The sequence below is a fragment of the Struthio camelus genome, chromosome 6 (genome assembly GCF_040807025.1).
Source record: "Struthio camelus isolate bStrCam1 chromosome 6, bStrCam1.hap1, whole genome shotgun sequence".
In the NCBI taxonomy this organism is placed as follows: domain Eukaryota; kingdom Metazoa; phylum Chordata; class Aves; order Struthioniformes; family Struthionidae; genus Struthio; species Struthio camelus.
The window spans coordinates 1,573,608-1,717,786 of record NC_090947.1 but is presented as its reverse complement, the minus strand read 5'-3'; the positions used below and the strand labels follow the sequence as shown (position 1 = coordinate 1,717,786).

At 43.2% G+C, this 144,179-nt stretch overlaps 2 protein-coding genes across 3 annotated transcripts; both read right to left on the bottom strand.

Annotated features, from left to right (window-relative positions):
• Window positions 1–47,359: 47,359 nt before the first annotated feature.
• SPP2 (secreted phosphoprotein 2) lies at window positions 47,360–61,129 on the bottom strand. 2 transcript variants are annotated; one of them, XM_009681819.2, is made up of 7 exons: window positions 60,970–61,129; window positions 60,745–60,869; window positions 59,207–59,329; window positions 56,987–57,097; window positions 54,953–55,007; window positions 54,681–54,788; window positions 47,360–47,775 (listed from the first exon to the last, which is right to left on the bottom strand). In XM_009681819.2, exons 1-6 carry the CDS (start codon window positions 61,016–61,018, stop codon window positions 54,691–54,693), a joined length of 561 nt encoding a protein of 186 aa, XP_009680114.1. In that variant the 5' UTR covers window positions 61,019–61,129; the 3' UTR covers window positions 47,360–47,775; window positions 54,681–54,690. The 2 variants fall into 2 exon arrangements, with proteins under 2 accessions (XP_009680114.1, XP_009680115.1); XM_009681820.2 differs by having other exon boundaries at window positions 47,475–47,778; window positions 60,970–61,127.
• Window positions 61,130–75,221: 14,092 nt separating this feature from the next.
• Window positions 75,222–133,742, bottom strand: TRPM8 (transient receptor potential cation channel subfamily M member 8). Its single transcript, XM_009681821.2, has 25 exons — window positions 133,626–133,742; window positions 130,597–130,670; window positions 128,784–128,940; window positions 122,665–122,842; window positions 121,731–121,903; window positions 120,787–120,961; window positions 119,768–119,835; window positions 116,683–116,880; window positions 111,143–111,245; window positions 107,214–107,332; window positions 105,885–106,175; window positions 104,639–104,734; window positions 104,254–104,383; window positions 101,751–101,896; window positions 100,923–101,035; window positions 99,804–100,020; window positions 95,610–95,701; window positions 94,433–94,574; window positions 92,588–92,759; window positions 91,871–92,048; window positions 86,708–86,898; window positions 83,613–83,712; window positions 82,194–82,227; window positions 79,388–79,474; window positions 75,222–77,324 (listed from the first exon to the last, which is right to left on the bottom strand). Exons 1-24 carry the CDS (start codon window positions 133,740–133,742, stop codon window positions 79,424–79,426), a joined length of 3,315 nt encoding a protein of 1,104 aa, XP_009680116.2. The 3' UTR covers window positions 75,222–77,324; window positions 79,388–79,423.
• Between the last annotated feature and the right edge of the window lie 10,437 nt (window positions 133,743–144,179).

Here is a 144,179-nt window from a genome sequence, read left to right as displayed (position 1 = left end):
AAGTCCCAGGCAAGCTTTTGAAAGGATATTTGATTGCAAAGTAGATATTAGCTGAACTGAAGGAAGAAAGCCAAGTCAGGGCTCCAAGCCCAAGTGGCCTTGTTACAATGCATTGCAACTTCAAGAGAAGCTGTTCTGTTCCTGACACACAAATCAAAATAAAGAGGATTTCTCCTCACAGATGACAGCTACGAGAAAGCCTGGGCTGCAGTCCACCATTTTTCTGTCTGCATTTACTAATCACATCCCACTACTTAGCCATCCAAAGCATTTTCAGTAATGCCTTGACAAGTCAGCATTCCTGGTAACTGAGCATCCATCTAGACGCCTGGAGACTGCAGCAGAAAACAGAGCTACTGTATAGGGGAGAGCAAATGGGAGACCGGGCTGCCCCCTAAGAGCAGCTCAAGAAATCGCAGGGGAAACAAAATTAACAGGGAATATACAAGCCCTTGGCTAATATTGGAAGGCTGACTGCATAGTTTATACTTAAATTAAAAGCAAGACTCAGCGCATCACCCAGAAAAGGACTATCTGAGCAAAGGGACCCTCACTGAGCTGAATTAGCAGCACCAGATGCTATACCATGCCTAGCACGGAAACTTAGGAAATGTCTCTATATTCTCCATAAGCAACCATATGGCTCCATAGGTCTCCCTAAGGATGTCAGCACACATTTGCTAGAAGGAGCTTCTTTTCCCCTAGAAACAGTCATCAGCACGCAGGACACCTAGGGAACACCGTTTATGTTACGCTGAGGGTAAACGGAGGCAGAAAGGGTGCTGCTAGGTAGGCAGCTCTTACCCAGCAGGGTGGTGGAGGAAGAAGTGAAGTCTCGCTGGAGGCATGTGCAAGACAGGTGACTGTCTACATCTAAACAAAGCCAAGTCTGGCAAGATTAAAATGAAGAGCAGAGGGCCATTTGTATTTCTCATTCCTCACATCATGGACTGGAAAGGATCACAAAATGCTGCCCAGTGGCTGCTTGCTCCACAGCAGGATCCCTTCCACTTTCACAATTTGTGGTAAGCATTTCCTAAAAGCTCTTCTTACAAAACCTCCAGCTGCAAAGTCTGTGTGATCTCCCCAGTAGTCATTCCAGCACTGTGCTGTCCTTACTGTGCTGCTACAGCCCAGGTTTAGGTTGGTTTTGGCAGTCTGATCTATGCAGCTGAACATTGTTGAGAGTCCCATGCAACCATTCAACCTTACCCAAAGGCACTGGGAGCTCAGCTAGGTCAGGCTGCTGCAGCATGCTCAGTGCAAGATACCCACTGCCACTTTCAGTTCACACCCAGGGACTACCCAGATATACCCACAAGCAGATCTCCCTTGTCCAGTCACTGAAATCTGGGTGACTACACATGGGTATGCATCTCATGGGGAAAAAAAAAAAAGGTCTTCTTTTACCACAAGGTGCAACCGTGCAAAGCAAGCAGAACAGCTGCTTTCGGACTGATGCAACCTGAAAGTAACTTGAGAATACCAAGGATCCAATGCTGATGTCAGTGCATTTATCTCACTCATGAAAAACCTCAGAAAAAACCCTCAAAAATCCCCCTGAAAAACAACACAGTCATATAATAAGTTCCATTTGGCCAAGGTTGTTAACCTTCCTGACACTAGAGATCCATCTTGCTACGGAAGCCCATACAGAGTCCTGCAACTATGACCCTATCTACCACACAGGAGAAGCTATTTCCCCAGCAGACAAGGGCATCCGATTCCACTGCAACTAAACAGCTTCTCTTGCCCATAAAAGTGATCTCAGCAGGCACAGTGCCAATCCATACACATGCCTTTCCAAGCAAACACCAGTTAATTGTTTAAAGGAAGAACTAGGATATATTTTCTCCTCAAGAGCTTAGACACTGCCATAATTTCAAAACAGACGTGCATATGACATCCGATTTTTGCAAACTAACATACTCAGGGCCAACATAAAAGCAGATATGATACACGCTGACCAAGTCCCTTTCACTATCTTAATTGAAAAAGTCAACAGAAGTATAGAACCGTATATGCTGCCTCTTGGTTTAAAGGAAAGTGTTACCTAATTAGCTAAACGTAGGGAAGAGAAAGCTTCGGGTGATCCAAGAAATTGTAAGTGTACATTTCATGATGAACACAAACGTGCTAGGTTTGAGCAGCAAGTGGCAGCTCAAGTTAAAGGCCATCTGCAAGCCATTAGCAACTTGAGTTTGAGAGATACAAAGGTCTGTTTCTAAACTGAGTCCCAGAGCAAGTACTAATGGCATTCAGCTCAGCCCTAGAGTAAAAAAGTTCAACATCACACTTTAAAAAAAATCCAAACAAACATGGTATGCTTTCTATTGCTTTTACACAATAAAATTTATGAAAGAGATAACAAAAGCCATCCATCTTCATTTAGAAGTCATGGCTTTTGCCTTTTATTAAATTTAATTGCTTCCCCTGTGGCTTTAAATCAAGGGCAGATTCTATTTAAAGTAATCACTTTCCCGTGCAGCTGGCATGGCAAAATCACACGATAAAGGTTAATCTGCTAAGTGATGGCAGCTACTAAATGAAGGTGGATGAGGGTGATTCTCATTAATAACTTCAAGGTAAAGATGAGGCTACAATTTATGCATATATTGACATGACAGCCCCAGTGACAGTACCTGTGTGTCTTGCTGGCTCTTGTATCCAGAAGACATTACACCAGCTAACCAGGGTGCCAGGACACATTAAGACACTTGCCCCTTTCCATATGGTCTTTCAGCATACCAGCTAGATCCCAAGCTACCTGAAGAGGAAAGCTATGGACTGAGTACTGGCAGGCTGCTCATTGCTTACGTGATTGCCAGTAGCACTCAGACCAAGGTTTTGTAGACTCTTATGTAGACCAACGGCCTAAGAGCTCACACCCTGCCGCTGTTCCAGCAGCGGCACAGAAGCGCTGTCCCCTACAAGATTCGCTCTGAGGCATTTGCTTTTTTGAGTCCACTTTTCTTCATGAGAGTAAATCAAGTTTCTGCTGAAAAAAAAGAGGGGTCAGGAAGCTCCTGACAATCTTGGGATGGCGGGGTACAAAGTGCAGGAGGAAGGGAGGAGTTATACTGTTTCAAAAATGCATTTTTCTTTCTGTTCTTCCTCACGTTTCATCTCTTCTACCTACAGGTCAGCATCCCTGATATGCAGCACATCCAAATGCCACAGTACTCTGGGCAGAAGGCCGCTAGCGTCACATAAAATAATGAAAGAAAGGCTATAAGATTTTAAAGATTTGTATTTTTTCTAAACTCAACTTTCAGCAGCATGACAGTCCACTGGGGGATTTTACTGCTTCCATCACTTACCACCTCAGTGTTCAGTTATGCAGTAGCAGCATTGACAATAATTTCTTGACTAACACTGTACTTTTAGGTACCATCATTCAACCCAGGACACAGTTATCCGGTGCCTGCTGTGGCAGCAGATATTCTGTTTTAGAGTAAGTCAAGTTTCTTTATGTTTTTAATGCCCAGCTTCTGGAAACACAGAATCTGATTTGGAAAGAAAGCTGTAGACATTTCATAGAAAGCTAGACTAGCTCTCTCAACTGCAGAAAAATTTCACAAAGTAAATCACAAATGACTGAAATCAGCAGGGCAAATAAAAAGGTGAGAATTAAAAGCTTAAAGCACTAGCTATTTTTATTATACTACCCTGTAAATAACACTTACACATGTTCTATGAATAAACTAAAATACAGCCTTCCAAGCACGCCTGCTCCTCACTGAAGGAAGTTGCCATCTGCATGTTTACGGAAGGATTATTTTCCCTGTGGGAGGCCAGAGATGGAAGAGAAAGAAAAATCCCCAAACTCTGCTAGCAAACAGTCAAAAGGGCAGGTTGTCTCCTGTTTCAGAGGTGGTCCACCTCTGTTTCAGAGATGGCCCACGTGGAACAGCTCCGGCAGAGGGGGTCTAACAAAGGGAAGTGCTAGCTTTCTAGCTGTATACTATTAATCCTACATACATCCTTCCTGCGGCGTGCTGCTTTGGGCCAGGTGGCACTATTACTTTCCACCTCTCCGTCCTAGGCAACTGTCATCAGCAAGACCCTGCTCAGAGCCTCTTCTGTACACCAGTGTGACTTCCCAACAGTGTCCCCACGCAGTCTGTGACTCAGGACGAAAGAGACAGTGCATCTCCAGCTGAGATTTACCTACATTCAAGAGCACGGGTATCCCCCATAGGTATGGAACATGCCAAACCCTTGTACAGGCAGTGACTTGACACAGACAGGAACTGGTCTGAACAGCAGTGATAGCTTCCAAATGGAAGGCAGAACCCACTCAGCAGAAGTCATGTTCTTCTGTAGTCGCTCCAAGGAAACAGCAAGAGTTACAAAGTAAACCTAAAAGTGCCAGAAAGCGCACTGAATTGAAAGCTTTTTTTTTTTTTTTTTAAGGGCATTTTAGGCAGTGGGCACAAGTAACTGTGTGTTATGTGGGGCTTACACCTCCCTTATGCAGAGAAGACAAGTTTGTCCAAAACAAGCAAACGTTCTTCTGCTCTGTTCTTGAAACACATATTTCAAGATTAAGTACCTTCAGGGCAAAATTCAGAGCTTGTATCTTGATTCAAAGTCTTTGGGACCTTGATAGCAGCAGGAATCTCACCGCCTCTGAGAGACATCAGAGTAGAGCTCAGTGTGTGGAAATCATAGGCTGCCAATGCCTCCCTCCATCCCTCTGGGGAGCTGAGGAAGGGAAAACCAGAAGAAGATGAAGCAGCAGTAACTTAATTCTGACCTCGTGATGACGCTTCCTGGTGGAGCAGATCAGAGAGGGGCTGCACTGAAAGACTGTGGAGTGCAGGGAGGCTGTCTGCTCCTTCCTGAGCAGTGCTATAAACGGAGAGGAGATGCAAAGAGCTCTGCTCCATGCCCAGCGCTGCACCCTCTGTTTGCAGCACCCTTTGATCCAAGTTCTTCTGTAATGAAAGAAATCTAAATTACATACCCTGTCACGACTCACACATCTGCCTAGTTCCATTTTAGAGGCAGCACACCAAAATTTGCAAGTGTAAGAATGATTCTCCAGCACTGGACAGCCATAGACCATAGCTTCGTCACTAAGGGTGTGGCTAAGTTTCTATAATGTTTTCTTAAAGGTTCTTGTTCACTAAATTTTTTTTCCCTTCTCTGCAGTCTCACTAGCTGCCTGGGCAGTAGAACGCACACGGAAGTTTCTCTGCCAGCCCCAAGGGAGGTGGAGATTGAAAGGTTTGGCTGCAGCCTCTTCAGTCAAGAACCTGGTTCCGCTCAAAGGGGTGACTACTAGAATTCCCCTACTGCTTTAATATTGACTTTGTAACTGAAAACTATATTCCTGTAATCAAGAACAACTTTTGCAACTCACTTTCCACCCAAACTGCAAGCTTTTCACCCCATTATCCATTGTTATTATACACCTACCTGCTAAAAACTTCAGCCACTACAGCGTGGCCAAACTAAGCCCCTGTCTCAGGTAGTACCCAGATTACATCTTCAAGCTCCAGTTTGTCTTCCATTAACAAGCCACCCAGAGATTCTCTTCCAACCCAGTCAGCTCCTCTATTGCTGGCCCAACTTCTCCGAGGTGGCCAAGACCAGCCAGAACAGCAGCATGGGAGCAAGGATGGATGCTGCAGCTCTCTCCTCAACTACGTGCCGCTCATCAGATACCTCCTAGCTCCCCAACTCACACTCTGCACTCTCTGTAATCACCAGCCCCCTGCCTTTGTCTCAATGAAAGCTACTTTGATCTTTTGTTTCTCTGACCGAGCAAACCTCTCCGTCTTGCCTTTCTGTCTGAGACAAGAGATTCACTGGGACTTGTACTTTGGGGATGTCAGTTTTCTTTTGTAGTTATCACTCCAAAACAATAAAAATCTCAATGTGTCCCTCTGGCCAGATGCAAACAAAGGTATGGCTACAACTATTAATAAATCAAATTCTACTGGAAAGTCGTGGGAAGCTCAGATACTCCTGGAACTGGAAAAAGAAAGCAGTTTGTTATTCCTACAGTTAAATTAAGTGAGAGCTGAAAAGGTGTTACATTGCTGCCAGCTTAGCTACACATTCAAAAATAAATCTGTTTTCTTGGTGGTGGAGAGAGAGTGCAAGTCACCAGGGAAAGCAAAATCAAAATGGAAAGCTGGTGAGGAAGAGAGATTTATGCAGACTACGGCTGTCAGGAGGGTCTCTTCCAATTAAGAGCTGCGCTAGTGCCCATGGGCCACCTGGGAAAAGTGACTAGCCTTATCTGCAACTAGCAGGGGCATTTTAAAAAGCACAGACACTCATTTCTTCTCGCTGTAGGTCAGGCCTACAAAGGCAATGCAGCCAGGCAATTGAGAGCTCTCTCTTAGCACAGATGGGATACACGGGCCCAAAAATCTGCAGCTGCTTGTGTGAGTGAATAATGTACCGCACTGCTTGCTAGCAGCCTTGGCAAAGAGCAGAGGTTGTATCCAGGGCTCGAGATGAGCTGAATGCTGTGTAATTACATGACAGAACAAGCAGCAATTTCTTTGGAGCCCTCTCGGGTTTAATCAGGGCCTTCAGTAGATAAATGAAGTGGTCACAACTTACATTGCTGTTCCAGAGGAAGTGTTACGGAGACCGCGACTAATCACTCTCGCACGCAGAGGAAAGATCTTTTGAGAGGAAAGGGGTCATTGCACTGGCCAGTAACTGAAGCAACACTTGGTACAAAAAAAAAAATCAAGTTTAAGACAAAGCAGGACAGGCAGATAAATGTATAGGTTTCAAACCTAACCCAAATCACCATCTCTGAAAACAGTAAAAATAAAGATGTATTTTTGTCAGTCTTTTAGTGTCACCAGTTATATGGATAACAGTCATATCATTAGTATCAGGACACAAGTATATCCTCTTTTTTCTTCCCCCAAGTTTTTTTTTTTTTCTTTTTTCTCCCCACTCTACAGCATTATTGCTAAGAATATTAGAGCCTTGAATTACTAAAAATGTAATTGAGAAAAATATAAATGAGAAAACAATGACCTGCAAGAGATGACAGGAAAAAAAAAAAAAAAAAGCTTAGTTGTTCCCAGCAAAAGCAAAGACACCAGGAGCTAAGGTACAGAACAGTCCATGTCTGTATTTTTTGGTTCATTGTGGCAGCATGCAGAAGATGAATCTGTGGCCAAAGAAGGCCGATGGAGTAGAAGAGTGTCTTTTCTGCAAGACTATAGCAGCCTTATAAAAGGGAAACTGATATAATCTTTTCAAGTGCAGCTGCGTTCAAGTCAAAAGGAGAATTTCAGGACAATGGGAAGAAAAGGAGGATCCTTCAGTCCGGTGCTGAGCACTCTAGTAAGAGTACTGTGTTACCAGATTTGTATTACCTGAGAGCATGGACCAGTCTGGCACACTGCAGAGATCCCTCATCCTCTTGCTCACTAGGAGAGAAGTGAAAAGGTCCCAGGGTTCAAGAACCAGCACAAGAAGATGACATGTTTTTGGCTGCAGTATGGTCACTTATCACACCTGAGATGCCATGCAATGCTAGAGCAGGAACGTGGAGAGCTAAGGCAGCACAGGGCAGGAATAAGCTTTTGGAAGAATAGCAACAGACAAACGGCAAAAGGTTCTTGCTCTCCGGCAACGACAGTCAGCATCTGAAACCCACAGACCACAAGACTGATATCAAAAAGTCACTGTCCAGCAGGCATCACGTGTTCACCCATGACATAGGCACTGCTCAGCTACTTTTAGTCCAGTCATGCAAAACCAGCATGTTTCATACTCTTCTTCCAGCCAGGTATGGCAGCAAAGTGCCAGTTGGCTTCAACTAGTTTAGGTGGGTAAGTTGGTGGCATCTCCAAACATTTATGTCATGAGCACTCTAGGTCACCCACTATTAATAGAAGCATTAGCACCACCAGAAGCTACACCATAGTCTAGTAACTCTCAGTATCCAGGGCCATCAATATCTTCCAGAGGACTGTCTGATCATAAGGTGTAGTTTGGCTGGGTTGACAGCAGCATTCATATCCACATAACCAGTGGAGAAGGGTGGGAAGGAAGGCTGGGCCACTCATCCAACTTGTTACAGTTGTGTTCAAGAGCAAGCTGAACTAATTTGACTACTCCATGCAAAGGTTACACCCTTACATCTATAAAGGTCTTGTAAGCACTGACCTCCATTTCAAGTACTGACACTAGATAGATGTGTTCATTAAGCAAAGAGGCACAGAACAACCAAAATAGTTGTGAGACTACATCGCTGTTTCTACCGCTGTAGGCATAGGTCTGAGAGATTAGAAACAAATAAACGTGAAAATTGGCAACTTTCAAAGACACTTTAAGGGTAAAATAATGCCTGTAACATTGACAAAAGCTTTCCAGCAGACAGTCGGTTGTACTTTATTCTCTCCTCCTGTCCAGCCGGAGCAAGAGTTTGGAAGATACATGCTGGGAAGGTGGTGTGTGACTAGACTGAAAGTAGCTAGAGAAAATGACAGAGCTGGAGTTTAACTAAACCAAACCAGACACACAGTAAACCCTCGTGCATTGTCTGTGCAAGCCAGAAAAGCTTTGAAAATAAAGCAGGGAGGCATGCCCTGAGAGCTAGTTAAGCCACGTAACTGCCAATTACATCTTATAGGTAAGTGGCAAAAATGCAAGATACTGTACTAAGCTATGTACAATGTTTACAAAGAAAGCTGCCACAAGAGGCTTCAGCCTAGAAGTGCTGGTCCTTCTACAACTATCTGGCTAGCGATGTGCAAGTGCCACTTTGCTATGCAGCGGCTAGCTGAATAAAGGAAGTCCAAATGACAATTTTGATGCAGCCAAGCTAACCTGAGCCTGCTAGTTCCCCTCTCTTCCCCCCCCATCACAGGCAGTAAGAAACTCAGGAGTTTCATTTACCCCATGCTCTTTTCTATGTGTGCTTGTGGACACTATCCATATTCATTTCTCTTTTACATGCATTGCTCTTTTTGCTTGTTCAGTCTTCAGATTTGCTAAAGGCTGGGTAGGTTGTCCCACAAGATGAGAGAAGCGATCCCCAGAAGAAGTACGTGCAATAGGCATCAGATACCAGTTGTACTGCAGATAACTGGCCCTCTTGAATTGACACAAGATATAGCAGATGCCTCAGCCCAGAAAAATATGCAAGACTGAAGTTTCCTAGCCTACATCAACTTATAAGGAATATAAAGCAGCATGCAAAGATTGGGGGAAACAGACACCTAGTTTAGAGGGCTCCAGTTCCCCAAAGCTGCTGCATTTAAACAAAATCACTCTGCAAAGTAAGCTAGTTAGCTTCTAGTCAATCTGCAGCACAGTCATGTCTCCAAGTGGGCACAATTACACTTACGAGATTGTGGTATAGCTTCAGGGGTTTTGGGTCAGTCTGCAGCACTCACGCTCCTTTCAGTTTTCCAAAAAGGAGAGTGAAGGGGACATCGTTTCTCCTCTGTTCTCTCCAGTGGCTGGGGAAGAGCACAGCATACGGGCAGAACCGTTTTGGAATACACTTTCTCTAGAGCTTTGAGGTTAGCGTGTAATCAGACTAGAAGAGGAGATTCACCTGAGCTGCTGGCAGTTGAGAAAGCTGTAGATAAACCCCCAGCAGGAGAAAAGGAAAATTAACTTATGGGCAGGCAGCACTGGAGAGCAGTGGCTTGACAGAATTTCACTCAGTGCTGCCTTGCAGTACTATTCTCTGCTTCTAAGAGGTCTCTGCAGCACTATACGCCTCACCTTTGAGATGAGTTTACAGGAGGGCACAGCAGAGCATTGCTGTAGTATTTCCTTAATGTCAGACATTTTCTCTGTTCATCTTTGAACCAGAAGTTGGGGAAACGCTAAGAGAATGGCAGGCTTTGCTCACGTCTCTATGTTACTCTGGCAGCAGCATCAAGCTCATTGATCCAACCCAGAAACCACCAGGAGAGAAGTGGAGATGAACTGCAGCACTGTAACAGCCCCAGTTCAGGCAAGTGTCTGTGCAGTCCCCTGGGCCCGCAAGCAGCTAAGCTGTTTAATATGGGGTCTTGCAGTTCACTGCAAGTCCCTGTAAGATTTTAAATTCTCATGGTTAACTATCTCATAATGTCCCCAGGTTCAGGGAAGAACTAAATGGAGAGCTGCTGCTGCTGACTTCATGTACTGAGATGGTAGTATGGGTGCATCCAGGGCAATCCTAACAGATTCTTTGGGAAAAGGGAACAACAGTCCTCATATTTCCATTGAAGGGCTCAGGGCAGGCAAGGGACTCCTCGGCAAGCAAGGAAAACAGAGAGGCTACTGAAGTATGTATGATCAACATGTGTAAGAACAACCAGCCACATTTACTGCCATGTAAGTAATTTCTTCAAGCACTTAGGCACGCTCTATTCCATTTCTAGCCAGTCTCAGACTGACTCTAATTGCAGAAGGTAGCTGTTTGGAACAGAGTTCAGTGACTATTTCAACTTTGCAGCCACTTCTATCAGCTCTGAAAATCCGTACTACAGCACAGCTAACCCCCAGTGACATGTCTGTGCTAATGACTGCAAAAACTGCTCTAGGAGTTAAAAAGCTCCTTAGTAGAGACAAAGAAAGTGCATTAATGTCAAATATGCTGTGATCCCTAATGTCAAGTGCCGAAGCCAGAACTGTATCTAGCAAGGGTCTTAGGAAAACTGGCCTCTGTGGCAGCAAAAACAAATACATGGCTGTTTCTCCAGGGCATAGGGTATGCACATACCTCCTCCAGAGCACAAGGCAACACCAAGTCCCCATAAATGGGAGCATTATATAAATTGCAGGCTTATTCCTATCTGCTCCGCAGAAAGCCTGAACACACTCTGGTGAGACTGGGTAGCAGCAACTTTGCCTTGGCACTGGCAAGGGACACACACTAAGCAAGGCTGCCCAAACATCAACTGCTTGTGTGCCAGTGCACAATGTCTGCTCCTGGGGCCCCGCCAATGTTGCGCCATGGCTCTCTCTGGCTGGAGGATCCACTTTTTCTTCTGATGGTAATAAATATGCCGAAGAACGGGTGTATGCTGGGCCTTGCTCCAGCTTCTTGGACCCATGATTACCCTGCTTGTCACATCCCAGACATCCTTTGCCAACAGAATGCTTTAAAGTATTCTGGACACATTCTCCAGCAGATTTTATCTGAGCATTTGTCCTGTAGAGGTGAAAGATTTATGGGAAACTATTCCTAGTGCCTTAGACCTGAAGAGATGTTACATTTTAAAGGAATTTGATGTTAAGAGCTTCATTCTGTATAAAGGGGAAAAACAGGAGCTAAAACTGAATGTTTCATTACTTATTTTTATGGCCACTTTATCTTTAAAGCTCTTGGAAGGACTATTAATGAAGAGCAATCACTAGCATATGAGTGGAATATGATTTCTGTGTATCATTTACCATGTTCTATATAGTTCCTCCTTCTGTTCCCTAGTGCAGACAGGCTTGATCAGTTGCTGTTTCTGCGTTATAGTTGGAGGAGGGAGGGCAAAAGAATTAAAATGCCTCAAAGAAAAAGAAAAGCCTTCTTACACAGTATTCCTAATGAGAAGAAAAGGGCCTTCTCCTGGCCTGCGGAGGCAACTGCTGCTACCCTCTGACTCCACTGGAGGTCAAACTTGTGGGGAGTAGCTTTAATGCAGGAGTAAACCCACAAATAGGCAATGCAGGGCAGAAAGAATAAGAAAGCAAGCGGGATCCTGCACATACGAGTGGTAGCTTCCAGAAGAAGGACTCTTAACAAGCCAGTCACAGCATGAAGCCACTCATTTGGGAAAATCCTCTTGGGTGAAGCCAAACAGTCCAACGTGATCTCTTAGAACACCACCCCCCAGCTCCCTATTCCCTGGGTGGCCAAGTGTGGTTTGTTTTTTTGTGTTACTAAGTATGACAGAGTAAGTTGCCATTAAAAAAAAAAAAAAAAAACAACCTTTGTAAGGCCACCAAATATGATATCCAAGACTGTGGAACAGGGAATAAGGCCCCTACCTTGAACCTAATACATAATGCTTGTAACATGCTGAACATTATGCAAACATTTTGTTAGAGGCAGCAATATTATAAACGGTGTATCTGGAGAGCTAATGAGATTGATAGTGGTGATACAGCGTGAATTGCAAGATACCTAAAGAAGAGAGGAGGAATGGAGCATGAGAAACCCAAAAATCACCTTTGGAAAATTTGGGAAAGGAAGTGATCCAAATTCTACCATTACTTCGTGACATCCTGTGCCCAGTACTTCTAGCAAATTGTAGGTAAATAGGAACATAAAGACTCTAGCTTGGATGAGATGACACTACGCAAGACACTTGGCTAGCTTTCATTAATATCCTTGGAAGTAGAGGGGCAGCCCTCTTGGACAATAGAAACAAGATACAAATCCATGAACACGTCAGGAGTTTCCTTCAAGGGACAGAGTGCCGTGGAGAAGCTATAAGGCTCCTGAGATAGAGTGAAAACAAAGCCAGGAAGGAAGAGAAGATCTATCTTGTATTATAATGGAAAGATAAGCATCATCATCATAATAAGCAGCCCAACATACCAAAAACATATTCTAGCCCTATTTTAAGGGAATAAAGCAACCACCCTGATTTTCAGCTCTGACGTTCTGGGAAACCCAGTGCTGGAATGACACTACAAGTGCCTATGCATTTCTGCGATACTGTCCAAGCAAGCGGCACCCTGGCTGGGTTCACAGGACAGGAGCACAGATAGCACTCTTGTCTAAATTGCCAGAGACTCTCTGTGTGTAGGTAAGAGGTGCTGCATCTGAGAGGACACTCCAAGAACATGTGTTAGCGGAAGTCTTTTTGACAAGCAACAGGAAAGCGTGGCGAAGGCTCCAGGGTCAAGGAACAATCTTGCCACTGTTTGATTCAGTCCTGCAACCTTCAGCACCCGTTACAAATAATCCTTTTTAATCCTTAAAAAGTTTAAAAATAATCTTATTCAGCATAAGATTATAGCTTCCATGCTACATATCCTCCAGTCCCACTAGGCAGGTGGCAGTGCTATGCAGAGCTACAAACTGTAACATTTTAGAAGTTTCTTAAGACAGAGGTAATGAAGGGACCCATTAAGCCAGTGGCTAAGGATCTTCAAGATACAGTTGTGCAGTATGAAAAAATCCTGAGAACTGAGAAAAGGAATAGGCATGTGGTATCAACATGCTCTTTGACATTTTCTTTTGATAGATGTACTGCCACGTCTGTGTTAAATAGTCTCTGTTCATAAAGCTAGAACAAGCTACATCAAAACTGCATCTCATATTCACAAAGATCTTTTAGGCTAATGGAGGCAGGCTGGAGACTTCTGTAAATACACATAGGTTAGCACGACTGCTATAGCTAACCCCAGGCAAAACTCCTGCAGATACAAGACCAGAGCACCCGAGGTCATGCAGAAATACAAGCATTACAGCAAGAAATGTAGGTACAACTCAATTTCTCAACATGGTTACAGACGCCAAGGGCTGAATAGAAACCAGTTGTGGATGCCAGAGAAAGAGGAAAGGAATTCAAAGGGGAACACGCACATATACTTGAAATAAAACAAAACAAACTATATTTTTAACCACAAAAAAAAGCTCCATTTGCTGACACAGGAAAGAAATTTAAAACCTCCCTGTGGAAAATGTAAGACTAATTGCAGCCCAGTAATACTTTAGCTTCTGGAACAGAGCCCCGAGGCTGGCCCTCACCAGGGAAGCATCAGCAAAAGATGACATTTTAGCAGTGTCTACTATAGAAAAAAATGTTCCTTCAGATCTCTAGCTAGAAAAAGAAAATTACATAACAATAGAGCTCCCTCGTCTTCAGTCTCTGTATAAATCAGAGCGCGATCCAATCTCATTGTAATCTGCAGAGCAGCATGCTAATGAATGTGAGGCCAAAATTTAGAGCTCACCAAAAAGCAGAGCCTCTGATTCTTCAGAAATTTAATTGGTACCAGTCCCAAAAGAAATATTTCAGTAAACCTGAAGCTCTGAGGAACCCAACAGCTGTGGAAGGATGGAAAAAAAGACACCTATCAATTCTAGAGAGAGATCTTTACACCATAAGACTAAACCTTGGGCACGTCAATTGGTTTTTATGGAAAAGTAGCAATGAAATTTCATGGCTCTTTTACAGCCACAATAGAGCTAGCTGAATTTGAGCAACCTTCAGTGAAACAAATTACATAAAATAAATCTTTTTTTTTCCCCCTCCAGAAAAAAGCTTTCTACTTTAAAAATGTGGTAAAGAGGAAAAGTTTAAAAAGTGAGTGGGGTGAAAAAAAAAAAAAGCAAAAATGTTTTTTTTTTTTTCCTCCCTTGAGCCACCAGAAAGCAAAGATAGTCCTGAAAAAGCTGAATGAAGCAAAAGTTTTGTGAAGGCTCACGTGTGGACCTGACCTAGATACAGTCACTTTCCTGTGATTAATTCATAGGTTGCAATTTTACACTAGTCTGCTCAAACTCCAGGTCTATAACAAATTGTACAGAATGTTACATTATTCTCTCCTACCCCTTGACAGATCACTAAATATCTGAATATTTTAACTTTTTGAAATGGCCCATGATTTATTATTTTTCCTTTGAATCCTGCTATGAAGCCAAGCTTTCTTTTACACCCTGAAAACCGCACTAGACTATAAATGGGGATACTAAATGCAAATTAAACTCTATGCCAGTATGTGACAATCTGCATGAGGCCGCAAGGTGCTTATACCCACACTATACGTTAAACTCCACAACCTGTAAGATTATTTAAAGCTCTTAGGGATAAAAGCAGAGCTAGGTGAGCAGCAGCATTGCTTCCTGAGATTTTTCAGATTCATGGGTTTTGCTTGTCCCAAAACAGGGTGTCAAAGACAAAGCAGACGTGCAGATGGAGCAGACAGAGCAGATACAGTCCAGAATCAGATTTCTGGCTCTACCTCCTAGCTTATTTTCTGTTACCAAAAAAAAAAAAAAAATCAGCTTGTTCTCAAATGAAGGCCTGACTTCCAAAAATATAATTTATTTTGAAGGTTCTCTCAAATTCTTTAGCCAGACATTGATAACAATGTACCCGGGAAGTCCAATCCATGAGAAGGCAGCTCCTGTGGATCCCTGTCCTATCACCAAGGGGCCCAGTCCCTTCCTAGCTTATGGTTATGTGGAAGTTACAAAGACACGGTCACCTCAATGTCATGACACTGGCTGGTACATGGACCCACACACAACATGACCTGGCACCTGAATTTATTCGCCTTCAAATGCAGCTATCCAAAATTGCATAACAAGATTCTCCTATCAACAGAACTGGCAGCAGGCCAAAGATAAACATTTACAATAGATACAGCAGGGAAAAGTTTTCATTAGAAAAATTAAGTCTCCTTAGACACAGATTTATTTCCTATGAGACAGTCTCCAAGATCTGAAAAGAGGGAAAATATTCTCCGCTGCCTGATAGATTCTTGCCTCACTTTAGGCAACCATCTCACTGAACTAGATGAAAAAATAATGAATTATAACAACTCTGCCAGTGCAGAGCTAATCAGAAGGCTGTTTTGAAGGTTAAAAACCCTATTCTGGCTTGACAAATCTAAGCAACTAATCACATTGTGATTCTTAACCCTACTTGAGCTAGCTGCTGAAGCTTCCTTCATTTTCACCAATTAAAGTTTTCCAGCTCACTTTTTCTCATCTTTGACTGTCTCGTTAATATCCTGCTAGTTACCCAGAAGCCAGAGCTAATTTATAACATTCTGCAGCTTTCTACAAGCATTGCAGCCATTAATGCCTGTCTGAAAAAGAGAGCCTAAAACCGGACAGCTCTATACTATGTCTAGTGACTATTCAGCCAGGTGAAAGCTCCCTGCAGCAGTCAGAAAAACAACACATTACTAGCTCCTCTCTTTATCCTCCAAGCACACTTATTTGCTTTGACAGCCGAACCTGCCAGCAAAGAAGCAACCCTATACCAAAACACTATCTGTAAGGATGGCTCACTTGACGCATCAGTCCTTTTGACAGCCTTAAATTTTATAAAGCTTAACGTTTTCCTAGCTAGCCCAGGCATTTCAGTGAGCTGGAGACCCTCTGGCTCAGCTGTATTTTTCACTTGCATCAGTATTAGCAGAAGCAGCAAAAAATAGCTTCTCCCTCTGGATGCACAAGAGTTTTCTTTTCCTAGAAGAGCTTCTCCTCCTCTCCTCCATACCCAAACATCTGCTTCCTCATGAATGTAGCCTCCCTTTTTCCACACTGACCTGGTAACTCTCCGTCTACACAGTGAAAAGCAGGGCAGATGACATCACCTTGCACATACCTCTCGTCTGGTGAAGAGTAAGCAGCTGCAGAGAGGCCTTGTCCTCATCTTTGAGAGGAAACACGAGGGAAAAAGTCTTTCAGAACTTGACCTTATGTTAATCACCTTAATGGCTCAGTTACCATAAGTCTCACTCTGCAAGTCTGCATGCATCTGCAGTCTCACATGGTTCTATCTGTGCTGCTAACACATTGTCCAAGCCTTAGACGTTCCTGTTTTAAAGCCCAGACTTTATTTGAATAGTTTGCCACATGAAGCATGAGCCAAACAAGGCCAAATCAAGACTCTTCTGTGGTGAAACGGTAACACAATACTCTCTGTGGCCTCATAAGCTTTGCACCAGTGTTTTGGGTTTGCCTTTTGTAAGATGCTGCAGTCCTCAAAGGAATGGGATTCATGTCAGAAAACACAGTACAAGGCATTCAACCAAGTTTCTGGCAAGTGGCTGCTAGCTCAGAGAGTGCCATTCCAGTATTTCAAGCTGCCTGTAGAAAGCCTCAAACGTGAGGGCTTTCATAGGTTCCTTTCCAAACGTCCTCTTTCTGAGCTCAACAGTTTTCTCACGGCCATTTGTGGAGGGAGAATAAGGTTGCTTAGGGGAAAAGGAATGAATCACCTATGTCTACTAAGAAGAAATCTGTGCCCATAACAGTGCTCCTACTACTCCTTTTGCACGGGGAACTCAAAGCCCTTCAAAGCCTCTTAACCTACTCCTCTCCCCGCTGCCTGGCCAGCAAAGAGCTCTATCTCCAGACAAGCCACAGCAATGGTCTGTAGACAATTATTCCAGGAGGGAGTGTAGTCATGGCAGAGAGACAAACCACTGACGAAGAAGCCAGCCAGCTCACATAGAAACCTCCATTTATTTCATGCTTTAGGTATTTACCTGACTTAAGTTTGTCTTGCTCTCCAGATGGTATTTCAGATAAGCTAGAAGATAGTGAGAAGTTGTTTCTTCTTTCTACTTTGTGCCCACAAGGCCAAATTCAACATATACCTGAAAATAGACTGAGATAGGTACTAAACAGCTGAAAGAATGTGCTTCGCTCTAGGCTATATGTGTCTAAATGGCATTTGAGTCTATCAATGGCACACTCATTAGTATTTAGAAAAACAAGCACGGAATGCAAGCCTATTTTGAATAGAATCAGCATTGTGGTAGCCAAAGAAGTTCATTAATTATGAATTTTATCAGCTGTTCACTGAAATTTGTTCTGCTAGCACAGCGTAATTGCCTGCAAGAGTGATGCTTTCACATGAATATCAGACTATGAAATAACCCACATGATTCTGCCCCCGCATCATTCCTTTTCCAATAGATATCCTTTATTTGTTTCAGAACAATTACACTGTTGCAAGAATCCTTGAGGTTCTTTAAGCATCTTAGTGGAGTAATCATTGCAACAAAAAGTACTGAAGGGCATAATTTGGTGAAACATGAACACGGAGAACTGGAATTAGCTTTCCCCTATTGCACCATAACTGCTGCCCAGATGTACAGTGCACAGAGACTGAGGAGAGCCAGGGGGCCCAACAATCTGCTTGGCACAGTAATGTAGCCCAATTAGAATAGGAGGCTCCATTAAGAAACATGTCATACAGCCTTCCCTTCTCTGAAGGGAAAGGAGGGGGAAAGAAAAGGGCCATGGCAAGGGAGAATATTTCTGTTATTCTGCAAGAGTTGGGCTAGGATTCAAAAACCACATGCAATCCCACGCCATGTCTGATTGTGTTAGGGACACTGCGTTAGCCACCTCTCGAGTTTAACGTTACATTCATTTTAAAGATTCCTGCTTAAGTGATGAACTAGCAGAGAAGATCGGCTAACTGCATTGCAGGGCACAGGCAGCGTTCAAAGTGAGAATTATTCATAGTCACTGGTTTTAATCAGCGAGCAAGCCTACTCCCCTTAATCTCATTTTACACACACATATATAATACACACAGAGTGACAGATGGGCAGACAGACAGACAGGGAGGTAGATATACACATGTACATGTCTTTACAAAAGAAAGCCCACTTTTTGGTAGCAATAAAGGCAGTGGTTTACAACTGAAGAGCGTCTTTACAGTAGGTACTTTGTTAACTAAGGAGACACGTGACTTACACAAGTTTGCTACCATTCTGAGTTTTCGTGTTAGGATGTACCAATATAAATAACTCTACCTCACTTAAATTTGTATCTAGCTGCACCGGACCAGAAATTGGAATTTAAAGGCAGAAATGGAGCCTTTAAAATTTTTATTTTACTAAATAGCACTGTTTCAAATATACTAGATAAGCATTGCTGTCTATCAAAACAAGTTTTTCATTGAAAAGGATGATTAAAAACACTCCCTGCAGCTGAAATGAACTGAACTACTTCCAATTACTGTCTTCTCATGATCAGAGTTTGGAGATTCCAAGAACTGAATTAACCCAGACCAGCTAAAAGAGAAAGAGAAGTCTGTTTCATGAGTGCAGAAAGGACTGCTCCAGGTCACACCTAGTTTAGCAGGGCAGGCTGGATCCATGCACTTCTTCAGTGACTCTAAGAGGTTCATTGATCTACCTTTTAAAAACTTCCGTACTCCATTGCAGCAAACGCTTAAAATTTTTTGTTTCTTATTCCAGTTACTTTAGTGCTTGATATAGCTTGTCCAAGATTTACATAACCCTTTATCTGATTTAAAGCATTTTCAGTTATCCTAATGAATGAAACTCATATACAGCCTATGACTTACCAATTCATACTCGTATGTTTTATAGCTTTGGTGCCTGACCAAGACCTATGTTCTACAACGGTACAGCTCAGCTAGGGAATATGGATTGGCTCGGCCATTCCTAGATGTGATTTGATAATACATACAAAAAAAAAAAAAAATCAATGGCTTCGGAGAGGAAGAGAGCTGAGACTATCCCCAATAAGGCCAGCGCACAACTCCCCACACACTGCAGTTTTCTTACTTGCCCTGGGAACACACAAGGATGGAGCTTACCAACATACTTATTTCTTATGTAGCTTTATTGGAACAAGTTGTCATTTACTGTAAGCAGCACCTAGAAATTCTGCACTGAAGCTGCTTCACTAACAGATTGCTCCGTACCTATGGACTGCTAATACGAACTAGCCGCCTTCACTAGGAGAGCTGAAGTGAAGCCTATATTGGAATCGGACTGGAAGAGATCCATTTCCTTGGGAGAGTCTTTAATTTACACTAGGATAAATTAAACGCAGAAACTGGATTTACTTTCTTCTGCAAACATACAGGCCTTCCACCAGCAAGGAGGATGCCAGTGAAACAGACATGCAGCACCAATTTTTCTTAACAGAAATACTCCCAAAATGCAGTTCCTGGCTTGCTCATAGCAGCAATTTCTGGTGCAGGTACATTGCTCCACTGCATCTTACAGGAAGGAAATAAGATTTGATAGCATTTCATTTAAATCTATAATTCCTGTGCTCTTCGGTTCTGCTCTCGGGAACATTACGGTATGAAAAGGAGCTCGGGCAGGAAAGGAAGAGCAAGGACACCAGAATGAAACAGCTCCATCCACTGGATGGAGGAGATGAGAAACACCGTGCGTATTTCAAACTCAAAAAGGAAGAGCAGGTAAAGGTTTGGTATTGTCTGAAGCTTGAAGAATTCCCTGGATTTGTAGCAAAACCAGTTTTGAATAGCTAAGGATCTAGGCTGGAACATAAGAATTTGACTAAAGAGCATTTTCGGAAAAGAATGTGAAATCTATTGCAGCCAGTCCTAAAAACTAGTGAAAGTCTTTATCAACATTTTAGTCTCTCTTGTGGTACCTGGCCTTCCCTTAGCTTGCTCAGAAAAGGCAGGAAGGAGCATTTTTCCATAGCAAGGGCTTGATCCGAATGCTTCTCATATAGAAATCATCTTGCAAACATTCAAAGACACTGCTGTGGCAGGTCAAATCACAGGAAACTCCTCAACACCCATTTGGGAGCATTAAGCAACAACACTTCTTATTCCTTTGATAAGACTAGGGGGAGGGGAAGTGTTCCTGAAGATGAGCTCTACTGCACATTCAATGCGAGGTATGTGAAAAGACATGGATCTAATGTGTCTGCTCTCTCCAACAGCCCTGTGGGCAACAGTTTTGCATTAGCATGCAGGGTTTTCAAGGAAGTTGTTCATAGAAACGCTTCTCGATGTGCACGGCTTCCTTACAAGCAGGAAGCAACTCAACACTCCCTGTACATTATGGCCACTCTGGTGAATGGCCCTTAACTGTCATAGCACTGACACCCCAGTGTTTACAGCTAGAGTCAAGACAATGTTTCCCATCTCTGGCAAGAGGCTAGGCATCTCCTTGAGGGAGATGGAGAACATCAGAAACAGGAACAGAGGGCAACTAGCACTCACTATTAGAGCACTGGCGCAAGCCAGAAAATTACCTCAATAGCCCAGAAGAACCAGACCTCTTTGAAATGCAGTACTGTAACTGTATAACACCATGAGCCACAAGGTTAAATCCTAAATTAAGACTGTCTGCGGCCTTCAGCAATTTGACAATGAACATTTGTTTTCCATCATCATTTTTTCCTCAACCTTTGTTTGAGGCATTCTTTTCCTACTTCTTACCTTTGTGTACTCTTACCTCAAGGAGAAAGAATATTGCACTTTTGAAAATCTAAAGTTACCATGCCAACAGGAACGGCCTCGCTCTGCTGTAACACGTCAGCTTTCAAGTATCTCTAGGTAAAGACAACCGTTCTACCATTGACCTGTGTGTTGTGGTTGCTTCCTATTGTTTCCATACTCTCTCTCAGAACTGCGCCCAGAACTCTTCCCCTGGGCCCCCATTTCAGAATGGGTTCGCAGAACAGTCTCTGCTGCAGCATTGCACCAAAGCTTCATGAAGAGAGTGAGCTAAGACAATGAAGGAACAAGAGACTGCCAGCTCTAGCAGTCTCCTCTTCCTTTCATCTAGCTTGCAGTTCTCAGTGAGAAGTTCACACTAGCTGAAGTTACTAAAACACTGTCTTGCCAGATTCCACTGCTGCTATTGCCTGCTACCCACTTCTTCAGAGAAGAGGGTTCAGATTACGTGCAGAACCACACCTGAGCAACCATCAGGAGCCTTTTTTAGACCACTGTATAAAAATCAGAAAGCAAAAGAAGCTTTCTCCTTAACTACCTGCCCTTAACAGGGGGAAGAAAAAAATGGTTTTGAGAGTAACAGCCGTTCTGAGATGTCTGTGACTGACTCCCAACAGCTACTAATAAAGACACCACTAAGCACTGAAAATAGCCTATTTTCTAATTCAAGAAAGCTGAATTGTAAAACGAAGTATTTTGAGGCACTTTACAGTGAGGGAAGTTCACTTCAGGACTGGACTGAGGTGGTTTATTCAGAGACTGGCAGGTGAACAGAATGGTCACACCAATAAAGCATCAGATGATTTTAAAAAAAAAGTGTTCTAAAACAGAGGGAAGTCACGAGTTAAATCAGCTGGGAGATTGCCTTAGATAGAAAAACATGCATATGCATTATGAGCTGTCCAAGAAGAGTGTTAGGTGACCACAAAGCCATGACTTGAGAAAAGTTGCCTGTGGCTAAATAGGAGGTGGAAGTCAAGATCACAAGTGAAAAAACGAGCTTTAAACGTAGAGAAAAGGTGTTGCGTACCTTTCCTTTACATCCCTTGAGAGACCACATCAGGAAAAGAGATCTATGGGTGGAAAGACTAATGAGAAAAATAATTTCCCTCGCATATCAGACGCGGTAAAGCTTCAACAACGTTGCGCACCACTCACCACTCAGCGTTCCAGGAACGCAAGCAAGGTGTCATGTCTTAGGTTGTATTGCGTTGGCCTGACAAGATCGCTTATCTCAAAGAGAGCAATAGATAATTCATCTATATTCAAAAAGCAGCTATTGGGCTAAAACGACTACTTCCACCTCAGAGTAATAAAGGATGTTAAATGTTATCATTAACAAGTACTAAAGAATTAAAACTAGCCTGGACAACAGCGACTTGGGAGTCCTAGAGGAATCGGTTGAGATGATCTTCATTTTCCATTTAGAGTTTTAACACTAGGAAAACTCCAAGGGCGGAGCTGATGTTATAGTACCACTGAGATTGGGCAGTTGAGATGACCAACATAATTACATTTCTGTTAAACAGATACACTGAAAACGTACTGTGAGATTTGTCTTGCCTCCTTTGTTACCCTGATGAAAACATTAAAATAGTTGATTACTACAAAGTCCTCAGTCAGGTATGCTAATGACTACTTAAAGGCTTCCTGTTAAACAATGGTCAATGAACAATGGTGTTTCTAGGATAATTTCCAAATGCAAAGCTATTAAAGAATATTACATCAATGTTGTGCATTACATTTCCTGCTAATGAAGATGCCAGTGATATTTTGACTGGGATGGAAGGAGATAAAGGAGTAATACTCAAATTGTAAGTGATCTATTTCTCCTGCTAAGTGGAGCCCATTCAAATAAAATACTTTTTAAGGGCATGAGATGCCACTGAAAAGAAAACACATCCTGCCCCAGCGTGGCAGAGAAGTGCAGTGGAGAGGCAAGTTTGAGCTGCCTATTCAGTGTCACAGTAAAAGAGAATTAAAGAAAACCCTGCACAGTAAAAATAAAAGAGATAAAACCCCTGTATAAAGGCACTCATGAAAATCACCGTGTCTACATTTTTGACAGATCAAAAAAAAAAAATCTGCATTTATGCAGAAAGAGAAGGTTTTTGAGCAGTGGAAAGAATTAGTTTGTTTCCAGCCTTCCATTTGACAGAGTCTTTTCTGTTATGTTGAGTCCTTTGGTGCCTGGTATATTAATCTATTTTTTTTCCTCAAGCCTTTGGTTTATCAATTTTTACAATAAACTGAAGACAGTAAAACCACTGATGGAAACAGCCCAAGGCTCAGGGATGCTCTGTGAAGGGCAAATGCTTGGACCCCGTACAAATGATCGAGCAATTGTTTAGAGTGTCCTGGGAAGGAAGTCTGCAGCTCTCTGCTCTTGTGCGTCAATTGTGATCTGCGCCCCATCTCTCTCACCTGAAAGCAGCTTCCCCAATCCATCAACAGAGCTCCCTCATCTATAAACAAGAGTTTGACAGCATGAAAGAGGTCTGAAGTCGGGTATACAGCCTTAGCACTTCTCTCTCCCCCTTCTCTTCCACCAAGCTGTATTCATTCCACTTTAGGTATGACCAGTCACAGCTACAGAAGAAAAGATAAGGTTTACGAACAACAAGAAAAAAGATCTTTTTTCCCCCAGAGGGAACGGTCTTCCAAACCTGCTAAAACAAGTTTCACAAAATGCTACCGAGCTACAAATAATGGCGAGTTTATGCTTGAAGGAGGACTGCAGAATGGGCAACCATCTGTGCTTGGCTTCATATATGCAGCCTGCCAAAGATTATGATTAACGCTGTCCTGACAGCTCTTCTCCTGTCTCCTGTCAGCAGCGCTGTCTGTTCCAGAGCCTGCCTGTGGCACTAAGAACAGATGTCTCTAGCAGTTCAAAAGTTTGCATGAGGCTTCAAGTTTATATTTCAACTTTTATGGTGTAAGCACTATCACTGAAAGATACAAGAAAGGCTCAATTTAAAAAAAGGCCTCTTCCATGTGTTTTAATACGTAACCGAAAAACTTCCACCTGGTAGCTTTCTTACACTACAGGAGACCTCACAGAGTTAGTACCAAATGGGACACTGAAGGAAACAGCTTAGAAAGGCAGAGACGCAGCTAGAGCAGAGCTGGCAACTTGAAGCAAAGGTCTAACAGGAGCTGGATCCTCCCTCACAGAGAGCTCACAGCAATGTTCCCTACTGCCATTTCAGTAAGGTTACAAAGATTTTGACTCTAATCCTCTGCCTAGGATTTCCTGCAGTTATTCCTATGAGGCACCCTACGTCCCACTGGCATTCTCCTCCTCGCTGTTTCAAATATAACAGCACCTTGAAGATAGTTTTCTAGTTGCAACGGGAGGCATTGCATTTCTTGACACAGCTCCAAGTCTAGTTGGGTTAGATGACTTGTTCAAGCCAAAATGTCAAGCTGGTGAGGGTCAGAATTAGGATTCAGCTATGCTCTCTGCTCACACCTTTCCAGTTAACCACTGAGAATTTCACACCCTCTCAAAGAAAGGGGAGGCAGAAAAAAAGCCCACAGCACAGATAGTTGAGTAGAAAATAAATAGCCCACAAGTACTGCAATGGCTTATGCATATTTGAAATACCCAACAGCCACAGGAACTAAACTATGTGAACAGGTCTTGATAAGACCTTCAGGGAACATGCTCAGCTCAGAGAAGCAGTCATCGCAGAAGCGTGACAACGAACGTTGATATGAAAAAGCCTGTACAAAGCCACAAATAACTGTCATGTTTGAAGGAAAGCAGCAGGAAAGCCAGTGGCAAGCTAGAGTGGATTTAAAGATTTAGAGTTGTTGAATGTAAAAGTTGAGTTTCTGGAATGTATTTTTATTACTGATCAAAATAATTATCTTAAAGTGCAATTGGTTATCGCTGCCAGTAGTTAATTAGTACTAAATTATCTGTGCATCTAACAATTTATACAGCCCTATTTTGAGTAGCAAGTCAGAGCATTAAACAATCATTTGACAAGTGGAGAAGCATCTCTAGCTACATGCATTTCAGAGGAGTCATTCTTCAAGTTCACAGGTAGGTAGTCAGGTTAATCTTATCCCACCAGGGCAACCAGCAGACAAGATTACATTGGTCCTAAATTACTACGTTTTCCGTGTGACACTGCATTACACTCCAATCCGCTATTAGACACACAAACTCCTGTTCCTTAGCTTTGAGCGGGACGCAGGCCCCACATTTTTGTGGGGCAATAACCCTCCCATCCATATCTTCTCTAGCCCCCGTCTCCAAGCCCTGAATGCAGATGGAAACATCAAACTTTGCCGTACTGTTGTCCTTACCACAGAAAGGGATGAAAAGCTCTTTGCCAGTCCTCAGTGCTACAGAGTGCTCCTTGGACCAACTGGGGAGGTGGTGTCTCTTGCAGTCGATTGCAATTGATCACAGGAGATAGCAGAGCAGCATTCATTGATCACCTCGACTCCTTAAATTAGTTTGAAAGGATTCAAAGAGCACCAGATATGCTGAGCAGGAGAATAGAAGTTTTGCTCCCGGTTCAGATGAGTTGTCTCTCAGAAACCTGCTGCACGCTACACCAAAACCCTAGTTACTGTCAGCTAAAACACTCACAGGACACACAAAACATCTTGCCATTTGCAAGATACCACACTAGAAGACAACCATAGGAGCCAAAGGTCTCAAAATAGAATATAAACAAAGGGAAAAAAAAAAATCAAAGATATTCATAAAATTGTACCGAGAACTGTGGGAAAGATGCAGAAATACCTTGAACTGGAGTTAGGCATGTAGTTCAGATGTTTCTACTCAGGGAGTGCTTTCCCTAGACAAGAAAGAAGGACTGTAGATCTTGAAGCCTTTGACTTTTTTGTGTGTGCTTTGATGATGATTCTTTAGGCAGTCTACACAAGGTGATAAGAACATAAAGCCTCCTTCCTGCTTGCTGCGGTCCTTAACATTGATACATTTCCAGCTAAGAGCAATGTTAGGTACTACAGCTTGTTAGAGCTTGGCCTGACTTTGCACTCAGAGAAAGACAAGAACGTCAGCCTAGGAAGATACCGTTTTTTCCCATGGGAATCAGCAGCTGTACCACCACAACAGCATTACTGACTTGCAACCTAATGTCCTAGCATTTCTTGGTTTTTATATGGGAAACAAGCATGCTTATGCAAAGGTAAATTATAGCTGATGCATTATTGGGTGGGGAAAGCCTCTCAGGAAATTGAATAATTAACAGGTAGAAGAGGAATTATCAGAAACATAGCAGTTAACTGTGGTCACCTGGCTAGAGATAGCTTCTTCTATCTCCCAGCATAACTGAATTGTAGACACACTGGCAGGGGCAAGTGATATTCTGCCACACTCAACAGCCGGCTCATATTGGCCTTATCAGTAGATGACTGAAAACAAAGAGGGATGACTCAGATTTTGTGGTTTTGCTTGCTTTTTTAAGGAAAAAAGTGATTCATACTACAAGATAAAAATTTATCTTGGGGCAGAGGAATTCTGAAGGTTGCTAAAGACAGATAACCCATGTACTTGCTAGCTTCAGGGATATTTTTGAATTGAGTCCAACTCTGTATCAGCTGGTCGCTGAAGTCACACCATTTACAGCAGCCTCTGTCATCTACCCCCAAAAGGCTGAGATATGACCACTATTTAAATTGACTGTTAATGCTATGAAGAGTTTGGAGAAAAATAACTATCGCAGGAAACTCTGGGGGGGCTCTTTACGCCACCTTTTGGGAAAAGATGAGCAAACAGAAAGGCCAGGTTCAGGTGGAAACGTCTGCTCCAATACTCAACACTTTAAAAATTACTCCTATTCAGGGAACAGCGGTCAACAGTCACCATGTAAACAGGCTGCCTTTGCAAGCCAGGGATAGCAAGAATGTGCTCTGAAGCTTCAGATTTCTGTGTGGAACAGATGAAACTAAAGCCCCATCATTGCGCATATTTGTCGTGAATAAACCCTCACCCATGGAGAAACTAGGGCAAAAAAACATGCAGGGGTGAATAACACTGCTGCTAAAAAAATTACAAGAGATCAAAAAGAAGCTGGAGAGATTCCTGGAAGAAAAATCTAAGATGCTACTTCAGGCCCTGAGCCATATATTCCAGCAGCAGGCTTTATGTACCCAGGAAGGATTGCTACATGTTTGCCTTGCTCTAATGCTACTGAGGCATCTGCTCTTTTAGTGTGGAAAACTCTTAACTTCAGTAATCGGGCTGGCTGTCCTAGATCAGACCCGAGAACCTTGCATCATTGCACAGGGTCTGGTGTGAAAAAGGCTGGAAACAAGAGGGTTTTTTTTTTCCTTACCTCCCTGACTCAATAGCCAGATGGACTCTCAGAACAGGATTTACTTGCAACAGCTATTGACATCAGGGGTACAGATCTCATACAGAACCACTGCAGGCATCCACATGCCATAACCCTACTGTCTCTACCACAGCGCTTCTCCTTGCGCAGCGTGTTCAGTGCTTTATGTTTTCCTTCCCACAACAGCAAAGGAGCACTGCACACATGATGAATGAGTTCTGGGAAAACAACATGAAAATAGATGACAATAATGCTGCAGACAACTTTCCAGGGCCTGAACAGGAGTCTGAAGCTTTAATTTTCACTGCCACAGGATCAGAAGGGTGCTCGCCCCAGGGAGGTGTTAGCAGTTGAAAGTGGCCTGTTTAAGGCCCTTCCTCTCCAGAATTAGGCTATATTCATTGACTTGCAGGCAAATCTGCATTTGTGGCACCTGTGGCGATCTCAAGTCTTAACTAAGAACTTGTACATAATATCAGTGTGATGAAGAAACATGGGGGAGAAGAGCTCTGTTTTTCCAGGAAGCTATTTGTGTAGTACCAAGAGCTCAGAAGCAGCTTGCAGAGGTTACAGAGCTAGCTGCTAACAGGAGTTTCTATGAGAGGTGATCAAACCCTTCAAGAGCCAAGCCTCTGCAGTGCACTTGCATGCAGTTAATGCTCTCTTACCAGCCAGAAGGGCTTAGCAATTGCCTGAATAAAATGGAAGCCAGTATTTTGGAGCACAAGGCTGTAGCTTGGAAGAGGGAGGACTTTACTCCCTCTTCTATGGGAACAGAAGCTGTTTATGTGCACTTAGAGCTGATGCTGCCATCTGCCACTGACTCTCACTGAGATGCTGAGCAGCCGCTTCCCAAGCATAGGGCTTCTACAGCATTTCCAGGGCCATAGCCTGTTGTCCATGCCTAACCAAGGTCAATTTCTCTTGCAGAAAAGAGAGACACCCCATACATAGCCCAGCTCCACCTGTGAGCCCAGGCAAACCCAACTCAAGTCATAGCCTGATAAGACCTAAGTACTGGAGAAAGCTTTCCATCACCGTTCCCATCATTACAGTAATAGCTCATTACAACATGAGTATCATTCATGGTTGAGCAAGAAGGTGGGGAAAAGAGATTCCTATTCTTCACTTCTGATTCAAGCAATAGACAAAATTTCCGCTTTCATGCCCAAAAATAGATTTTACTTCTGATAAATGCAGAAAAAAATTTAAAAAAATACATTTAGGTTCTTTTAATTTTCAGGTTCCTGCATCAAGGGTCAAATTTTAGTGTCTGCTTAAGTCATTCTCAGGATAACGAAGCAGGAACCGTGTCTGAATGAGCAGGAGTGGAAACACTGTAGGCAGCAGTTCCAGGGTAAAATTAGGGAGAGACTGTGCCAAGGATGTGGACAAATAGCCTGGACCTACAGGTTTCTACCCCATGTTCTTATATCAAGGACAAAAATCAAGGCTGTTGTAAGGAGCCAACACAAATTCCACCAGTTCTCTCCCTCTGCCTCCCTCCAAACACAGGTCTTGCTCCCTAACACTCTCCTTGTTTAACAAGTTGCTATTCCATTCAGCCTGAAGAATCTAAAATCAGAAAACACACAGAGTAGCAAACAAGCACACGTAAGACAAGATACACATTCCAAGCATCTCCAGTTGAGCAAAGGCTTCAAAACCATATTTAAAAGATAAGGCGGAAGCTGTTTCCAAAACTGTCATCGCACTCCAACGTTCACCTGCTTCCCATCCCCACATCTGTTTGACAAACTGCCCTGGCTCAGTGGCTGATTCAGCATTTCATTAGTTCATCCTCTTCCACTTTTTAATCAGATACCAGTGACATGGGATATTTATTTGCACATGGCATGACTAAGGAGTGCTCTTCATTTGTTTTCATTTGCCACATACCTCTCAGCTGCTGGCTTCAGATTTCTCTGATTTCACTCTGCCCTTACTCTCTGAACTCCAAGAGCCTCCAGGGGCACTGCCAATTTACAGCAGCTGTTACCATCTTCCTAACACATTAACAGGGAGCATTTTCCTGCAGGAATCCTAAGAAATCTCTGTTATCACAGCTGGTGCAAAGTGGAAGTGTCAGGTTTCCACAGGGCCCAAAAAAAAAAAAAACCATGAAGAATATCAAATCTGATAATAGCTCAGTTAAATATTTTGAGGTCAAGACTAAAAGGGAAGCATTTCCAAAAAATAGTAGGACTAGTTTTTAAAGAGCTCTCTGAGAGATTTTCAAAGGTGATAAATTTTTTCAGAAAACAAAATTTTGATCAGTGGTGTATATCTGACTGGAGAACTGCCGATTCCCAGAAATGAGCTAGGAATTAAAAGTCTTCAAGGAACCTGCCTTATAGTAAGGAAAGTATCCAGACTTTCACATCAATAGACCAAATGAAAATGAGCACCGTGGATTTTAGAACAACTTGTATAGATCTAGACACATCAACAGCAATGCAGTACAATAACCGATTAACAGATAAAAGGAGAAAGAGAGTGTAAACCTTATGGACAGGTAGTCAGCTGTCTGAGGAAGAAGCCCTTCTCTAAGATTTGGAAATTAGAAGTTAGCCTACAAAGGTGGTCTCAGGAAAACCACAGATGAGAAGCTCTGCCTAAAGAGAAGCCCAAGAGCCATTCCAGAATAGAGGTCCTTTTTTATCATCTTCTGACAGTCGGAAATCACCTCAAGTTCTGTGAGACAGAGATGCATCTACATCTCTCCTTAGAGTTCAACTTCTTCTGGACCCAGACCCCAGTTCATTTTGCTTCCAGTACGTCCCCAATATTCTACCACCTTTTATTTCAGGGGTACCAGTGTCAAAGTGAGCACTTCATTTCATCTAGACACCATCAAAAAGTAGTTCAAAGTTAGTCTTCTGCTATTTAATATGCTTTTAAAGCCTTTGTGCAATTTTAGATGCTTGGAGCATGCGTCTCATCTTGCATATGCCTGTTTGCTGCTCTATGCATTTTCTGGTTTTAAATCAGGGCACTCAGGTTACACTAGGTGATTACAAATGTTTGAAAAAGGAATCTCAGCCAGTTCCGACTGGCACATCAAAAAACTCCCTCCAAAAAACTAGGTAGATCTACATCCAACGTATTGCAGTCTGTGTTCTTAAAACACATTTTCTTTAGAACCTGGCTCACTAGGGAAAATAAAACTAGGTGAAGAGCAGGCAGGTGCTTTACTCCAGGTACCCAACTAATAGATTCCCAAAACTTAGACACTTTGTTTAATGAAGCATCTAGCTTAGCTCAGTATGATGTGACATGGGGACATTTCACATAGCTGAGGAATTGGGCCCAGACTTTTCCATTCTGGAGCAAGACCTCCACTGCCTGGGCTCAAAGAGCCACTCTTAGAGCTAAGGCTCATAAGCAGCTATTACCTTCTGTAGCATCTGCCAGAAAAGAAACAAAGTGGGAGGACAATTTGAACACAAGAAAACATTTCTTTACTGTGAGGGTGGCTGAGCACTGGAACAGGTTCTCCAGGGAGGTTGTGCAGTCTCCATCTTTTGAGATATTCAATACTCAACTGGATATGGTCTTGAGTAACATGTTCTAGCTGACTCCGCTTCAGCAGGGGGTTTGGACCAGCTGACCTCCAGAGCTCCCTTTCAACCCCAACTATTCTGATATAACAGACGTGAGTTTGCTTCAGATGCACCAGCCTGGCTGAATTAAAGGAAATCTACTTTTAATCAGCATGGAGAACATTCCTGCGCAACCCAAAGACAAACCAAGCCTGCCACAAATTTCTCTTGCAGTCTACCCCCAACACCCTGCTTTCCATTCCTGGGTGGGCCAAGAAACTAGGACATCTGCTTCCGGTTAAATGCTAAAATCATGAATGCAGTTAAGCCAATGGTAAAATAACAAACTTAAATTAACAGCCTACTAAGCTGTCTTTGAGTATTGTAAAAATTTTATTAAATACTAAACTGCACAATGAGAATGAACTTGGAAACAGGCATTTTAAATAACTTGGCAATCTCACTACACCCTCAAGTAGGACAATTATCAGTGGATCTCCAGGTATTTCACCAGAGGAGGTCAGTGTTGTTTTCTATGTTTGGCATAGATATTAAAGCACTAACGAGTCCCCCCAGGGGTCAGTACCGCGTTCAGTCTTGTTCAATGTATTCATCAGTGACCTGGAGGAAGGGACAGAGTGCACCCTCAGCAAGTTTGCTGATGATACTAAACTGGGAGGAGTGGCTGGTACACCAGAAGGCTGTGCTGCCATTCAGAGGGACCTGGACAGGCTGGAGAGGTGGGCAGACAGGAACCTCCTGAAGTCCAACAAAGGCAAGTGCAAGGTCCTGCACCTAGGGAGGAATGACCCCATGCAGCAGTACAGGCTGGGGGTGGACCTGCTGGAAAGCAGCTCTGCAGAGAAGGACCTGGGAGTCCTGGTGGACAACCAGTTAAGCATGAGCCAGCAGTGTGCCCTAGTGACCAATGGGGATCCTGGGGTGCATTAGGCAGAGTGTTGCCTGCAGGACGAGGGAGGTGATCCTGCCCCTCTCCTCAGCCCTGGGGAGGCCTCACCTCGAGTACTGTGTCCAATTCTGGGCTCCCCAGGACAAGAGAGACATGACACTACTGGATGGAGTCCAGCGGAGGGCTACAAAGATGATGAGGGGCCTGGAGCATCTCTGCTGTGAAGAAAGGCTGAGGGAGCTGGGCCTGTGCAGCCTGGAGAAGGAAAGACTGAGAGGGGATCTCATCAATGTGCATAAGTATCTGAAGGGAGGGTGTCAAGAGGATGAGGCCAGTCTCTTCTCCGTGCTGTCCAGCGACAGGACAAGAGGCAACGGGCAGAAACTGAAACACAGGAAGTTCCATCTGAACATAAGGAAAAACTTGTTTCCTGTGAGGGTGACTGAGCACTGGAAGAGGTTGCCCAGAGAGGTGGTGAATATCTCCTTCTCTGGAGATATTCAAAACGCACCTGGACGTGATCCTGGGCAATGAGCTCTAGAGGACCCTGCTTGAGCAGGGTGATGGGACTAGATGATCTCCAGAGGTCCCTTCCAACCTAAATCATTCTGTGATTCTGTGATTCTATGAGAAATTCATTTGCCCATGGTCCCTTGACTGGACAAATTTCTGATGTCTCAGACTGTGTTCTCTACCCTTGTAGCTACTCTACTTCCTCTGTCCAGTCCCCCAAAAGGCACTAGATGCAGAGAGTGCAATTATAGAAGCACATTGCCTGGATAAGCAAAGCAACAGAGACTGATATCCAAAAACATTTCAGTAAGGTTGAGAGGTTACCACTGATGCAGGTATAATGGGAAGCTTTCATCAAAGCTATTATTGCAGATATGAGAAGAGATAGGAAAAGGGACCTTTTGATCAGAAAACTGCTTTCAGAGGTAGGACTATTTTTGATTTGGAGTTCAGTTTTGTTCTGTTTTATCTCTTCCTCCATATTTTTTTCATGTTAGCTATTCTGTGAGCTATTCTTCTGACATTTGCCTAATGCCTTTTACCTGGGAATCTGCAGTCAGCAGAACAGGCTTGTTCACTGTCACCTTCAGAGAAGCAGTTACCACTACCTTTCACTTAAACCAAGGGAAGACAAGGTGCAGTGTGGCTCACTGAAGACACCTTATGTTTGGAAAGCTTTTTTGGGGGAACCAAGGTATATTATTATTATGAACGCAAGCAGCCACAGGTACCATTTCGTCAGTCTCTTTCAGTAGGCCATTTTGTTTTGCTCTGCCCCATTTCCTTCTCATATCCTGTCCTTTAAAAAGAAAGAGTTCCTTCCATCCTTCACATTATTCAAAGAAACCTCAAATTAGAAGTAGAGCCTGGCTTCTGAAATCAAATTCTGCAACTGGCAGGATTCCCAGTGGTCTGAAACGTGCATACCATACCCAGCAGAACAAAAGGAACATAGGCAGGGAAAGGTAAGTCAAAGGAAACAAGAGCAGCCCAGCACTACCCTCTGTATTTCTAGAATCTTTGTGAATCTGCACAGATGTACCTTTGCAGGAGCATGGGTTTGGTTGCAGATGAGTCTAAGAGCGAGAAATTAGGCTACAATAATTCTCCTAAGGCTTCTTAGTTTGTAGGAGAACAGTTTTGTAAGAAAAGGAAAGATGGCTTTGTTGCAGCACAGCATCTCTACAGGTAACATTGAAGAAGAAACCAGTGCATTTGGCTCCTGTACAACTCTTTTTCCTCTGTGTCTCTTGGTGATGACAAATCTTAAGAGAGAGCTTCGGCCTCAAGGGCTTTCCAGCCTCTTCAGCAAGGTGAGATAGCAATCCAACATTAGACAGTTGGTCTTGATGTCATGACACTTGGTAGCTTTCCATGCACTGGAGGTTTCAGTTGAAGGCAATTACCTTGTTATTTCAGCAAAGGACACCTTTCCAGCAGAGGAGAAACAAGATCTGGCTTACCCGAGAACCAAATAAAGTCCCACGATCCTTCTGCAGCATCAAGCTACATGGGATGATCATAATGAGGTCTGATTTCCACTTCCTTGTTTTAATCTCTTCATTTAAAAAAGGAGATTTAGATCGTGTACATAGAAAAAATCATGACATCCGGATCTGTTCCTCTTGATGTTCAGGCAAAAGGAGATGCAAGCACTGCGCTCCATCAGTGTTAACCATAATGTAGCCCAAGTGCCTGCCAGGAGTTAGAGCAAGTTTTCTCAGAGGCAATCATTATGGGTAATTGTTCACAGAAGTTCCACAATGTTATGCTAAGGAGCCACACAAATGGCCTTTTTCTCAGCTGAAGCAAGAGAATGGGAGAGCTGTTGTGTAAAATTACCCTTAAAATTTTTGTAAGAGGTTCTCATCTCATGATATCAATGCCTTTGCGGAAGGTCAGCCAAATTCACTGCCTCGTTACTTCATGTTCGAGGCATGAACTTCAGGCAATTGACAGGTGCCTGAAACTAACCTCAGCATTTAAACAGTGAAGTCACCCTGCCTAAGAGTCCTGTGCAGGCCTTTGAAAGAGCGCATATTTACCAAAATGTGTTCCTGCTGTGGTGTTCCAGGTGGCCTCATTCTGGTCTGGGTTTTACACTGTACATTGCAGGTGTTTTACAGTAATGGGCCCAATTGCCAGCAGTGCCATTCCACCATGTAGGCAACTGGACCTGACCCCTGACAAGTACTTGGAGGATAGAGCTGACACCAGGGACCTTGGCTATCTCTGGCAGAAGAAGTTTTGTTACAGGCAGTCTTGCAGCCTGTAACCTTGCTTTGAGGAAGGAGTTTATTCAGTCCATGTGAATTCCCATAGCAGATGGGTCCTTGCCCCAGTATACTCATGCCTGCTACCATTAACGGGTACCAGTAAGGGTGGTTCAAAGAAAGGTAAGAGAAATCCTGTGACAGAGAGGTGCATCTCTCTCTCACGCACCCTCAGAACAAGCTGCATCTTAGGATAGATCAGGGAAGAGAAGCTGAGGCTCAAACAACCTACATCACCTGCCTAGTCCCAGGACTTGCCTCCTACAGAGAAAAGCACAAGCAAAGGACAAAATACTCAGAAATAGGAATTAAAAAAAAAAACAAAAAAAAAAACACTTTCTCCAAGTCAGAATGGAGTTTACATCTAGCCTCGTAATAAACATCACAAGCTCTCCACCTGCACAGTTATGAAAGACTGAACATACCTCATTTCTACAGCATAGGCACCCAGCAGTATACTCAGGCTGCTTAAAAAGCCACCTTTTAGTCCTTCAGCAACCCATTCCACATAAGTGTATTGTCCTTAGGGGAAAAAAAAGACAATCGTAGAAATGACCTTCATGCAGAGTTGTTCTTTCCCCTCTGTGGCTCTTCAAGGGAATACGCATTTTTAGGACTGTACTAGGCACTGTGAGATGTAGTACATGTTCTGGAAAGCTTAAGCTATGACTAGACAGAGCAGAGAAAAAGAAACAGAGGTAGTGTGACTGCAAAGCTAGTTGCCTCTTTATCTAGCAGCAAAGACAGGAATGCAGCCCAGTCCCTGTTTCTCTGACCACTACCTTACGTACCAGGCCACGCTGATGAAAGCTCTCGTGTCAGAAAAGAAAATACAAAGAAGTACCACAGTGTCCTAATCCACGGAGAGCTTGACAGCTGCATGAAACCGAACTGCAGAGGAAAGGGGGAGAAGAAAATCTTCCGAATATTAAAAAGAGCCACAATTATATCTCTATTTGCATATATATGTGTGTGTGTATATACACACATACATATTTAGTATCCAGCTGTCAGATGGCGTGAAATAGCCAGAAGGTGTTGCAGTTTTTCAAAGAAACTGCATCTCTCTGGTGCAATTCAAGCAGTTTTTGCTGTTAGCTTATACAGTAGGAGGTAGCCACTTGTAAGGACATGCCAGCCATGGAAAGCCAATGAACATGTTTGCACTTCTGGGAATAAAGAAGTCATTTGATTAGGCCCTAGGAGACTGGTTCTTCAAGCTGACTCCTGATGAACAAGAGTTTGATTGGCAGTATTTCGCACTGTAAACACTTGGACCTGAGCAACAGTGATGTATGTGCATTTTATGGGGGAAAAAGGCTTCAGGGCACAGTTACGTCATTCTAAAGTCTAGAACTATTAATCTAACGGCAGATGCAATGAGTTCCCACAATGCAATTCTCCAGGCTCTGACATCTTCCCTCTTCAACTAGTTGGAAAGGGGGAAGGGAAGGCAACTAGATAGATTTTTTATTTAGACTACTTTGATACAGCTACCAGTGTGACAAATTAGCTGTTTTTTGGACAACTCATACCATTTTGCTTTGCTGAAATAAGAATCTGTCCAGGCAAAAGCAGAAAAAGATCTGAACCCCAAGATGGCTACTGCGAGTATCCAGAAAACCATAGGAACTACCCAGGATATCAGATATTCCTGATGTACCAAAAAAAAAGATACCAGCAAATACCAAGGCATAAAACAATATGTCTGTTTTTTTGTTTCTTCTGAGCCACATAAATAGGAATAGGATAGCTGTGCAGATGGCAAATTCCACTACCAAATGATGACTCAATCCACTGAACAGCGTAGTAGTGGGGGGCATATTTTAGACCCTGTAGGGTGCAATAAAGCAAAGGTGAGGTTGCCTTGAGGGACTCACTTGCCTTCTGGGAAACACCGTTCTGCGCATGTTCTTCTACAGTGTCTCATTCACACCCACATAGATCTTAGTTTTTGTCTTCGGGATCCAAACAGTAATGCACTCCCATGATAGGCTAATCACACGATTTCATTAATCATTTATTTCATCAATCATTTCCAGCCATTACCCTAGGGCCACCCAGCCTTGCCTACAGCTGCCAAATTTCAGGCTCATTTCATCTCTAACCTAGTTTCAGAGTTGCCTTGCCTCCCTGCCTTTCATATTTTCAGCTCACATTTTACGCACATGTTTGAACCGGCTCTCCAGAGCAGAATGAGCAGGGGAAAGAAGGGAGCTAGACTTTATTATTGTTTTTGCCAAACTTAGTGTCTTGGAACCAGATGGTGATTGACTTGTCTAATTCTATGCTAGAAATGGCCTCAAAAGAGCAAGTAACCACAAACTGGGCAGCACTCCATGCCAGCAAGTATCTATGGGTCTCCAGTAATTGCAAAGCATGTGTTTACTGTATGAAATAGTATCCTCCTGCAACAGCATGTCCTGAGGTTACGCTACACGGGATTCACGCAAGACAAACTGGCAAAACCTACTGGCCCATGCTAGGCTCAACCATTCAGAACATCATTTACCAATTTAGTAACTAGCAGCAGCAGTATTTTTCAACACTTCAGGACTGGAGAGGTGTAGTTGCAAGATCCCAACAGCACAGCAGTCACGCTGTATTCTACACTCACAGGGCCTGCAGGTAAGGGAGAGGACGTTCAGAGAAAGGCAATAGAAAGTGCTTACAAAACTTGTAAACTTTTACCCTTGTAAAAACTTGTACCCTTTGCTGAACTCTGTTGTTATGTGAAGGTCTGCTAAAGAGTACATTTCCCACTCTTGGGGAATCACAGACATGGCTTAAGAAAGCCTCTGTGCCTCCTTCTCTCTGGGAACTGAAAAGCAGCTCCCTTGTGCAAATAAAGATAGCCCCTATATTTTCCTCTTTCCAAAAGGAAAGATGATGTACAAACATGAGAAATCCCCCCCTTTGTCAAACAAATCCTTAGCTCCTCCAGCCCCCAGAAGGAACAAACCTGCTTCCCTCCACTGCTGCACATACTTGGGCTGTGTAAAAGACAGCAGCTTTGAGACTGCTTAGGATTGGATTGAAAACACTAACATCAGATCTTGCAGAAGCCTTATCCTTAAATTAAAAGCAAGACTGACACCCTGACATCAAGTACCCTAAAGATAGTTTTAAATCCCAGAACCGAGCCTTGCAATTTCTCTGGGAGCTCAGAAGTGCATACTGCCCGAGATCGTGCTCTGCTCTCTTACGACCCAGACTCTTGGGAACATCAGCTTTGGAAACCTCTGCAGGGCCAGGCCCAAAGCCCTGCAGTATAAAGAGCGCACAGGAACAAATACAAAACAGATGGAGTTTCCTGCACTGCAGGCAGCGTTCACATTCAAACTGTGGCAGACTCTGGCCTACCAGCACGTCCCTATGGAACGCAAATCCTCCTTTCCAAGCTGCTGTTCTCCAGCAGAGCCAAACTGCAAATGTCAATAGCTTACAGGCAGAAGCACTACACTGAGGATCTGTGCTTTTGTTCACAGTGAGACCATACAGCGTTTTCAGTAAATAGTAAGTTCTCCTAAAAATAGGATTTTAGAGGAACTAGATTATTGGCAACTTTCAGTGGAGTCTTTTCAGCCAGAGAGGAAGGCAGAATTCAGCAGTGCAACAAAGGCAACATATAGCCTATTGAACAGCAGCAGATTTCAATGAAAGGTCAAGCATTTTTAAAGAGGATTCGCTAATGTAAGCGGGGCACAAAGCCAAGGCACAAGATTTCAGCCACAGGCTTTTGCTCCATCTCCTTCAGTGAAAGAACTAAATCTGTGACACCCTCCGAACTACAGGTAAACAGCAATAGCACCCAACAAGAATCCCTAGAATGCATTCAAACCTGTTTCAGATCAGTTTCTCTCTCCCCACGTGGGGCTGGAAATCCTCCCGTCTTCCTACTTACCCGCTGTGTAGGGTTCCAGAGAGACTGTCCGCTAGCCTAGCTCATAAAATGCTCTGGTTATGCTCATGCGTTAAAGAGTGATCACTGCCTTTCCCCAAAGATAGGCAGCAAAGAGCCGCAGCTGCTTTGGCATTGCATCGTCACTGGAACTGGAGTTGCCCATCCATACCCTTTTGCTCTTTTCACAAACACCTCCACTTCAGTATTTATACATGCAGACCGTGGCGTGTAAGCTTTCATGAAAAAAAGGGCTCTATTCCGGTTTACTAGACACACCAGAGATGTACAGATCCACTACTTCAGATCCTTTGAATAAGGTAGGCTTCAAATGCTGCTCCTATTCTTGTGACAGTCTTTCTAGATGCAAGGTTCACATGTACTTGGAACATTTTCTTTCTGCTAGGAGAGAAGGTGTGAGGCTTGGGTTATTTTTTGATACTGCCTGTTCCCAAGCAGAAAATTCACCATCAGGACTGGTGAATCCTTTAAAAGTATTTAGGAGCTCAAGAAGCTAAAAACAATTCCATGGAGAAACGTTGAGTTCAGTTCCTACCTGAATGATAAAAAGATTTGGCATTAATCAAACACCAGTTTTTAACTAGCTCAGAGAATCAAACCAATATCTCTTGCTACCTGTTCAAGCATTCCTATATTCAGTGCTTCTCCCTTTCAAAATACTCTGCAAGACCATTCCGCTAAGCAGGCAAGGTAGAAAATACTCCTTGCTAGCCTGAGCATCAGAAACTGTCCCAAGGTCTTCTGAGCCTTTTTTTCCTTTACAGCTCACAAAGTAACTGGCAAACCTGTTTGACAGAGATTTTCACTGTTGAACAAGAATGCCTTCAGCATTCAAATACCAAAGCAAATTAAAAATCTTTCAGACAGGCATAGAAAAGATGGTTGGTATTGAGGCCTTCACTGCCCTGGCCCACTAACCTGCAGGTGTCACAGAGCAGTTTCCCAGACACATTACGCTTGTAAGAGCATCAGTGAAACTATCCACTGAAACTTCAAAGGTTGTCTACAGCAACACTAGCTGAATTTCTCAAGTACTATCCGCTCACTTTGTAATTTTGTCCATGCCAGTTTTTGAGCTATGCCACTTCTTCACCTTATGCCATGACTCACTTCTCTATTATTCGCCGTGAGAAGGCCTGTAGTGGCTTTTGGGAAGTCTAGATTAGGTCTAAACTTTCCTGACGTACCTCAAAGTTTTTCTCTGCAGAAAAAACACTGGCAAGGTCCCACCACTTTTCTGTACTCTAAGCGGCTTTTTAAAGATCATTTCAGTCAATATATCTGGTGCAAATGCAAGGCTTACTGATCTAGTTTCCAGGTTTAAATGTTTCTGACCTCCAATCTCCTGCACAGTGCCTACTTTTGATGAGATTAAGGGCTTTTTTATTTAAGTCAAGAGCCTTCAATCTGGTAGGCTGTTATTTTTTTCTCCATTATTTATTCCAGATTTGGAGGCTCAGCTGGCAGCAACACCTCCCCTACTGCCCAGAAGAAAGATTAATTCTCAAAAAGCACACATGATTCCTTTTAAGTTCTCATTAATCATGTCCTGTACTTCCTGGGATCCTGCCAGACTCTGCAGGTTTTCTGGTGATCTCCTGCTTCAACCGCTCTCACCAATAGCTAATGCCTTAAACTAGCTTGGTCTCTGGAGGCCTACAAGAAATCCCAGTTTCCATCCTACTCTCTATTTGTTCCAATTTAACCTACCTCTGACTTAATCTGCAATGAGCATCTAGGGCACTTCCAGGAGTTTGACTTCCTTAAAAGGTTCCAGACCCACGTTTGAAGCCTCCCTTTCTAATACTGGTTTGCCCCAGACTTTCTACCAGAGAACAAGCAACTCCCATTGACACATCACCACCATCTTTCTGGAGGCCTCTATGCCTTTGCCGCATGGAGGATTGCCAAATGCACTCTAAGGCCTGCAAGTTACCTGGGCTGAAGCTGCTGGAGACATCCCTTTGCTGCCCTTCCCAACAAGTGCCACACACAGGCACAGTCAAGGGGAATACATGCAGCTCAGTCTGGCTTCAGGATCAAAGTTTGAAGACCAATCTGTATTTAGAAGGTGGGGAGGGGTATATACCCCCCAATCAATTAATTGATAGGTTCCTAAGCATTTTAGTGCTGGAAGAGCCAGGTATAATAACTAAAGCAACAAACTGAAAGGATGTAAGACATAAATGCACCGTCCCAATGTTACTGGCATCACAGCAAAGATTGACTCATGTTTCATCTCTTCTTCATACGGGGAAGTGTGTCATTTGACTGCTGCTGCTGCTCAACATTCAGACTTAAAGCTCAGGCAACAAGCTGTAACACGGTCAGGACTGAACTCTTAAATGTTATGAAGATCACTGATGCTAAGTTCTTGCTTCACCAATAAAGTCACATAGAAAAAGCATGAAAAGCCCAAGGTCTGATGGAAAGGAACAGCACATTCTGGGAAAAGAAAAACCAGCTGAGGCCAGGACAAGCGCATTCAACAGTGTTCCCTTCTCTGAGAGATGTCTTGAACCACCCTTGACTGAAACCATCATCTAGTGGGCTATACGAGAACATCATAAAGAAGAGGTTCACCCCCTTGATGCCACAGGAAGAAAACTACAGGAACATCTCTGCTTGGCCAAGCACCAGCTAGGAGAACTTTTTAGGTTTCACATCGTAACTTTGATTGCTGAACAACCATATCTCACCAGCAATATGCACAGAAGCTGGTTGAGGAAAACTGGTCTGACATTCCAGGAATCCACTAGGGCTCTGTTTAGTGCAGAGAGCACATGTCTCCACCGCAGCACGAGACTGAAGCAACAGACTACCAGGACAAAGCATTTGTACTGGAGAAGGTAAAAAGGATTTTAAAGCCAGCAGGAGGTCTGAAAAGAGAAAACACTGTGGCAGGGCCCTGGAGCTAGGAGACAGGCGCAACGTTCTTCCTGGTTGTGCAAGCATCAATTAGTGCACGTAATCTTTTGAAGCCATTATGATGGCCTTTCTAATGCTAGTCAGCTGCTCTTAATGAGCTGCACTCTTGAATGACAGAGACTGGAGGTAGGAGCAGGGGTGAGCGGATCAGGTAGAAATCAGGGGTACTCTGAAGGAGAAGGCAAACGAGCAGTGGTAGCAGGAGAATTTCTCCAGCTTACCTCTTCCCTTGTAGCCTAAGGCAAGGGCTGGCTGGGAAATTTGATTAAAAGTCATTTTATCAGAAAGCCTAAGTTTGTCATGCAGGGGATGGAAAAATCTACCGTCCTCAGATCTAATAAGCACAAATATTTTTGTGCCTGGAGCAGGATTTAAGCTCTGGGCTCCCAAATGCAAAACAAGCATGCTAGCTAGGCTGGGGGGGGTTCTTGTGTCAGTCATTTCTCCTCCTCCTACGCTAATCTCTTCACCATTCAAACAAATAGATCTCCCTTCCCAACAGTTTTCATTTTATGACATAGGAGGCAAGAAATCTGGGGTGGGGGGGAAGGGGAAGAACTCAGAAAACTTTGACAACTCAAACCCTTTCCCCTTGTACCAGCCTTGCAACTATTCAATTCTGACACCTAGTGGGCATCACCACTAGCGGGAAGCAGGAGCAGAAGTGGCCAGCCACACTCATGAAAAGCCCTAGCAATAATGCCAATGCTCAGCATTTGCTATTGACTGAGCACATTCTGCCACCGGAGATGTGCTCCATTCTTAGCGCAGCTGTGTCTGCTTAACTCCTCCCAAGTCTCTGTGCTGAATTCACACTTGGAAATGTACTGACAACTGCACATCCAATGATGGAGTCAAAACTGGAAAATTCTCAAGTCCAAATCCTAACATCTAGCTACTCTGTATCAGGACAAGGGCTTGGCAATTAAGGCCTATCCTTCATCTTACAGAGATCATCCAGGGGTCAGCCTGTTTTGTCACCCACCTGAGATTAAGTTGCTGACAGGAGAGCATATGCCAGGAAGTATCTGCATTCCTTCAGGATGAGCAATAACCTTCTTTCTAACATCGGCTTGGCTCCATCCACCTTTTGCTTGAGATGATCTTCCTCCTTGAGAAATTCTAGGCTAGTTTCATGTAGTGCTAGTATCTAGTAATGCTGCTCATACCCAACCAGCCCAAGTGAACAGGATTGCTATAAGGCTACCAGCTAGCCAGCACACTTACAGTTGTGGCAGAACCCAAAGCGGTATCGAGCCCCAAATGCCCTATATACAGCTATTATCACTGAGCATCAGTGGCCCTGTGGCAATGAGAAGGTCCAGGAAGTGAAGAGCTGTGCCACCCTGGAGTCCAAATACCCCTGTGTTTGCACAAGAGTTGATAGAAGGTCAAGAAGGGAATTGAGTCCAGTTTTTCTGCAACATCACACTATGGTGCTGTCCTCCACCAGCACCACACCGTGGGGATTCCTGCGCAGACAGTGTCAGCATAAAAAGTGTTATGGTTTTCAAGAAAAGAAAAAATGCACATAAAAAGACTGATTGAATGCAGGTTTTACTACCCTTTCAGAGAGAGTAAAACTTCAGCAGTTTCCCTGTTTCCACAGAGACAAATTAAGGTACTGAATGTCTACATAAGACAAAATTACTCATTGTTTGCAAGGACGAATCTCCTGTATCTCTCCCAGCCACAGCAAGCAGGAGCGGAAGCTCCTACCTCCCTAAATTCTTTCACTACCTTCTTCAAATTATTGCACCATTCTCCGGTCACAAGCTTAGACAGATTTTTCTTATGACTTCAAGTTTAGCACTCCGAGCAACAAAGCAACTTCAAATTTACTTCTGAGGGGAGGAAAGACCATATCACAAGAAGTCTCGCTTCTTTCGTCATCCTCTAGCTACTGCAGAGGCTCTAAATCAAAGGATGACTACTTGTTTACCTTTTGATGAGACAAAAGTCAGAGCAACTGCCACAAAATCCCTGTATGGAGCAAGCCCTGGTCTGATATGACATAGCCATGCTGCCTCCCTTCAGACATAGCTCCATTTTTTTGCTGTCTCAGAGTTTCTCAACAACCTCACAGTCTACAAAAGGAGAATTTCTACCCTGCACATTCCCTCTATTGCAACTAGCATCTCTAAGAGGTGCAAGGAAAGCACCTGTCCCTGCTGTTTCATAGCCCTTCAATCGCCAAGGAAAAACGCAACAACAGCATAACTAGTGGTCTGCTTATATAGAGCCTGCTCCCTCCTCAGAAGGCTCTGCTCTGCATCTTGCTATTTGCAATATTCTTCCTTTTTGTGCAAAACCCAGAATGCTAACGTCCCCTTGTACAACATAGGAGACAGGTGGTATCTCACCTCAGGCTCTTTCAAAGCTAACTAAAACTCCAGCATAACACCTGGATTCTTCTCATTTATATGCTGCAAAGACAGATACTGTAATTAATAACTTGGGGGGTGAGGGGGCACATGGAGAACAGAGCATACAAATAGACATTGTGTCAAACCACTTCTTGGTGTAGGCGTGTAAAAAGCGCTTGATGATAAAGTTCTCCGTTTGAGCTTGGTCCCTCCAAGATAGGTGGTTCTGGAGTCGGTCGGCATACAGAGGACAGGAGTTCACAGGTGTGAGGACGTGGCTGAAGGCTAACAGAACCAGGACTTCACTGTGATTTCAGGCTTCACTTACAGTGAGGGGATTTGCTCTTGGATGCAGTTACAGCACTTCAGACCAAACCCTCAAGCATGGGAGTTGGAAGGGAACATCCATAGCAACTATCACTGGTATGCTGGAGTAACAAGTGCTTGAGTCAGTGATTTGAGACTACTAAAGACGTGAGTAATGTGGACAAATAAATTATTACTCCCCAGCCCCAGAAAAACATCTGCACAGCAGACGGTACATCAGCTTCTAGGTGTGAAGGCATTTACATATGTGCAGCAAAGAGTCTGGAGTAGCTGTAATCCGTTTTGCTGCAGGAAAAAAAAGTGCTAGCTTTCCTTTTTCACCAAGAAGAGACCTGCACATGGATAATTAGCACAAAGGCATCGTGTGTAAACTGGAGAGGGCTGGCCTCTTGTTGCTTTTATTACATCTACCAAAAGAAAACACTACAGCCTCTGAATGTGCTATGACCTTGCTTCCCTGCAGACAAAGCGCTTGTCCTTGTTCCCAGGGGACATGACTGCAGAGCCCTACCTTCTGAAGAACTGTTGCTCACGGGACACCTGTGTCAGCAACGTTAAGAGATCAGAAGGCCTTTTTCCTCCCACTTAGCGCAAGGGTCACACCTGGAGGTCAGAGGCAACCCCACCTTTCAGTCTTCAATAGTAGCAAGATTCTTTAGCTCAGACAACAAATGTGTACACATGAGAATCTAAATGTCTTAAGCTCATACGCTGCCAGTAATAACACCCTGGCAGCGTATCCCATGAGTGACAGAAATCACTGCGGCGACAGCCTCCATCACTGAACTTTTGCCCTCAGCAGGCAGATAAGTTAAATTAACGATGCTGAAGGCAGCTTCCTGAAGGAAAATGGTGCTCCTTTCCTGTTTTCTTACAGAGGCTTATTTCCCCTAACACAGCACACGTGAGAGCATAAGGGACAGGCTTTGTTCATCATTCCAGTATTAGCAAACTAGCCCTAAGCTCAAAGAGAAGTTTTCTAGCCTAGCTTTTGTTAGCCCAGGCTAACAAATTCACTGATCTCTTCTGCCTCTTTTCCCAGACGTGCCATCAACAGCTATGGTCTTAGCAACTATCGTCTTACAACAGCAGCTGAAGAAATCCTTAGGCATGCCCCTTTGCTTAGGATGGGATAATGTTTCTGAATTAGAAGACAAAGGCCACAATCACTTGAGCTCAGCAGTTTCAGAGAGCAGCTAAGGTGTTTTCTTCCACCAGCTTTTAAATGAAGAATCATGGTTATACCTGAAATCAGCACAAATCTGTGGAGTCACCCCTATTAGAAAAATGCTTAGCAAAAATGACTCAACTGCAGCAGAGAAAAAGACTATGCAAGTCAGTTGGGGGCCCAAGAGCTATATTTTTAGGTTGAAGGAAGGGGTGACATTTCCAATCTTGTTAGCACAAATGAAGCAAAATCACCGTTAGAAGAGAAAACAGCCCGTCCCTTGATAGGCCTCTCCTCTTTGAGAGTGTTACTTTAGAGAGCAAACCCATTGGTTTTGAAAGGACGGATATTCGCATAACTGATAAAGAGCCAACAAGGAATTCTGCAGCCACCATCACCGCCACTTACAAGGCAGACCGCTGAACGCCTAGGGAGTGCAGCAGCAAAACTGCAAACTAAGCCGTGCTCTGCATGATGGAAGTCAACAATGATGGAAGCAGATCTTAAAACCTAGGCGATACTTTTTCTAAAGACACAGTTTTGTTATGCCTGCGTCTTTTAAAGACCACTTCGTCACTAAATGGTAGTGTTGAGAACTGAGAAAAAAACTTCTTTACTGTGAGGGTGACAGAGCATTGGAACAGGTTGCCCAGAGAGGTAGTGGAGTCTCCTTCCCTGGAGATATTCAAAACCCGCCTGGACACGATCCTGGGCAGCATGCTGTAGGTGACCCTGCTGGAGCAGGGAGGTTGGACTAGATGATCTCCAGAGGTCCCTTCCAACCTCAACCATTCTGTGATTCTGTGATTCTGTGGCATTCCAACAGCTATCCAATTAATTTGACTGTTTCTGTGTCATCAGATTCACCTATTAAATTGATCCAGTTTGGCACAAAGCCATGAGGAGCAGTTACAAAAACCACCTAGCTGGATCTCCAGTGCCATGAGCTGCTTTTGATGGGAATGGATATATACTTCAGCGTGTCTCTAGTTAATTCTATCTTTCATCCTATCAGAGCATATGCTCTAATCAACCCTGTGCTTATATCAGGCAATTCTCAACATGTGCCTGCCAGGGCCTGTAATTATAAGAAGGAAGAAAGTTACAGGACTCTGCCATAACAGGGTATTTTAAGCACAACCTTAGCTCAACTGCCAATTCCAGATACTTAAGGAGTTGCCAAGAGAGCCAGGTGCAGGAAGCAAAATGCACCAGTGCAGTACTGCTGTACAGACACTTACGGACACTTATTTAAAAAAAAAAAAAAAAAGAAAGAAAAACTGCTTCACTAGGATCTTGGCACTGGGTAACCCTCTCATGGTGAATCAAATCTTCCAAACAGGTACCCCTCGGGCTGTTGCCCTGCCCAGGCACAGCAGGTATCTTCACTCTGAGAACAGTGACTCACTCCCAAGGAGCTTCCCTCTCCCTCTTCCCCCTTTCTGCCCTCTGGCCATGCCCTCCTTCTCTGTTTCAGTCCTGGCTGCAGTTTCCCTCAGGGGTTGTGCAGCTGGTCCGTGGCCATCCCTGCTCCTTGCGGGGTTTCTCCCTTTCCCGTCCCTCCCACAGGCAGCCATGGAGAAGCTATCACACAGTGATGTTGCATTAACTGTCCCTATGTACGCTCCTGTCAAATGGAAAGCAATGCAACTTAGCCGTTTGCAAGAGGTTGTATTATATGTCATTTCTCATGGGCCAGAGCAAGCAAACAGACAGCTATCACAGCTGAAATGATGCATAATAAGGGTTAAGCCACAGGATGCTGATTACATACTTGAACTTTATTCCATTCCTGTCTCATGCAAATTTAGAACCTCAGATTGCACCGCACTGTTTGAGAGACAACAAATAGCTTATACCTGACCCATCCAAATTTGCTTACCGAAGTTATGGAAGACACACGACTGGAAAATATACATCCTCCCACATATTTTGGTATGGACACCAGAACCCTCCATAATACCTCCCAGGAAAAGAATGCATCAGTCATCTGTTCACATGCCTCAAGTCTGCAGGGCTAACACGGCCTTGTTCTGAGAGCCATTAGCATGTGAGCAAAAGGATTTTTGATCTAGCTTTTGATCTAGCTTCCCCCACCTGCCCATGTTCGTGGTTAGGTGCCCATATAAAGCTAGATTCCAGGTCTACTAAAACTCATGCCTTTGGATCTGTTGCCAGACTCTTTATCCACAGCTATTGCTCTCCAGAGAAAAAGGAATTAAGTGCCTTTATTAGTCTGAATGATTCAAAACTTAGCTACAAGCATTACAGAAAATTACAAGCAACCAAGCAACCAGGGAGCAACCCAGAGCACAGATGGAATAATCATCCTTTAATAGCATCATTATGAGATGATACTGGATACAGTTATGCTAGGTGTATGAGACAGTTCTCCTAATGAATTTTAACATATCAGAATGCTATTGACTGACAGTTGCACACATTTAGCATCTTAGGAGCTCATCCAATGGACTTCTGACATTAAAACAGGAAGTGAGTTTGGGGGAAGACTGCCACTTCATTACATGGTAGCTTTTGCTGAAAAGGCAAAGGAAATTGCATCAGGTCCCTTCTTCATGTGCTGGATCTTTGAATCTTGGTTCTTCTTATTCTCCAGTCTACTTGAAAAAAAGGTGGAGAGGGAAGAAATATAGTTCAGCATTTGTCTCATAATTAATAGAACTAACCAACCATCCACAGCCTAGGGAAAATGTATGCAACTTTAGCATCAGAATCATATCCTGGCGATTCTATAAGGAGAAGATTGCATATGCAGAACACTTAACACATGTGAAAGCGTCGTGCTTACCCAATTGTCGTTGTTGCAAAACATCAAACCCCTACAAATTAGTACTACATATACTACATATACATGAATGAAGCAGATTGCTATAAAATTAACAACAGTGAAATAATTAACGCAGGAGATTCAAATCAACATATGCTGGGAAAAAATCATCTCAAAAATCAGAGATGGTTAGGGTTATAAGCTGGTGTATGATCTTCTGAGAAATGCATTTGAATTAAGAGCTACAATATGCAGAGAAAATTTGAGCCGTGTTTTTCTAAGAGAACATGTGACTGCCTCTACAGCTGTCTGTAGCCTATGCTGTATTTTCATCAAGTTGGTCACCATGGCAACCTGAAATTTCTCTGTAAGACAATTTTCTTAATAAAATTTCAGGGATAGATTTGTGCCAAAAAGGAATGTCCACACATGGGGTAGTGACAGAAAGAGTGACGCTCTGAGAGGTGCTGTCTAGCTTGCTCGGGAACGCCTGCGGCCCTGCCCAGTTCCTGAGGATGAGGGATGCCGGCCAAAGACCTGGGACCAGTCGCTATCTTCAGCTTTAGGGAGCAAGTGCTCTTTCGTGCTACAGACCTCCTACCTGGACAGAAATACTGTGCTATGCTATATTGCTATGTTGCAATATTTGTGCTACGCCTCCACACACATGAGTTAGCGGTGTGCCCTTGCAACAGTGAAGGGCAATCGCTCCCAGGTTGCATTAACAAAAATGCAGCCATAGCAGGTTCCGGGAAGTGATTCTTTTCCACTACTTGGCACTTGTGAGACCACATCTGGAACGCTGTGTCCTGTTTATTGGCTTCCCGGTAAAAGACAGACATGAACAAGTCCAGCAGAAGCCACCAGGATGATTAGGGTGCTGGAGGACAGGAAATATAAGAAGCAGGGAGAGCTGGGTTTGCTCAGCCTGGAGATGAGAAGGCAAAGGGAAGATCTTAGTTCTGTCTGCAGCTACTTGCTGGGAGAATATAGAGAAGATGGACCCAGACTCTTCTCCGAAGAAAGGATGAGAGGCACAAGCTGGAACGTGGGAAATTCCAGCCTGATATAAGGAAAAATCTCCCCCTTGAGAGTGCTCAAACACTGAACCAGAAGCCAAGAGAGCTTCTGGTTCCAGAGCCAAGAGAGCTGCCCTGGGACAGTCAAACCTCAGCTGGACAGAGGCTTTCAGAGGTCCCTTCCAATGTATTCTCTGACAAGTTCATTTCTAGTGTTTGCAAAATACAACACTGAACAGAGGGCTGACAGACGGCTATGAGAGTCCTTTCCAGCCCTCCGTTGAAGTGCTATTGTTTTTCCACAGCAATAAAATTAAGGTGTTTTCAATCAGGCCTTAAAATGACATACTGAAGTCTAAAGAATCATCCAAGCTCTGCATCTTCCAGAAGCAGAAGCAATTTCCTCAGTGCAGCAGTGGGTTGAATCCTTCAAAATGAATCTAGAGGAGGTGCGCAAAGGGCAAGACAAAATCACTGCCATTCAGAATAGCAGCAATAGCTTGCCACAGCAATTCTCCTCTCTGTCATAATACTGCCACTTCAGACCCATGCCGTGATCTGACCTGAGCATCAGGAAAGGTCCTGCCTGAGTCTGATTAAATTTCAGTCCTTCACTTCTGAACAGATGAGAGAGCCCTGTCTTCTCTGCTACAGAATATCACAGGTGCCAGGTGATACCAAGGACTGAGCTATCACAAACAGATTCCAAGGCAAGGGGAATATAACGGGTGTCCTGTCATTTCCCCCACGTTGCCTAAGACAGATAAATTGCTCTGCTCTCACTCTCAGAGCTGATCTGGACATGGAGCTCATGCATTATGCAACAGATCCCCTTCTGCAGGGATTTTCCTTCCCTCTGATGCTTCACTGTTTTTTCCCCAGAAAGCTATAAGCTACTTTTGGAGAATCAGAGACGGTAGGGTGGGTGAACGGAGGGGTGGGGGAGAGGAAGGGGCGGTGGGGAAAAGGAAGTCTAATGCATGAAGCCATGAGAATACAAAACTGGGACTAAACTTAGGCAGCTTCTTAATGAAGCCACCCGGGATAAAAGCTAATCTTTCCACACCCCCAGGAGGGTAATGCACCCTGCTCCATTATTACTTTTCTGGAATACAGACAAACACAAATTTCCAGTCCACTCTGAAGTTTGCATCCTGGATTTCTCAGGTATGAGCAGAACAGGCCCAATGGTACCAGTCATTCTTTCAACGAAAATCCCCACTATTCAAGGACATCAGCCCGTTTACTTCTGCTTCAAGCAATTTACTGTACTGCGAGGCTGCTAATCAGGTCATAACAACTGCCATAACCCCATTCCAGCCACCAGTGAGCTATGCCAGGTGAACTCAGCCAGAAAGTCATTCTAAGAAAATGTAGAAAACTTGATGAGGAAAATTACAACCCCTTGGCCTTATACAGGAGGAACCTTATCTTCTGTTAGAAGACATGTTCTTCGCATGAGTAGTGACACTAAGAGAAAATTAGTAATTGCAACCTACATGCATATTGCAAGCAAAGACAGGAGTTTTCCTCTTAATTTTCCTCTTCAAGGAAATGAAGCAATGCTGTTGACTCCAGGTAAAAATAAGTCATAGGTTGGACTCCACCCCTTGCAAAGTGTAATTGCCTTTGGCAGTTGACTTTGAAAGAGCAGAGCACTGCGGGCCTTTTTCCTTTGCTTTCTGACGTTCAAGATATTAGGTGCCTTTGAGCCATTTTTTTTTAAACTCTTCTTTACAACTCAGAGCCACAAATACCATTAAGCTGATTCCAGCTTAATGGAACTTAGAATTCCAAAAAAAATTTCATATACCTGGGTGCATTCAAAAAGCCTTTAATCTGCGGTGTGTCATAAACAGCATCCTTCTCTGAGCAGGAATCCCTCCTCCCCAAGGGTTTCAATGGGGCATTAACTGCATTACTAACATGCCCTTTGCTGACACTGTGGCAGCTAACAGCTCCAGCAAGCTCTGCACATATCTTACAGGCCAAGCTAACTAATGACCTTACACTTGTTGCAGGCTAAGGTTGTTAGCCAGTGATCAGCTGTTGTGCAGCAGCTGGCTCCCCTGCTGTCACTTGGTCATATGCTTGAGGTATTTGTTGGAAAGGCTGGCCCACAGGCTGACATGTGATTTTCACAATCTCCCCAGTTCCAGAGATGCACTAGCAAATAAATCCAGAAAATCTAATTAGAAATTGTCACTGAAGTAAGCTCGTTAATCATTGATGTGGTTCTTTCATAACGCAGTTTGCTGGCTCCTGCAGGCATCAGCAGAGCAGTTGGGTCTGAAAACTGCAGACTTTAAAAAGTTTTTCTTTATATAAGAATTGCACTGTTTTTTTTTTTTTCCTCTTGAATATTTAGCACATTCTAATGAGTCAAAAAACAGAGCCAGAAGGGACCAGTGAGATCATTTAGCCTGGCTTTTGCACAGAGTCAGGCACAGGATTCCCCTGAAAAAATTCCTAGGCTAAAAGGGAAGATCTAGTTCAGAGAATGCAAAATCCAGCATCAAAAATTCTTTCAACCACTTGCCTTGGTGATTTTTGCAGCAGTCAGTTTCCCATTCTGTTGCATAAAAAAAAATTACACTGTTTCTCACCTGAACTTGTCTAGTTTTGCCTGTCAATAACAGGTTCTTTGTTTAAGAGATAAAAGTCTTCCAATATTAAATTGCTGTTTCCCCAACCTACCCCAAAATCTTTTCTCAGCTAAGCTAAGCCAGCTGAATTTCTGCCATCTCAAAACATAGCATGTACTTCCTATGCTTCATTGAACACTGTCATCACAGAATGAATTGTAATAATGCTAACCATAATCATGCGGGTGCCAAAACACAGGGGAAAAAAACCCATGACTTTCCCTGGCCTCAAACAGAATAAATAATTTGTATATGCATAGTTCCAAAAGAAGCCCACGGATGAAACCCTCAGACTTGGGATTCAAGTGAAACTGAGAAGCAAACACAGCTCCAGACTTTGCAGCTAATAATAGGTCAAACCAGCAAAAATAAGAGACAAGCAGTTTTGATGGGCTTTGAAAATCTCCCTCAATCTCCTGATGTAGCTGCCTCCGAGTTATGATTGGGCCAAAACCTAGGACTCTGGTCCTTGCAATCTACCTTCAAGAGTGAGCAGAAAGTATTAAAACTGGAACTGCATAGAGTTTTGAGAACCATAAATTTCTCCCCATTTGTTTTCTATGCTCTTCCAAGGAGGTTTTACAGCTTGCTTCTGGTTTAGAGGTTTGTTAGGCATTAAGTCCAGGAGCACAAAACATTTGTGACTACTGCTTAATTAGGATAGCTGCTCTGGAGAACCAAAGAACTAATATAAGAGACCTGGCATTTTCCAAATGCAAGGAAAAGAGGTGTCAGCCCATTTAAAGGGCATGAACCTCCTTCTCCACAACTTTTTTAGAATATCAGTTGAAGATGGTTCAGCTCAAATTCATTGAGCCGGATTGGGATAGTTTGGTACGCAGAGGCCAACAAAGGCCAGACATTCACAAAATTTCTCCTCTCTTCTCTGAGGCAGAAAATCAACAATATGTTACTGTTCAGTAAGCCTCAGCCTCTCCACACCAACTCCTCGAAATAAAGCTACCCAAAAGGACACAGAATTCACACCAGAATGCCACTGCAATATGCTCAAGCAAGTTCAAAGATACTTAGAAAAGTCAGAAATTCCTATAAGAGGAAAGGCACTAATTAAAACAGCATATCACCTTGTACTGGCTTATGGATAAACTAAAATAATATATGGATTTAATGAAAACATTTTTACAAGATCAAATAAAGACCTGACCTAGCAGAATTACTGGGTTCTTCCTTTCATATCTAGGTTGTAGGAAAGTAGGGGTATATCTTCTTCAGCACATATATGTTTGTCACGGATATACTAACGAGTAAGAACTATGTCAGTTTTTGGTGAGTCAGCGGTGCCATCTGCATCTAAAACTGTCCTGTTTCCAACGTGGAGAGACTGAATTGAGCTCTACATAGATGCAGCATTCAGTTCTGGCTCTCTTCACAGGGGCACAGACCTGCGGTGGGTATGCAGCCAGTGAGTGTGCGAGACCTTTTTATCTCAAAGGTATAGTGCTAAGAACTTTCCTCTTCCTTTCCAAACTATTTTGGGAAACCAACTGGTTAACATGATAAGGAACTATCTCCATTCTGTGTTGCTAGAACTCTTTTAAGAACATTTCCCTTTGGATCAGCTCCCAAATACAGCAGGTAAAATATCAGCAGCAATTAGAGCTGCTCCCACACAGATCCTGAGAAGTAGGTCAGCAAAGGTGGTATGTGCAGCATAGGACTCGCCAGCTCTAATGAATCATGAGTGCCTGTCACTATCATTTCCATTAACTGGGCGCCGAACATCACCTTCACAGGTTCTCTGCAACAAAGTTGCCCTGGATAAATTGCTTCTTTGTTCTCTCAGGTACATTATTACTGCGTTCGTTTTTTTGTTTGCTGAACTATGGGGCCTCAGGGCCCTGTTGCATTAGATTCTGCACAAAGACGCTGCCATTCCTTCCAGAGTTTGGAGGATAAAAAGTAGCATTAAAAGACACAACAAGTTGTGGGTGGGAGGAGAGCACTGGCAGAACAGGGCACCAAACAACTTATCTCGGTATCATTGCCACTATGGCACAACAAGGGTATGGTCCAGATCCCATAGGCAAGCGCTACACCCCTGCTAAGAACAATCAGTCTGGAAAAGTTTCAAAGCATCCATGAAACATTAGCGCTTACAGAAATACACCTCTGTCAACCAAGACAGACGGAGACAAAAAGGCACAACTGTAGCTTGAGGCTTGAGCCTTAAGCTTAGCTCAGGACAGCAGGTTGATTTTGTGGGCCACTGTTCACAGTACCTGAACACCAGGACACTGGTGTTTGTGTGAGCATAGGGGACGGACTACTTGAGAGTGAGTAAGAGACATGAGATCTGTAGATGGTGGTCTTATTGGAAGTAAAACAACAGGTATAGTACAAAGAGGCAGTCATACCATCTTTTGTTGCCTTGACACTGCTTTGGAGCCCTTGTTCCACAAGCCCTCCCTTAGGCACCAGAGACAGCCACCCAGAAACCCTGCAAACCCTGTCTGCACAGACCAGTGGTAACATCCAAATCTGTGAGTGGTTTTGACAATATCGAATAGGGTAACTCCCACAAGTATGTCACAGCACTGGTACCCTTCATTCCCTAAGGTATGACCATAGGTCTGACCCTAGGACTGACCATACTAGGTATTTGGACCTGAGAGGGTCTTAATCCCTATATACCTCTCCCATACATTTACTTCATCTCACAGAAAAAAAAAAAAATGCATCTTTTGAACCATTCTCAGTACTGTATATAATGGGAGAACTGAAGGAGAAGAAATATAACCCCGTAGTTTTTTGCACCAGTTATCAAAGCGCTGCCTGGATTTGTCCTTTGAGTTACAAGAACTGCATGGGTTGCCTCACATTTCAGCAACGTTTGGCAAGCGACCAATTGATAGTGCTATTTGTATTCTCAAGTGTCATTTCCTCATAAGCAAGTCCTACAAATGTCTAAGAAAAAAGTGGCTTTTAACGTGCTTGCAGCCAAGGAGCACATTCTCCCAAGAGATCCTTTATCCTGAGCAGTTACATTCCCACTCTGCCCAAAAAACAGCAGTTCGAGCCTGCATGAAAGCTACACTTTCAACTCTACTTACCCAAATTGTGTTATTCAGTCTTGTCAGAGCTGATATAGCTGCGTTTGTGCCAGTGTCCGTGGCTGTTACCTCTTCTACTTGAAGGGAAGGCTTCAGGAGCAAAGAGACCTTTTAAGAAAGAACGTGGAGACATACATGGGTGTTATATGGGCATGATCTGAGCAAACTTCAGGTCTCCCATATTCCCTGCTCCCTCAAAGTGATGAGCTGCTCCCACCCAAAAGACAAACCAACATGTACCAGGGAAGTCCAGCATGGTAGAAACGGCTTACCTTCACTGTGACCGCTGCCTAGCCTGTTGGGGTTCATTATCTGCATATGCATCATCTGTAAGTTAAAGACATTTCTTTAAGAACCTCATCTATAAAGAAGTCAGCCTCTCCTGCATTTCCTCAGGTACTATGTGGTCAATGAAGTAATGCAGGACTTCATTATTAATTTCTCCAGGAACAAGATCACTGCTGAGACTACTACAAAGCAGTTATGTTTCTAAGCGTGTAGTTCCAGGTAGGCCCTCAGGTCAACATCTTGGGTAGTCAATATCTTATCTGACCTGACTGTAGTGCAGATACAGCCAGGCAGCCTGAAGAGCAGGGTTAGTCTGTTGTGGTCACACAGAGCACCTTTTTGACTCATTTATCCCAAATGACTTTTTAAAGCTCTCTCTATAATCTTCTCTAGGTCTCTATCCCAGTAATATAATCTCAGCCTCAGCCAGTCATGCTTCCTGTCCTAAGCAAACACCACAAGCACTGCTGGATTTACACCAACACCATTCACAGTGGGCCAGGCTGAGATCCTTTGAACAGAGTTAAATCCTCTAGAGGAAGAGGTGCTGTGCACCTGCTGCAGCTCTCTGCAGAAAGAAATACTTTTCCTTTCATGTGTGATAATTCCCTTTGGCATTTATTCTCCATTAACATTCTAGCAAATATATTCCCTAACAGGAATATTGGCAGCAATACTGAATTTTAAGTGATGGTTAAAGAAGACTTGCAGAAAGAACTCTGCTTGTAAAAGCAAGTGTTTATACTGAGTGTCCAATTAAAAGAGTTATACTTAACTCACAGAGGACAGACTGAACATCCAAGACTACCTTACATATTTCAGTACTTCACACAGAGTCTTTCTGCTCTGCAAATCAAGAATTCTTGTGGTGCATTCATCAGCTAGCTCTGAATAGAGCCTCTGAACAAGAAAATCACAAGCTAATTTGGCAATTCAAACCAAGAGGTGACACTTAATCTTATTTGCTTCAAGTCATTCATTCAGCTGCTTGCAGTTCCCCAAAATAAAAGCTGTCCTTATTCTCTGGCACCTTGCCTTTGGAACTAGCTTCATTCCTTGAACATAACCCTCAAGCACAACACCCACTGTTGATTAGTGTTGTCAGTGCAGGCACCCAGTTTCAGATGAACTCATTTTTGTGTCAGTTCATGGAAATCACTGGCGTGATTTGAAAACAGCTAGCAGGAACTCACAATTGGGATCAGCATCTACTCACATCTTAAAAACCAAGTAAGACAGCTCAAAAACAAAGCCACGTGGAACACACATCCCAGTAGAGCAAGCCTTCTTCAGTTATACTGTGATTAAATGCTCAGCTGAGGGCTGCGTTTAATAACAGACCCACAACCATCAGATGTGTCTATAAGATGTGCCAATCACTGTTCTCCAGGCACAGGTGCACTACATATTTCAATGCAGAAAGAGTGTCAAGGTTGGTGGATGTGTCAGACTATCAGAGATTCACACTCTCCCAAGGCAGCCATCAAGCAACCGATGAAAAGTACAGCATGACAGGAGACAGCTGGATTTCAAAACACACAGTTTTCCATTCAAAATCTCCAACTGCAACTAAAAGAGACGGCAGGAGCTTCTGCAGCACAAACAGCACAGGTCAAGAAGGCTGCTAGACATTTGAGTAAGGAAAGAAAAAGGAGACCATCAGATGAGCCACAGCTAGGATGGAGAGCCCTCTGGCAATATGGCAGTGAGCAGAAAGGTATTTCAACTTTGAAGTGACCATTACGTTTGGAGGGGAGGAACTGTGGCCTAGTGATTAATCAAGGGCAAATTCCATGCCCCGCCATGCCTCAATTTCTTCACCAATAAAACAGGAACACTATCAACTGAGGTGAAAAAAAAAAAAACCTTGTATCGATATTCAGGATTTCAATATGCATGGTCAAAGCTAGTTACAGATCCTGCCTTTACACATATTTACCCAACCTCTTTTCAAAAGAGGATGAGCAGATTTTTTTTTTTTCTCCCAGGCAGCAAAAACAGGTTGTCCCCTTCCTTACCTCCTCACTGCTTATCGATTCCGAGCTGGACATGTCCTGATGGCACTGGACAACCATGTTCACGATCTGCTCTTCAGAGACTACCACAACACTTCTGCAGAAAGCAGTTGGCTGTAATAGATCAAAATAGGACAAAACTGATGGAGCAAGCCTACAGTGCAATCCCCCTCCTGGCGTTTCTCTAAGGGGAAAACATCTGTACAAGGATTTATTAATCAGCTTCCAAAAGGAAAAAAAACTCAAGGCTGTACCCCTAAAACTAATTCTTGGAGCAGCCTGAGGCCAGAACAGTATACTTTGGTGGCATACAACTCCACTTTACCATAGCCACAAGTTATTGCTCCACAGTTGCATATTAACTATATGAAGCCTGGAGCCTGCTAGAGGTAGAAGAAAATTTACAAATCCTTTCTATGCCTCTGGCATTACCTACCATGAACAGAAGAGCTGTGCAGGGCTATGCTGATGGCAGCTCCAACTCTAGAAGTGAAACCACCTTCAAAGAAGTTGCCTTCATGAATGGGTGGAAGCTTGAGCCAAACTTGCACCCAAACTTAGAAAATGGATATCCCTACCCTGTCATTCATACCCCATTGCACCAACAGGAGGGACAAGGGGTCTATCTTCCCAACAAGAAATCTATGGTGCCTAAACTAGAGATTTCCCCATCTATATGAATATATGCAACATACACACCAAAGTGAACCAGTTCAGGCCTTCACTCATTAAATCAGGTAAATCTGATTCATTTCCCACAGTTTGGAAGGACCTGCAGAATGTTATCTGTGTAGGATACAGTGATAACTTCACTGCAGCCAACCTTTGTGTTTTGAAAGAAAACCAGCAAGAACCATCAGTTGAGCATTGTCCCATCTACACATACCAGCTGCTTAGCTCAAGGGCAGCAGTACCCAATGAGACCCAATTGGCTTTTTATGGGATAAACTACCTCCTGAGGGAGCAGCATGATTTGTTAGCTATTAGGAAAACTTCTGCACCATCTATTCCGAGATCCCATTCTTCAGCGCTTTCCCAGATTCCTGCCTTTTCCCTAAACTGTGCGCCCGGGAAGGACAGATACATTTGGCTGCCATTCGCAGAAGGAAGATATGTGAGAAGAACTTAGCCAGCAGCAGCACAAAGAACCACAGACTTCTAGAAGTCTGAGTAACATAATACAGGACATGGTACAGTATGTCATTATTGGATACAGGGACTCAGGAGCTACTCCAAACGCTTTGCTGGTTTTATGCAACAAGTTAGGACATAACCACTCAGAAGTTTGCAAGAGAAGCCATGTTTTGTTAAAAATAATCAAGCACAGAGAAGATCAGATTCAAGGCTGATGTATTGACACTGAAGCTGGTCATCTAACAGTTCCAGCAAGAGCTATATCAAAAGCCTGAGCTGTGTTTATTTCAAGCTGAAAACAGAGTTGAAAACCTGATAGAAAAGATTAGCACTGTCAGCTGTCAGTGAAGTGGGGGTCTGCACTCAATAAGAAAATAAGCCTTTACATGGTACCTTCACAATCTCATCCGAGAGGAGTCAAAGCCAACAGTAAAGCAACTGTTGACTTCAGGGACACCTAGATGGGGAGAGCATGCACTGCCAAGTGAGCTCTGCTCTCTTTTCAGAGTTATAGCAAATTCTCAACAAGTCCATAAATGGATGCACTCGCTGTTCAAGCCTACCAGGAAAAAAACAGTCAGACTGGATTTAGGCTTCAGCTAGCCTTTGATACTCAGCTGAAACTGATAACCAGCAGAGTTCTGTGCCCCAGGTCCCCTCACACAGCTTATATCCCGCTTTCCTGGCTTCTTATTCCTTACCTGGATAGATGATAGACAGAAGTAGATCAAACTTCAATTTCCTCCCCCTCTCTTATCTTGGAAAGAAACCATACCTTCCTTCTAGGAGTTGGTCCCAAAGCACACAGATACTTTACTAGATGCTGCTCCAAGACACACGTGCTTTCTTTTCAGCTCAAAGAGCAGGTCCCATACTCCTCATAGGTCAGCCTGAAGAGTTTCCAAGCACTGCCACTCCCCACGTAACACTTGGTCCTTACTGCAGGTTACATTTGTTTGGGTTTGTTTGGGTTTTCAGGAGTCTAATCATTCATCAGCACCATATTTCAACATGTCGTGAGAACAGCCTGTACTAAGGGTTTTTTTGTACCCTCCCTCTTCCCCCATCCAAGGGCACAAATGCACTTACCACAAAAGGCCCTATTTTGAAATCACATGTGAATGGGTCTCTCCCTGAAACTTTTGTGCATACGGTTTCACGGATACTGAACTGCAGCACTAGTTTGTAATCATTGCTGTTCCACATGTCAACCTGGTAAAAGGAAGAGCCACAAAATATATAATCAGTGCCTGCTAGTCTTCTGTGTTCACTTCACGGCAATCTTGCTTCTTTGTCAAGCAGAACCAAGACATTACGGCATTAGGGGGTCAGTGTCAAATTTAGAGCAGATTACCGTGGCGTGAGAAAGGATGTTTTCTTATTGCACGTCTGTAAGAAAAACAAAATATATCACGTTTTGTTCTCTTAAGCAGATTTGGTAACAGCAACGTAGAGCAGCTTTCCACAAGTGTTTCAGATGAAATACCACAGTCCTTTGCACAGCCTCCTGCTGCTCAAGTTGATTTTCAAGACTGCAGCCATCAGAGGTAAGTGCATGTAGCAACACCCCTGCATGCTGCTGCCCACCAAGGCAACAGCAAGCCAGCACTCCTGCTGCTCCCAGCTTTTCTGTGAAAATCAGGATGCTAACAGCTCTGCTTTGGATAGCCAGACTGCTGGGAAGTATATTGCAAACACATGACTTTGGAAGTAAATCAGAAGATTGCAAACAATTGAATTAACACAGCTTAAAGAGTCACTCCTTATCAGTCAGCTCAGGTGCCTCAGTAGGAAGTGTGCACGCCACACTGCAAGCTTTAGACAGTTTGGCTACTTTTGTTGGCACATTAGGATCTTCTTTTCTTAGTCTCACAGTCTAATTAATGTTTTAGCTCAGTAACGGAGAATCAAACAAAAACACGTCTTTCAGTAATTGCTTTCAAGTAGAAGTTTTTCCAAACTAGAACTATTCAAATATCATCTTGCCATTCCTGCTTGCAGAGGACTTGGTATATGCCACCTATAGAAACAGACCAATTCTCAGGAACATAGACATGCCAACTTTAAATTATGAAGTTTTAACCCCTTAGCTCTGGGAATTCAATATAATTTTTAGCAACACAAGTTAAAACAGACGGGAGTTTCCTGATTGCATTTAGACACTCGTAGATTTAATCCATAACTGGTGTGTAGAGACAAATTGAAGAAAGAATCCTGACTGTGTTTGCGGTGGCATCTAATTAGCAGTGCAGACGTTCAGCTGAGACCTTCAGATGAACTAGGTGGCCTTATGCCCAAAACATAAAGCAGTTAGCTGGAGATATTTGAAAGTACCAGCTCTTTTCTGAATAAAGTTTTGAACAAACTCCTGTGAGACCTCCCTTAGAAATTTCTATTTTGGGAGTGCAAAGTTTGAACTCCTAACATGTTATTAATGAAAAAACAACACACAGGGAAAATTCAGGTTTCTAAAGTCATAGCTTTGGATAAAGCCCAAAATCCACCCTCTTCCAAGAAACGTCAGAAAACTCTAAATAAATCGAGGTTTCCCAGATTGAATGGAAAACAATTTTCCACCAAAGGAAAGCAAATTTCAGATAAAGTATCTGAGTTGCCTGTGAACTTACACTTCTAACATGGCTCCTGACAACACCGTACAAGTTTGGCCCCCGTGACTGAGAATTGATTCTTGCAATGGAAGCATTGAGAGCCTCTTCTGTGACAGGCAGTTCATAGTCATACACTGGAATCCCTGAGACAGACACACAATTCCATTAAAAGTTAGTTTGGTCTTGCACTTTTTTCCCTTAAATCATAAGAAATACGATATGGTTCCGTTCTGAGCAACTTACCTGAACATGAGAAAATGCTCAGTGTAAAGACAAAAATTAAGATCCTCATAGTGTGCCTATCAAAATCCCCTGGTCTTTTCCCTTTCTAAGTAGTGGTTTCCAGAGCGTATTCCTCTGTCTTTATATAAATACAGCCTTGATACCACACCTGACCTTCCTGTGTCCAAGCTCCGCTACAAACATTGCACTTTAAACCAAATTGATCTGGGAGTAAATATTTGCTGTCAGCTTTTCTCCGTTTAGCAGTAGTTCTCCATTAGGAGAGGTACTGCAGTGGTTTTTTTCCCCTAGCACTCTGACTAAAAGAAAGCCCTGAATTTCTGATATCTCCATAGCCAAAGGCAGAACTCAATTCTTTTTTTTTTTCACTTCTAGCCATCATTTTTCAATTTAAAGCTAATAGGTCGATTCTTCCCTTAATACCTGACCAAGCACCTTTGTGTCTCTGCAGCAACTAAAGGCAGTTACATGTCCAGGCTCCCTGAGGAGGAGACAATTGTCCGACACTGAACGGGAATTCACCTGCACAGACCTGCCTGTTATCATGACCCTGTTGGGCCACAGCATCAAACTGAAGCCTCTCAGACACATGACACAGTGTAGACCCTTGGAACAACTGAGCCTTTAGGTTTATTTTACCCTTTTGCCCTGCAGGCTCCTGGGATCTCTGCTATTCATCAAGCGCCAGAGCAGCTCCCACATTGCTCTGACTTACTAAGCCTGAGCCAAAATAACCAAAGAAGTCATTGGCTGTGGCCACTTGATAGCCCCCATCAGATCCTCCTTTGATGCTCAAGCCTCAGTGTCAGCACAGAAGTTAACAGGAGTTTTGAAACAATTATGGCCATAATTATGGCCTGACTTCAGTACTGAAGCTCTTAGCCGACTGGAGGCAGACGGCGCTGGGCAAGGGATTCTGTGACCATCCTCTCCAACGCAAAGTCTCTCAGCATTTGCTGGTCTTGTTTTCCAGATGCAGGCAACATGTCTTTTGATTGTACCACAACTGCCCCACAGCAGAGCCATGGAAATGGTTTTAGCAAGATTCAGAGAAGCATCTGGGTTTTAGTGCTAAAGGCTGTCCATGAGAGTTGGGAGAGGAGAGAGGGAAACTGCTCAGGGGATTCAGTAGCTACTTTCCAACAAGTTCATCCATTGCTGACTGTTCACAAGGCAGCTGAGATGCAGAAGTCTGATAAGCATCACCCACACTGAAAGTACTTTAGGGCAAAGACCCAAAAAGGCCATGCGCTTCTAAGACATAGTATAAACAATTGCCACAGTGTAGGCCTTGATCCCCGTTGTATTCATTCCATGTTGCTGCTGTGAGATCCTAGAAAAGTAATCTGTCGAGCGTGGCGCGCACCAGAGAGAAAGCTCACGTGCCAGTTGGTAGCACTCCACATGAACATAAACTGTGACTCCACTTGGAACAAGGCATGCCCAGGAAGACAAATAGACATGACGCCAAGCAGAAAGCTCGGTGGGGCCACGTTACTGGCTAGCGACACACCACGTGTGTGCCATCCTGTCCAAGCATTGCTTTGAGAGACACAGCTGGGGGTGCACCTTCCAAAAAGGGGTGGGCATCTTTTGCCAGCCAACCCAAAACCATTTGAAATGAAACTACAACAACTATTTAGGAGAAGGAATTTGGATTTCAGCATTGAGAATACGGGCCAAAACGACGACTGAAACTTTTCCCAGTCAAAAGCCAGAGCTGCTTCTGTACATCCATTCTCTCTGCTCATAGCAGCTGTGGACAATCTCTCCCAGCTCCTGGCCATCCTCAGCCGTAAAAGGACTGCCCTTCCTGTTTCCCTGTTCTCAGTTGTTATCTGTGCCACAGCCAGGCTGTTTAATACTCTTCCCTGCTGCAGCCAGGACAGAGCACCACGACTCAGAGGTTTTACACTGAACTGGAAACTCAAGAACAGTCCAGTGTGTTATGTACAACTTTTCTGCAACCCCATCCATGATGCCTCAGATCAAGGAGGAAACCTTCAGAGACATTGTTTGACCTGCTACTACAGTGCTTTCTCTGCAATAAACTATGCTGCTGCTGCGGTAAGGAAACAGGAAACAAGACAGCTCATACCACATGAATGCAAAGGACTTTGCATCCAGAGCTCCAAGCACCTTACTGTTTTTCGGCAAGCTTCACCACCAACTTGTTGCAGTGGTTTGGACAACATGTAGCTTTTGTCTTCATCCCTAGAAAGGGAATTGTCTGCCTCACCTACGACGGAAGCATGAACATGCATGAAACATATCCAAGACCTGAATATGTAAAACTGCTTGCTAACTGCCAAGCAAAAGCATTATTAGTAGCCCCATAATAATTTTAGCTATGGACCTGATTGTACATTTCAAAGAGCTCTCTCTTACTGTAGCTACTCGATGATGCTGCCAGCAGGAATGTAGAAGCACTAAGCAGTGCTTAAAAATAAAATTGTTTAATTAAATGAAAGTTCCTATGCAGAGCTCTGGCTTTGCTTTGTAGTGTCCAGAAAATGGAGACATTTGGTATTCCAGCTCTCTAAATCTTGGCTCATTAAGCCTGTAATGAACTCAGTAAATATTTCTCCTGTGTCTCCACAGATACATTATACACTCCAGTAGATTCATGTTGTTACAACAAAATTGGTTTTATTCACTGTACATGTCAGAGGAGCATTTGGGTTCAGAGTAGATAAGCTAGCACAGACTACCTTCTGTGTCCTTTGATACAAACGATAGACAGAGCTCTCCTTCCCCAGCCTCTTCATTCAGTCTCACTGAGAGGGAGAGCAAGGAGGAAAGCAGATGGTACTCCTCCTCCTCCAGACTGGCTGCCCTCCCCTAAAGGCTCAGTGCAAGAATCCCTCTGCTGCAGGATCAGGTCTGGCAAGTTAAAAAAAAAAAAAAAAAAAAAAAAAAAAAAAAAGGGCTTCACTTCAGCTTTGCTCCCTGACCTTCAGGGCCTGGTATGGAGGAACTGGGAGCCAGCAGAGCATCCAGCCAAGCAGGGAGGAGCAGGGCAGATTGAGGAAGAATCACAAGCAGGAGCAACAACAGCAGCTTCTCTTCCAATTAGGAGCTGGACACTTTTTTTAAAGAAAGATTAGAATACTTTAGTACCTATTGATTCTTGATGTGGGTGAGGAAACAGAGAGAGGCGGACAGAAGCAGTGGGGAAGGAAGAGGGATGAGGTGAAGGAGGCCAGGATTTCCTTCTCTCTTTCTCTGCAGAGAAAGAAAGCTTTGTGGGCCGTCCTGTCGACAGGAGCAGGACATTAAGCAGGAACCCCTGTTGGGGAGATAGGAGCAGGGGAAGAGGTAGAAACCAGAGACAGAATGCGAACTGAGAGACTACGGAGAAAACAAGTTCAGGCTTATGGTGGTTAGAGGAAAAGGAAGTCTGGCGAAGGCGCAGCATTATCCTTGCTCACAGATAACGCATATCCACAGATAGCAGCTACCTAGTGCTAAAGAGCCAGGCACAGCCAATGGGAAAAGGATGGTATAGTCTCCAAACAAAAAAGTATTTTGGGGAAACCTTTGCCTTCAGTATGTTTAAGAAGTTGAGTCAGCTCTACATATGCAGACTCAAAGTTTCCGGAGTTCTGAGTTTTTGGGTAGGCTTGAGGTTTTTAACAAACTCTCTTTGGACTGGAGACTGTAACAGAAACTTCAGTTTGCAACTTCAGAAATGCAACTAAATTTGGGAGAAGCAGCTGGAATTCAAGAAGTACTTTGCAGAAGGTCTCCACATTTGAAGGCAAAATCCTGAACTGAAGAGACACTTCAATTATTGGCACATTTAGAATCGAAAGTTGTTGTTTCATCCATACTAAAAAAAACACAGGCATAGCCACTAAGACTGAGGACAACATGTTATTGAAAGAGAAAAGTGACTTATATCCTTCTTCTAGAGGTCAACTGCTAGCATTTGCAGGTAAAGAACCTGCTATGAATTACTAAGTGCTATGAGCCATTTTGCTGGGAGATGCCCTGTCCCGAGGAGAAGTGATGGAAAGTGAAGCCCTTGCCCCATACCAAAAACAAGGCAGCACAAAGCTGAGCAGGTGTGAAAATGAGACAAGCATTTCTGAAATGTTCCCTGCTGTCTTCCATGTTCACAGGGACTATACAAACTTTTATGGGAAGAAAACCCAGACACGAGAGAGTACTGAGGAGAAGCTACATATTTAGTCCACAGCTTTAGGAATGGCTTCTCCCTATTGCAACAGCATCAAGGGAACTCACAGTGTCTCTGATCAGGATGACATTTTTTCCCTAAACAGACTAAAGAAGCAGCAGAAGACTTTCAGAAGACAGCCTGCAGAGCTGACAGAAAAAGCATATGGGCACATACATATACATCTTTTAAGGAGGGAAGGCTAAAAATAAATATTATAGGATACAATAAAACCTCGTGAAACCTGAAATGGGGCAACAGGGAGAAAGACAATCTACAGTAATTTAAGGACTAAACTTTGACTCCAGTACCAGCAAGTTCCAGCTGCCAAGCACCTCGGGGCAGGGTGGGGGAGGAAGGGTTATATCCAATTTAATTTACCCAGCAAATAGATGTGCACCATTTAAGAACACAGAAAATTAGGGAGTTTAATAGCATCTTCTACATGACTATTTTCAGACCACTTCCACTCCCAGCAATCAAGTCAGTTCTGTTCCCAGACAATTGAGAGAACAATGATTTCTCTTTACGAGTGAAATGTTGATAATTGCAAGATACATTTTCATTAAGAATGTAAATCATGCAGCATTGCCACATGGCTGTACCCTGAGAACAGTCCAAACACCCTCCCACATACTGAGGAACTATTCCAGGCGCCTTTGTTTTCTGGCCATTTAGATCACACAAGAAAGTTAATGATGTCCCTTCAGAAAAAAAGAAAATTCTGACTAATTGCAAAACAAGATTTTTTTTTCCCTAGTTCTGGCAGTGTGGCAATAGCAAAACCAACAGCTTCTCTAATGTTCTGCCTTTGTGTTTCTACTCCATGGGTAATTTCTTCATCACTCGGAAGACTAACTGTTGTATTGGCTTTGCCAGACAGAGACAGAACAGCTTCTAGATTTTACTCAGACTAACAAAGGCTTTGAGACCTGATCCAAAGTTCACAGATACCAACAGAGATACTCAGCTTTGATTCCATCTGGACCTTGTCTGCATGTCCCTTGAGAAAGTGGCAGGCGATGGGATAGCCAGTGCAGAGACTCTGCCCACGGGCTCTGGAATGATCTCCAACCCTAGGTGACTACCTGTGGCAGCTAGGATGGAGAATAAATCTTTTTTCTTCCAATTTTTCTAATTGCTCTCACACTGTAAGATTGTCCCCTATGCCATACTGGCTGCGTTTCTCAGCAAGAGGGGAAGGTTCTTAATGCCTTACTTTGAGCTTTCCACTGTAAAGCACTAGCAAAGGCATTTAAAGATTTGCTCATCAAAAGGAGAGGAAAGTGAAAACAAGTGAACACACTGACATCTCAGTTTCCTCTGCACCCACAGTATTAAGGATGAAACCAGGTGCATTTCACAGATCTGGAGTTTATATCATGGCACTTCCGTACTCTGCAAGGTTTACACATGCTCCAGGTAAACTCACTGAATTGTTCTATGGCAAGACTTAAAACTGCTGGAACTGATGTCTTAACATCAATTTTACAAGGATTAGAGAAAACATTTTAGCAAGTGTATAGAGGCCAGTGCCTGTCCCATCTTGCGCTGCAGTTCTTGGTGTGCATCATACGTGCTTGTCTGAGGAGCGCAACCCAAGCCTACACAGTTCCTACTGCTGCTGCCAGAGGCGGACTTTGAGAGTGAGGCAATAGAAAGCACATGTTACAGCAAACAAAACCTTGATAACACACTGTATGACTGTTTTGAAACATCACAAGCTGCAGGAGAAGCTGAGAGGTCTCCCTCCATTCCTTTGAGCCTTTGAAACTTTAAATATTTGTATTTATTATTTCTGCCAGTTCAGCAGTAACCAGCTCAGCTGGAGTCACTGGCACATCTTTGTCACTGATGCAAAGCAAACATTACCTCAAGACCCAAAGACTGTCACCTGAAAAGCCACAGAGGTTTTTTTTGTTTTTTTTTGTTTTTTTTTTGGTTTTTTTTGTTTTTACTTTTGCTGACCATACTGATAATTTTCAAGGTCTTTGCCCAGTCCCAAAGATTGTAACATTACTCTTGACCACTGGTCAAACCCAAGCCCTGGTGAAATACGAAATCCCAGATGAAACCAGATAAAACAGCCACTGACTGTCAAGTGCCAGCAATACTCTATCTCTCTAAGTGCAATACTCTGTCTCTTGTCACTTTGCTGCCATTTACTGAATGGCTTGCATTAATGAAGTGTCTTAATTGTCTCCTTCCCCCAGCCTGGAGAATGACACAGACTCTGCTCTCCCAGATTGCACATGGCTTTAGTGATTGTATCTACTCCATTGAAGAAATACAGCAGAGTGGTGGTGTATTTGTTTAAGTGTAGCTCATTCAGTTACTTGGAGCAATTAGCTTTATGAATTAATTCAAGGGCTGTGCCTGGGCATCGCAGCTGTTTAAATGAAACAGCCTAGAAAGACCTTGTCTTGCACATCTGCTGACACACTTCTCCCTGTGTCAGAGCCAATCAGCTCTGGCTCCAAACCTACTGCTCCTATAAGAAACATCGTCAGCTGGATCTTATCATTCAAGCCAGGCTGTCTAAACTCACATTTTATAACTGGAAGTAAAACACAAAGCTAGGACAAGGCCTATCCTCTCCCCGAGACTCCCCAATTCTAGATACCTCAGGAGACAGTCTGGGGCTAGTCATATCCTCCTTAGAGCGAAGCTGAATCCCAAGCAGTAACTTAGGAACAACTCTCTGGCTTCCCACAAGGAGCACGCCTCAGCTCTGGGGCATCAGTGCCAAAGCGCTCTAGTCCCAGCTGCTGCCTTCCACATGGGCTACAACCTTCTCCTGCCCACCCATTACTCCGAAGGTTAGCCACAGGACAAATGCCCTGGCTCTCAGCCCTTTGGCAGCTGGATTACAGATCATTAATCCCATGAAGCGTATGGTGCCTGCACACCAGCGCTGCCATTGTGCAACCAGACACAGGGCACTATATGATGCTGGACAGCTGCTACCCAAGTCTAATGTCCTCTTCTTTGATAGACTCTCTGGACCACCCTGCCCCGTTGGATGTTGGTCCTTCCTGCAAAAAGGATAACAGCACTTCTTGGTCACAGCCACAGGAGGAACAGGAAAGAAAAGCAAGACAAGATATTCTAGCCAGTCTAAAAGATTAGCAGTGATTATCTACACCTACACAGAAGCAAGCAACAGTGTGAAGAGCTGCTGAACTTCTTACATGTCTCACACTGCAGATTTATAGTGCAAATCAGCACAATAATTAAACAACACCAGAAAAGGTCTTACCAGGAAAGCCATGGGTCACCTGCAGCAGCCCTCTAGGATATTCTAAGATAGTCTGTCCTATTTCTGTCAATATCTCACAAGCAAGAACCATCTGAGCTACACATAGCCTGACCTCCTGTAGCAGAAGGATCACAGATTAGGCTCACTCCCCTTGAGTCCAGACAGCAAGTTCATAGCAACTGGGACCGCCCTTAATATACCTTGCGGCTCACTTCGGGACCTAGAGTAGATCACATTGATCGTAGGCAAAGGGCACTTTGCTCCATCATTCCTCTTAGGAGACGGTCTTTGCAGCAGCATTTTCACTACCTGTATTTATACAGTTTTCATCAGCTCCCCTTGGTTATACACAAAGCTTAAAAATCTCACCTCTTCTGGCAGCACCATGGGAATGGGAATAGCATCTAGGTTCCCTGTGAGGCAACACAGCTTCTACATCAAATCTGCAAAGTGAGGCTAACTGGTCCTCCCTTATGCACAGAGTACTGCAACACTTCTTCCATTACCTTTGGAGACCCCCCTTGAAACCCCTCATTTGATTTCACAATAAACTTGCAAAAGCTTATCTACAAACAGCTGTCCATCAGTTCACCACCCTGCTCATTTGTGCCTTCAGCAGACCTGAGCAACTCTTTCAAAGTAGATTCTGTGTTTCATCACTTGCAATCTCTTCACAGGCAGATAATTATTTTATCAAGTTTATTTAAATGTACAACGCACTGGCCCAAATCCTAACTTGCAACCAATCACTAACCGTGTAATACTGCTTCTGTTCCCTGAGTGGCTGCGTTTGTCACATACATAAAACCTGACTGCAATGGCCATCTCCAAGGAAAAAAAAAAAAAAAACGGTACACGTTCTTTAGGTAATGAGCATGCAAACAAGTATCTTAAGGGCATTCACGTCAGCAAAACTGCAATCACATGGCTCTGGCAGAAAGCACAAAGATACACATACTAACTCGGACAGATCAACTCCAGCAGTGACACAAGTCGTGCTCCTGAACCATTTTCTGCAGCATTTAGTAGTCCTCAGTTCAACAGTTCAGTAGCCTCAGAGTTCCTCTGCCTCTGGAGGGCTCCATGCCTGGACGAGAATCAAAGTTATCATCTATGCAGTGCAATTTCTTCACATGCTGGAAGGTTGAACCAGTCAAATATTTGTGCATCAAACCTCTAGAAGTCAGAAGATTGAAGAGGATGACATGTATATGTAAAGAATATTATTTGTCTTTTGATTGATGAGGCTTTATAGCTCAAGTTTAAGGGCTTGCTGACAATTTTAAGGGCTTGCAGAAAGGTTTTGGGTTTTTTTTCCCCCCTTTTTTATTGATGTAGAGATGCACTGCAAGAGCCAAGGTGTGAAGGAAGATATGCTGTGTCACAGGTCTGTTGACAAAAATCTTCCAAAGCAACAAACTCAATATTCTACACAACTGTAGCAGGGTGGAAAACCAAAGAGCTATTTTATTTATTTTCCATATTTTTAATAGATTTCATGTATATATGTGATACATATATATCGTATGTGTATATATACACATATATAATTTTTAATATACTTCATAAGTCCTCTGATAAAGTTTCAGCAAAGAAAACATTTGTGGGAGTCGGTTAGCAAGTGTTTCCAATCTAGGCCTCTCAGCAAGTATTTATAGAGATGAAGCTTTACATTTACACTCAAGCACAAGATCTAGGAGCCCCACTGGCATGTACCCAAGTACAAAACACTACACAACACATACCAGCCATCAGACAGTAACTTAAGCAAATAGAACCCTTTCAACCTTTGCTTAGTCAATCCTTGCTTGAGCCAATATTTTTAACTATCACTGCAGCACCTCCCAGACCAAGCCCATAATGAAGATGAAACAATATTTTTCAGCTGTCTACTGTGAAAAGCAAATCTACATCTTTTAAGCAAAAGAGAAGTAAATTCCTTCTAAGATGAAAACAAAAGCATTTTATACAATTTCTTTAACATTCCTTTTCTACAGCAAAGATTTCCTGACAGCAGAAAACCCACGTCATTGATTGGCTGGGAGATTATTAGCTTTATTTGTTTCTTAGGCTTTGGTTTTACAATGTTAATATTGGAAATATATTTAACATCCTACATAAAAAATAATAGAAAAGGCACAAAACAACGACGACTACCCAGATGTACTAGAGATACAGGAAAACAACTAGCTGCAAAGTTGCCTTGAGATCGCATTATATCAATGTTTTAAATCAAATTAATAATGAAAAAGCAGGAGACAGCCAGAGGCAAAAAACGTAAGCAACCTCCTCTGTGAGGAAATACAGACTGGTTTATTTGCAACACCCGTTTATCACTTTCATGCCAAGACTCCTATGGCAGGCTCCAGCCAGGCACCCATCCCTCTCAACGAAGGCACAACCTCAAGTGTCTCCTCTCCCCCAAGAGCCCTGAATATCCGCAGCAGGCCATGCTGCATCCCCTCCCTTCCTGCAGTTCTCCATCTCATGCCAGCTCCCCATTCCCAAGGCAGAACCTGCTCCTGCTCTTCAGCTGGGCAGAAACCTCCTGCCCAGTATTGTCCCACGAGCAGAGAGCAAGAAAGGATGAGGAGGAGGACAGGGATAGCTAGTCACACTAGAGGTGACCACCTGCACCAGAAGGTATGGGCTACCAAAGGACTTCTCTTCCCAAACTAATTTGCAGATAACCCATAGGGATGGACTGAAAAATACCAACCCTACAGTTGCCTTCCACATACAAATAAATGCCTGCTGTCTACATTCCTTTGCTTCCTTAAAAGACCACTGCTTTACAACTGCAATGTGGTTGTACCGCTGTAACAGGATACTGATGCAAGATGTTTTCCTGGAAAAGCAGTTTGTACCATGAGATGCAAAAGACGTCCCTTAGGTCAGGGGAGACGCTGCGGGGCAGGCCTATCCTGAAGGATATCTGAAGGAACACTGCTGTGCTTGATGTGTGGGTACCCAAGCAAATTACCTCAATTTCCAGGACAGCTCACTCCTGGCCAACCATCCACATGTGCATGGACAGCTGCGAGGTGTTATGCTGCAACCTAGGGTGACAGAACTGGCTGCCTAAAGGCTAACTCGTGTACACGTGGCACTATCATCCCCTCACAAATTCACAACAGTCCACGGTCATCCTGAACCTGGACAAACCCTCATATACCAACACAGAAGAACAAACAGCACCCAGCTCTTTTCACTGAGTCCTCTAAGAGGATGCCTAAGCTGTGCTTCTTCAAGAAAATGTTCCTGCTTTAAGAACCTGCTAATGTTCTAGTGACAGTGGCCAAAAATGCTTAATTCTCTCCAAGATCCATAGAAAAGGCCAATTAGCAGGAAGCTCTGGGAGCCAAAGGAGACTTTTCCAGCTCTTACCTGAGGCCATCAAGGTCTGCCTGGTGCCATACAGAGAAGGACTCTCTTAGCCGTATGACACATGCATCTTAGGTCCATGCTGGCTGTGGGCCACAGCAGATTACACCAAGGAAGAGGCTATGACTGACTTTCCATTTGCCTGCCACCATCTGCACAGAAGAGGTGCCAGAGGGCAGGAGATATCAGACACTAGAATATCATGACACTAAATTTATACACAGTAATCTAAGCTAGAAATGCAAGGGCAGTGAAAAGCAAGATAGATTCGTCGCTTCTTGGGGCACAGCAGCAAAAGCCAGGCAAATACATATTGTCAGGGATTTAAAAAACCTAAATGTATAAGATATGCACGCACGCTCGGGTATAGGCCTTTTAATTCACAGCTCTCCGTGCTGCGTTAAGCTGGCCACGTCACAGGAGCTAGCAAACCACCCTGACATTGTGTTTGATGCAGAAAACCTTGTGGCAGAGCCATGTCAGTAGGGCAGACAACCCTAACACAAGTTGGTGTGGGGGCAGGGGGGAACAGGGTGGTGGGAACAGAACTAGGCGGCAGGATACAGCACAGAAGGAGGATGGAGAGCCATTCAAACGGGACACAAAGAGGGAGAGGGAGACTTTCTCACACAGACATCCAGCTAAAATCGTTAAATAAGATCTCCAATTTAACACCCCCAACCCAGGGCATGCTTTATGCTGTCAGAGAGCTACATCAGAGAGCCTGATTCCCTCCTCCTGTATTGAATCTCTGATTTACTTACAATAAAGCACTCATTTCACCTGCCAAGATTTCTGTTGTGCCTGAGATGGTGAAACAGATCTGCCTCCATTGCTCTGGGGCTCTCAGCCGGATGGAGATGCTCCTGATCAGGCCTCAGCTGTGAGGCCAGTAACAGACCCTGCTGGCATGTGCTTGGGACAGACCACATTTACAGTTAGTCTCTGCAGCTGCAAGGGAGAATCTGAGCCTGTCTTTCACAGGCATGGCATGAGACACCCAGTTCTGGGTGGTGCTGTTCATCCCTCCTTCTGTGCCCCTGCCCCTCTCTGAAGGGCAACAGACCAGAAGAGGTGGAAAGACCCGAGAGAAAATGGAAAGAGACATTTGCACTTATCAGGAACTTTTTGGAAGCATTTGTTAGTATGCACTTTAGCTGTCACAGTTCAGGGTCACAGAGGGCTGATGCCAGTGCAAGTGACTGAAGCTCCTGAAATGGCCTGAGAGCAATGGAAGTGAATGTTCCTTGTATTGTTTCGTGCTTTAACTGAATGGGTTCTTAGAAGGGGACCTTCCTCTGGGTCCTGGCAAAGTCCTTATTTCACAGCAGCCAAACCCTGGACTCCACAGGAAGTGCTGGGTTCAAAAAACATACCCCCTTTTTCTGTAAAGCTTGAGCTCCATCCACACTCAGTGCTATGAGTCTGCAGTGAGGGGTATTCTTTTGCAACAGAGCAACCATGAGTAAGTCCTGGGGTTATAACAGAGAGGATGATCCCACCCTGTGCCTCCTACCTCCCCAAAGCACCTAGATACTGTTAGCATAGAGCAAGCCTTCCTCCCTCTACCTGTCTTCAAAGAAACTTTTCCTACTCCCCTCCACCACACACACTTTCCTCCAAAGGGTGTTACCCAGATCAATAGGTTTCTTGGGAGGGAAACACAAACACACGAAATCCTGCTGAGACCAAATTACTTACAGTCCTTTCAGAAGAGGCGTTCTGCCTCTTACTTTGCCAAGCGTTTGTTTCCAGACACTGGCTCAGATTTAAAGCCCCAGACGCTCAGCAAACACATGCTGGCTGACGTCTTTTTCACATCTCTGAACTCCTACCTCCAGTCACGAGAGTAAGAATGGTCTATTGTCATTGAAGGACAGACCAGACCCCTGTCCCAACAAGATATTATTTTTAAGTAATACCCAGGACTCTCCTCTCTGCATGTAGCATTTTCCACGCCTGTTCTGAACAGTGGGCAAAAAGAGGAGGCTTCTGGGCGACTGAACACAACCTGACTCAGATCCAGTGGCAGCAAACTCTAAATACTGGACTGGCAGAGGAAGAAGCAGTAGCTACATCTTCAGCTGCTGGCATAACATCCAAGACGGACTAGGTGGGTCCCCTACCTCTGGTCTCATTTAATTCGATTTCTGACTCTTATGCAGGGGATAGGATTATTGCTCCTCTCAGCGTGACTTGCAAACTACATAATACCATCATTTCATCTTCCCTTTCCTTGGGCTCTTACTTTGAATCGATGACCAAAATTGTACATTCCTGAATTTTTGTTTATTTTTAAACATTTACAGGTCAGGAAAAATGCACAGATAAGAGGCTTCTTAGGAGGTAAGTAACACAGAAACATATGATATAAACTTATTGCTACAGCGTTGATGCTTTTGGACAAAGAGTCTTGGGCTGTATAAACAGAAGTATATTGTCAAGAGCCAACCATCCTTTCTCTCAGCACAGGAGAGGCCACATTGCAACATTGGCCCTGATGCTGAATTATCATCAGTGGTGATGAAGCACAAGAACCCTCAGAGGCTTGTAATCCCTGTTGGCAGATAACAGCATACTGAGTAGCTCAAGAAGAAAGGTCAAAATTCAATACTGTATCTCATCATCATAAATCCCCAACCAGCCATCAAATAGAAGCTACCTTTCAAACGTTCACTATTTGAATTCCCATTTTTACCTTATGAGGGCATCACTTTTTCTGTAGTAGTTGAAGAATTGTTGGTTCTTTCAAAAATACCAGCTATTTAACACAGCACAAATATGTAGCCACACAAAAGCATCACATTTGTTTCCTCTGTCTTTACCAGGGGAACACTGGGTATTTTCAACTTGAGCCTGATGCAAAGCAGATCTCTGAGCAAGCTGAAAAAGCATATTTCCTTTTTTATTTTACTTTAGATTTAGCCACAACTCTAAAAGGCTAGGCTTTTACACTATAAGCTGCTTTCCACTTTGACAGCACTTGGCAGGCCCTGCAGATGAGAAATTTCCAATCAAGCAGATAAATCTGGTCTACAACTTTACTTTTTTTGGAAAGCCTCATCATGAAGTAATACTCTTAAAGTTTAGTTATATCCCTACAGAGAAATTGCTTAATATTAAAGTGACTCCTGCTAAATGACTTTCAAATTATTCAAGAATCCTTTAAGTAGCTGATGGATCGCTAACACAACTGTCACTGGATATAACTCAAAGCCTGCTCGGTTGCACTGCAGCTCTGCAGGCAGTTGGCCTCTGTTCTGATTCTGTTCAGGGCACAGGCAGCAAACACCAGGAACGACGCAAAGCTCAGCCACAATAACAACTTTTTTTTATAAAAACGTTGGAAATATCACAGATGTAGCAGAAACGGACAGCAGAAATGAGGTTTTTCTTCTTCCCTTCTCCCATCATAAAAAAAGCAAGAAGCCAAAGTAACTTTATTGTTTAATTTGTAAATATGACCACAAGGATGCTTGTGACTTTTCACAACAGAGCTCAAAGCTACATCTATACTTGTACAAGGGAACAGATCACTACAGCTGTGGGCAAGTATATTACAGGTTTCACACATGAAAGAAATGGACTAAAAACACAATTTCCACCTTAAAAGCAGACAAACGACATGGGAAAATTCACTTCTAAAAAGGAAACTTATCTTAATCATTTATGATGCAAACCAACCGCCAGAGAAATCAATGAGAGTCTCATCGAGTCCTTCATAATCTTTTCAACAAGGGAAATCTTAAGATCTTTTCATATATCAATGAGTGACACTTATTGGTAGTACTATATACCCTAGGAACATGTAATGTACTGCATACAGTAAAACTGGGTAACGTGAAGCAGACCAAAAAAAAATAATAAAAAAAAATCAGTGTCTTCTCCAGTAAGCAGTTATCACAGGGTTTTTTCCCCCCTGGAAAACTATTCAAATTTTAGCTAAAAATATAAACACAGCAGCAGTTTGAGTAAACAAGGAAGCTGAAGCTGTCATATATTCTGAGTATGTAAGCAAAAGGGGTAGATTTAAAAGGTCGCCCTACAGACTCCACGTATATACTGGCCTCTTCTCCAATAGCAACTGATCAGCTTGGTCAGCTGCATCCCCCAAGTAGAAACATTCCCCACTTACACCAGTGCTTCACATCCTGAACTTAAGCAGTCACCAAAACATTAAAGCATATAAAAATGTCTTCATCCACTTGGGCCAACACATTTTCCCAGCATACATGGACTGGAATATGCTGTGTGCACAGAAGCAGGCCTGTGCACAGGCTTTATTTTCTAGCCAGGAAGCAGCTGGCTATATTTGCCCTGGTCATGACGACCCACCTGAACAGTGTGAGCCAAGTAAGCTTCCATAGAAATTCCCTCTCCATCTACCTAACTAGTCAGTTGGAGATCTCATACAGCCATTGTAAGCACCTATATATTCTACCTGACAACCGTCAGACTAGCTTCCAATCATGGCAAAGCGTAAGGACTAAGACAGCCCTTGCCGGCCAAAGGAAAGTATCTAAGCATTCAAAAAAATCAAACATGATGGGAGATCATTCCTAGTTACTGGGGATGAAGACAAATATGATGTTTTACACTGGAAATTAACACCATTTGAGTGATTTCCCTTCAGTTGGTAATGCACTCAGTTATACCACACAGCCTGCCACAAGATGCAGCTGCTATTTTAGGTTGCTTTTTCTGTTTTCTTTCTAACTGTATCAAGCATCACAGAGTTTAAAGATGGCCAACAATCTCTTCTCCATTTGAGGATCATAACACAAACAAGCTGTGTATAAGTTTGAAAAAGTAAAACACTGCAACACTCCAACTATACAAGTTATCACTGCAGAAACAACCAAGGATTGCATACAAGCCCTTTGGAAACTGCTTCTATATGAATTGCATCACATCCTATCCCCTCCTCCACCCACGCAGGGTTGCAGTAGTTGAGCTTCTGCATTGCTGCGCAATTCCAGGTATAGCAGCAAAAAGTCCATGCTGTCCACTTTGGAGTCCAAGTGGTGGATGCATAGTTGGACCAATGTCCATCTTCCCCCAGGGGATGATGCAGCAATACCTTGCATCCTGGCATGCCAGCATTTCAGACTTGAGCAGGTCTTACAGATGCACTGTGCAAGTAACAAGCTAGATCTGGCTGTTTCATAAAGGACGGGGAAGGGTGAGTCATTAAGACAAGCAATTAGTGGCTAAAGGAAATCTGTGAACAGAGGCAAAATGAGAAGCAAAATGATTTTTGCAGCAGCAGCACAGCTCTTGGAATTAAGAATGCATTTTAACAGCAGCTGACAAGGGCCACCTGCTGACAGGTAGGGAGGGCTTAGGTAACCTGGAGTTCTACCAGAAGAGATACGGTCCCCTTAATGTTTTACCATCTTCATGCAACAAGCAGAAAGGGTTTTCTCTTAAAAAACTAGTTGTGCTTGTACACTGTGATTCTCTGCTGGACTGGTTACATCTGTCTTGGTTGTTACTGTCAGCTCTGGGAAATTATTCTTGATGAATCAGTACCTGTGTGAGCAAAGGAAAAATATTTAGAGTTGAACTCCCAACCCAGCTCCACATTTCGCTTTTCTCCTCTTCACGTCCACTTTGAATTTTAGATGTCCCACGCAACACTTGGGGTCAAGTAGCAATCTGCTGCACCCGTACAACACCTGCACTGGCAGCATAGCAGTGATACTAGTTGCCAGAACATGCAAGCAAAAACAACAGCAAAAAACAAAGTGCCCTGAATGGGCAGTTCAGCATCTCGTATTGAGGACAGTGCAAATATAAGTACTCCCTTTCACATTAGATAACGTAATGCACATGTTAGCTTCCTGTGAGACACCAATCTCTCTGTTTATACTATTACCCTAGCAGTGCTGGGCTGCCAGAGATCAGCTTCAGAGCCTGGACAGCTCACTTGCAAGACAGTTTGGTCACAACATTTACCAGGACTCAACACAGACAATTTACCAGGCATACACTGGAAAGGGACACCATCTTTTCAAGACACTGATTGATGTATAATGCAGAGTAAAACAAGAGGTCATTTCTGCAAGCTCCACCATGAACAGAGAGCTGGAGAGGGCCTCCAGCGACCATTTCTGTCCTCCCATCCCTTCTATGGCCTGTCTGAAGACCGTGGCTTTCCTCATTTCTTCTTTCCCAGGCTAACTGTAATTCATTCGCTTCTTTCTATAAATTATTTTCAAGACTTCCAGTTGCTCTTGTCACTATTCTGAGCACTCTTCAACCACTCCACATCTTTCCTGAAGCTTAGTGTTAACACTGGATGCTGTATCCAACTGAGGATTCAGGCTATAAGGAGGATTACTTTATACATCTCTCAGGTAACAAAACATGAGCTATTTATATTCCATTTCAGAGGGGCTATAATCCCCAGATACTTCTCTGCAGAACTGCTGCCTCATAAGACTTCCCCTATTTTGTTCGTGCATAGGTAGTGATTCCCTAGTAACTGTAACATTTGCATTTGTTCTTACTGAATTGCCATCTATTTTTCAGCCAAACTGCAAAGCTGGCCCTGCTTTGAGCAGGGGTTGAACTAGATGACCTCCAGAGGTCCCCTCCAACCCCAGTTATTCTGCAGTTCTGTGGCCTGCCCTCTAGGTGATTCGGCGTTTACTGCAACCAAGAAAATGCCCAGTAACTAGTAATCCATGTAGATTTTATTAGGGGGTTGGAAGTCAGTCTAACTGAACTTGACCTCAGTGGATATGAAATCATCTCCTGAAAGAGGGTGAAACAATTGAACTGGGAACATTTGGCACAGGTAGAAGCTGTCTTGCAGACAGAAAATATTCTCTAAGAGAGAGGGAGCCAGGCTCTAAGGTTCAGGCTGATTAAATCCTACCACATAATCCTTCATTCTCAACAGCCACCCTTCTTATCCTGATGTCTTTAAAGATAAGAATTCACTGCATACATCAATATTATGCTTGGCTTTCACTTTCCATTAGAGATCATCACTCTAGACCAATTGCTCCACAGACCTTGATGAAAAGGTAAATGTGGCTTATGACCAGACACTGGACTGCAGCTCAGGAGATCTGGGGTCCACTCTTCGCTCTACAGTTTATCCTAGATGACACAGGATGGCTATAGTGATCTGCCATAACACCCCATCTTGACAGTGAGAAGATAAAACTTACTCTTACCCTTAAGTCTGTATTTTCTATTCAGTTTTTATGGTATTCAGAGCTAAAATGAACCAACTATAATGGATCCAGCACAGCAGCTCCGAATTTTCCAGAGGGCCTCCAGCACAAAGACAGCTAAAATAACTCTGGGTCATTTGCACGTTTTCAAAGGCAAGGGAGCAAAATAAGATATTTTAAGCCCTAGCAAGAATTATTAAAATATATCAGCTGGAAAACTGCACTGGGGGGGGCACCACACACATGTAAGGGAGAAAATTTAGTTCTTATATTTCTCTCCTGATATTAGACAATGTCAATACAAGCATCAATAACTAACACTAACTTTTCTTCCAGTGACATACCAATTTAGCACTGCAAATGCTGAAAACTCATTCAGGTCACAGAATGGATTTAAAGAGGGCTTACCCTGCTCAGGTAGCTGCTCTTGGATTTCGGTTGCATTCATTTGATTTTGCCAGCAATCTCTTTCAGGAGGCCTTTCAAATCACAGAGCTTAAAAGTATAAAAAAGAAGTTTTATACATATATAAAGTCAATTTAAGTTATTCCAACAGATGATTGCATTGTGGAATGTGGGGAAAGGGAGAAAAAAAACAAGCAAGCAACAGTAAGAACCTTAAAATACCCTAAAGCATCTATACAACATCAGCAACAACTGGCATACTGACAACTGCCTTAATACGAACTCTGCTTTCCTAGCTACCCTGTGAATACCAGTCAGGTTAGTCAGGAAGCAATAACTAACTGCTATTTGTATTCAGTAATCATATTGTGGAGGCAAATGAAGCAGTATTAATACCGCTTTTCACAGGAAAGCGATCTGAATAATAAATACAACTAGTTAAGTGCCTCACCAAATATTATCCCAGACATGACAATATTTGAAAGGACACCCCCAATTACAGCTTCCAGCAATGCAATTAATGCAGTGAGTCCTGATGCATACATATTTCACAGAGTTAACAAGCAAGCATCATGACAGCTGCAAGCTACAAACTATATTCTATGTCCTTTCCCTCCTTCACAGAATTGCAGAACGGCCAAGGTTGGAAGGGACCTCTGGAGATCATCGAGTCCCCTCACCCTGCTCCAGCAGGGTCCTCTAGAGCACGTTGCCCAGGATCGCGTCCAGGCACCTTTTGACTATCTTCAGAGAAGGAGACTCCACCACCTCTCTGGGCAACCTGTTCCAGTGCTCTGTCACCCTCACAGGGAAGAAGTTTTTCCTCATGTTCAGATGGAACTTCCTGTGGTTCCGTTTGTGCCTGTTGCTTCTTGTCCTGTCACTGGGCACGGCCCCATCCTCTTGTCCTTCAGATACTTGTACACATTGATCAGATCCCCTCCTCAGTCTTCTCTTCTCCAGGCTGAACAGGCCCAGCTCCCTCAGCCTTTCTTCACAGCAGAGATGCTCCAGGCCCCTCATCATCTTTGTAGCCCTCCTTTGTAGCCTCCTAGAGATACATTCAGTAACTCTGCCTTCTCTGTATCCTTCGTCATCAGGGCACCCACTCCATTCAGCAGCAGGCCCACATTTTCCCTAGTCTTCCTTTTGCTACTGATGTATTTGAAGAACCCCTTCTTGTTGTCCTTGACATCCCTTGCCAGATTTAATTCCAAATGGGCCTTAGCCTTCCTTGTTGCATCCCTGCATACTCTGACAACATCCCTATATTCCTCCCAAGTGGCCTGTCCCCCTTTTCCACAGTCTGTACACTTCCTTCTTCTGCTGGAATTTTGTCAGGAGTTCCCTGCTCATCCAGGCAGGTCTCCTGCCCACTTTGCTGGACTTCTCACTCAGAGGGATGTCTCTGTCTTGAGCCTGGAGGAAGTGATGCTTGAATATTAAGTAGGTCCCTGAAGAGGCCAAAGTTAACTCTCCTGAAGTCCAGGGTTGTGATCCTACTTATTGCCCTGCTTCCTCCTCGCAGGATCCTGAGCTCCACCATCTCATGGTCACTGCAGCCAAGGCTGCCCTCAACCTTCACATCTCCAGTCAGACCTTCTTTGTTTGTTAGTACAAGGTCCAGCAGCGCACCTCTCCTTGTTGGCGTCTCCACCACCTGGGTCAAGAAGTTATCACGAATGTTCTGCTGGAGCCTCCTCAATTGTGCCTAGCTGTGCTGTCTTTCCCAGCAGCTGTCAGGGTGGTTGAAGTCCCCCATGAGAACCGGGGCCTGTAATGGTGAGCCTACTTCCAGCTGTCTGTAGAAGGCCTCATTGACTTCCTCTTCCTGATCAGGTGGCCTGTAGTAAACCCCCGCAACCGTGTCACCCATGCTAGCCTGCCCTTTAAGCCTTGCCCATAAGCTCGCAATTTGCTCCTCATCCACCCCGAGGCCGAGCTCAACACATTCTAGTTGCTCTCTCACGTAAAGGGTGACTCCCCCTCCTTGCCTTCCTGGCCTGTCCTAAAAAGCATGTAACCATCCATTCATGCTACTGCAACTCCCCACTTCGGAGTCCAAATACATAATCAGTCAAGCTCTCAAATATAATATACATCGAGGTCTTTTCAGTATTACAGTCATAAAAAGTAGGATTTGCATGACGGTCTAGTGGGTTAGTAGCTTTATACAGATACAACACAGGATATCTCTATGATACAGAAGAGTGAATTAGCCACAGAATTTTTGTAATTAAAAGTCTTCCCACCCTGCAACATAAAAGGAGCTTTCTCTGTTTATCTAGCAGGTGGTTTCTGTGCTATCAAAAGCACAACCAGGGTTGCCACAATACATCTGGACTGTTGCTACTTTTTATAAGCAGAGCTTGAACACGAAATATAGAATTAACGATCATATGCCTTTAGCACTAGAGGTTAAACTTTGACACAAGATAAATTTGAGAAGGGTATACTCTGACTGTGCAATACCTCCCCTTCCCCCCAGCCTTTCATGGGTCCATTACACAGCAGAATACTGCAGTTTTATATGATAGAAGTTATTTTTACTTCTACGCCACCCAAAGAATACTGAGAAACACTTCTACAATGCTTAGCAAGCGTCTTCTACTTCATTTTCCAGCACAATATGAAGCTACACTGAGAATCAAAGTTGCAAAGCGACATATTAAAATAAGTCCCATGAAAATGGGGTCTTGATGACGGTAACTGCTGCAAACAGCTCCCAGTGATGCTCGGTTTCTGTGTGCACCACTACCATCTTTCCCAGACAGAGGCACATCCCCTAGAGCAGTCAAAACACAAATACCTTTGCATCCAGTTGTCTAAATCGATGCACCATCCTGAAAATAGAAAGAAAACACAGAAGAGAGGATTGAGTCCATGCATTAGAGAAGCTACGGCTGACCACCCTCCCTTTGCAAAACTACACAGAACCACCTTAGAGAATCCTATCTGAAATTGGTAAAAGATGAGGACTAGATATGCTAAAGAGTGGTGCTAAGGCACCTGCAGAGTGTGAAGTTCTCATTCTCAGCAGCTTGTCCTCTTTGCAAGTAGTCAGAGGTCCCTTACAAAGCACATAAGACTGCAGATGTCCCTGCTCCAAACATCATGATCTCATTTTTCCAAGAAGGCATGTCTGTGAGTGGTTTGATTTTGTTTTATTACAAATACAAAAAGCTAACTTACAAATTACTGTTAGTGCTTCCCTTTTCCATTTTCCTTGTCAAAATCCTTTGGCTTCCAGAATAAAACTCTTATTTATTCATTTATTTGTTCAGCTTATTATTTAATGTTGAGTGTCTCTAGGTGGTCTTCACAAAAACACTTAAAGACAGCAATGACCACAGCAGGGACAGAGGGACACCCTAGAAGAGTCCGGTCCTTCCCATTCAGTCTTATCAGTTCTCTCACTACATTTGATTTAAGGAAATTCTGAAGCTGTTGAAAGCTAGCTACAAAATTATACCATCATACACATCAAACATTAGGCAGGTTATTACTGCTGTTTTCTAGCTCTCTTTAATATTTCTCTTTACTTTTAAACTATTATTCCGAAAACATTGGGACAGACCCCAGAAATAACCAAAGTGTTATATTCTAACAGGTGAAGAAAAGTAGTCCAAGTTGCTAAATCCTCCAATTCAGTCACTCCCAATAGCGGTTTCCCCATCCCCAGAAGTCCCTCCTGCTCATGCTAAGTAGAGATTTCCATATACATTGATGCTATGGGAATCCTTGATATTTCAGACCACATTTTAAGTATTCTCTAATTGTATAATTTTACAAACTACGTAGCTCTCACATAGAGCTGGCTTTCCAGCATGAGATCTCAAAGTACTATAGGAATACAGCATTTTCTGCTCAAACTGTACAATAGAAAAACTCAAATACAGAAAGATGAAATTATCTGAGAAATATTATGATAGATGTTTTGGAACAAGTGTGCTCAACACATCTACCTAGATACTGCGTGTATAATACGCCATGATAATCCCACAATATTGTCATTAACATCTTACCAGCCCAATGAACTATTTCTGAAGCCATGCTACAGCAGCTGATAAAAACAATCATTCAATTCAAAACAAAATGGGCAGGTTTAGGGTGACGTTTATTTAAACGCTCATTAGTTTATGAACATTCAGAGCTGCTGAAAACTTGATTTTATTAAAAATACTTGACAGAAGGTTAAGCAAGTAAAGACAAAAAAGGGCAGACATACTCTTCTGACGAATCGTTTGCTTTGGTATTGACTTTGACAAGGTAATTTTCTTTCATGACAGCTTCCCATGACAGAGTTTCATTGTCCTCATTTTTTAAGCCTGGGAAATGTATATTGGAAAAAAAAGAAAAAAAACAACACATTGTATTAACCTAATTTCTCTCTCCGTTGCTGAGATGTGAAAAGTTAGTGCTTCCATTCACAGAGCCTAATGATTCCATTCTCTGCTTACAAAGCGTTCGCAGCCCTACTTCACAGCTGTAACATTGCTCTAATAGAAATAAGACACGGATACATTTTACTCTTGGCAGCCAGAACTGGTAAAAACAAAACAATTCCCCCCCCCACCCCAAATAAAAGAAAATGCACACACACCACACAAAACAAAAACACCCTCCTCCCAAATCCAAAACACACTCTCTAGAATTTCCTGAATTGTGATTAATGTGCCTTGTAAAATGGCAGGCATTTCCATAGACATACAGACATAAAACACTCCAGAAAAGCCCAAAGTGGATTTTGAATTTTGCATTTATACTCATTTTTTCGACATTATCACATTTTGGGTCATTAAGAGTAACATCTATTAAGAACCACACTGTATGACTTATCATTGAACTAAACATTTCAAAGCATTTTCTTCTCTAGAAAGCATCTCCTGTTGATGCTGTAAATTAAGGAGTGACACAGAGCAAGACATACTTTGAGGCATCAAAGTCCTCCAGGAAAACACTTCTGCATTTTATCCTGTTCTAATAGAACAGCACAAACCACATGCGTTTTGAGGAAAAAAAAAAAAAAAAAAGCAGTGAGCTACAATCCCCCCCCCACAGAAGTCAGCACAAGCTCTGCATATCAGTTTCAGACTGTCATACCTGTTGTCACCTCCAGACCAACTGCTGCTCACTAAAGAGGTCTGGCTCCAGAGGCAATTGCTTAAATCACAGAGGTGCGCAGGCACACGGCTGTCACACCACTGTCAGAGCCAGCTTTAGCTTAAAAGCTATAAAAGCAGGAATGGAACTGAGGCAGCCTGATGAGGAATAACACCAAAAGGGCAGAAAAGTTCTCCAGCACTTCCTTTGGGTTTGATAACTTTCCATTTCAAATGGCACATGGCTCTTGCTGTCACGGGACAGAAACATCACTCCTTGCATCACAGAGCATGTCAATAATCAAAGGCTGTTTGAGAATGGAGGCTCTGAATTGTGCTTCCCCTACACACATACACACACATTTCACTTGGGGAAATCTTTCACAAAAGCATTTTTTTTGCTAGAGGTAGAATGGCTGGAGGAGGGGGTGTATGTGAGGAGGCTCCAAGTCTGGATTTTCTGTCTTCACTCTGCAAATATCAAATATCCGTTCCTGAGACAGAAGCAGGTCCATGGCTGACATCCGATTTAAGCCCTGATTCCACCACCCAGTGGTCTTCTAACCTCACATAGCCTCACTTCTTAGCCCAGACACCCACAGGCTTTTAAGCATCCAAATCCCAATCAGACCATTTGCTAAGATTTTGCAATAGTCAATATATTAGTGCTGCTTCCTCCATGCAGTTCTCAGTTCTCCTCATCAGCACAGCTGCGATGATATTCTGGCTTTAATTCTTTCATTTGCTTCCAGAACAAGCTCACTGTGCACCACTTGAGGAGAAATATCTGCAATTAGAGTATCTGCCCAACAAGGAAATCAAACACTGCTTCGGAAAGACAAGATAATTTTGTCAGTGCTAAGACATTTTATACCCCAAAGCAAGCATCTTTCTCCTAAACTAATAACACATCCAGTCTGTGCTGCAGGGCAACAGTCAGGTCGCTGATAGATAGGAACAAGTCTGTCAGTTAACTTATCCTCTCTCATCTGCTATGAATGGCACTTCAACAACAGCAGCAACAAAAGACAAATCCGGAGAAGATGCTCCATTCTGGGGGTGGGGGGAACATGTTAAAACAATTCATATCTGTGTCCTCCGACAGAGTAAATAAAGCGGAAATAGCTATGGGACTGACTCAGCCAGTCCTGCATTTTGAAGGATCGTTTCCTGACACAGTTTGCTTATTTGGCTGTGCCCAGAGGGCCAGAAGACTCTCTGCTTTCTCTTTCAATCAGAAGAGCCTCTAAAGAAGTTTACACTCTACCAGGCTGCCCTAGCAGCAGTGAGCTTCATTAGCTGGAAGACTATAAACGAAGGAGAAAAGCAACACAATTCCAGAAGGTACAGCAGCAAGCAGAGAGCACTGAATAAATTCATCCAAAACCCACAGCAGCTGAAAGTCATCTTCATCGTCTGCATGAAAAGCGCAAAACATCCCATTTCAGTTCTCATCAGCATCTGAATGGGTAGTGCATCCCTCCTGCACTGTTCCCAAGTGACAAGAAATCCTTGATCTTACATGCTCTGTATGTTTAGATAACTTGCAGCAGAGGTGGTCTAATGCAAAAAGCTTTCAAAGATAGAAAGCAGCACAGGCACCTCTAAACAGGCAGGATTAATTTTAAGACAAGTCATTTACACACACGAGCCAACTGCGCTTTGAAATTGCTTGGACAAAGAAAGCACTGGATGATTCTGCACATTACTCAAGAGCAGCAGATCTCATGGTAACACACAAAATCTGCCTAACCAGAGCAAAATCAGAGCTATTTGGAGCAGAGAAGTTAAAAAAAAAAAACAAAAAACAACAACCCCCCCCAAAAAAACCCCACAGACAAAAATCCCACAACAAAAGAAACATTTTTTTCAGTGCTCAGTTGGAAGCTTAACGAAAGAAGTTAGCAGTATAATTCCCCATACCCCAGAGAGAGCGCGACTTTGAGTACTAAAGGAAGATTATGCCTGAAAAGCAGCCAGGACTTTGATGTCAGTCTCATCAGAAAGACCTCCATCACATGCAAAACGACAGTGTTGCTGGAAAAAATGAATGAGCTGCTCCTCATTTCCACAACAACTACTTCCTCCAGGATCTACGTTGCCCTTGAAAATTTCCCCCCGAAACACTAACTGCCTGGTTTGAGTACAGCATGCCATGGAAGAGTTGCAACGCACTTGTCACAGAGCCGACTCTTAGGCAATAAGAAATAATCCTACTCACAACAAATAGATGGCTCTTTGCTTTCATTCTTACAGCAGCATTTAAAAAACTTCCTCATCACCATGAAGATGTAGGCAAAGATGACAAAAGGGAAGGGGATAGTCAAGCGACTGCAATATTCTTGGACCAAGAAGTAACGCTGGAACTTCCACACTTGGTCATTGTTCTCTTGCACTGATCCAACAGTGTAGCTAACAGAAAAAGAAAGAAAATATGTATGTCGTTAGTTATTCACCAAAGAACTCCATCAGAGCCAAGTAACATGGCCTTACTGTTTGTTACACCAGAGAATGTTTTTGTAAAGTCAGCCTGGAGCTGGTCATTTTTACTGGCTAGGAGGTTACTGAGTTTATCTTCCTTTCTAGAGAGCATCCTGCAGATGGAAGGAATTAAGACAGCAGAAAAAACCCTTGAAGTTGCAAATAAACTGAAAAAGAGGAACAGGGAGAAAATACTCCACATACTTTCACTACCTTAGCCCTAGGCAATTTTCTTCCAGTATAGACACATGAGAACAGGATGCTTCTTTGCAAAATACTGCGTCTCATTAATTCACCAGATAACTTACTAAAAATAGACCATTTACAAAAAAATGGAAAACTCCTGAGATTTTTAGTAGAGGTATTAAGAGAGCTCCAGTCATGCATCAAACCTACTGTACTGAACACTGTACAAACTCAGCAAAGCAGAAGCCACAAAAGGAAACAGCTTGCAGACTGTCTGACCTTTCACTGCTGTCATTAAAGGGTAGATGGAGATTTTCAAAATGTCTACGTTGAGATCCTGATGGGACCCTTGGAGGAGGATAACCCAAGACCTTCACGTACAAGTATTCTCTTGGAAATTATAATCTATCATTTGTAGAAGATGCAATCCTTAATTTCAAAAGTATCTGAAGTACGTAAAATGTAAACTAATATTCATTCTTTTCAGTTGACGCATGCTAGACGCAAAGAAGAAATAAGATTCTCTGTTATAATTACCATGTGTTAATTTTAACAACATAGAGAGACTGATTTTTGGACTAGTGTCTAATAGTCACCAGCATTGTTAAAGACTGGCAAATACTATACACACGCTGGTCTTAGGAGAAGCCATCACAGATGCACACCACACACTTCTAAACGCATCAAGGAAAACCATCTTAGGTTCCTGTTTGCCCACAGGCCCTCTTGAGTTCAGTACAATTCAACACTGCTGCTTCTTTAATTTGTTCAGTCTATCGCCAAAATGCACCTAAGCAAAGCTCTGAGAGTGTCATTAGAGAATTCACACCAGGTCCTTCCACAAAATAAGCTGACTGGCAAAAAGTAGGTTTTTACTGGCGTAACTGTACCACTAGGTGCTGTTAAAATAAGTGAACGTTCCAACAAATATCAAAAGCTTCTGGGTTAGACCTGGCTTGCTGCTATATTTTCCTTTATTAACGTGAATTGCTTTCACCCTTCCTAGGGAGCTTAAGCGCTATCTTCTGTTCCAAGGTCCTGTGCAGGTTAAGAAAACACAGGTATAATAGATAGATATGTTCCAGCAGTCTTTCCTGGCACCCATTCTAACCACCTTGCCAAAACTCACATTTCTGACCGACTTTGGAGCCCAGGTCAGCATGAAAGGAAATGTTCATAGCAGAGGGGAAGGCTGATCCCAGAGCTGAGGGGTTCTCAAATTATCACACCAATGAATCTGATCTCAGACTAGCCAGGAAAATCTACACTGGCATTTGGAAGGGAGATCTTCCTCAGGCAAACCAAAACTCCTCAGCAGCTCCTCTAAATACACCTGTTGCCAAAGCCAATTCCTGCCAAGCCTGTCACAGTGAGGGTAACATCAAAACACAAAAAGAATTGTAGTGGACCTCAAGAAATCTCTTCTTCTGACCGAGGAACTCAGAAAGCCTCGGAATAGCCCACTGCGAAGCACGCCAGGAAAGCAGCAGCAGACGTTCCTCCAGCAAGCTGCATCCCTCATGCCTCCTCCCTGCCACTTCCCTTCTCCCATTCCACCCCCGAGTCCTGCCAAGCATATACTAACCTAAACACATCACGGCATAGCATGGACCACAGCCTCACTCTGCTGAACCACCTGTGCCACATCAGATGTGAGGGACTTTCCTTATTTAACTCACCTCTGTGTAAAAGCTTGCAGTATAAACACCAAAGATTTGTGGAAGAAGCTCACGAAACACTTCCCTAAGGATCAGCTCTGGTTTGGTGTTGCTAGTCTGAATACAGTCAACATATTAGGTGATCATGACCATCACCATTTTTATTTCACAAACCAATACTCAAAGGACATGTGATAAGGTCAGCAGCTACCAGCAGCACATTTCAGATGTCTGATTCATCTGCATGGGCTGTCTAACACTTCACAAGATGCTGGAACAGATCTCCTGACTGGTAGATCCACAGATTAGTTACCGTGTACAAACAGAGGTGATGGCATTTTTCAAGACAAAGTCCTTTTATGTGGTCCACTGCCTGTGGTGTAAGTCAGAACAATAAATAGAAAGTTCAACAGAGCAGTAACACACCAAAGCCTCAATACCCATCATGACCATGCAGCAGTTCTGGTTAATAAAACCATACTGTCATAAAAAGACTGCGGTAATAACTCCTTTCAGTCCAACAGCAAGGTCAGTGGTGCAGAAACTCACGCTTAATAAAGCACTGACCCAGACATCACCCCTTGTGTGAACCACAGGGTTTGGACAAAGCCCAGCAGAGACATGGAGAACACCTCCAAGCACTGAAACTGAACCACAATCATGCAGAACTTTGCCAAGAGGATAGAGGCTTCTTACTCAGTGTGTGCATTCTTCCTAAAGTAACTAGCATCTCTAAAAGCGTTTTGCAGGCATTTACATGACAGTAGTGTAGAAGTATTCCCAAGTTACTTGTGCATACATGTGTTCTTAGACGAAGGCAACAGAAAGTAAATGAGTCATGTATGTCCTCTGACTCGATGTGTAACGCGAATTTGTTTTACTTTGCCTTGCAAGCACGTGGTCGGTGACCTTCCAGGATTACTGCTCCTGGGCCTGGAATTAGCAGCCAATATCATATAGCTAAACATTTATCATCTATGGCTGTGTCTATAAGCAGATGGCTTGCACATGTCTACTTTCCATTTATTTTGCAGCCAGAGAGCATGTTGAACTGCATACTGGAGCATGGCTGACCCAAGCGTTTTCTTCAAAGTGGAAGGAAGAAAATCCTCTCTTTGGCAGGCGTGATGCAAAGGCTATAAACGAGCCTGACGCTGCAGAACGAGCAAAACTTTCAAGTCTCACGCTCACTGTGTGTATGTATTCCAGTGGTCACTGTACTGCATTAGAAAGTACAGTGATAATAATTCTGTAATAATTCCATCAATAATATAGTCCAGAAAAGGACTATTAAAAATGCATGGGAATAAATAAAAAAATAAAAAACAGAAAAGTCTATTTGGCTGAGAAAAAATAAAATCAGCTGATAGGAGAATGCCAAAAAAGCAGAAAGCAGGGAAAAAAATCTGGCAACCAAAGGACATAATACTGGGGAGGAGCACAATGAAGACAGACAGCCAAGGAGAGCCAGTTGAACTACTGCTCACATCTGAGCCTAAGAGAGCCGTACTGCTAAACCCTCATCTGACCTGTAAGGCACCTTGAGGGCTGTTTGCTGCACTGGTTAGAATACAAGGGAAGCTGCAAATTGCAAGCATTTCAAGTTTATGCATTTCACCTTTATCACTTGGGAAGATTCCTTCTCATGTCAGTCAGTTTCCTGTCCTAGAAAGGTCTGAACTGGTTCATTACTGCCCTCAAACTCTGTGACCATGGAGCCAGCCCAGGTCAAGAAGCATGGGTCTAAAAGATGTCTGCAGAGAGTCAACTATTAGACAGTTGTGCACTTTTTAAAGCTAAGTGTATTACTTGGACTTGTGGCTAAGGGTTACATAAAACAACCGGCTCCCTCTGCAGTATCATTTCATTAATACTTGGTTGTAAGGAATCAGTCCTCATTGTCAATCTGACTAACGCCTTAAACGTAAAATGCAGAACACCTTTCAGTCTAACAAGTTCCTCTAGTTCGCCTAATATTTGGGAAGAACCTGAAGATGTCACAGTGTTATCACTAGCACACAAAGCAGAGATTTCCATAGAGCAGGAACAGTAAACACAAGGACACCTGTGGGACACTGGGAAAGGAAAAATCCTTCCTGCTAGATCTGCTGTGTTGTGTTCATCAATACAAATGAAGCCTCTATTCACTTGTCATCTAATCTCACGGTAAGATCCTCTGGTGCAGTACCTATGGTTAGGAAACCCTTCCTGCCCCAGGACCAGGTAAAGGAATAGGGAAGAAGGATTTCCCCAAACACTGCCCTTTATATATATCATGAGCCCTTGCAACACGAAACCACAGACCTGTTAGAAATATCAATTATACCAACAATTCTGTCTTAGCAGGGTCCAGCTGACAGCTCTTCCCCTGAAGCTGCCCCAGGTAAAGGGTTCTGAAAGGTACATTCTGTGATCACAGCTTTCTCGCTTTCTAGGTATCAGAGGTTTTTCATGCATCATATTGTCCATATTTGTACAACTGTAGCACTGCAGGTGGTAATGGCCAAGAGGTGTTTAATTGTTTACATTTTTAAAAATAATTAAGTCTGTAAAATATCTCATCAGGTAAACTGGAATGGAACAGGGTTCCAAACTCACAGCTTATGGGAAATTCATTTTTTCCTGTCATAAAACCAAAATCTTCAAAATATGCTTTTCATCCCCAACACAAAGGCTCCAGGCTTACCATGCAAAGATGACCAAACCTTGTGAGGCAAACCCCATTTATTTCAATGTCCTCTGATAACAGTGTGCAGAGGATGCTTACAGAAGTAGTAAAAGGACAGGCAGCAATCCCTCCCCAGGACATTGGGCCAGTTTTGATCAGATTGCTATAAGAAATACTGAATAATCTTGCCTTTGTTCACTTTCCCACACCACTCAACTTCAGAGGTCACTTTTGAGCTGGGAGCCCTGTCCAGCCTACTCCCAGCAAATCCTCTGCAAAGTACACAGGTAGAGTCCAAGGCCTGGCTTCCTGTATGTTTCCAAGACTCAGTTCCCTTCCTCAGATATTTATACAGAGACCACAAGCAGATGATTGCTCCTTCATTACAAACCCAAACATGGCCACCAGCAGGTTCACGAGGAGGATGTTAGTTGAGAGCATGTAAATGCACACAAGGGGAATGGTAATCCACTCTGGGAAGCGGGGTTGGTTGTTGGCATCCAGCTCCACACACAAGGGCTTGGACTCATTCCCAGAAAAGGTGCAGCGGTCAAAGTTGTATGTGGTACCTCAGAGAGAGGGAGAAAGAGAGAGAGAGAGAGAGAGAGAGAGAGAGATAAGACAGCAAACAGTGAGCCCTCCCCAGTCTTTCTGCCTCAGGTATGGCAATTAAACACAATACGTGTTATCTCCTCCTTCCACCCTTCCCTATCAGGGATGAAACCTTGCCTTGTTGCTACTTGGAGGGAAGGGGTCAAAAAGTTTGGAGCAGACAAACCAGACTGGGACAGATGCTATTGCCTCAGACATGGAGAGCTCTCTCAGCTGTGAGAAGGGGGAGCAAGGCTGGCTCTCAGGAGCATCCAGAGAGACAGGTTACAACAGAGTTCCTAACTATTCAACTCTCCTGTCTCAGACATACAGGGGAACCGATTTCTTTTGATAGACTCCATTTCAAAGGCCTTAGCCTAGACCACCATTCAGCTGCTGATCCCCTGAACACCATAGCTGAAGAAATTCCTGTCCCATGCAAACACATGACTGCACAACCACTGAAAGGACAAAGCCTCCCACCCACTCAGGAGAGCTTCCCAGATAAGACAGCTACCATCAACATCATCGGGGTACTGGCCAAACATAGCCAGGTAGGGCTCGTAGATGACAGATCGAAATATCCACTCCCAGCGGTGCTCATTCTTCCTCAGGATGCCTTGCCTGGCCACACCAAAGGCCACCATCCACACAGCAAAGAGGAAGAGGAAGAAGAAGACGTCTATCATCTGGAAAAGGACAACAAGCAAATACATCAGTGCACTTTGTTCCTGCTGCAAGCCCTGCATGGCTTTGTTCTCCCTAATTTGACATGAGGATGGAAAACAAACATCCAAAACATGATCAGCAACATTTTAGTGCAAGTTTTCAGATCACTGCTCTACTAATTTATGGTCACCAGCACATACACCATCGACCGTTCTCCCTCACAGAATTTCAAAAAAAATGTTTAAGCTACCATAACAGGGCATATTTCAGAATACAGGATATCCCACTGGCATCAGATAGACTCCATTCACATGTGAAAACTATAGCTGCAGACCTGGCAGTTAAGTGTCATGCGAAAGCAGCTGCAACTTCTGAAAATATCATCCTGGATGGCTTAAAACCAGCAACAATATTCCAGTTGCTCTGGGTAAGAGCTTCATGAATTTCCAGTTCTTAACAACGTAAAGGTAACCAAAGACTGGTAATACCCTAGCTGGACCTTTTTAGTTGCAGATCCACCTCCACTGAGATCTGCCCTCCCACCAACCACAACCAGCTTTACTGTTAGACCTACCCAACCCCTTGTCCCTTTTGAAATACACCAAACGACAAAGATGTACAGAAATGTCCTGTGCTATTGCTTCCTCATCCTAAGGCACTCTAGGAGCAGGTAATTTCTAGATTTCCACTTCGCAACAGTAGTACAAGGCAAAATAAAAGCTTTCCGGGTAAGCTGCAGTCCATGCTAATACTCCCACTGTTGCCACACACTTGTTTTTAAAATTCCACGTGAGTCAACCCTTTGCTATGGCACAGAGTATACCCCAGACAACCCAGCCACTGCAGAAACGGGGAGGAGGGAAAAGCAAGAAAGGGAAAACTTTTCTCAAAGACACCCAACGATACTCACCTCACCTGCTGTGTCAGTGTCATTCCCCAAACGCTCCCTGTGTTCAGTGCACTTCAAATCTTTTCTTTGCAGTCTATGTGTGTGTGCATGCAGAGGCATTACTGGACTGAAGATGAGCCCCAGGTGACATGGGTAAGTTCAACCGGACGTACTCAGCTCTCCAAGCTCTTCAGTGATCCTTGAACAGACTTCCCCCCCCCGCCCCATTCCCATATGTAGAGCAAGCTGCATTTTGCCATACCTTGTCTTGTATTATATGGAATTCTAGATTCTTCCTAATCCTTTCAAAGTCTGCTAAGAAATATTCCCTCACACTGTGAAGGACAGAATCAGCCAGGTTACTCCATAAAGAGGTTCCTCAGTACCAGCTTCTCTAGTTATTTGCATGGTGGACGTGATAGAAGACAGAAATCCTTCTCCTACACCATTTATTGCCATTGTCTTGTTCAGGGAATGCTCATGCGAGTAACAGATAAGAGTGACTGAATATACTGCTGAAATGTTTGAAAGACCTAAGACAAAAGCTACAGGGAAGCACATTTCTTTCCTGTTCTTCAGTCTGGTCTTCATTCAGAAGAGAAATTCAACCCTATGCATACAGAGAGAAAAAGGCTATGCTCTTAATTAGGTCCTATTTAAATCTTAATTAATCTTGTTTAGCAGATTCAAGAGAAGGAGAGAACTTGCTGCCATCATCAGAACAGTGGTGAATTTCACTCTGGAGGAAAAACAAGGCATCACATCATTTATTTAGACACTCTTGAATGGCTGCCAGAGTCTTACCATCCTCTGCAGCATAATAATTTTGGGTCCTAGATTCCTGCTAACTGTGAAAATATGGATCAGCCTCAGAGTGAAAACTATGTAGTCCAAACAGAAAATTACTCTCCCAGAATACCAAGAACTTTCATTGGATGAATGAAGCCTGGTGGAGAGAAAAAAAAAAAAAAAGAAAGTGAAGAGAAGCGCTGGGCAAAGCATGCAAAAGACAAAAAAAAATCCTACCAAACAAAAAAAAAAAACCCTCACAAAACTGAAACAGTCCGTGAGGAGCAGAAAGCGAGTAATTGGGAAACGGGGCACAGTCACTCAGGGCCCCATCCCCTCATGCTCCCACTCCCAACTGATGACATGTCATAAAACTGGTTAATCTGCAGTTTGTTTATGCACTTCCTATCTTACCTGAATCATTGCTTTGTCTCCCCTCCCCTTCTTACATTATTAACCGCAAGGAAATCTTGTACCTTTAGCTACTCCCCTAGCCCTCTAAAAATATCACAGTGCAATGACCACTTTGCTGCACCAAGGCAACAAGAACTAAGTTACAGTTAATTGAACAATTATACTGTAAATATGTATTTCCATCATTTCTTTGTTAACTCACTATTCATATAAACCAGCCTATATGAGTTAATCGGATCCTGTTAGAATATTAGAGGTGGAATTTATAGTTCCCTTAAATACAGCACACTAAAGCTGAAAAAGTTTGTATCCTCCCTATTAAACGGTCAATAACAGGAGACAGGGGAAATCCCAAAGAACTTCTGACTGAGATGTTATCCATCTTACCATCCCCTGCAACTCTGTCTGATGTGCTCTGTACAGCCAGCCTTGAAGGGAATGTCATAAAATCTAATACCATTTCAATCATCTCCTTGTTAAAATGCTCATGCAAAGTATTAAGAAAGGCTGTTCTTCTGCTGGCCCAAGAAGATCTGAATTTAAGGAAGCTTCCTCAGAATCGAGAGATGGACTCAACTTCCATTAACCCAACAGGAGAAAACATTGTTAAGATTTAGAGTCAGGGCTTGGTAGTATTTGTGGCTTTCACAAAAAACAGTGAGTTTTCTCCCCAGGTTTAATGAACATATTATTTCCCGAAATCTAGTTAAAGGTTGTAGTCAAAATCTGGAAAGGAAAGAAAGCCGTACCATGACCACAAGAAAAAGATACTACTCACCTGAACACAATCCCTGCTATGAAGTAAAAGATTGCTAGTGTATCCATAACATTCCACAGATCTGAGAAATACTTACTGCCATTCATGTACCACTGGAAAGGAAAAAAGAGTAGAAAGTAACCACCACTAAACTGGCCACTGACTTGGGGAGCCCATCCACAAGTACTTCTTCTTCCCTCCCATGTCTCCCACTGGAGCTCCTCATAGGTAAATATTCCCTCCACTGCAATAGCTAGGATTGCCTCCTTGCCCATTACCTTTTGACACATACGGTGGGTATACCAGAGTTTAAACTGCTTGCTATTTCTCCCAAGAGAGGATTTTTAACATAGCAGTAATTTGTGCTATTGCTGGGTAACATATTTTCTACTGTTAACTTCTAGGACGACTATGGGTGAATATTTTCTATGTTTAGAGTTCGTTAGTAATTTTTCTCCTACAGTCCTGATGTCCCAGACTAACGCTCTTGCACTGGGACCAATTAAGCACATTGATGACACCAATACGAGGGCACAGTACGGTTTACTGTTGACACAACTCAATGATATGGAGGCTTGTGTCCTGGAGGAGATGAGGGACACACCTGACAAACGGCGATTACTCTGCACAGAGATCACATGCTGCCAGGGGACTTTGGGGCAGATCATAGCATGCTCCAGCAGAACAACTGCCAAATAGGTCAAGAGAGTCTTGCTTTGGCCTCCTAAGAGGGGATGCAACACTGTGGGGTCACTGTTTCAGGGCAGTTGAAGTATTCTAGCCTGTGTTTTTGGCACAGCTCATTCAGTAATCTGTCCACGGCTTCCTGCACATGCCCTTGGTCAAAGGTGCAGATTTATTTTATGCTTTTAATTACCTGCCTCTCTGTTTCTGAATTGCAAAGCTGATGAGAATATCAGCCATTCTCCAAACTGTACTATAGGTAGTGCACCCCAGATCCAAAGCATGTACAGGAACCAACTTCTGGATCCAGGTCAGAAGTGATTCATTATGAAAAGTCACTTTATCAGGAAAAAAAAAAAAAAAAAAACCTCCACCAACCCCAGAGAAACAAAGTCCTTGATCGTAAGAAATCCCACCACAAGGCCTCTGCTGAATGTCAACCCATTACATTAACCCCACAACTTTATTCATGTTTGGAATGATCTGACTCCTGTAAATAGCAAGACCAGCCCAAAACCACTGCTTCACATTCAGTTGCTGAAAATGATTTCATGCAGTGACAGATAATTGGAGGTCCAACAAGCCTTTAAAATGCTACGGCCTACCTCGCCTGCAACTTCCCAATTCCTGGAAGAGTAGGAACTGCTTGGGTAGCAGAATGCTGGCACCTAGTGGTTGAAAATTTTAATTTCGGGTTTTCTCTGCCTATCCCAAGGCTGTGAGTTGCTACGACCAGGCGTGTGGGGTTTTGTTTTCTTTTAAACTTTCATTGAAATAACCAAAGCTCTAATAATTCTGAAACAGTGGAGTACAGATCAATGAATCTCTCTAATAACTGAAAGATCTAAGGAATGTAATTATGTTCTTAATACTTAAGGGAAGCATACAGACACAATGGGAAGGGAGTTCTTCTAACTGCAACCAAATGAGTAGAGAGCCTAATTTGCTATTCCACTTGCACTGTGGTTGCAGTTTCTTCACATAATGGGAAGTATTACTGAAGAGCGACAGGTTAGAATTTGGCAGCTACCATGGTGTCAAGCTCAAGATACTACCCAACTCTTTTGTACTCTTTCAGCATCTTGGACCCACAAATACCTTTCTTACTATTTAACCCACCAAAGGTTGAGCACTAAGTGCGTACAGCATGTCTGATACCATCAACATCATAAGTAATTCCCTAAATTAAATAAACTGTCTTGCTTTCAGTAAGGTGAAGCAGCTAGAAATAACACTGAATGGGTGTTTTCTGTAAACAGCTGGACACATAGGGTCCAAATGTCTTTCACAAAGCAATAAGCATAACGCTGAACTACAATTGCATTAAATGCAGCAGGTTTACACCTGATTCCTCTTATCAAGGGCACCAATGGAGAAGAAATGCATTCTGGTCTAGTGCAGGAGCAGAGAGAAAACAGATGCAGATATGTGTAAACAACTGAAATTTGAAGTGCAGTTCAGTCCTTTCAACATCAGGCACTTCCCACTGTTAAGGGTTAGCCTGCAGGTAGGTACTGACCATATTCTTTCTCTGTTTAAGAAAACAGGGGGTTTTCCTGTATACCCCACAAGTCTACCTCCTCACCTGGCTGGAGGCTACATCTGTGTGATTAAGAAGGTAACAGGAAAAAAAAGGCATCTCCAATTTTACTATTGCTATGACAGAAGTGAAAACAGGCACCAGTGACTTGGGGTTCAGATAGAGATTGAGGCAGTATGTCAAAACGTTGCCCCCCCCCCCCGCTTGGTGAGACAACCTGCTTTAAATCTGGAGCAATTTCTAGTAGCTTTCACCTACACAGAACAACACACCACTTCCTAACCAGAGTTACGACCTCTCCCCAAAACCAGTTATGTGACTGCAACATCTACAGTGGGACCCCAGGCAACGTTACTCTTATTTTCATCTGATGCAAAAACAAAGTGTGAAACATCCCTCTTTCTCTAAACATTAAGGGCACAGGTGCTATTTCGACTGTAGAGTTAGACCAAGGCACTCCCAAATCCATCTCAGGAAGTTTTCTCCCTGGCTTTCTCCGAGAAGCTTACAGGAATGGGGCTCTTCTCTGCCTCCTGCTTCTTAGTGAACTATTTCTGAAGCCAGGGAACTGGCTAAAAGATAAGCCATAACTTGGTTTCTTCAATAAGTTCTCTATTTTAACTGACTCCAATGCCACAGCCAGATTGGTGCTGTCTGGCTACTAATCACTACCGGGATTACTGGTATCTGAAGTTGCTCCACCTACTCAGGGTAGTAAGAAATAGTGACATTGGCAGGAGAAAAAGGTTTCTATCTCTGAGGCTTTCCCCAGGGTTTTTGCTGGGTACGCACAGGAAGTGCAAGGACAGGTCCAGAGACACCAGAACCTAAATCAGCAGAAACAAACACTTCATTAGTGTTTCCATTGCAACAGAGACTTTTACTTTCCCCCCATTTTCCTTAGCAAGTAAAGTTGCCTTAAATAGGGTACCACATTGACTACTAATATTTTTAAAAGACCACGTAGCAAGTTAAGCGTAGTAACGCTAAGACTCAGCAATGTCTTTCGAGCTCATGTAATAAATTCTATGGCAGGGTATCCTGACAGTTGTGTAAGAAATTTTGTAGCAGGGTGTCCTGATCCAGCAGATCACCCAGAAAAATTCATTTTTTGAGACTTACTCTTCACAGGATGATCAGAAACCAGCACTGCTCTGAAACTATACATCCATTTCTTTTCCAATTTCCCCAGTCTCTCTACATGCAAGTCCCTGCTGTTCTGAACGCAGACTGGCAGAGACAGGTTTGCCTGAAAGCCAATATTTTCACGAAAGGCCAAAGCAATGCTGAGAAAGAAACCAGGACTCATCTGGCTTATTTCTACTCTAGAAAAATATTTCCTTTTTAGCAAATACCAGGCTTACTTCAATAAGGCGGTCCCCTTATACATGAAGTGAGAAGTATATCAATTAGGGGGATGAAGGTTGCCTGTAGAGGCAGTCCAGCACGCTGTTCCCACATAATACCAGTACAAGTGGTATAAGCAGTCCAAAGCTGGTTTAGGGGACTACATGAAAGTAGCAAAAACTCTTATTTTTGATTAAAAGATTATTAGAAAAAAATGCTGACACTGCCTCATTGGTCCAAAAAGCAGGCATGGGGGGAAAGGAGCAGGAACCATTTAATCTAGAAGTATGCATCTAGATACAGCTTCTGCTAAATTTAACCTCTATATTCTCAATCGCTTTGGCAATCTGAGCCAAGCGGTCCTGAGAAATATCCTTAGTGGCATCAGCTTATTCACACAGCCTCAAAAATCAATACACATTCCTCTTGGTCCACAGATACTGCAGCTATTGTAGCATAGTAGGAATTAAACATCAGAAAAAAATCCACTGTTCCTTGAGTTGCCTGAACATATATCACAGGAGGCAGTTCCCCTGTAACTTAGAAGCAGCCTGCACTACCTTATGCAACTATGGGAAGGCGGGGAAGCCAAGGCTTTTCTAGCATCTAGCATCAAACATTTTTGGTCTGCAAGCGCTGCCTACTTGTCTCACTTCATCACAAAGCAGGATGAAGACCAGCACATAAAGGATTATCTCCAGGATGGTAGGCTCCTTCTGGAAATCCATGAGCAAGACGTAGGCGAAGAGCAGCAGGAAAGCAATGTAGAAGATAACATTCCAGGAGAAGACCACAAATGGGGAGGTGAAGAAAGACACGTAATACAACAAGAGTTTCTTACTCTTCTCCACAGGCTTTTTCCTGGGGAATTAAAGGTAGGAGAAGATCTCAAAACATAGCTTTTATGCCTGGAAACATTTGTGCTCTTTGTCAAAGTGAAAGTTAGAAGGATGCAAAGTCTAGCGCAGAACATTAAAGGCTGTCAACATGTATGCGGTCAGGGCAGGCATTCTGCACCCACTGACTTCAGGCACACAAGTAAAGTGGCACATCCTAACTCCAGATCAGAATGAGAAAACACTTCTGTCAAAAGCTCATTCAGCCACTAAATACTTTTATTTGAGCCCTCACCTCATTATTATTAGCATTCAGAAGAAAGTATTTGTTAAGCAGAAACAGCACAGGCACTAAAGACAAGCCACAAGAAAGCTGTCTCTGGTCCACTTGTGCCCACTCTTGAGCTACAGTAGCCTTTCAATAGCCTTTCTCATGTGACCGTGCTGTCAAGAGCAAAGAGGACCTATAAGCAGCAAAAGGCGAGTACGATTTGAAATTAGGCCATGCCAACCCCCAGCTCTGCTGTAAGCTTCCCTATCTTTATGTGGACAAGTCAATTAACCTGCAACTCCATTCTTCCATCCCTAGAGTAGGCATGATAATTTCCTGCTTAGGTGAGCTGATCAGGATAAACTCATTGCACGACTCAGCTGCTCACACAAAACAAAATACATACAAACACTTAGAGTGGAGAGATGTGAGGGTGATAGAACACTGGAACAGGCTGTCCAGAAAGGTTGTGGAATCTCCATCCTTGGAGATATTCAAAATCCAACTGGACATAGTCTTGCGCAACCTGCTGACCCTGTTTAGAGCAGGGGTTGGACTGGATGATTTCCAGAAGTCCCTTCCAAATTCAATTATTCTATGATTCTAGGACTATACTGACTTGCTTTATTTCTGCTAATAAGAACCCAGTTCATTACCTGAACGAGATGAAACCACAGCCAATTAAAGGGAAAAAGAACAGACACAATATAATCTTCCAGTTCTTGGTATCTCTTGAAATTTCTCCATACCACTGCTTGGAAAGGAAATTCTGCAGGGAAGAAGAAGAAGAAAATATCCTCGTTTCTAACAGCAACAAAATAACCTGGGAATATTATCAGGGGACATTAGATTTAGAGAAAAGCCTTGAGATTTAAAACAAAGTAATAACCGGGATTCCCAGTTCCACAATACAGACAGCTTTCTGCTTCAGTAACAGTATACTGGTTGCTTAATCCAGCTATCCTCTCTACAGGACCATTTCAAAGTAAAGTTGAGCAGGACTTGACCAGATTTGTATGGTACTTTTACACCAGGTAGTACAGCCATACTGTGTGTGCATGGGAATCGTGCCAAGGGAGAAGTCAGTTCTGGCAATCTCTATCTCTAGCTAGTTATGATTTACAGCTGTAAATCAAACCTCCCTCTCTTGACTTAGCATCTGTGGACAAATCAGCCACTTACTATTTCAGCAAAAGGAGCCAGGCACCTTGTCCTCAGACAGCCACAATCAGTGCTCTCTGGGACGCATTTCATAGCGCTGCAAACGTTTGTTCTTTAAGGATACTGCAGGACATAGCTTCTTCATCCCCTTGCAAAGCACAATGTTCACACTTCAGGAGGACAAGGTCTGAGCCATGGCCTTTCATGAACTATTCACATGGATGTAGCATTTTCATAACAAGAGTATTAGCTTTATTTTCTTTTGAACGACCTGGATGGCAAAGGTTACAGAAACCCATGTGCTTTCTTTTCACTGATATTACCTGCACTCCGGGCTGTGCAATGAATTGCTGGTCTTTAGCTTCCACCGCTAGTTTCAGGCAGTTGCTCCCTCCCCAGGCTTCGCAAGAATAAGTCAGCAGCTGCTCAGCTAGATCTTCATCACTGCTGTAGCATTCAGTGAACAGCTCTGGAGGAAAGCAGCCGTCCCACGAGGGGAGAAAGCAACGCTATCAAATCTGTCCGTGCCCCCATTTAGCCACAGCTGCACAGCCCAAAAGATAAGAATTCCCCAGCGTAGTGCTCCAATACTAACATTCATTCATCTGGTACCTGCTGCATATTTCTACTGCATTCTCCAACATATTCTCTCACACATGAGTTTCAAGCTCAGACTCAGTTTTCCACTGACTCTGATGCATTTGTCTTCAATGACTTCAAAAATAATACACATATAAACACACATAAGAGCTCTTTCCACACTTTCACCACTGTAAAGCATTCTGTACATAATTACGTACAACTCCAACTGCACATATTAAGCTTTCATAGGAAATTCATGTCTGCATGGAAAACTGTAATATTAAATAAGCTTACACAGAAACACAGCACTGAGTTGAGTTCTGCATTAAAAATTGAGGAAAAATATGAGGTTCTATAACTCAAATGATTCTGTATATCTCCTTGATTCATCTTATTTTCATTCATTTGACTATAATTGTCAGATCAACGCCAGTCTCAATAGTCCCATATTACCACCAGAGTTAAACAAGAAGACGAGTACCACCTGATGCTTTCAGGCTGGGAAATGCATTGCAAACAAAGGTGTTTCAGAGCAGCTATGAAGATCTTATTCTATCTACAAAATGTTTCTACTAGCAATGCACGTGGAGTGAAAAAACAAGTTTGACTTGCAGGGCAAATCTGTAGGTAAGGCAGCAATTAAAAAAGCAAACAAGTTTTAGACCTGTGACCCAGGTGCACTGCTTTGAGTGGTACTGATACAAATCTAGGATGCAATCTCATACCTCAGTTTCATTACACAGGCATTCAGCTGCAATATATGCTAAAGAAAGCTATTCCCATCTCTAGACGTTCCCCACGTGCAGACAGTTCTGTCAGTGTTATCTGTGACAAACTGCAATATGCCACTGCCTTGAGGAGTGATCAGAGTTTTTAGAAAGCAAACCAACCTCCACTAGAAATTGTCCTCTCAGACAATTTGTTTCCCCAGGTACATCACAAATAGCTGTGCTACCATAACTGCAAGGAAGTACACATACAGCAATACCTTCACCTGGTGTTGCCAGGAACACTACAATATGCAAATAAATTTTGATGAATTTCCCCAGAGAATTCAATGGCACCTGTTCAATTCACCTGCAGGTCAGGCAAGAGAACAAGGTCATAACCTGCAATAAAGCTGCAGAGGCGGCACTGTATTGTATTTCCCTCTTAGTTCAGGAACAGAAGTCCTGCATTGAGCTGTACTACAGATGAATTTGAATTTCTTAAGCTGTGGTGCTACAAATTAATCCTTGTTCTGGTATCTAATGACTGTGTTGGCTTTCATTTGCATGTTTCTGAAGGCTAACTAAGCACTGAGGAAACATCAGCAGTGTTCCAAAAAAGGTAGTCCTTAACAAAAATTGCATCTTTTTCACTTCTGCCACCAATTACTTCATTAAATAAGAAACTGGTGGTTACTCCAGCCTATGAGATGCTTCTGATTTGTTGAAAATCCTTGCAATAGGAGAAACTAGATGTCATACAAAAGGAGGAAAATATTCAAGCTAGATCTGCTTTCTCAATAAATGTCATGGTTTTGCTCATCTTCTTGGAATAGGGAAGATATATTATTTTGTAGATCAGAACTGATGAATTCAATCCACTTTTATCTGCAATTTTTTCCTCACTCCCTGGAGGTACTCTCACAAATTTGAGGGACGGCTCTTCCTAAGCCGACTACAGCTAGCACTCACGCAGAAAGCTTCTCCGATTCTGTATTCTCCTCCCTATTTCTGGGAACCTCTCTTCCTTAGCCTTACTATTAGAACTATGTAGCTTTTTTCCTCAAGAAAGGATAAATTCTCTACAAAAATCAACCCATAAGGATGCATGCTCCTCCAGCAGAGCCATACAGCCTCAACTAGGAACAGGTGATATGGAAGAGATTTCCAAGTAGTAAAAACATCTTTCGGCATTAAAGGGAAGCATTTAATGTTGAATATCTACATTTTTTTTAAATAAAGCTTTCCTTCTACTTCCTTCTGAGATGTCATTTCTCTTCTCTGCAATCAGGCCTGAAATTCTGGAGAGCATTTCAGGCAAATCCAGTGAATTATCTTACCTTGCATTTTGCTGAACAAAGCTAGCAGGGTTATCAATTTGTTTTATCTGCACAAAACAAAAACATCGCTATGCCACCATTGCTACACATCCTATCTGGAGTTCATTAAAACACACAACATCCCACGAAATGAAACAATTCCCTGATCTAATTCCCCTTCTATTTAATTTCAAAAGGACTTGAAAAAAAGCACTTACCTACCGCTCTCGTCTCATACTCATTAGCAAGTTCCTCAGACTCACCAGCAGCATTTATATCGTTCTTAACCTTGGCCAGGCTTTTCAGGAGCTTACTGGCCCCAAGAGCTGCCAAAGTGCAGCCTCTGGTCTATGGAAAGAGAGTTAAGTCATGCAAAGCCTTCCGCAAAGGAAATTGTTACATTATTTAAAAAATTAGGAAAGGCAAGTATGAAATACACATCCAAAGACAAAATGGGTAATGTTAAACCTACTTAAAGAGCCACCTAGTAGTTACCTATTGTTGTTTTGTGTTTGAAGATGGATCCTTCAAAGACCTATAAACCCGAGACAACGAACACCACTGTGCTGTTTGCAAAGGAAACCAAAGAAAAATTCAACTTACTTGCTCCCAGATGACTTTGGACAACTCTTTCTTGTTCTGAAGAACTGACCAAATAAACAGAGCTTGCAACGGATGCCTTGTGATAGGACATTCATCCTGAAAGAAAAAGCAACAATTCCTCAGACTTAAGCTCAGTAAACTGCTTCCACCTAGAACAAATCCTTAGCCTGCCAGCCTCCTTTTTCATATTTTCTTCCATTTACAGACAGTCCACTGAACTCCTTTCCTGGCTATCTGGTATTTGTCCTCTGCCAACCTAAGTTACAGTAGCCTTATATTTACCTATTTTCTGTAGAAGAATCAGCCCCCAGTTTTTCCTAAAGAGGGCATCACAGGAAATTCAAGACAAAGTCACATTCCACTTTATCCCACACAGTTTAGATAATCTGGTTCACAGCTTGACTTTGTGTTTACACATCATGGATCAATAACCTCTAAAAGGAATCCTAACTTTACATCAATAGACCTTTGTGTTTAAGCAAGCCCCATAACTTCACAAAAAACTCAAAAACAGAGAGGAAGTTTTATATCATCTTCTTCCATTCAAGCATTTTGAACCTGGGGTGGCAAACTTATCATGAAACGATTCCTGAACAGTAACGCTTTCAAGGAGCACAAGCTTCAGTGGAAGCTGTCAAAGTGAACTAGAAGTTTCAAATCAAACTTCCCTGAATTTCACATATGTTGCATCTCTGAAGTCTACAACCGCTCTCAGAATTTCACATCTGGTGCCTGAACTCCAGTTTTGAAACTCAGATCTGGATCTAATGCTTGGATCCACCGTGCTTAAATAACTATGGAGTCTAGTTCTACCTGACAATGAAATAAAGCCCAGAAGGTGCTTGACACCCTTTCAGCGAGAAAGGTTTACTTTAGCCCTGCCATTTAAAAGTATTAAACATGGACCAAGATATGAGAGTCCAAATTCCTCATGCCCAGATGGCACCTCCATACTGGACTCCGAATTCACATTGGTGTAAACTACAAACAAAACTAGAGCCTGCTTTTGATAGCGCTGATAAAAAAAAAAAAAAAACTTTTAACCCAATATGCAAATAAACTCATCCATTCCTCTTGTAGTTTAACGACCCTGTCCTTATAGGATTTTGTAAAATAGGGCAATATGTTAAATTTAAAACAAAACTTAAGATTGTTAAAGCAAATCCTGCTATATCAGGAACAAAACAAACTTTTTCTCTTTTCCTTCCAGAGGACTTGTAGTGGAATCAACTTGTTCATCACTTACTGAGAGCTGTATCTCTGTCTCATCCTTGCTGTTCTTATCATCTCTTTTGAGACCTCTTCGGAAATCTTCAACCATCTTCCACACAAATGTGAGGAGTGCATCATTATAGGAATTCTTTGCAATCTGCAGATTCTTAAACACCAGGCTGCTAAAGTTGTTGGTGTACAGCTCTGTAAGGACCTCTGTGGTAAGGAACTTTCTCAAGTTCAAGCCATTTTCCAGGAAGAGACGAACAAATTTGGGTCTGTCTTTCACTAGGGCCGTGAACATCACATCCTGAAGGTCAGCTGACTAGAAAGAAATGAAAGGACGAATATTAGGGAGCATGTGAGATGTGAACAGCAGAGAAGATCCTCCCAGATTACAAATGAATGGTTTTCCTGTCTCAGCCTACTGCAGTCCTACAGCTTCAAGCTTCTCAAATAAAAACCTTGGCTGAAGCAACAGTTCAGCTGGTTTCTTCCTTGCCCACACTGTCTGCAACATCAAAAGCTGCTCTTCAAACCTGTATATGTGGCCTCCAAGGATGACAGACCTGCTCCTTACAATGCATAGAGCAGGTTCAAAGTTTTGGAACAGTGGGAACCTACAATAGAAATTTTCATACACTATATGGCAACCTTTCTCAGTGCTCACTCATCAGATTTTGCTGAGAATCTCCATACTGGAGAAATGGACTTTCAAAATATCACCATCTGCCCATATCTGGTTTAACAGTAAATTTTACCCTTGCTATTGCTAGTGAGACACATAAACAAGGCTTGCTGCCCTAATACTGTTTGTGGGGGTATTTTTTCTTGACTATTTTTATACCACTGAAAATATATTGATTAGTGCCCTTTGAATAAGACGTTTGCCATTTGTCTAGCAAATAGATGCTGGACTAAATAGGCAGTACAGAATTCACAACTGTTTATGGTGTATGACTCCAAGGCAAGTCTGGAGGGACTGATCTACGTGAGTAGGCACTCCCCGCCCTTTCCATTTTTCGACTCTGCTCAGACAGCACCCAGCAGCATTAAGTGAGATAGACTAGTGATCACTTAACTAAAGGACTGACACACGTGGCTATTTGCCATGTTTTCCTTTATGTTGCCTCACTCTCACCAGAATCGTTCTTTTCCACGTGCAATTGCCATTGCTGGATGGCCCAGGTTCTAGCATGGGCAGATAACCCTTTCAAGTGGTTACAGCAGTCAATGACGAAAGGATGCTGTTACTTATCCTCATGGACTGAGATGCTGAGGTAGGGGCTGCTATTATAATGTCTTTCTCTTCTGACCTCTCCCCTGGCCCATGGCACTGTGCTCCGACAGAAGTGGTCTGTACCTCCCAGTTCCGGTCGTTGGTGAAGATTTCATCACTGGCCAGGTCCAACTGGTTCCACTCCAGCAGCAGCTTCAGCTGCCCGTTCCAATTATCTCTGTCATGTTCATTGGTGCTAAAAGCTGCAGAAGAAAGAATCCTCTAAGTAAAAGATCAAAGACAGAAGAGCTTCTTGGCATACTTATTCATCCCTGCTCTTCACTTTCTTTCCAACTATGCAACAAGACCCCCATCCAACCTCTTTCCTCAGACTCACACACATCCTCATAATAAGGTTCTAGAGAACGTTGACGGCTTAGAAATGCACCTATGGCCCATGTGTGCGCATACCTTCACTTTCATCCAACATGCACACAGCCTCTGCTACTCTGTGGGAAGAAACACAGGTACTAAGCTCTTGGGATCTCAGGCCAGTTGTCCTTAAATTGGCATAACCAAGCTGCTCTGAATACCTCATCAACAAAAACATCATAGCCTTCCCTCTGGACTCAGCAGGGTCCTACATCTTCTACATACACAAAATTATGCAGGATCCACAATGGAGTTCTGACAAAAGAAATGTCAGGGAGCTATAATGCTCAGGCGCCTTCTTCATGCACAGACAGGAAAGTGAGATCAGTCCCGCAACCTCTGTGGAGAACCAGTTCTGCTCTGCTGGAACAGTGAAGAGTCCAGGCTCTTGAGTGATGTGCTGTAGCAAACTACTGGGGGTTGGCAAAAGTTAGGAAGTAGCCCTGCACATTCACATTCACTGTTAACTAACTGGCTACTTCTTTCCCTCCTAAACCTCTTCAACCCAGGAATACCAAAGGTGCTTCATTTTACATTGCAGGTCACTGAGTAATCAATTTCTGCAGTATAACCAGATAAGACCCTCTGCTCCTGTTCCTGACTGACTTCCTATTGTGCTATATAGCTAAGGGCTACTATCAAAGATGCCATACACTATCCTAGGATCCCCAAAACCCCCATGAATACCTTGCTAATTATCAGGAATAAACTTCCATATCAAGCACACTACCAGATCCCATAATACTGTTGTAGGCTGTTCACATGACTGCAGAGGAAGCCAGGCTCCATTTTGTGGCAGCAGCTTACATCTCTAGAGATGGCATTGCTTTGGAAAAGGCTGACCTAGAAAATTAAGGTTCCCACAGTGGATATAAACTGTTTCTTCTTTGCTTGTTTGTTCTTAGTTTATCTAACTATGCACTCTCTTTCAAAGCATCAGTAATAGCTTTAACAGGGCATTTTGCAGGAGAAAAGGAAACAAGCACAAGTCACAGAGTCACAAAAGGGCTGAGGTTGGAAGGGACCTCTGGAGATCATCTAGTCCCATCACCCTGCTCCAGCAGGGTCCTCTAGAGCACGTTGCCCAGGATCGCGTCCAGGCACCTTTTGACTATCTCCAGAGAAGGAGACTCCACCACCTCTCTGGGCAACCTGTTCCAGTGCTCTGTCACCCTCACAGGGAAGAAGTTTTTCCTCATGTTCAGATGGAACTTCCTGTGGTTCCGTTTGTGCCTGTTGCTTCTTGTCCTGTCACTGGGCACGGCCCCATCCTCTTGTCCTTCAGATACTTGTACACATTGATCAGATCCCCTCCTCAGTCTTCTCTTCTCCAGGCTGAACAGGCCCAGCTCCCTCAGCCTTTCTTCACAGCAGAGATGCTCCAGGCCCCTCATCATCTTTGTAGCCCTCCGCTGGACTCTCTCCAGCAATGCCATGTCTCTCTTGTGTCTGCTTCAGGGCTCCCCAGGTCAGTACTCCAGAGGTGACCTCACCAGAGCTGAGGAGAGAGGCAGGATCACCTGCCTTCAGCCAGGTCTCAATGCACCTCACTGTCCACTCATCTAGCCCACGCTTCTGCAGCTTGCCTCTGAGGATGTGATGGAAGAGAGTGTGGAAAGCCTGGCTGAAGTCCAGGTAAACAACACCCACGGCTCTCCCCTCATCTACCCAGCCAGTCATTCCATCCAAGAAGGCTAGCAGATTGGTCAAGCATGATTTGCCTTTGGTGAATCCATGCTGGCTACTCCTGATCACCTCCTTGTCCTCCACATGCTTAGTGAGGACCTCCAGGAGGAGCTGTTCCATCACTTTTCCAGGGATGGAGGTGAGGCTGACAGGCCCCTGGAGTTTCTTCCTGGGGCCTCCTCCTTGCCCTTTTTGAAGGCTGGAGGGACATGGGCTTGTTTCCAGTCCTCAGGCACCTCTCATGAGGTTCTCCAGGACTTTTCCGAGATGACAGAGAGCAGCCTAGCAATGACATCCACTACCTCCCTCAGCACTCGTGGGTGCATCCCATGGGGGCCCACGGATTTGGGGCTGTCAAATTTGCCTAAATGATCTCTAACCCGATGCAAGAGCCTCCCCTCCCCTCTCGTTGTGCCCCCAGCGCTAGGAGCAGCAGTGGCTCTTGAGGCTTGGCAGCTCACCTCTGCAACGACTCGGCCCAGCTGCTGCCCAGGCACAGGAGAGAGAGCCGGGGCCGCTCCCCAGGGCAGCTGGCACCAGCATGGGACCAAGTTCAGCAGCCGCAGAGACATGCAGCGGCGAGACTGAGAAACTCAGGCCACACCATCTCCATTACTCCCTTTACTCCCTTTAGAGATTGCATTCCTCCAAGAGCAGCTTGGCTCTGGTAAGCCGCCTCCAGACGCAGAGTCCCAGCACTCACAGGGGGCAGCCAGCTTGCAGAAGACAGGCCACGTCTGCTCTTCCAGCTGCTGCGCCTGGGCCGGAAAGTCCTGCCAAGGGAGGTTCCTGCATGCTGCAGGCCCGCTCAGGTTTCCGCTTGGGGAGCCGTGGGTCTGGGCAGGGTGGAGAGGGTGCACAGCAGGCACCTTTGCAAGCCAGAGAGCGGGAAGAGCAGAGCATGCCTCTGCAGGTGGGACCGTGCACGGCTCCCCTCTCGTCTCCCTGACAATCAGCTACCACTTCTTCCAGGTGTTCCCACATGGCATGGTGTCTATCAGACCAGTTGCTTCCCTTGAAGCCATGCCCAGCTCCTCATCAGCCTGGAGGGCACTAAACCTGTTCCTCAAAGGCAAGTCTTCAGGAGGAGTGCTTCTATGAGAAGTGACCAGTTTCCAGCCTTCTTTGACCGTGTTATGATGTACTGTTTCAAATGGCACAGAGTCTTCTGGCAACTCCACTGCTTTGGGAAGTTTGGACTCCTGGAGCTGTATGGTCGCCAAGAATACCCTCTCTATTATCTTGTTCATCTTCTCAGATGCTATGCAACCTACTGACTTCTTCCTGTAACTCCTTTACCCTGGTGACACAGTTCAACAACAGCATGCCTTCTGCAGGAGAGCTGATTGTCAGCCCAGGCCTCACTGAGAGATCCCAAGCACTCCCTGCAGCCCGAGACCTGTAGAGCTGCATCTGCTGTCAGAGGGTCTGTCTGGGTTGAAGCTTCAGACACAGCTGATGCAGGAACTCCAGCAGCTATTGGGGAATGTTCTCTGCAGTGTGTCATGACTAGACCTGTGGAATTGTATACTACTACAAGAAATGAAGGTGCTTTCTTGCCTTCTGGCACCCTTCTGCACGAACTGCTAAACAAACTGCTGCGCCTCTTCACTGCCTATGTTAGCTAAGCTCAAACTAAGTGTTACAGACCTAAAAAAGCAAGTGGTTTCTAGGCCAGTCAAAGTTAAGCTTGTCGCCTATAGATGCAGCAGCCAAGAGTCTACATGTATGCTCTCTTTGCTGCTCTCTCTCAGGGGCGGTTACTTCAAATTTCTGAAAAGGGTGCTAGTTCCTGCAAAAGTACTAATGTGTTCTAGATTCACAACTCAGCTCACCTTGCGGATTGAGAAGTCAGGATGCATTTGTCTAAAGCTGAACCCCACTACTCAAAAACCCAGGCTAACCTATTTTTTCCACCTAATTAAAAAAATCTGAACAGAAATACAATTACTTGCCTTTGTACAGAGCAAAAGAAATGGCATTGCTCACAATTTCATCACCAGCTTCTTCTATTTTGATAACTGTTAACAAATGAGGATTCTCAAGGATTTCTTTGATCTACAAAAAGGAAAAGTTAGATTTTAAAGAAACTACGCTAATTATCAACTCATTTCCTAAGGAGTCTTTAGAAGAAACTTCCCAAAACAACGTAGCAAAGCTGCTTCTCATCAGGTCTATTTCCATGGTCAGTTAGAACCTAAGTCTAGACAGAAGTAGATAACGAAATTTCTTTTGAAATCAAAGTACAAGATTAATTATCCTCTGAGCATACAGCAAATAACTGAGTCCTCCCTGTTCAGAGGACAAAAAAGATATAATCTCAGAAATTAGAAACTACCAACAAGGAAAAAACAGATTGTGATGGTGTGAGCTCCAACACCAGCAGTTTATTGGAAGACAATCTCCACCTCCTCATGCTCCATCAAAACCAGAGATGATTTCTCACTAGAGACGTCTCACTTCCATTCTCACAAACATAAAATATCCTAGCTACTCTTAACAGAAGAATGAGGTATGCTCCAAAGCAGCACAGTATAAGCAGTGAAGAGTGTGGTCAGCTGACCAAACCATGGTCCGCTCAGAGGGCGAATCTTTGCCTTCAGTTTTTGGATGCCACAGCCCCCAAGCTCAAAAGACAGCTTCGGACTCAGTTTCTGCAGGCGCCTCTCTGCAGACAGCCATGCCCTACTCCAGTCCTGTCTCCTCTAAATTTGTTACTACAAAGTCACAGAATCACTGAGGTTGGAAGGGACCTCTGGAGATCATCTAGTCCAAACTCTCTGCTCAAAGGAGTGTCAGCTAGAGCAGGTTGTGCAGGGGGTGGACTTGCAGGATGTCCCATTGGCTCCTCATGCCAAGCAGATTGTAACTCAGGTCTTATTAAAAACAATAATCCCTTAAAATCCAACAGCAGGATATTTGTTTGCTTCATATACATACCAAAGCCTGGGGGCTTGAATAGTCTCTGGGGTGTGCAAACAACTTGCAATGGTACATTAATTAAAAAAATAGTTGAAGGGGGGAGAAAAACTAAGAAAAGGGACCTTAAGCATACAGGAAGCAACATAACATTTTCCATTCCCCATTAGGAACTTCAGCAGAGGTTCTAATATGCAATCACTCCCCACCACAGTGGGCATGGGTATTAAATAATTGACTGAGGCAGGAAAATAGAGCTAGAACCCAGGATAAAGCTTTGGGCAGGTAATTGAGAAAGTCAATTAGCTCAAGTTAATAGATTGTTCACTGAGCTGAAGTGCTGCTAGGAACAAAAACTTATGAAAAATAACAGAACAGATTTTCTTGAGCTCAGTTTTTTGCTGCCTCAATTAAGAGGAGCAGAAACATATCTGAAAACAGGTCAACCCAAAGGTCAGGTAACCAGAAAGTCATAACAATTTCCTGAGACTGGCCCAAGCAACCCAAGACAGCAGATGCTCTCCTTAGCTCTCCAATTTCCCCAGTCTCTGAAAAACCTTCCTACACATGGGATCACAACAGTGACTAAGTCCTGGGTGCGCTACATCTGGTCAACCTAACCTTAGCACAAGAAGAGTTCACTGGGGTATGTACAATAGTTAGGGTTGACCTGGAGTATGTACAGTGTTCTTCCTTCAACTGCATCCCATGTACACAGTACTAATAAGGCCACGCTTTCTTTAGCAGTATCCCACGGGAGATGATGTGGGGATACTGCTATGGTGAAATGGTGAGCAAATAAGCCTCTAGTCCTAAAGGCTCCTCTGCTAATCTATAAGGGAAATCTGTCTTGCCTGATATCTTAAGGGATGAATAATGGAAGAAAGGTCAAAAGTTTCTGGCAGAGATGAGAGGATCCTGCAGTAGAATTGTTATACTTGCAAAGTCTATGGGGTAACAGAGATAATACTCAGTCTCTGGGCAATCCAGTAAGATTTAGCAGTGCTAAGCCTGATTCAGCAAGCATCCGGTTTCACCACCTTCACAAAGCACGCAAGGGAACTGCAACATCAACCAGCATATCAGCCAGGAGACACAGGCAGCGGCCAGGGCTACAGAGGAATCACAAGCATCCAGGGACCAGGCACTTATGAAACATCCAGTCTTAGCTCTCCTGTGCCCAGAGCCAAAACCAGACCTGTGCTTTCCTTCCCAAAGTACATGACCACCCACCATCTGTTTTCATCCATGTAAAACAGAAGTGTTTGGGATTTTCCTTTTTTCAGTCCTGTCAAATCACACCTAATGGGTATCTTGCGATGGGTATCTCTCCTCAATCTTGCTTGTGAGGGGAAAGGACGGGAGGAGGAGTAGATGGGTTTCCTAAGTTAACAACTGGCTGCACTACTGGTGTTGGCAGCAGGGCTTTGGTTTCTATGACCATGGGACCCTGTTTGAAGATCAACAGCTGATGGGGAGCGATGGGATCTACCTTAATAAGCGGGGCACACGTGTCTTTGCCAACAGGTTGGCCAGCCTGATAAGGAGGGCTTTAAACTAGGCAAGATGGGGGAAGGGGAGTGGTAGAGTGGCAGGGGAGTCAGCAAAACACCACTCAAGTTGGGATGCCTCCATTGGGTACCTGCAGGACATGACTATGGAGGATCCTCTTGCACCTCTCCTGAGAAACCTGCATGTTCGATTGCATCTCTGAAATGCCTGTACACCAATGCACACAGCATGGGGAATAAACAGGAAGAATTAGAGATCTGGGTGCGGTCGCAGGGCCATGATCTCATTGCAGTTACAGAGACATGGTGGGATAGCTCACATGACTGGAATGCTGCCATGGATGGCCATGTGCTTTTTAGGAAAGACAGGCCAGGAAGGCGAGGTGGTGGAGTTGCCCTTTATGTGAGGGAGCAACTAGAATGTGTTGAGCTCGGCCTCGGGGTGGATGAGGAGCAAATTGCGAGCTTATGGGCAAGGCTTAAAGGGCAGGCTAGCATGGGTGACACGGTTGTGGGGGTTTACTACAGGCCACCTGATCAGGAAGAGGAAGTCAATGAGGCCTTCTACAGACAGCTGGAAGTAGGCTCACCATTGAAGCCCCCCATGAGAACCGGGGCCTGTAACCACCCTGACAGCTGCTGGGAAAGACAGCACAGCTAGGCACAATTGAGGAGGCTCCAGCAGAACATTCATGATAACTTCTTGACCCAGGTGGTGGAGACGCCAACAAGGAGAGGTGCGCTGCTGGACCTTGTACTAACAAACAAAGAAGGTCTGACTGGAGATGTGAAGGTTGAGGGCAGCCTTGGCTGCAGTGACCATGAGATGGTGGAGCTCAGGATCCTGCGAGGAGGAAGCAGGGCATAAGTAATATCACAACCCTGGACTTCAGGAGAGTTAACTTTGGCCTCTTCAGGGACCTACTTAATATTCAAGCATCACTTCCTCCAGGCTCAAGACAGAGACATCCCTCTGAGTGAGAAGTCCAGCAAAGTGGGCAGGAGACCTGCCTGGATGAGCAGGGAACTCCTGACAAAATTCCAGCAGAAGAAGGAAGTGTACAGAATGTGGAAAAGGGGATATGCCACATGGGAGGAACATAGGGATACAGGGCAGGCTAAAGCCCATTTGGAATTAAATCTGGCAAGGGATGTCAAGGACAACAAGAAGGGGTTCTTCAAATACATCAGTAGCAAAAGGAAGACTAGGGAAAATGTGGGCCTGCTGCTGAATGGGGTGGGTGCCCTGATGACGAAGGATACAGAGAAGGCAGAGTTATTGAATGCCTTCTTTGCTTCAGTCTTTACTGCTAAGGCCAATCCTCAGGAATTCCTGACCCTGGAGACGAGAGACAAAGCCTGGAGAAAGGAAGACTCTCCCTTGGTTGAGGAGGATCAGGTTAGAGATCGTTTAGGCAAATTTGACAGCCCCAAATCCGTGGGCCCCCATGGGATGCACCCACGAGTGCTGAGGGAGGTGGTGGATGTCATTGCTAGGCTGCTCTCTGTCATCTCGGAAAAGTCCTGGAGAACCTCATGAGAGGTGCCTGAGGACTGGAAACAAGCCCATGTCCCTCCAGCCTTCAAAAAGGGCAAGGAGGAGGCCCCAGGAAGAAACTCCAGGGGCCTGTCAGCCTCACCTCCATCCCTGGAAAAGTGATGGAACAGCTCCTCCTGGAGGTCCTCACTAAGCATGTGGAGGACAAGGAGGTGATCAGGAGTAGCCAGCATGGATTCACCAAAGGCAAATCATGCTTGACCAATCTGCTAGCCTTCTTGGATGGAATGACTGGCTGGGTAGATGAGGGGAGAGCCGTGGGTGTTGTTTACCTGGACTTCAGCCAGGCTTTCCACACTCTCTTCCATCACATCCTCAGAGGCAAGCTGCAGAAGCGTGGGCTAGATGAGTGGACAGTGAGGTGCATTGAGACCTGGCTGGATGGCCAAGCTCAGAGGGTTGTGGTGAATGGTGCAGAGTCAAGTTGGAGGCCTCTGGCTAGTGGTGTCCCCCAGGGGTCCGTCCTGGGTCCAGTCTTGTTCAATATATTCATCAATGACCTTGAGGAAGGGACAGAGTGCACCCTCAGCAAGTTTGCTGATGATACTAAACTGGGGGGAGAGGCTAGCACACCAGAAGACTGTGCTGCCATTCAGAGGGACCTGGACAGGCTGGAGAAATGGGCGGAGAGGAACCTCCTGAAGTTCAACAAAGGCAAGTGCAAGGTCCTGCACCTAGGCAGGAATAATCCCATGCACCAGCACAGGCTGGGGGTTGACCTGCTGGAAAATAGCTCTGCCAAGAAGGACCTGGGAATGCTGGTGGACAAGTTAAACATGAGCCAGCAGTGTGCCCTTGTGGCCAAGAAGGCCAATGGGATGCTGGGGTGCATTAGGCAGAGTGTTGCCAGCAGGTCGAGGGAGGTGATCCTGCCCCTCTCCTCAGCTCTGGTGAGGTCACCTCTGGAGTACTGACCTGGGGAGCCCTGAAGCAGACACAAGAGAGACATGGCATTGCTGGAGAGAGTCCAGCGGAGGGCTACAAAGATGATGAGGGGCCTGGAGCATCTCTGCTGTGAAGAAAGGCTGAGGGAGCTGGGCCTGTTCAGCCTGGAGAAGAGAAGACTGAGAGGCGATCTGATCAATGTGTACAAGTATCTGAAGGACAAGAGGATGGGGCCGTGCCCAGTGACAGGACAAGAAGCAACGGGCACAAACGGAACCACAGGAAGTTCCATCTGAACCTGAGAAAAAACTTCTTCCCTGTGAGGGTGACAGAGCACTGGAACAGGTTGCCCAGAGAGGTGGTGGAGTCTCCTTCTCTGGAGATAGTCAAAAGGTGCCTGGACGCAATCCTGGGAAATATGCTGTAGAGGACCCTGCTGGAGCAGGGTGAGGGGACTAGATGATCTCCAGAGGTCCCTTCCAACCTTGGCCATTCTGTGATTCTTTGATTTTGTGATAACATTCCTGAGTTTGAAATCACTGGGTGCTTCTGACCTCTTGTTTCCCCACTATTCCTCTTCCACTTTCAGCCTTGCCAGCTCTCTGCAGTAGCAGACACTTACCCATCTGATCCAACTCTCAGTCTCCTCTTCTGAGAGCCTTGAAATGGTGCGAGGCAGATACCTGAGCAAGCTCTCCTTGACACATGAAGAAGTTAGACTGCCTTCTGCCTCCATCAGGCTAGCTATAACATCAGCGATCCGGCCAGAGCCTTCTACCACAACACAGGGAATTTTACTCTTGATGGCCACATTGATAGACTGGGGAAACAAAGAGGGACAGATAATCACTTGAACCATCACTATATTTTTTTGAGCCTGCTGTTCTATAAGAAAGCCTAGAGATTTTAGATTTGACTTAGGTTGAGTAAAACAGAAATCCATGGTCCAGAACAGTATTTTCATTAATACTAATTGATACCTTACCAACGCTAACTCTTTAAAACAGCATCCATCAAGTGACACCGGGCTGTAAAGAGCCCCACAGAGGCTGAGAGACAGAAATCACAATCTGCCAAACATTAGAGCTGATCAGAACAGGAAAATTGCCAAATGGAAAATGCATTCAGGACACATTGCAATGCTGCCTTCCTATAATCACTTTTATAGCACAGCATGGCTTAAAAAACCCCACAGCTGATTACCAAGGCCCCTACTTTAGTTGTTGGAGATACAAGCAGCAGTCTCTTACACAGAGATCATTTCCTTAACATCACGAGAATACTGGATTCTACTGTTGAAAATCTTCAAGTAGCTACTCAGGTGGTTTCTCACATAACATTGTATGCTGTTTACATAACCATCAGAAGAGAAAGGAAAAAAAAAAGAGTGCTGAAATGACAGAAGAAACATTAATCTTCATACTGCAAAGACCACAAGAGGGGACATTTATTTCCTTTGGCTCATTACTATCAAGAACACAGTCACTGAAACACATGCTGCCTGCCAGCAAATTGGACAAAAGGAATGAATGCAAGTGATGATCAGCCACAGGAAGGACAGAATATTTGTCAGCTATCTAGAGAGACTTAGAGGCAGTTTCACAAAAAAGAAGTTAACTGGGAGCTGTCAAATTGTGAACATATATTACACCTTTCAATTAGACAATAGCTACATGAAACAAAAAATACATTTTTTCTTGACAATTTGATCGAAGTGGTTTTCTTAAGAGAGGCCCAGCTATGGTGCATATCATACATCACAGGGATTTTAAAAAAGAAGCCTGAAATAGTTTCACTTCTCCTCTACTAAAGCTCAATCCTGTTGTCAAACAGGCACAAAACTAGAAAGAGGGAGTCTTTCCTGGCTGACGTTGCTAGGACTAAGGCATGGCAAGGAAAAACATCTGCAGCATGGAATTTACTGCATTGTTTTGGACTGATCAGAGATTCAGTCCAGTTCTTGAGAAGATGGCTTCACCTATAAGCGACAAGAAGCCAGACACTGATGTCTGACTGTATCAGTAGCGTTGATAAGTAACCAAGAGACTGGCATGAAGCCTTATTTGAACCATCATCTGGTTACTCTTCAGAGTAATTTATTGATAGGAATGTATGCATTCGATTTGGTGAGTTTTATTCATTCTGATTAGATAAATGTGTTATGTATCATTTGCTAATAGCAGCTTTGAGGTCTCTCCATAATATACATGCAATCCAAAAGGCTGCCCTGAGTAACTATGCTGCATGGCATATAGAAACAACATCCTTCAGTGATGGCCAAATCCTCTCTCAAATGTTATCAATTTGGAAAAAAAAAAGGAAGCTGACATATTCAACCTGTCACTTGTAGGAAAGCATCACTTCAAACCCTGAATGGATGCTTTCCATTAACCTATGATTAATAGGTTTAACTCAGGACCTGCAGTCATCCATGATCTACCTGTGGGTAAAGCTATAACTGAGCACGTGAATGGAACTGGAAAGCCTGGGAAACCTACAGAGGCACTGAGGTCATGATCTCATATATTACAGAGTGGTTTAGACTAATTGATTAATGTTAGCAATGAAGCAAAAACAGGAACTGTGCTTAGAATTCACATTGGTTGTCATCCCAGTGGGCAAATCAATTTTTTTTTAGCATCAATATTAAAAGCATAATTCTGGTCAGAACAGTTAGTACCAAGACCATCTCTTCAAAAGAAGAAATTAAAAATCACTCTGCTTCGATTTCACTAACTCATAAATGTTGACATACTCTCTTTACCATATCCTATTCTGTTGCAAAATCCTTTTCCCAGTGCCTCCTCAAGGTCCTTCCACCCAGGCTATATCAGCTTCTCCTCTTGCTGCTGGTCAGCTCGCTCATCCTCATCCATTGTTGCTGTTCCCTCCCCACATAGCAAGATTTCAGATCCCCTCACTTCAAAGCCTCAGGCCCCAGGCCCCCTCTGCTGCCTCAGTCCCACCTTCCTTGCTCAGGCCACCCTTCCTCACTCTTGCCAGGATGGAGGAGGAAGTAACAATGCTGATATTTAACCCTCGTCCAGACCTAGAAGTTGCCCCTTTCCACTGCTTCCGGCATCACTTAGACATCCTGTTTCAAGAAACTTCGATATCTGCCTCCTCCATTACGCTCATCTTCTTGTCTGTCATCTATTTATTCTGATGTGTGCTTCTTTCCCTTCTAGGCTTTCCCTTCAAGGCTAGGTGCAGCCCACAGCTCTCAGAGGCAACTACAAGAAGTAGGTTCAAGTGAGCTCTAAACTGGAATATTTCCAGCATCAGCTGATTTTCCCAGAATACTATAAGCAAATGGTTATATCTACTGAGCATGTCCAAACCAGTTTTTCCAAACCAAAATTTACACAAACGCATCAAGAGCTACAAGGCTGGCAAAGACTCTCCTAATTGTTGCTCATATAAAACCTAAAACCAAGCATTTTCATGCTGGATTCGTTATGAAAGAAATGAACTGCCCCAGTCAAAAGTTTTCCAGAAGTGTCAGCCTGAGGCAGAAATTTTGCACTCAAACAAACTTGGTAAGCTTAAATGCAATTGCAAGCAGCGTCTGTCTATAGCAAGGGCCAGACAAGCTTCAGTGAACTGTAGGACTGGTCACTTTATCGTGTTGCTTGTGGTGTAATTTATCTTAAATATTAAGACTGTGTCCCTATATTTCTGGAAATAAATGAAAGAAACAAACTTACTTTCAAAGTTTCTTTCCCTCCACCTTGGGCAAAGCACACAATTGGAATTTTCCCACCATAATTAGATTCTGTGAAACATGCCAGAACAAAAAGGGAAAAAGATTTAACCAATCAATGCATTTGAACAACTCATTTTTCTCAGTACCATCAAAGAATTTCCAAGCAGTTCATGCAGACACTCTGATGCTAATCTACTGTTGATTGTCAAACCTATCAATAGCTTTATTTTTAATGGAAACTCGTTTTTGCCTAACATTTTGCCTAAGCTGGCATCAGATACCCTTCTCCAACAGAAGACTGTTAGGAGGAAAAAGCATAATTGTTATAAGCTCCAAAGTCCTCCAAACATGTGATTTTGTTCTGTTTACCTACTGGTTTGACCACTTTGAATTTGGTCATAAGGTTCTTACTGCAAGCTGAAGTTTCAGAACATCTGTCTCTTCATATTTTCAATTGTAAAGAAAAGGTAAGAATCTAGAAGTTAGTCTTTTTAAGAGATGTACCAAGTTTCATAAGTCTGAGTGCTTTGTTATGTCTAACAATAAGTATGCTTCAGCTGAAGCAGGCAGTCAAAAAGAACTTGATTAAGAACTTTCTGTCAAGGCTTTTGATTTTTTCTTCCTAGTAAAGAAGGGGCAGAGAGAGAGGAGAGAGATGATTTAGGACCAGGCAGCAGATGGATCAATCGCATTCACAAATGAATATTTTGGGAAAAGCCTAACTTCAGCTCAAGCACAACTGTGCAGGAGCTATCTGGAATTCAGTGCCAGGTGGGAAACATGCAGAAGTCAAGGGTCAGCTTCCAACAGACAGACAGACAAGCAGGAAGAGGAAGGGACTGCAATCCTGAAACAGATAATTCACTGTGTCCCAGAAAAGACTGTGGCAGGCTACTGCCACATACACAAAGGAAGATGAGGGGAGAGGTATTGCTATCAAGAAGCCTGATACTTCCTGAAAGTGCTCAAGAAGCGATGCAGATAACATCCCCTCCATTTCAGCCCAACATCCATGCTTACCTGGGATAACTCGCTCTGAAATGTACTTTTCTAACTGAGTTCGTACTTTTGCCTCTGTTGTTGGGTGCCCATGGGTGCCATTATCAACCAGTAGGAGATGGGTGTGATTATTATCCAGGCAATAGAGAGGGTCTCTCTTGAGATCATCCATTATATAGTGGGCCAAGTAGTACCCCTAGAATCAAAAGCATTAGATACGTGGCAAATCTACTTTTAGTGCCTCTCAATAAATTCAATTTGTGTTTTTTTTTTTTTTTTTTTGGACTAGTAGGATAGGTTTTTTTAAACAAGTTCTATAACGTCTAGTAGACTAAAGATAAGGGGAGCTACGCCATTGTATCTGACAGATACACTGTGGATGAGCAGAATCCTTAGCAGCAGTGGCAGATCTAATACATCTTAGCTGACAGGAAACCCCACTGAGGGCTACTGTGCAGGGATTTCACAAAGGCTACAATAACCTTGGAAGAGATGATTCCCTAACTCTCTGCCAGATATTAAATTAGAGCAGCTGAACTTCCACGCAGACCCACAGGCTAAGCCCACAGCTGAAATCACATGCTGATCCCCCCCATCAGGCCTGACGTGCACTTTAGGTCCCTCCAGTTCTGGGAAAGGCACTTGGTGTTTCCTCTCACTGCTATGTACATTGAGGAAAAGCTGGCCTTGAGTTGAATTGTTTAGGACGCAGCAGGTCAGGTTAAGTAGACATGCTTCTACAGAAACATTGCACAAGAAGAAATTCTGCCTAGCTCTGCTGTACCAGAAAGTAAAAGCAAAGATCTCAACTGACCACTCAAGATAGTCATCACATGCCAATAGCATCAGCCAAGCACAGATACTGTTATGGCTGACAGTAGCAGGCAGTCAGGAACAATATCTGTATAATTTACAGAAGAACCTTCTCTTGGTTTTCCTACCAGAGAACTGTATACGTTTCTTACGTCATTATCACTGCTGCGGATCAGGCTTTCTCGGTTGGAAATCATGCCCCAGGCTGCTATGCCAATAGCCACCACATTTTCCTCTGAGCTCCGACTGATGGTGTTATCTCTGACCACTTCCCCAATGTACTTCATCAGCCCATAATGCGTGCCTCCCGTGAAAATCCAGGCCCCTGGGGAATACATGCAATAACATAGGCAGATGCAGTAGAATACCCACCCTCGTAAGGTATTACTATTGAGATACCACAAACCATTCCCTCTTGAGGCCTCAGAAGAGGCATTTATTCTTCAGTTAAACACAAAATATATGCTGCACAACTTGCTTTACATTATCATGAGTGCTCCTGATGACTAGCTCTCAACCTTGTTACTTCCAAACTTTGCTTGAAGTGTACCAGACAGGCAGAAACAAACTGAATGCTCTGCTTCGCTGCTGACACTTTGAGCTTCTTCTCCAACAGGCTTATGCAGCCAAGGCCGCTAAAACCAGCTGTTCATCTCTCAGACCAAATGCAAGCCATAGTGGTACTCAATAGACCATGCCCCAACTCTCCCTTCATTGTGCAAAATGACCAAAGTTCATCTGCAAATTTAGCCTAGGAGATCATAAGGTCCAGGGAATCCTGTTATCCTTTCCTATGTTCCAGTGCCTATAATTAAGTTAACAGACACTCATTTTTTCAGTGGCTTGGAGAAGCAGAAGGTATTCTCCAAATACACATCAAAACAGACTTCCATCAAGGTATTTCAGCTGCCACGTGGTATCATCAAACCCACAGTCATCTAGGTAATCAAGTCAACAAAAAGGGTCCAAGTATCAACTACCCAAACTTGGGTCTTGATGCACGTTCTTCAGTTATCTGTTTTTCTTTCCTACTGTGTCTACAGAAGCTGAAAGCAATAAAATACAGACAGATTTGCAGGTCTTTACCTTTGGATTGGGCAATGTAGATCAACCTGCTGAAAATCTTGCGCATCCGAGGCTTGAGTGCAAAGTTCTTCTCACCCCCAGTGACAGAGATGACGAGATTAGGGGTTTTCAGGTGCCAGTGCTGAGTCATGAGATCATAGAGTGTTTCAGAGTCTGTGTCGCATGACAAACGGATGTACTTGGTTGAGAGAAAAAAAGAGAAAACAAATATAAGAGATAAATAGTGACCAGGATTGGCATTTGCTTCTGTAGTGTATACACCATCATCCCAATAGCTACTGCAAGGGGTGAAAGGTTGAAGAATCAGAGCTTAAGTATGTGTTTCTTCCTCTGAGGCATCTTTATCCTGCCCCTACAACTAGGCATCCATTACCAGGGCTTCCAAAACTCCCTTTTCACTTGAGAGATCAATGCTCAGGTCTTGAGGTAAGGCACAGTCTTACTGTGACCAGAAGTAAGTAGTAGAGTCAGACCAGCAGCATAACAAAGACCATAATTGCTGGCCTTACAATCTACCAGCTCCACAGTTCCCAGGTTCAGCCCCAAAACTGCAACCAGCATCTCCTATTCCCTGGTCAGTGGAGTATTTGGGCTGCAATGCTGAGGCTGCACTACCATGTTCTGCCATGTACATCTTGAACTTAGCAGAAGCTAAACTGTGTAACCCAGGAAATACGATTTTTGCCATCACCAGTAAAAGTCCACAGGCTTTGTACTGAATAGAGTACAGGCTCTCAGGTTTTGTGCAAGTTTGTCTTGGCCTGAGCTGATTTTAGCTATAATAGCCGTTGTCTAGCAGTCCAGTAACTATCATTTACATTTGTTTTTAGCTTTAGTTTATAGTGATAACAAGTAACTATTCTTTTGCAATTGAACAGTTTATGACTCTAGAATAAAACATGGCATGGAAGAATGCAGACACCAGTGACAGAGGGCCCAGTCTGTAAAAACAAACGGCAACAGTCAATGAAGGATACTATTCTATCTGACTCACAAGGTTGTACTAGTTTTAGAAATAAATAGTTTTCTGCTTTATTTGTTAACTAGGAACCAATGAAAAGAATGAGCATAGCAGCCTGTTGAAAAAAAAAAAAAAACACACACACAAAAAAACCCAAAACACTGTAAAAACTATCTCAAGAGTACCCAAGACAAAGGAGGATGAGATTCCCATAGCCTGCATCAAAAATCTCCCTTCAAAGACCTCAGGAGTCATCATAAAGCCTCCCAAGCCTCCTTCCGCTAAAAGGCGGCAAAAATGCTGCCTTTATGATTACCCTTCCAATGTTCTTCTGGATCATAACGCCAAAGGAAAGGGGAAGCTACTGGTAAGTTTTTCAGTGTAACAATTTTAACTGTATTAACAACAAAACTTTTTTGTCTTAGCTCGGATTATGTGTTAGTGCTGGTATTGTTATACGTGAACTAATAATAATTACACTTGTATTTTGATTAGACTGTTAACAAACTCAAAGCCCAGAATAACACAATAATATAGCATACACCGTAATACCATATAATAGCATTTTAAGCACAATACATTGCAATAACTTGTTCAAATTTGTAGTGAAGCTTGAACACTGTACGTGGATGCCACAAAGCACAGTAGATTAAAAGAAAGAAAAAAAGGCCTCACGTGGACCTGTTGTCTCTCCATTTACGTAAAAGGCTCTCTAGCTTTTTTTTTGTTATGCTATTCAAAATCCCCATCCCAATTTCATCACTGTTTGTAGTTTAGCCTCATAGCCTTTTGGAAGAGACTCATGGCTATACAACCCATATCAGGGATGAAAAGGTGCAACTTGGACCTGAATCACAGTGGATTTTGTATACTTTGTCCAGTGTTCACGGGGGAGCAAAACCAAGGGGTAAGTCCGAGGAACAAATGCCTATATCCTGAGAGGTATTTAACTTGAACTAAAGAAAGTATTCATCTATTCCAGGAAGGGTTCCCAAGACTAGCTACTGCACTTGGCCCAGAACAGCACAACTAACATCACAGAGGAAGGCTAGAAGAGTCAGGCAGCTCCACAGACCTAATGGACTCACACAACTTCTAGTCTAAGCAGCATCAACTTCATGAGGCCTTGGGCATTTTGCAGGAGACCATCTCCCATGGGAAAGGGGAACCTGTCAGAAACATTAACTGCTGTGCAGAGCTGGTGAGCCATGCCCGTAGGAACAACAAGCACTGCCGTGGGAACACTGGTAACAGGAGAGAGTCAGTTGAGTCTTCTACCTCCATCCTATTAATGCTTGGCATGTTGGAATAAGATACAGACCGAGAGAATTCAAAGTACTGCAAGGCAGGGGCAGGGGGAGAGGGGAAGCATAACACAAAGCCATGTGCTACCCCAGCTGCAGGCCACTGAGACCAAGGCAAGTATTGCATTTCCAAGATGAGAAGGTCTCAGATTTGGAGTTTGCTACACATGTAAGCAAAAACTGTTTTGCAATGTCTACACCCAGCAAGGTCTGATGGCACTGGGAATGCAAGTGTGGAAGAGGAAGGTAACTCCAGGCCATAGCACTCACGGATCAGCTGGCTTCTGTACACCAATACAAGTGCTGCAGCCTGGCTTATTAAACTCTCAAGATCAGGACCCAAACCTTCCCATGACCCTCACCCCACAGTCAGTCAGGACTGAAAGCTTCCTCCTCTTCCTACCAAATCTTGTGATTTCTATAATTCGAAGGCACTTCCCCTGCACAGGGCTCTAAGACGCACTGATGATACAGACCAAGTACCTTGTATCTGTATGAATATCTTTGTTCTATCAAGAGCTAAGGTTTCCGATTGAATAACTTGCTTTTACCTACATAAAGCAAATAAATAAAAGATACTAGACTTGACTTGCCTGTACAACTTCTCTTGTCCTCTTATACAACACCATGGTGCAAAACTGCAAAATACACTTCATTTACACCTCAGCCTTATTCAATACACCAGCAAGTATAAATTCCAAACTTCCTAGCTTTACATCCTTGGTGAGAGGCTTTACTGAAGTTAGGTGAAACCCTCAGCTCAGCTGCTTTCTAATTCCAAATATATTTCTTCAAGATGCAATGGTGCCATCTCCTGGCACACCCAAGTGGTGCACTTTTCACAATTCACACAAAAAGTTTTCATTAAAAAATTCACACGAGCACCACCTGATAGTGATCCAATCCCCAAACCAGGTGATGCCAAGCGTTCTTTCAGTAACTGAAGTCAGAAAGGTATCACGAGAAGCATGTTTCAGGTTGAAGGCTGCCAGAACATGACACACAGCAACTAAAAAGTGATTGGATATGAAAGGTACTGAGCAACATTGCAGAAATAAGAGAGCGTTAAGTAGGACATTTCTAACATAATATAACATTTATGCCTTAGCACTCATCTGTCCTAAGAAGTGCTATGCTGGACATAAAACTTCCTATCAGCTACTGCTAACTGTCTGCAATTCTCAGATTACTTTGGGTTTGAAGTCATCCCCACTTTGTAAGTCATAAACATTACAAAATATATTCTGTTAAAGTCCAGCAGGTGCCTTAGAGTGTAGTGAATGAGAATGCGGGACAGAGACGTTAACTCCATCCTCTTGGCATGCTGGCCTGGATTATCAAGCTTACATACAGTACTCCAACAAAGCAAGCTACGAAACACATAGTAACCTTAAGAGTTCTCATTAAACAAATACGGACATACAAACTGGCTCTGAAGGGGGGGGGGGACACAACATAAGTAAGCGACATTTAATCCTTGTGAAATCAGAATGCTGCAATAACTGAATGCTCTTTTCTTTCAGCAAACATATACATCAGCTTACAACACTGTCATATTAAGTTGAAATGCTCATCAACCAATACAGAAACTATTTGGGTCAATGTAAGTATGGCTGAAAACCCTTAGTCTTATTTCCCTTCCAACTCCTCTTGCTTCTGCTACTTTGCACAAAACAAAAAAAAAAAAAAAGGACCAATAATTTACAAGGTATGTTCTGATTTTCCTGATTTATTCTGACTGTCACAAGCAAGCTTCACTGGTGTTTCATATCAGTCATTTAGAAGAGGCAGATGAAGCTAGCCATACCTTTCCCCTCACACACTACCAGTCTAGTCATCAGAAACAGCAAAACCTGCTATTTTCTTCTTTTCACCTCCTCATGGACACTAGCTGACAAAACCAGTCCCACTGTCTCCACACCAAGGAAAAGCACAGGAACAAATAAAACAAAACAAACCACACACAGAACCAAACCTTTGAAGTTTCACTGATATCTTACATTTCCAATAAATCTGCCTTCACAACTTCACCAAATCACTGCAGATATGAAGCTAAACACCACCAACAGAACCTTAACTGATGGTCCTCCCCTGTTCCCTCTGGGAGCTAGCAACAGCACTGGGAATCAACCTCATATATTCAATCTACGTTCAGTGTAAAAATGGCATAGGACTGTGGCGGAACACTTGAGAAAGCTCAAATTCATGAGGAGAGGTCTGAGACCAGAGCGTCTGGATACTGTCTGCAGTTCTGGGCTCCACAGCACAGGACAGCCCTGGACGTACTGGAGCGAGTCAAAGCAGAGGCCATGAAGGTGGCTGAGGGGCTAGAGCAAAGGACGTGTAAGGAGATGCTGAGAGAGCTGGGTCTCTTCAACCTGGAGAAGAGAAGGTGCAGGGGGATCTCATTACAGTCTACAATTATCAGAGAGGAGGGTGTACTGAAAAGAGCTCAGCTACGTCTTCAGAAGCGCACAGTGAAAAGACAAGAGGCAACAGGCACTAACTACAACACAGGAAATTCTGATTAGATAAGAAAATGTTCACCTTGATCATACTCAAACACTGGTCGAGTGGCCCAGAGAGGTTGTAGGATTTCTACCCTTGGAGATATTCAAAATCCCACTGGACGTGGCCCTCAGTAACCTAATGTGAGTGTTTTGAGCAGGAGTTTGGACTAGTAACCTCCACAGACCCCTTCCAACCAAAACTATTCTATGAATCTACGGGGCACACAAGCCCCGTTCCAACATCCTCTTTCATTCTTCAGAGTGCCCAGTCAAAGACATAGATAGGAACATATGAAAAGGGACACTGTACATCTGCAGACAGTGATGATCTGCACATAGAACAGCCAGAGAGGAAGGGAGGAACGGAAAACAGGTCAGTGGCCAGCAAACTCTGAGACGGGCACTGAACGACATCCCATGCACAAGGTTACAGCCATTGTGAAGCATGAGAGTGATGATCTTCTGGAGTTTCAAGCAGGTACACTTACTTTAGAGCACTGATCCTAAGACGACAGGTTTTACATCCCTACAGATGTGAAATCCCTTTAGTTATCTATCACCTTATGCATCCCACTGCACCTTCAGAGGGAAAGTATGCTCAACACACACCAGCCCAAAGAGTTGCACTGGTGTGCGCCCTAGTACCATTTTCTTTCCCAAGCACAAGTTAGTCCACCCTGGAAAGGGAAGAAACAACCTTCCAAGAAACCACCTTGATTTGGCGCTGAAGTCAGAAAGTCAGGAGCAAAGCCTCCTTATCAGGAGTCTGATCATTCAGGCACTTCAGCTTATCAGATTGGGCTCGAGGGCAGGTACCACTACAGACAGCTAAAAAAAGGTGCTAAGCTCTTCCCCAATGACACCAGATACCAGTGTAAACGAGGACCACAAAATGGCTACTGCAACTGTACATTGATATACTTGGGGTACAGAGTACCAGTGAGAGAAAGGTCTAGTTTAAATGATTTCCTCCCAACCCTAAACATTCAGAATTGTATTATAGGACAATTACAATAGAACTAGCTATATCAAAAAAAAAAAAAAAAAAGATTGAGCATTTCCCTCATTCACGCATTCTTTTACCACATCTAGAAACAGACAACCTCTCTTCAACCCCTACAAAGCAAACAACATAAGAAACTACTCTTTCCTACCTAATATCAGGGCTTCAGAAACCAGGTTGCCTTCTTTGTAGGCAAACTCCATCCATTCCCATTAGCATGTAATGTACTTTAGCTTCACCTTCCCTGCTTTTCCAGAGGCTTCAATTGGCATTGGATTCAGGATTCTGAATATGGTACACCCAAAAGGGGCCTTACACATACCCTCAACACAACTGCTTACCTTTCCTCTTTTCCCCAAGTTCTCAAACTGAATGTCCCCAAAGGCATCAGTAGGAAATTCCTTAGTGTGCCTCTTGTAATTCCATTTCTCGCTGTTATTAACCTGAGTGCCCTCTATATGTTGATTTTCAGGGTATCCACATTTACACAAGTTGTCCCTGGAAGAAGAGTGAATCAGCATGAAATCCCACAGTGAACATCTTGAGCACAGAAAGTAAGTTCTTGTTTCTGTCAGTAACTGGTATTTTATTAATAAGAGACAGAGAAAGTATTCACAACTATACCACCTTCAAAACAAGTGCAGTGTCTTTCTGCTCAAACAGCACATTTCCATGAAGTTTTATTCTGGAACAAATTTGGAACTTATGGAATATGGTATACCTACAATAGCAGTCACAGCAAGCAGAAATATGGGAACAGACTCACACAAACACATTATAACAAGCTAAGCAGCAGATGGAATTATAGTGGTAATTATACATGGGATTTTACTGATCTGCTATGTGACAAACCAGGTCACAGCTCTCTCAGCTGAGACCAATCACATAACCATGTGATTCCCCCTTCTAAAATTTGATTTTGTGACAACTCACACTGGGAAGAAAAGAGATGAGTACATCTTGGACAACACTTTGTGCTGGGAGACGAGCTGACGTTTCTGGATGGGCCTTTTCTACATGAGCTTTTTCATTATCACAGTTCAAGTTAGATCACTAGCAGCTTAGTGTGAAACTCTTAAAACTGAGTACAGAAATGAAGCAAAGGTACAGAACTCTGCATCAGACAACAGCAGAAGTGACCTCATCAGCTGCTACCCTGATCAGTATAAGTGTTTTCCTTTCCTTTTTGTGTTTTCAGCCAGATTTTTGCCAGAAGAGCCTTTGTAATAGCATTTATAAGATGCTGCAGGATCCAAATACAAGTAAAAGCAGATAGAGAACAACAGTCTCTTAAGGCTATGAAAGGACTAGAAGAGAAGTACAGCATAGTATACTACAATAAAAAAAAAAAAATAAATTCCTCGGCATATGCCAGAATAGTTCATAAATGATCTAGGCATACAGTCCTGAAGAACATCAAGGACCCTCAAGTGACCAACCTGCAACAGTCCCTGATTTTCTTGCTAATGCATAAGAACATTCGGCACTGCAGTTGCTGCCATCTAATTGTTGTCTGAAGGGAAGCTGGAGGTATTATAGTATTAAGTATGAACTCGCATACTTAGGAGATAAGAATCAGCTCTCTGATTAAACTATACAAACTTGTGATACATACAAAATTATAATACATCAATAGCAGTGCTGGTAATGCATCCCTAAAAGCACCTATATATTGCTACAATTATGCTGCAAATAAGGAATTTGATATAAAAATCTTTCTTTGTAACAGAGTTACTGAAAGGCATCCAGACAGAGTTGGCATGAAGGTTTTCTGATTTTGATTTCTAATTTTGCCTGAAGTTACTTGCGGAGTATCTGGAAAACCGATACATTTCTAGTTTTTACATCAACTACAGACACAGTCTGGAGCCTGGAGAAGCACTCTGCGGTGCCCATGCAACCATCAAATCTCCAGCTCTTTCTACAAAGACTGAAGAAAATCTCAGCCATATCCAAACAATGCCAAACAAGCAGTGACAATGAAAGGAGTTGTATAGGCAGGACTGAGGTGAGGTTGCACTGCCCAGAATCAGAATCCTAACACAAAGCCTAGGAAAAATATGTCTCCCTTCCCTCTGAAACGGCCTAACAGGTAGAAATACTCTCATTTCCCAGTCCCAAATCCTGTAAAGCAAAAGAAAAGTATTTGCTTACGTTGACTTGCTGTCTTTTGTAAAAAAGACACATTCTCTCTTCTTAAAGTTTTCTTGAATGAAGTTGACCAAGTCCTTGGAAAGGGGGGGGGGGGGGACACAAAAAAAAAAAGGACATTTTTACCATTTTTACTTCTAGTAACTTATAATACAGCACAGACCTCAGTAACATCAGTAACAGCATAGAAGCACAGACAACTTAAACATCAAGTTAAACTAGTGCAATTGCTCAAGTCTCTTTTCTCAAAGTAGATGGTGAAGGACAGCTAGAAAGCACTGGTTAGAGTCTATAGGTCACAAAAGACTATTAAAAATAACAGATAGAAATTCCAAAAAACATTTGATAACAGTATTTTGGCATGTATTAAGCATAATATATATTAAAAATGCAGAGAGTTGGGCTTCCCCATCCCCAAAATCTTGAAGAGCAAAGTAAGCTACAGAGCATTGCCATTTGCATGGGTTTCCATGTTTCCAGATAACATGCAGCACCTAAAACTGAGAATACTTTTCAAAACAGTGGTTAACCCTGGTCTAGCTAGTGCTTAGAACAGTACTGCAAACACCATTTCTTCACTGGAGCAAGGGGATTAACATCCTTTTAGGCAATGCTATTTTAATTCAACACAAAAAAAGAAATCAGGAAACCTGAACAATTGAACTCATGCTTCATGTGAGCTCAGTGAAATGCAAAGCGTCTCCAGCTTGTTTAACTATTAATTGTCATATTAATTTTTAAATTCCAGAAACTGAACACTACACTAGAACTGCCTTTAGAGTTCAGATGAAGCTTTGGAACTCAGGAGATGCAAATTTACTTCGAATCTGTCTCAGCAAGCTATGAAACCAAACTTTTCCTCACCTGCTGTTAATACTTAGGCAAGTTTGTTTGTTTTTAAACACTGCTTGCATTCACAATCCAAGCGCTACAGCAGGCAGGTGGGACAAAAAGGGAAGATACACAGTTACAGCTTACCGTTTTAACAGAACAGCGACAGTTAAATAGCACTTAAATGAAGTTAGTTCAAGTGGAAAAACATCCTTCAAAAAGGAGTTTAATACTCCAAACAAAGAATATGGAAGAGAACATAATTAGCCAGTAAAAACCCACAATGATGCAGGACCAAACAGGAAGAGGGGCAGGGGGAGGGAACCACCTGCTAAAAACATATGAACTAGTCACTAGGCCTCTTTAAAGCACATCAGAAGCAAGAAAACTGCCACTGAATTGCTGTGATCAGAAAATGACTGAGGCTTGAAAGGGATGTTTTACATAATTCTACTTTGTCTAGCTTTGCCATCAAGTTATGTAAAGAGAGTGGAGTTCCTCTTTATGGTGAAATAACTAGAGGATTTGTGCCAGCCTGAAACATGAAAAAGGACTTTAAAACAAAAGTGACTAAGGATGAACAGCAAGTTATAAGGACCAAAAGGGATTCATTCAAGTGCTCTAAGGAAAACAGTCGATTTACTCACTGTGGGGGTAGCTATATAGACTAAATCAACCCCCAAGTGTCTAATATACAGAGGTGGCAAAAATAGCATTTCAGAAAAGAGCCAGAGAAGAGCTTACAGATCATCACATTCAGCTGTATCATGCAAACCAGTAAAAGTCACCAGCTTCCATATAGCACCACCATGCCTCGATTCAATGTTTATTGAAGGAGTTTATAAGACATCCTTTTGGTAGGGGTCAAAAGGTTATAAAAAAACAAAACCAAAAACATACACACACACACAAAACTTAGCTGCCATAAAATTGGGAGACCAAGTCCTCTTATGTTTTACCACAACAGGATATAATTGGTAGGAATAAGTAATCATATTGCCCAACAGAGAAAAACACCAGTGGGGTTCTACAGAGATCTATGCCTTTCAACATATTTTACAAACACTGGAAACGTTTACTCGGTATTCAACAGCTAACAAGCTAAAACAAAGGCTAGGACTTACTGGAGAAGGAAGAGAATATATTTTGCCACAGTGTCAGTTCTCTACAGCAATAAACCTGAATACTTAGTTGTGGTGACCCAGTCAGAACAGATATACTACCATTTTGAAAGTGTAAAAAAGGGCAATAAAAATGAACATAAACATGGGGAAGCTTCATAAAAGGATAGATTACAGACTCTGCTTCAGTTAAGACTGAAGGAAGACACGAGGGAAAGTCATACATTCACTAATGATTGTTACACGATGAGGAGAGAACAGCTTTCAGTTCCCACAGGTCAGAGTTTTGAAAACTGAAGGGAAGTGCTTTCTCCGCACAAAAAATAATCCAGCCATATACCTATTGCACTGAATGTGGCAGTGGAGCAGAAAGCTGGTCCAAACAAACAAACAATCCACAGTCCCATCTCCCCCATGAACACCCACCACTATCTGCTGCAAGGTAGGACATGGGGCTAAGCAGGCTTTTTGCTATGTAACAGTACTGTCACAGTATCTTACGGTACTCATCCCAAATTTCTGATCCACACTGAAGTCTACCACTCCAGTGGGTAACCACAATCCCAAATACTGCTTGTTGGTCCAGAAATGGGTTAAAGGTCTTTAGAGCTGCTCTTCCACACTGTAACCAGGATATTACTCAAACTTTCTTACCTTGAAAGGAAGACTGGGTTTGTATAGTAGAGCAGTATCTCATGAGTCCAGCTGGTACAGTTAGGAAAGATCAGATAAGCTTTCAAAAATGTTAAACCCTCCATCAGTTGTTAAACAGATTAAGCTTTCTGAAGATAGTTTTCCGGCATAAAACTTGCCAGTGTTTTCCAAATATATCAGCTCTGTTAATAGAGGATAATTGCCTCCATCTACAAGCCTTATCCAGCCTATGTCCTTAGACCTTCACTACTTCACTGAAGAACCATTACAGCTTGAAGGGCTGCTGGCTAGGAAAACTTTTCCATAAAGGGGAAACTGCCGCAAATCAATTATCCTACTCCTGTTTGTACATGGCCTAATTCATTACCACCGTGACCCAGTTCCAAGAGAATACCCACGCTTATCAAGGATGTACCAGATACTTACGGTGTCACTGCATGACACATCTATGCTTCGAGACATGCTCGAATAAAGCAGTCGGGAACTCTCAAAATTGCCATTTCTTCGGTGTCGCATGGTGCCCATAGAAGCCTGAAACAGCATAGGAGAGGGGGAGATTACGATGGTTCACTGCAATGGTCATTTCTTTCATTAGACAAGAAATCAGGACACTTAGCATGACGGTAGGACAAAGGAGGGGTTCTTCAAAACCAATGTAAAGAATTAAAGCGTTAGTTGGCTCCTAAAACATAAAACTAACATTCAGACGAAAACTTTTCTCCTATTTCACACCCCACAGACTTTCCTCCTTTTTTCCCCCCATGTCAAAAAGAAACCCCACTCAATGTACTTAGAGACAATAACATAAAGTAACAAACAGTATACACCATCCCATACTTAACTGCAGTGAATCAAACTGTATCTTGGCTCTCTCCTTCCCCACCTCTCTGATGAAAAAGCTGGGGACTTGTGCTATTCAATATTTACATACAGAGAACAGTCCCTAACCCAGTGTATTTACAAATTAAATAGGATCTTAAGAAGAAACATTTCAGTTACAAAGAACTGCAATATAAAAAGCAGCTGGTCCAGCAGTACCCCAGAATCTTAGAACAGCTGCAGCACCTGAACACAGATTTCGATTCCTTTTATTCAACAAAACCTTGAAAAAGATCTTTTCATAAAAGGAAGGTTGACAGCCAACTAAGGCAGGAAGTTCAAATTCCACTCCTCCATCCAACAACATTTTCTGTTCTTTAGGCCTTTTCCCTCACTGCGTACACTGAGCTTGCCTCAGATGATAGTGCTGTTGTGTGGAGAAAAACATCTCTCCCAGGTACAGGAATGCTCATCCTCCACCTCTAAGGAAGAATTTCTCTGTGTGAACATATATTTCTAAGGACCAAAAACTAGTAGGTTTGAAATGAAATTTTTCTCAGGGGGTTTGACATAAAATAGGAATGGTAAAAGCAGGTGGAAGAAGTAGTTGGAAATAAGACTCTGGAGCACGACATGAGCCACTCCCAAAAGAGAAAAAAGGGCAAGTTTCCACAAGAACACGTACATCTATACTGCACAATTAAAAAAAAATATATTTTGCAAAATATTTCATGTTGTGGGGAATAAAAACAATTGACTCATTCAGCATTGTTCACTGTGCTGCACATAGTGGTAGAAGTCCACCGTGACTTCCCCCATAGTTGGGGATAGCTGGGATCTCAAGCTCTCTCTTTATATCTTCCTTAGTGCAGTCTCAAAGGCACGGCATCTCCTGCCATTATGTATTTCTAAAATTAGCCCCAGTTCCCAGCATTTTACCCATGAACACTCAGCTCAGATCAAAGACAATGATACCTCTGTGTCCCATAACTGCAAATTTTCTACACGTTTCACAGCATCACTGATTACAATAAATGAACTCTTTATAATTACTTAGCTATTTGTTCCATAGGTGTTCCATAGGTGTTCCATTAAAATCCAACATTATAGAGTTAGATTTCTAGAGCAGTCCTAGAACTAGCCTTCCTTCTTCTATACCCAAGGCATAATGCTCCCCCTATAACTTCTATCACATCAAGAGCTGACAAAATTGGATCTTTGGTCAATATTCCCGTAGCAACAACAGAAATATCTCAGTTGAGGATGATGATAGAAGTCCTGCCAATCAGAAAAAGGCCTCTGCTCCTTCCCAACTTTTGCATGTAACAGGAATCACTGAAACAGAAAAAAGGAGGGGGAGGGGGAAGAGCCTGAAAAATGCATTTCATTATGTTGCAACCTGATAAACCGACAAATCACAGTTGTTCCCAACTTTAAAAGCTGACGCTGCTTTCCCTTAAAATACAACTGTGTATAAGCTCTTCACATCTCTAAGCTTTTCTCAAAAGAGCTATTCTACGAGGAGTCCTTCATTTCCCATCACATTCTCTCCCTAAAAATCCATAGCTTGCTCGTAAGTAAATTTGTCTCAGCATGAGGGTTTACTAACATCCCAGTAAAGACAAGGGTTACCTACTTGAAAATCATAAGCCAAAGCTGCCTTTTCAAAATATGTACTATTGAGACCTAGAGTTGTGCTTGTCTAAGTTTTCCACATAGGAACTCTTTTCAGCTGCAGATAAGCGTCAGACTGTCCACACTCGCTCAGGGTTTCACTCAATGAATCTGCCTCTGATCTATTTATTTTCTCTTTCAACACTGCAGAAACGCATTACACTCTTTCTCAAGTTAAAGCTACAGAAGAAAAAAAGAGCATGTTCCTGCTTTAAATTTCCTATCTCCTTTTCATTGAGAACTCTAGCGACCCCAAACTTCAGAGCAAGGACAGCAATCTGGCAAGCTTTGCTTCAGATTCAGGGAAGGACTTCACACTGAACTCATTAAAATGGCTCATACTTCTTATGAAATACTGAGACAGAAACTGATCTCTGAAGATGCCACTGGTTCTGGTCATGTCCTGCTTCAAATCTTTAGAAGAAAAGCATGGCTTTATTTGTCCAGAAACCAAGAGAAAAACAGGTCACTTTAGATTATGGAGAGAATAAGGGAAATGACCAAATACAGAAACAGAATTACTGCTCACAGCTGGTCTTACTTCAGTTGCTAAAGGATCTAAGTCATATTGTTAACTACATGTATGATTAATCTGTTGGGAGCAGGGGTGAACTAAACAATCAGGTCCAAAAATCTAGGATAAAACACAGTTAAAATTCAGGACTCATCTATCCAAAGAGGAGAGAAGGCCAAAACTTAAGTTACCATCGTGGCTATTCCCCTCTCAGTCTTCACTAACCCACTCTTCCACCTAACCCAACCCTTTTGAAAACTCCCATCTCCCTTCAGTGCAAAGAGTGGGTAGTTCTCGCTTGCTGGGGTGCTGCTCAACACTCCCCTCCCTGTACAGGACAGCAGGTAACATGATGCATGAAGAGAGGCTGGGAGAGCTGGTTTTTTCAGCCTGGACACAAGAAGGCTGAGGGGAGATCTTGCTGTCTGCAGCTACTTGATGGGAAGATGTAAATGGGACAGAGATAGACTCTTCTCAGAGCTGTCCAGGGGAAGGAAGAGAGGTGATGCAGGCTATTTGAAACACAGCAACTTCCAACTTGATACAATTTTTACCAATTTTTATCATGAGGGCTGTCAGAGATGGGAAAAGGGCCCAGGGGGTTGTGGAATATCTCCTTCCTTGGAAATATTCCAACTTGAACGGAAGTGGCCCTGAACAGCCTTGATCTACCAGCTTTGAGCAGGACAGGGTTGGACTAGAGACCTCCACAGGTCCCTTCCCACCTATATGTTTCTGCTTCTAAAAATACAGCCATTAACAGCAGCTTTGGAAGAACGCAACTGTATCTAGTTGATACTGGCATTTCTGAAGTACTCATCTTCCTTTATAATACCCTGCCTGACAGATACGTTCTGGAATACCAAGAGAAAGCAATCCAACGTGACTATCTTTTACAGGTGAGAAATTGAGGCTAACAGATGAAATCTGGCAATGCCATAGTAGTTTGCTGTTAAAGGAACACCTGATTTTCACATCCCAGAGACCCATTATGAGTATGGGAAGTGAGAGAAGCTTGCTAAGTACATTCAAAGTGTCATTTCTGCTAACTGCCATTCCAAGACCATTGCAGCTACTATTTAAGGCCAGCAGAGCCTCAGTGCTGGGCACCCATGAAGTGATGCCCAAAGGACTACATGAGAATCGTTCAGGGACTTGCCTAGCATTCCTCATTCATTGAGGGAGGCCCTGACTGCAGAACAGCTCCATAAGAGCCTGTTGAACAAGAAGCCCTCTGAGACTGATAAGAGACTAATAGGTCTCAGGTTGCATTTCCACACAGGGGACAAACTGCAGTAACAAAGCTGACCTTAGCGCTGGCGTTATGACAGGTTCCGTTCAGCAGCCTGAACATTTCATGATTCCTCCTTCCCTCTTCAGGCAGGACATGAGCTTTGCACACTGCAAGCTTTGCACAATGAGAGGACAGTAAAGAAAAAGGCTATCTTCCAGCCGTGAGCTACACAGAACAAATTCCACTGCCATTTATAATATTGCCAATCCACAGTAACTGAACCACAGCAAGACCTTTTCTTTTTTACATAGGTGTCTTCAGAAATAGGCTGGGCTCCCAGTCCAGTATGAAACATTATAAAACCAGTTCCTCTGAGATCAGAGCAGAGAAAAGCCTACCAAAGCTCTAGCAGTTCCTCTTCTACAAAGATATACTTCCAGAGTTTTACCTTGGAGGAATTTAAATGGATAGAGCCACACACCAAGTATCTAGCCTTTGCAAAGTGTTAACATCAGCAACAACCAAGACAGAAGACGATCGCAAGGGTGTTGTGCCCCCCTCAAAACTCCTCCTTGCCCCCCAAAACACCCAACACCACATATGCACACCACAGCAAAAACCAAGGAGGTTTTCAGCTACCATTAAACTCTTAACTGAATACAACTGGCAATTGTGTGTTGGGAGACATGCTACCTAATAACCCAGTAAGCAGATACTTTTAATTTGTAATGACTGATGCTTGATGTAAAGATGTTTTAAAAGCTATAATTCAAGGCAAGAGTTCCACGGGGAGAAATACATTTTGGCCTGGATCTATGCAATCTATTCATTGGCTGAGTTTTATTTGTTGATGTGCTTAGTAAGTTTAACAACAGAAAAGTGATCATAGACATAACTACACAGACAAAAGATTAAATGGAACAAGGGCATTAAATTATTCATTCAAAACACTAAAGAATTTCAAGTGTGTCTCACTACATCTATAAATAATTGATAAGAATGAACGTTCAGCAAACAAACTGAAAAAAAGGGTAGCAAGAGGGCAGAGGAGCTCTGGAAAACTTCGGCATATTTTTAAATTTGAGTTTTCAAGAGCTGCATTGCTACCAGTGTTTAGCTGACATTTATGAAAGAAATCCAATTTCCCCACAAGTGTTAGAAACAACACAAAAAATGCACATAAAGAACTATACACGTACGAACGTATATGCATTATGAACTGACACAGATGCAGTCTACATAACAGGCAATGCGATTCATTTTCCATCGTATTTTCAACCCACTAAATATGTAGAAAGATATATATAAAGTACAGACTATTGCATTAAAACATAACCTTCTTAAACAGACACATTTTGAGAGTATTAATCACTGGATAAATACCTGAACAATCCTCTTAAACTTAAGACTATTATGACTCCCACAGCACTTGGAGGAGTATATTCCAAGAAAATCTTCAGCCTGGAAGCGAATTAAGGGAAAAAAAAAAGTAACAAAAAATAACTAGTTTTAAAGAAACGTCTATTCTTATAGTAGGCTTTTAAAAAGCTTGGCTGCAGCTAAAAAAGCAAGATCAACTTCCATACTCAGAAAGGTTTCAGATAAATCTATGCCTCTAACCACTATTTCCATCAATATAGTTTTAGCCACTGGTTTAAAGCAAAAGTTTCCTAAGAAGAAAAAGATGTCAAACTTCAGCAGTACAGCTACCTCAGCTTCAGGCTATTAAAAGCATACACTCTAACTAAAGAAAAAACAAAACCTAATCACAAAGCAGTATGGAGCACTCACCAAATTCCTCAGATTATGCCCCAGCAATCCTGCTGAACTCATTACTTAAAGAGGAAGGTTTTGATATACTTCAGCTGGCAAAGCCCCACCTTTTTTGATCTGTGTCATAGTTTCCTTTTAAGGGAGGGCACAGAAGGGATAATGCACAGGAGAAAGCAACGGCAGATTATTCAGCAGTTGATAATGAAGGAAGGCATAATGGCAGCAGGATGCAGGAAACATAACTGTAGCGAGTTATTTGTAAGTGGCTGAAAACAGCACTGTTTCTGCTCCACCTGCTGAAAGCGTATTGTAGAAAAACAACAACACCACTGCAGTTTAATTTATGCAATCAACAATACTATTAAAAAGCCGCAAATATAACAAGAAAATGCTTATGGGAAACAATAATTAGATTTTAATATATCAAAAGATAACAAAACATAGTTTTAAACTCATCACCTATGAAACTAAATTATTAAAAGGCTGTTAACACACTAGTGAGTGCATAGAATTTTACAACAACTGATATCTTAACCCAACAAAAACTTACTCTGAGTTTCCTAATCTTTTAAACTGCTAGGCTCACTCACTAGTGAGAAGTAATCTGGTTTTCTCGTGGAGAGAGTCATTTATATTGTTATGAAACTCACAGCTACTGCTTGGAGATCCAGACTGTTCCCAGTCCACGCTCCTTGTAGAAAGTGGAGCCATCCAGCGTGCTGCCAGAAAAGTCTGCTACAAAGCAGTGCTACTCGGCAAGGACCTGCAGCATTAAGAAACTAACCAGCTCAACCAGGTTACCAACAGAGACTTAGGCAGAAAAGGGAACTGAGCTAGACTTTTCCAGCCTGCCTGCAGGCTAGTATCCCAAACTCAGAACCTTCCTTCCTGCTGTGATGAAGACAGCTTTATTTATCTGCATATGCATCAGTATATAACGTAGCTGGTAATTTCCAGTTCCATGACTGGGTTGGCATCACCAGCAACAAGACTGGAACACGGGTCTATCAGTATTCGAGCCAGATTATAGTCACTCAGGACAAGAACGAGAGCGCCTCTCACACCGCTTCCTTTCAAATTACAGGCCCCTCAAGCGTGTGCACCTTTCAAACATTGCTCTCCAACAATTATCACAATTGGTTATGAATTCAGACTTTCATCTGGATGAGCAAAGCAGTCCCCCTGGACAAAAAGGCTTGCTCCAAAAGCAGTTTAAAGAAGTCAAGTCCTTAACGCTTCTTGCCAGCAAACAATCTGGAATTCAAGCATAGGAACTGAAGAGAAAAATCTTCCCCACATTCTGGTTCAGTATTTTTCAAATTCACCCTTAGATTTTCAGCAGCAGCAGCAACTGGTTCAGCCAGCACTCTAAAGTTTTTCAGGCAAGAGGTCTTCCAGGGAGCTTGTGCCACCACAACAGAGGGAATCCAACTGAACAAGGTATTGGAGAGGGAACAGATTTCGTGCTAAGCAACAGAGGCTAAATAGAAAAAATTGCTGCACAGAAAAAATTGCACTAGCAACCTAACAGCTACTTTTCTCTACTCTGATGCTTCCAAGATATGAGTCTCTCTCAGATATGAAAGCTTCAAATTTCAGTCTTTTGTTGAAGCAAAAGAGAATTCAGAAAGTCATCTTTTTTCTGTATGACCTTAGCAAAAACAGTGTTCATAGCCAGCACTTTTGCCCAAGGCAAGTGAGTCGTCACTGGGCTGCAGGGAGAAGACTGCCCAGAAGGCCAGGACCATCATGGACCACAGTCGTTATCCATTCAGATGCAAAGTCACTGGAAGACTAAAGAACAAAGGAAGACAAGAGGCTGCAAGAATAGGTGTTACTGGACAAGCTATTTATACCTTGGTGACACCAAGGGTAACACCATATGCTCCAAGAACACAGTTTGCAACTTCCACCACTTGCCAACTCCACAACCACTCTGAACAACAGTTCTGCCTGTAGACACAGGCACACAAGCTACAGGATAAACTGCTAACAGACAAATCCTGGAAGAACATCCGTAAGTTTGTTGGACAGTTAATCCATACCAGAAAGAGACTATACATAACGTGGATGACATTGTCTGCCCAAAGGAAGGAAAGCTAAACACATGCTTTAGATACCGCTTCCACTGAGACTTTGCCTTTGAAGTTGTCAGGAGCTTAACTTTACACTGCAGCGACTAATAGTTCTGGGTCTGCGCTACAATGCGTACTGCACAAGTCATTAATTGCTAGTGTGCAGACGTAGCTACTATGCACGTTGCTGCTCCATTAAAACTCCCCACCACCACCCCTTCTTGGCTTGGTTATCCGGTTAGTTCAATTACGAAATAAGTAGGAAATAGATTGAATAAGCTTAGACATAAAATGTAGCTAGGATCACAAAACGATAAGCACATGAAACTTAAGTCTCAACCAAAGCCATACGGCCTGTACTCATTTCATACATGTGCTTCTCCACCTCCCTCCCTCCCTCATAAGAGCTATTATCACATGAAGCCTACCTTAAGTTGATAGTAAAAGCTGATTAAGAGTTTAAACCATAGCAGGCCATTGTAGCTTGCATTTCACTTCGCCTGGACTGCCAAAACAAAGCAAAAAGTTTCCTCACTTAACCCAGACCCAACAACGTAGGATGCAGTTTCACCACCTATGTCAGAAAGTTTCCCTACAACAGCATACACCAGGGACCCTTTAATGAAGTCAGGAGGGATTAAGAACACCTTTTGCCTCCCTCTACCACATGCATATTCAGCTCACAGTCATAATTCATCCAAGCAATCCACTACTCAAAGAACATACTGGAACAGATCACAGACTTGCAACTTCTGTACAGGGGTCTGGGAACAACAGTTCTCAAACAAAGCAATTCCTAGTGATGTTCTGTATTCACAACTGTATTTCACACAAACAGTTTTCAGCAGAGGCAGATAATAGCAACATGCTTATGAACCACCATTAGTAAGGTATGGAACATGAGTCTTTATCTTGGATTCATACTCACACTAAGTCCCTTAGCCTTATCCTGTGAAACCAGTCTAGCTGATAACTCTCAGCATGAGGAACTAACAAATAAAGAACTCAATCATCCCTTTTAAAAAAAAAAAAAAAAAAAAAAAGGGATGAAGAGTTGGGGAACAAACCCTTCTGCCTGGCCCTATTGGCCGTGGCAAAACCAGAGAGCAAACACAGGGATTTTGGGGAGCACTTTATAGTTCTCAAGCAGAGCAAATCCACCTACACTTCAGGTAAGAGAGAGGGTACCACAAGCATAAATGAGAGATCGATCCCCTTCAAACATCTCAGTTTTTAATCTACCTGGAAAAAGATGTTCAATACTCTCCAAAGACAAGGACTGCTCCTCTGGTAATAATCTGAACTTCCGAGCATTCCTACATCCTTGGTCTGAGAATGCGCATGCAAGTATTCCACACCTACATTAACGATCAGAAGTGTCAGCAAATACACTAATATTTACTGTACTCCAGCGAAATCAGGTCCATTTCAGCCAGAGACGTTTCAGTGAGTATTTGCCAAATTCTGCAGAATTTCCTGTCTTTCCTAATGCACAGAAAGTACCACGGAGAATTTCAAGATAAGTCCAGAACTGATGTTGCATAACTCAAGATGACTATTTGTGAACAATAAAAATGGAATTACAATGGATACTACCTTCACTATCCCAACAGCATTTACAGGTAATAAGATCTGGGCTTGCGGTATAGACACTGTATTTGAGCACGTGCTCAGGCTGGCAAACTTCATCCAAACATATGAAAGTACAGAAAAGACAGAGGCACAAAAATATCACTCTGGAAGTCTGTAAGACACCATAATTTGAGCTACTTGTTAACCTATAGAGATTTGAGAAATTTTTGACTACTTCAGGGTGAACAGTGCCCTGATGGGAACTTGAATAATGAGGATCACTACATTACCAGCTTGATCTTTACTGCAATTATGTTAAACTTACAATATTATAAAGATATCACATCCTGGCCAAAGAGCTATGTTTCTATAACAAATGAAGTAAAAACACATATCCTCAGTATAACTATCTGCACAGAAATGAAAATGTAGCAAACACTTACATCACTAAGAAATGGAAATTCACATAGTTCCCAAAATATTTTCTGTTGTACCAACAGCCAAGAAGAAACTGTAAGGAAAAAAAGATGTTTCTGCGTACAGATGAACCTTGTGGTCCCGTTCCAGAACCTACAAGAATTAAGAGGGACAATTTATTGCTGAAGGCAGAATTGGCAGTGCTCCCTGTGAAGTTGTCTAATATATTTTCTTGCCATGCTCTTTTTTTCAAACTAGATTTGTGACTTCACAATACAAAGTAAAATTTTTCATGCCAAGTGGACCGTCATTGGCTGACTTTATTAAAAATAGAGACTACTGGCCGTGAAATCCTTTCCAGTAACAAGATTGTTTCGGCTCAGCTTTGTGCCCTATGCTATTAGCACGTTGTTTAAAGACAATGTATTATTGGAGGATTATCAGGAAATAGACACTTCTGCAGATAAGGTTTCACAGAGAAGCTCATTTACTATGCAAGATGTGCTTTCTGTAGCCCCCTTTATTGCTTGAAGCTATAATGACCTGCTTCTTCCCATTTCATCCACACTGCAGAAATTCACCTTGAGCAGAGGTAACAGCCTGAGTGACTCCTTACCCTTTTTATGTTGCAATTTTGAAGGAGAAAATGGTCCTTTCATAACCACCAGAGAGAACAAATCTGTTTCATCATTTCTGCAGTTCAGTCACTACATTTCTCAACAGCATAAGAAGAAAGAGGGAGAAAGCAATGCAAAGAACTAAATATGAACTAAGAGATAATACTTCAGCACTTACCATCCTCAAAACCATCCCAAACACAATTGGTATGAACTACAGAACAGACCTGGGGAGAAGTAAGGATAATTATCTGCCATTTTCTCTCCAATCCCTTTGGATATTTA

Bases quoted from the DNA above. Each gene is read 5' to 3' on its own strand.
- TRPM8 (XM_009681821.2), bottom strand. From the start codon at position 133,742: ATGCTGTTTCAGGCTTCTATGGGCACCATGCGACACCGAAGAAATGGC. The intron at 100,021-100,922 runs GTAATGAACTGG...TTAATTCCCCAG, and splicing joins TGTGGTTTCATCTCGTTCAG to GAAAAAGCCTGTGGAGAAGA. The intron at 92,760-94,432 runs GTAAGACTCTGG...GTCCTTTTCCAG, and splicing joins TTATTATGCTGCAGAGGATG to ATGATAGACGTCTTCTTCTT.
- SPP2 (XM_009681819.2), bottom strand. From the start codon at position 61,018: ATGAGGATCTTAATTTTTGTCTTTACACTGAGCATTTTCTCATGTTCA. The intron at 55,008-56,986 runs GTAAGGAAGGGG...TTTAACTTACAG, and splicing joins AATCGATAAGCAGTGAGGAG to ATGATGCATATGCAGATAAT. The intron at 54,789-54,952 runs GTAAGCCGTTTC...CTTTCTTAAAAG, and splicing joins AGGCAGCGGTCACAGTGAAG to GTCTCTTTGCTCCTGAAGCC.